The sequence below is a fragment of the Lolium rigidum genome, chromosome 1, assembly GCF_022539505.1.
Source record: "Lolium rigidum isolate FL_2022 chromosome 1, APGP_CSIRO_Lrig_0.1, whole genome shotgun sequence".
Classification (NCBI taxonomy): Eukaryota; Viridiplantae; Streptophyta; class Magnoliopsida; order Poales; family Poaceae; genus Lolium; species Lolium rigidum.
This window is the reverse complement of record NC_061508.1, coordinates 264,548,944-264,693,122: the sequence shown is the minus strand read 5'-3', so window position 1 is coordinate 264,693,122 and position 144,179 is coordinate 264,548,944. Positions and strand designations below refer to the sequence as shown.

At 47.9% G+C, this 144,179-nt stretch overlaps 1 protein-coding gene and 1 long non-coding RNA gene across 2 annotated transcripts; both read left to right on the top strand.

Moving 5' to 3' along the window:
* Positions 1 to 84,626: 84,626 nt before the first annotated feature.
* Positions 84,627 to 98,279, top strand: LOC124693408. The gene is made up of 14 exons (XR_007000013.1): positions 84,627 to 84,727; positions 84,844 to 84,920; positions 85,010 to 85,062; positions 85,941 to 86,058; positions 87,019 to 87,086; positions 87,708 to 87,790; positions 87,909 to 88,044; positions 88,156 to 88,429; positions 89,025 to 89,145; positions 93,608 to 93,800; positions 94,527 to 94,698; positions 94,895 to 95,326; positions 95,433 to 95,599; positions 97,540 to 98,279. It is a non-coding gene; the product is annotated as an uncharacterized LOC124693408 (long non-coding RNA).
* Positions 98,280 to 106,557: 8,278 nt separating this feature from the next.
* LOC124658423 (peroxidase P7-like) lies at positions 106,558 to 138,523 on the top strand. Its single transcript, XM_047196759.1, has 8 exons — positions 106,558 to 106,770; positions 106,864 to 107,046; positions 107,128 to 107,637; positions 112,928 to 112,945; positions 131,377 to 131,388; positions 137,291 to 137,512; positions 137,705 to 137,887; positions 138,356 to 138,523. Exons 1-8 carry the CDS (start codon positions 106,558 to 106,560, stop codon positions 138,521 to 138,523), a joined length of 1,509 nt encoding a protein of 502 aa, XP_047052715.1.
* The last annotated feature ends 5,656 nt before the right edge of the window (positions 138,524 to 144,179 follow it).

The window sequence follows — 144,179 nt, the reverse complement described above, 5'->3', positions numbered from 1 at the left end:
CCAAAAAAGGGAGGGAAGTGTTCCTCCTCAATAGGATGGTGATGGTCAACAGCAAACGCTAGGGTTTTTAGTAAAGAGGAAAAATAATAGTTAGGGTCATAGTCAACACAAGAAGGTTCAAACCCTACTGATTTTAAAATGGGGTACTAAACTATTAACCAAGGTAACTCCCTAATTTAATAATCCTAATGAAAAACTCAAGACCAGAACACACATGAACTCAATCAAAAACTCAAGCAGACATAAAATGAAAAGTTTTTGTTGGTCCAAAATTTTAAACAGGAGGAAAAATGCAGGTTCTAAAAAAATGGGGTGTTACATAGAGCCTCCAGATCTGCGGCGTCGTCGGAAGTTATTGGCTTGTTGAGGATTTCCGAGTGTGCGATGGCACCTATGCCCGCTTGCTCAATGAGCTCTTCTGCGGATAGATGTTCCTCGTTACCGGGGATGCGTCATTCTCCGGATTGCTGCACGATGCGCAACCACACCCATTGCGGAGTCTCGTAGTCGGAGGGACCAGCTTCCATGTGGTCGGATGGGGTTGTTTCTTCGTTAGTTCCTTGCTCCAGCCCAGTTATGGTTGCGAAAACCTCTTTAGGCGGGGCGGATTCCACCTCAGCTTGTTCCTCGTCTTCCAACACTTTCATGGCGCGGTTGTACTCCTCTGTATCCATAGTGGAAGCATCACCGAAAATTGGGCTTAGGTTGCCAAGGATTGATTCTTCTTTTTCTCCGACATCCTCTTGCTGATCCGGGGCGTCGCTGTCCCCACGGTGGGCGCCAACTGTCGTTGCCTATTCGGCGGTACCTCGGAGGAGGGATCCTCACGAGAGGGAGAAGAAGTAGGGGCCATAGGGCGGAGAGTCCTCGGGACGGTGGTACGCGATTTACCCAGGTTCGGAACACCTTCTCGAGGACAGGGCCTACTGCTGCTTGTCTGGAATTATCTGGGTGCTTTCGCGTTGTTACAATGAGTTGTGGTTGTGCCTCTAGGGCACCTAGGATCCGTCTTATAAAGGCACTCGGATCTAGGGTTTACACGGAGAGTCCTTGCCGGAATACAAGATGCCTAACTACGGAACATTACATTGTCGTGCACGTCAAGGATCCACCTTTCCTTATGCGCCGTATTGGATCCGGATACTTCATGAGCTTTCAAAAATCCGACTATCTTCATATGGCGGTTAAGATCCGGCTCCTGTCACCTGGGCTGGACTTCATCCATCTTGATCTACAGCAACTAGGCCGCCCGATGGGATGTATGCAACCATGACCATCTATGGGCCACCCGGGCTTACCGGATCTAGGCCATGCTGTTGATATACCCATAAAATATACCCACAACACAGTGCGTACACGAGTAGTAGATAATTTATAGTGGAGATATTTTTTCCTTTTAATCAAAGACGACATCGTTTTTGCACAGAAGCAAAGTCCAACAAATGTCTAAAGCTCCAACAAGAATATGCTTTTATACTTTTAAGGAAATTCCTCGAAGCCAATTACCCAACATATTAGTAAGGGTGATTAGTAATGGTGCGGGTTTGTACGAATTTGATGCAATATGAATAATAAAAGTTGCACGAGTGAACTTGCATTCAAAATAATGTGCTTAATAATTTCATCTTGATGGCAAAAACAACACTGCCATTTTTCATGCCAACTATACCTGGGGAAACTTTGTTGAGAAAACTTGTAGAAAGCCGGTTAATCCTTAATTAGAGATTAGCACACATTTAATTGCGTTTTAGAAATATGTTACAAAATTAATGTAAACTTCAGCATCACTTTATACTAACTCGTGTCAAAAGGAGAGAACGAGCATGACCAGCGCGCGACTCTGCTCTCCCTCTCCCTATCTCTTGCTACAGTACAAAGGCGAAAAGGGACGAGCCCCAGTTCCCTCCGTCCACCGTCGCCAGCGAGGGCGCTGGTTCCCTCTCTCTTCTCTCGTTGCTTCGGCGGCGGGGGAGAGTGGGGGAGCTTCAGCTCCTTTGGCCTGGCGTGTAGATAGGTCTAGGGTAGGTCTTTTGGGTGGTGGCGCTCGGTCGGTGTCGACGCCGCCACCGCAAATAAGGTGTTCCGGGCCACCACCTCAACGACGCTCTGTGGCAACGCCAAGGAGCAGAGGACATGTGTCTCCACCGCTTGCTCAGGTCGGCGGAGGTTGGGTTCCCAGGCGGGTTCTTTGAGGCGTCGGTGGAGCTCCAGCCAGGGGATTTTGTTCTTCTGCTTCTACCGCGCTACGGTGGTGTCTACTCCAGCGTCGTCGGGAAGCTAGAAGATGGTGTACATGAGTGAAGTTGGCTGCTGCTGGCGTTGCCTTTCGTGGTGGTGTTGGCAGCCCGGAAAGGATGGTGGATCGGGAGCGGATAGCAGGCTCGACGGCGGCAGCTTTGCTGTTTTTCCCCGATTTCATCGGTGTGATACGGTGGAGCTAGGATCCAATCTACAACATGGGGATAAGCCTCGGTCGACACGCCCCAGCATCAATGGCTCCTCCGTGCGGGGAGTGATGAGGACATCCCTACCACACTACTACCTCCGTCATTACCAAATGAAGATGAAGCTGCCATGAAGCTCAAGTCCAATGAAGTTCGGATTGGACCTATTACAAGGGCTCGTGCGAAGCTACTTAAACAACAGGTGAACTTGTTCCTAAACCATACTTTGATTGATGAGAACTTTATACTGCCTAAGTCCTATTACTTATGTATAATCAGGTATGAAGAGGAGCCAAGCATCGCACGAGGAGGAGAGGAGCAGCTGGACGTGAAGATGGACGTGAAGCTGGACATGGAGTTGGACATGAAGATACCCCATGGACGCGCGAGGGAGGAGCGGGAGGCATGCGCGAGAGGAGAAGCCAAAGTCCAGACCGGTCCAGCACTCGGTCAGACCGGCCGGCACGCCGGCACGCCCGGTCCCTGGGCCGGTCCAACCGGGCGGCACGCCGGATCTGGCCCGGCGCCAACCGGACAACCAGCTGATGCCAACCGGGCGGGTTACTGCGCGACACGTCCCACGCTCGGTCAGCACCCGGTCCCTGGCCCGGTTTGAACCGGCCAGCCCGGTCCCAGGCCCGGTCGACCGGCCCCTAGACCGGCCGTGTCCGAGTCTGTCTCGACCAGATCTATTCTGGGTCGGTTATTTTCGTACTTTTGACCCGAGGTCGTCCCGGACGCCTATATAAGTGCCCAGGACGCCCCCAAAGTTGCTTTAGACCACGTTTAAGATAAACCCTAGTTCTTAGTTGTTTGCTCCGCAAAACTATTGAATTCCCTACATCATATTGCTTGATATTGGTGTAGATCTGAAAGACTTGTGTAATCTGTTGTTCCATTGGGAATTAGAAGGTTGCAACTTACCGCTTCGTGGTGGTCGGCTACGTGCGCAAGTGTGTGGAGTTGCGAATATCTTGCAGGGTTGAGAGCTGTTGCATTGGCGACAGGGACCAATCGAGAGATCTCGTTGCGTCATACAAGTTATCATCCACTTCATCATCCGTGATTCTCCGCTGTGTTCATCCCGTGATCATCATCACCACCGTTGCTTACTGAGAAGATCGGGCCACCCCTTATCATCTTGGTATCAGATTTCAGTGTTTCCTTGGTAATCCATCCACAATCCACCCCATAGTTGAGTTGTGAGTGTTTCCTATCCAGAAAAAGCCATAAAAAGCCATAAAAAGTTAGGGTTAGGGTTTGCCATAGCCTTAGATTGCACTAATTTCGAGTTTTAGTTGCTTTTCGTAGTTGTTTTTCCGTATCTTTTTCTTCTATCTAGTATTGTTAGGGTTTGTGTTTCCGCTTTCATCTAGAGTCAGTTTTTGTTGCTCCGAGCCCACATAGCATACAGTGTGTTTGTCCAAACCATAGCCACAGCCTTTCGATATAAGTGACTAGGAACTTCCCCAGAAGAGACTAGTTTTACCGCTCCACAAGCTGCTCATTAGGGTTTTAGTGCTTTGCATTATCTGTTGGCCGTGTTATCAAGGAGTTGAGTCATAAAATCAAAAAAAAACAAAAATTGAAAAGAAGCAAAAAAGAGCTACATAGCCGCGTGTTATACAAAAAGAAAAATCCAAAAAAGAAAAGTGAAGTGCTAGTAGAATCCAGTGAAGGCCTAAGTTTACTTTACTGCACCAGTAGTTGAGCAATCTTGTGTCTGTCTCATTGAGCTTTGCTAGCGTCTCTCTAGTGCATTGCAACCTTCCATACATATAGTTGCATTGCCACATTTATCGCCTTGTGTGAGTATCATTGGTTATCTACGGTCAGCGCTAGAGCTTGGTATTGGTGCAAATAGGTAGCCCACCTACAGCCCCACATATATCCTGCTTTGCCGTGTGATTTGTTCTTATACCCTTGATATTCGCTTCGCTACATCCGTGCACTAGTTGTCACTACAAGTGGTAAGCAATACTAATTCACTTTGGAACGGTAAGATTTCCTTTTCTTATCGGCTTTGAGTGAGTTGTGAGAGTACCACCATATATTTTTGATTTAGTGCACTAACCTACTAACCATGTCTCGCTAGTGATGAGAAAATTGTTAACCAGGAGAACAAGAACTCCGCGGATTTGATGACACGGAGGGAGTATGAGGCTCTTCGTAATGAGATGCGACGTGAATTCCGCACTCAGGATGATGAGCTTAGGGGAACGGTCCAAGGGATCTCCCAGAAGCTGGATACTACATGTGAGACCGTCACTACAATGAAAGATCAAATGACGGATATACAACGCAGTCTTCTAGATTTGCGACTAGCTGTTGAGAATTTGACCCAACAACAACAAGAAGAAGACGACGAAGATCCTGAGCTTCAAGATGGCGCACATAATGCTCGTGGTGCACCACGTGGTAATCGTCCTCGTGGGTTTGTTGAACTCCGACGTCCATGTCGTGGGTTTGAGGAAGAAGATGGATTGGGTAAGCCTAAATTCTCCATCCCTAAGTTTGAAGGAGGTGCTGATGTTGAAGAATACCTCACTTGGGAGCTGAAGATTGAGAAGTTGTGGCGCTTACATAATTACACTGAAGATAGGAAGATCAAGCTTGCTTCTTCCGAATTTGATGGTTATCCATTGCGTTGGTGGGATCGTTTTGTTAGTGCTCGCGAAGAAGATGGTGAACCGCCTATTATCACATGGCGTGCAATGAAGGCGGCAATGAATGATCGTTTTGTGCCCACTAATGATAAGTTGACCCTATTGAGACAAGGTGTGAAGACTGTTGATGAATATTACATGGAGATGGAGATGATAATGCAGCGTGGTCGTGTCAAAGAATCCCTTGAGATGACAATGACTCGTTTTTCTCAATGGTTTGAAGTATGATATCAAAGGCATTGTTCGTCATTACAATTACACCACTATGAATGAGTTGCTACATCATGCAAGAGAAGCTGAATCGCAGTTGGCTGACGAAGCTAAGGTTAAAGGCCGTACGAAGGGAGCTGGGCACTTCACGCCTCGGGCGCCTCCATCAACGGTGCCAGCGCCATCTACGCGCTCCACACCTTATTCTAGTCTGCCTAGCAAACCGGTCTCCAATGTGTCCAACACAAAGAAGTCCGAATCTGCTGCAAGTACGAGTGGTTCTAGCATGTCTACAGTGCGCAACCGCGATATGAATTGCCATACATTTGGTGGCAAGGGTCACTTTAGGAGGGATTGTCTTAACCGCAAGGTCATGATTGTTAATGAGGACAATGAGTATGAGACTGGAGATGGTGTTGATCCAAATGCTCCAGAAGATGATGATTATGATAGTGATGGTGTAGATGCTTATCCGTCTGAAGCTCGCACTATTGTTGTGTCTCAGCGTGCTCTTAATGTGTTGCCTAGTGCATCTACTCAGCGCTGCAATTTGTTCCAAACAAAGGCTTTAGTTGGTCCTGACAAGGCTTGCAAGGTCATTATTGATGGCGAGAGTTGCCGCAATTTAGCAAGCAAGGAGTTGTGTACCAAGCTGAAGTTGAAGTATCTACCGCACCCGCATCCATACTATATTCAGTGGTTGAGCGACAATGGTGAGATGAAGGTAAACCACATGGTGCGTGTTGAATTTGCGATTGGACCGTATAAGGATTCCATTGATTTTGATGTGGTTCCTATGACGGTGTGTCACCTACTATTGGGTCGGCCTTGGCTCTATGATCGTTCTGTGCAGCACAATGGCCGTGCCAATACATATCACTTGGAGTTCAAGGGCAAGAAAATCAATCTACAGCATATGTCACCATAGCAAATTGTCAATGAATCTCGTTTGAAAGTTGAAGTAAACTTAGAGGATGCTTCTTTAGATAGGCGAGAGAATTGTAATGTCGTGAGTGATATAACGAAAAGTGAGAGAGTGAATTCCTTAGTCTCATTAGCCACCAAAGAAGACATGAGAGAATTTAGTGAGGATCCTACAACCATGCCTCTTGTGCTTTTGTACAGGGGTACGGTTTTGGTTTCTAACGACATGACCCCTCTTCCTCTTGGTGTTTCTAATGTTTTGCAGGAATTTGGCGACGTGTTTCCGGAGGAGGTACCCGCAGGACTACCACCATTGCGAGGTATTGAGCATCAAATCGACTTGATTCCCGGAGCTTCGCTACCCAATAGGGCACCATATAGAACGAACCCCGAAGAACGAAGGAGATACAGAAGCAAGTACAAGCGCTACTCGACAAAGGTTAGATCCGCATAAGCCTTAGTCCTTATGTTGTTCCTGTTTTCTAGTTCCTAAGAAAGATGGTACATGGCGTATGTGCGTAGATTGTAGAGCGATAAACAACATTACTATTCGATATCGTCATCCTATTCCCTGTTTAGAGGATATGCTAGATGAATTGAGTGGTGCTGTTGTTTTCTCTAAAATTGATTTGTGTAGTGGTTATCATCAAATTAGGATGAAAGAAGGGGATGAATGGAAAACAGCCTTTAAAACAAAATTTGGTTTATATGAGAGGTTAGTAATGCCTTTTGGTTTGACTAATGCACCTAGCACTTTCATGAGACTGATGAACCATGTTTTGCGTGATTTTATTGGCAAGTTTGTGGTTGTGTACTTTGATGACATATTAATCTACAGCCGCAATGAATCTGATCATACTATGCATATTCGACATGTTTTGCAAGTGTTGCGTGATAATAAACTCTATGGTAATCTTGAGAAGTGCACATTTTGCAAAGATAAGGTCATATTTCTGGGTTATGTTGTCTCTCAGCATGGAGTAGAATTAGATGTGTCTAAAATTGAAGCTATTCAAAATTGGCCTACTCCCATGAATGTGAGTCAAGTAAGAAGTTTTCATGGTCTAGCTGGGTTTTATATACGATTTGTGCCCAACTTTAGTACTATTGCTGCACCTTTGAATGATTTGACTAAAAAGGGTGTTATATTTGAGTGGGGCGCAGCCCAAGATCATGCTTTTGATGAACTTAAGAGATTGTTAACTTCTGCACCGTTGCTTGCACTTCCTGATTTCAATAAGCAACTTGAGATTGAATGTGATGCTAGTGGTACTGGAATTGGTGGTGTGTTGATGCAAGAGGGTCACCCAATTGCATATTTTTCTGAGAAACTTTTTGGTGCTAAGTTGAACTATCCTATATATGATAAATAATTGTATGCTTTAATTAGAGTTCTTGAGGTTTGGCAACATTACTTGTGGCCAAAAGAATTTATCATACATTCTGATCATGAAGCTTTAAAATACCCGAAAGCTCGGTCTACTTTGCATAAGCGTCTTGCTAAGTGGGTTGAGTTCATTGAGTCTTTTCCATACATTATTAAGCATAAGAGGGGAAAAGATAATATTGTTGCTGATGCTCTATCTAGGAAGAATATGCTATTAACTCAACTTGATGTTAAAATTCCTAGATTAGAAGTGCTATGTGATTTGTATGCTACTGATTATGATTTTGCTGAACCATATCGCTTGTGTGCTATTGGTAAAGCATGGGAAAAATGTCACATACATGATGGGTTCTTGTTTCGAGCTAACAAACTATGTGTTCCAGAATCGTCTGTGCGTTTGTTCTTATTGCAGGAATCTCATGCTAGAGGTTTGATGGGTCACTTTGGGCGTGAGAAGACGCTACTCATGCTCGCTGATCACTTTTACTGGCCAAAGATGAGGCGAGATGTGGACAGTTATGTGAAGAGGTGCATTACTTGCAACAAGTCCAAGTCCAAGCTGAAGCCTCACGGTTTGTATACTCCTCTACCGGCACCTACTACACCTTCGGAGGATATTAGTATGGATTTTGTGTTGGGTTTTCCGCGTGCTAAAAGAGGCCATGATTCTATATTTGTGGTAGTGGACAGATTTTCTAAGATGTCACATTTTATTGCCTGCCACAAGAGCGACGATGCGTCGCATATTGCTAACCTGTTTTTCAGGGAGATTGTATGACTACATGGAGTCCCGAAGACTATTGTTTCTGATCGTGATGTGAAGTTCATGAGCTACTTCTGGAAGACACTTTGGGGAAAGGATTGGACAAAGCTACTTTTCAGTACTACTTGTCATCCCCAAACTGATGGTCAAACTGAGGTGGTGAATCGAACCTTGTCACAACTGTTGAGATCCATGATCAAGAAGAACCTGAAGGAGTGGGAAAAGTGTTTGCCGCATGTGGAGTTTGCTTACAATAGGGCGGTACATTCTACCACGGAGTTGTGTCCTTTTGAGGTGGTGTATGGTTTCAAGCCCATTACTCCGCTAGATTTGTTGCCTCTACCCATACATGAGAGAGTCAATATGGAGGCATCCAAGAGGTAAGATTTTGTACGGAAGATACATATGAAGACTAAAGAGTTGATAGAAAAGAAAGGCAAGAGCAATGCTGCAAGGATGAACAAGAAGCGCAAGGAGATGTTGTTCAAGCCTGGTGATATGGTCTGGGTACATTTTCGCAAGGATAGGTTCCCGAAGCTGCGGAAGTCCAAGTTGCTTCCTCGTGGTGCTTGGTCCTTACAAAGTGCTTGCCAAGATCAATGATAATGCATACTCGATAGATCTTCCACTTGATGAGTTTGGTGTCGATAATTCTTTCAATGTTGCTGATTTGACACCATATGACGGAGAAGACCTTGGAGCGTCGAGGTCGACGCCTTTTGAAGGGGGGGAGATGATGAGGACATCCCTACCACACTACTACCTCCGTCATCACCAAATGAAGATGAAGCTGCTGTGAAGCTCAAGTCCAATGAAGTTCGGATTGGACCTATTACAAGGGCTCGTGCGAAGCTACTTAAACAACAGGTGAACTTGTTCCTAAACCATACTTTGATTGATGAGAACTTTATACTGCCTAAGTCATGTTACTTATGTATAATCAGGTATGAAGAGGAGACAAGCATCGCACGAGGAGGAGAGGAGCAGTTGGACGTGAAGATGGACGTGAAGCTGGACATGGAGCTGGACATGAAGATACCCCATGGACGCACGAGGGAGGAGCGGGAGGCATGCGCGAGAGGAGAAGCCAAAGTCCAGACTGGTCCAGCACCCGGTCAGACCGGCCGCCACGCCGGCGCGCCCGGTCCCTGGCCCGGTCCAACCGGGCGGCACGCCGGATCCGGCCCGGCACCAACCGGACAACCAGCTGATGCCAACCGGGCGGGTTACTGCGCGACACATCCTACACCCGGTCAGCACCCGGTCCCTGGCCCGGTTTGAACCGGCCAGCCCGGTCCCAGGCCCAGTCGACCGGCCCCCAGACCGGCCGTGTCCGAGTCTGTCTCGACCAGATCTATTCTGGGTCGGTTATTTTCGTACTTTTTCGACCTGAGGTCGTCCCGGACGCCAATATAAGTGCCCAGGACGCCCCCAAAGTTGCTTTAGACAATGTTTAAGATAAACCCTAGTTCTTAGTTGTTTGCTTTGCAAAACTAGTGAATTCCCTACATCTTTTGCTTGATATTGGTGTAGATCTGAAAGTCTTGTGTAATCTGCTGTTCCATTGGGAATTAGAAGGTTGCAACTTACCGCTTCGTGGTCGGCGGCTACGTGCGCAAGTGTGTGGAGTTGCGAATATCTTGCAGGGTTGAGAGCTGTTGCATTGGCGACAGGGACCAATCGAGAGATCTCGTTGCATCATACAACTTATCATCCACTTCATCATCCGTGATTCTCCGCTGTGTTCATCACGTGATCATCATCACCATTGTTGCTTACTAATAAGATCGGGCCACCCCTTATCATTGAGCTTCTCCTTCGACCCGTAAAGCCAGCAACGGCGATGGTGCTGGATCGGATCCGGCGAGTTGCGGTGAAGATGGTGGTTGCAGGGACTTCTAGGGGCCTAGTTGTTTGTTCTTTCTTGTTGAGGGGTCTTTCTGCATTTGTTCCTGGACGGTGTCCTTTCTCGTTTCTTCTCGTGGTTTCCGTATGAGAGCGGCGATTTTAAAGGAGCCGGTAGGTGTAGGTGTTACATCTACCATCCACTCTCTGCTTTGAGATTGGTGAGGCTTTTGACATTTGTCTAATATAAAACTAATAATTGAAACACAAGTGAAACTTTTTTGAAACTAAAGTGATACATGAAAAATATTGTGAAACAGTCTGACAAAAAGTGAAACTGATGACATCATTGCTGATGTCACTATGGTTTGTTTCATAAAAATATTAGTGTTTCAGTTATATTTCAATTATGTTTCAAATTTGTTTCACAATTTTGTGAAAAAATTGATCAGCACATGGCTGCCGTCATTGCTGACGTTTGTAAAAACAAGTTTTCGGTTTCCGTATGCGTCGTACTGCTGTTATTTTATTTTAATGTATGTGGTTTACCTCTCAAAAAAACTCGTGTCAAAAGGCACTGGCAGTGGCAGGGAACCAGCTGGGACCATGCCCCCCTCTGATGCAAATTTCCTTAGGGCATGTACAATGGTAGAGAAGGCATGTCTTTCCTTATCTCGCCACATCAGCTAGAGAGGGCATTAGATATAAGTAATACAATGCATTATCTCTTACAGCCATCTCTAGCAATTAATATGAATAATTAAATTTTGGTAGGAAATTTGTTGCTAAGGGAAGACATATGTGATACAATGGAGAAAATAATCTTTCCTTATATTCATGCCCTAGCTAAGGGAAGATAACCTTCTCTCTCTTCATTCTCTCTCCTCCAACTAGGAAAAATCTGACGTGATATATATCTCTAAGGGAAGGCTGACATCACCCCATTGTACGTGCCCTTAGTATTTTCATGTAGTATGAAACTCAACTGATGTCACCTCTTTAGGTGTTCTCTTGATAGATATTCCACTTTGCCTCTCGTTAGGGCATGTACAATGGGTGACGTCATCCTTTCCTTACGGTTGCCACGTAATATTTTTGCTTAGTTAGCGGAGAGAGGTTGAAGAAAGAGAAGGCTGCTTTTTCTTAGCTAAGGGATGATCTCTTATGAAATAAGAGAAGACTATTTTCTCCATTGTATCATTCTTCTTCCTTTAGCAATTCAATTTGTTCCTAAAATTTAATTGATTCTCATTTATTACTAGAGATAACGATAAAAGATAATGCAAGATAATGCATTGTATCATTTATATTTAGTGTCTTCTCTAGAGAAGGCACGTCTTCCCTACCACTTGTTGGTATATTGTAATGATATCTTGTGGACCCTTATAGGATATATATTTCCTTCTATAGAAATGCAGATATGTCACATACGGCGACATTTTTATTTTTATATTGTTTTTATGACTCTCCTTTGGGATTACCTCTTGCTAGCCGGACACTAAATCTTTTGGATACACTATTTTGTTTCCACCTCTAGAAGTATATAGATTGAACGTCATTCCATATCTTTTCTAGTAGTATATTGTCCGTATGTCCATCTCTATGACCACCCCTTTGTACTTAATGATTATATCTTCCATCTCTATGACCACCCCTTTGTACTTAATGATTATATCTTTTGGATGCATTGTTTTATCTCTTTCTGTACAAGACTACCATGGCATATCATTCCATATCACTCTCACTTTATAAACTGTACCTTTGGCTAATGTTAGGATGTGCAATTCAAGAATGGATGGAAGATCATCTGCCCTCGCCTATATTCTGGTGGTACTTGTGTTGTTTGGAAGCACTACGTCTGCAGGTGTGTTCTCTATTTAATTTGTTGAAGTAGATTTTCTAGGACATAACTTGTTCCAAAGGACAAACCTAGAAATATATGCATATCATTTCAAGATAATATTAACTTCAGATTTTTTAAATATGGTGTTTATGCACATTCATTGTATGTCATTGAAGTCTTCGATAGTTTTTATGCAATGGTATAATAAGCCATGCCATCAAGATCAATTTCGCACTATTTTTTTATTGAGGGGAATTTCTCACTATTGTGGTGTGACTTTTAATAACGTTTGTTGTACACAGAGACCTGTAAGGCGATTCGCTTTCAGCTCCTATTCTGCACAAAATTTTCATGCAAGAATGAATGTAAGTTTGAGTTTGGTGACGAGTCCCGCCATAATTGGTGTGAGGGGGTATTCTTCGGCCACTGCAACTGCAAGATTTGTTTTTCTCAGTAGAACTTTAGTTGATATTTACTATGCTAAGTGCAGTTGAAGTTATCAATAAATAAGTCATCATATAGTATTGTGGAATAACCTAGAATTGCACGAGATGATTGTGTGCTTGCAAGAGCGAGAAATGAGACATAATCCATCTATACCTACCTAATCTATACCTAATAATCTATATACCTAATAATAAAGGGAGAAGTGTTTCCGTGGTTCGGTCCGTTCGGTTTGGTCGTCCGTTTGTTTGGTCTGTCGGGCTTCTCACGTTCCTCATTGCGTGTAGCTTTCGTACGTCTCCCCGCCAAATGGAACCGCCCCACAGACGGAGTCCCGGTCGATCTCGGTACAGAGTCGTGATTGATCTCGAGAGGACGTTTTCCTTCTTTGGTCCTTCGACTGTGGTCGTGCACACGCCAATCCCGCGATGTGCCGCCTCGGAGTCCAGCTCCAACCCGATCGTGTCCTCAAATAACTAACCACATGATGCCCCCAAGTTCAACTACACCACGTAGCCAATCTATCGAAACGGAGCTGCACGAGTCGAGGAGGCCACGCCGTCGGTGGCTCGCCAAGTCGCCATGGCCTGCTACAACTACGACAAAGCCGAGGAAGAGGAGAGATTGGAGCCGGATGAGGACGACGCTTGGCTGACTCCTCCCGGTCACGGCACGCCGACCACAGGCTCCCGGGAAGGGCAGGCGCGTCGAACTACAACGCTCTGCTGGAGTACTGCAAACGCGACTGCCCCTTGGGTTCCTCCGGGCTGCTCGCGCGCCGTGTCGCTGTCGCCAGGATTTGAGGAACTTCTTCTGCTGCTCCTTGATCCGAATAGGCCCGCCGGGAGTTGTTTTCTCTGATGCCGCCAACGTTTTTGGCCGTAGGCGTCGATTGCTAGGATTTTGCTCCTCTCTTTGTGCAAAGACAGAGCTGGGGATCGTATGTAATGCGACGAAGGGTCTTCAGGCCGGTGCTTGCCTAGGCTGATGTGCCTATACTGTTGCCGTCGTTCAAGTGCCGGCGAGTACTGTTCCTGCGCTCAGGGATCTCTCTTGACGCATCCTGCTCATCACCTCATCGGACACGTCGACGGACACGTTCTGCAGCCAGGCATCCACGGGAAAGATCAAGAGGCCACTGTTTAGTCTGAGAAAGAAGACCGTCTGTCAGACAGCGATCGTAAGTTTGCTCCATGCCATGTAGGAAAGGGAGGTTGGATCGGCTTCTCATATTTACGTGCGCTTCTGGTGTCAAGAGGAGGAGGTGAGTGTGGGCTAGAACTAGCGAATATTGATGCATCATTTTCCTCATTTTCTTAAGCCGCTGCTCTATTGAACATAAGCATGCAATTCTTCTAAACAAATCGGTTTTCGTATTTTAGTGGTAGTTTTGTTGTAGGACAGGAGGCAATCTGCATCATATCTAGAATTCCAATCAGAGGATATATTTTTCTTGAGTTTAAATTGCTTCCTGAATGATGCAAATTAACCACTTTAAAATTCAGTTATGGTCAAAGCATTTTAGAGTATTCGGATTCCAACTTTAGGATCCCGATTGTCATGAAGAGATGTTATTTCTGTGTGTCACATAAAGTTGCAAGAAAACACATCTCTAAACTCAGCTTCGGTAATGTTTATTGAAGTTATTTTTGAAAGTTATTATTTTTTATGCTGATGTGAGTTGGAATAGAATTATAGAACCACTGGAAACTCGCAGCAATGCGCGGGTATTGTGCTAGTGAAGGAGCTAACGTTTCCTTGGTTTCGTCCGTCGCTTTACGCTTTCGTCCAACCTTTGTGCCTTTGTCCTCGTCCGTCAAACCAATACAAAAGGGCTGTCCCGGCCGAAGCACGGCAAGGGTTCTCGATAGAATCGAACTCTACTCCCACGGCGCGTCCATCCAACATACGGCACGCAGGGCCAGAACATAAAAGAATACGCACCCAGACGCATCAACCCCAAGCTGACGAGTCGTTTTAAGCGCAGGAGCCACAATTAGGGTTCCGCGCGTGATGGCCACCACTCCGGCGAAAACCAGTGGCACAAATACGGAAGGAACGTGACCAGTTTGGCAGCCATTACGATGTCCCCTCCACCGGCCTTCTGGTTGCCGTCAGCAGTTTCGACGGCACAATCGTGAAGACGACGGCGGAATCGGCTAATGGTCCACAGCAAGGTACGTCGATGCGGCTGCCCACTGCGCCGTTAAAATCCAATAGGAGGAGTCCACACACGATCGACGCCAGTTTTCATCCGTAGCGGTTTTGTTTCGTCGGTGTTTGGGCTCGCTCCGGACTCGATCGTCCAGCCAACATATACAGAAGCGCGTGAGAGACCTGACAACAGATACTTTGATTTCTTGATCAATCTAACTGGCAACCGATTGTCGCCGCCGAAGGAGACGCGCCTGGCCGCAAGCCAGCGCTGCCTCTCATCGTTATGTATATGTTCTCCGACGAGATTTCCTGTTGATTGTTCACGGCCGCTAATCCGATCTATTATGCCTACATGCAAAGTAAGTAGCGCTGTACTTGCTGAGTACGTCGCTGGCGTTCATCCAATTCGACGGAAGCGGCTGCAGCCTAAGTGAATTTATTGTCGCTAGGGCGGGAGTCGGGAGCTGACAACAATGATATATCAGGGATATCATGCGGCAAGCCAACGGGAACCATGTTCAGAATGATATAGTTTATCGTATGTTTCTAGGACGTTTTAAGAGTTTGTAGTCAGTTGCGTTGGAGCTGTTCAGAGCAGAGGTGCAGGTGGATTACGACAGTGGTGTCTCAGGAAACTATTTCTGCAAGCCAGTGAGAACTCTTAATACCCTCTTGCAACATTGAAATCTTAATAGCTAATTAACATTAAATCTTATATTTTGTTGCACATGCATGCTCAACTATCTCGGTTGTTGGGGACATCGGCTATGATCCACGAGTTACACGGTTATATTATTTCCTAGAGTTATTACTAGAATTTTATACATAATTTATTAGTTACTATTTTATGTTGGGCTTTATATTTACATTTGTTTTCAAATCTTTTTATTACTTATGTTGCAAGTCTAGGTGCAATCGTCGATGACTTACGTCTACAATGTCGGGATGTAGCATGCACCAAGTTTAATTTACATAGAGGTGGCGCACAAATTCATTAAAGGTTTAAGGCATTACAATTCGGTGCAGCGAGGAACTCACGAGCTCATCTTCTCTGAAATCTAGATTAATCATGTTCGTCATAATAGAAAAAAAAATGACCACGACACATAGGGAAAGTGTTTGATTTCCTAGAGAGATTGGGTTTTAGTTTATCCCGGTGCAACGCACGGGCACTTTTGCTAGTAATAATAAAGAAAACAAGATTTATTGTTGGTCCGTCTATTTTTATTCATATTCTCTGCTGAAATTACACTCCTGCCATCGCTAAAGATAGGTGCCGGTTCGTTCACCCCTCATCAAAAAGGAAAAGTAAAACCAAAATCGTGGCCATCCCAGCGCAGCTCCCATGGACGTAACCTCCCGGTCAAAATATACCAACGATGTTGATAAAAAAATATATATACCAGCGATGGGCCGCTGCTACCCTTCCACCGCCGCTACGGCGCTATCCACAGCCGTTTCCCTTGAGCGACCCCCCCAGAGCGCTGCCATCTCCATCCTCCGCCCTGCCCCACCATGGTCAGCCGCTGCCCCATCTCAGATTTCTTCCTCGAGTGTGATCTGCACAAACTCCAACCCATCCTCGCGGCCGCCCTGCCCCATCTCAGATTTGTTCCTCGATTGGAAACTGAGATCTGCACAAGCTCCAACCCATCCTCGCGGCTTCATGAGGACAAGAGGAGGCAACAAACTTGTTCAAATCCATAGCCCGTTCGAGGATCATGGAGGCAAAAAAGAATAACCTGAATCTCAATTTCCAGAAAAAATAAACAAAATTATGCAAGGTGGCAAAGAGCAATTTAGATCGATCTCAGGTCCTCCAAGCAAAAAGGCTATACAGACTATCACTCACCAGCGAGAAACAATCTAGCATCATTGCCATCTCTTCACAACGCAAAGGGTACCATGGGAGCTCTGTAGTGTTTCAGGGAGAGTCGTGACACTCAGTGCCGACGTGTCCGACACCGCCGTCGACTCCCAGAACGAGTCGACGGAGACCCAAGGCCGCGACGAACTCCAAGCGCCACGCAGCCCAGAGCCTGCCGAGACCGACGAATTCGTGGGATGAGAGGGCATCGGTCCCCAGTCAGCAACCAATAGATTTTCTAACTTAGCTTCATCGCCACCAGGATCGCCGCCGCCATCTCCAAGCAGGCAAAACATGGGAGTAATTTGGGGATTTTTTTTGGTCCAGCTCGTGGGAAGGGACGAGAAGGTTAGTCATTGGAAAAAAAACTGTGGCAAGGCGGAACTAGCTAAGAGCATCTCCAGCCGCGTCCCCAAAGCAATTTTGGGCCTGGACCCAAAAACCGTTCTAGCAGCGTCCTCCAAATCCGAATTTTGTCCGGCGCCCCCCGATACGGTGTCCGGCACCCCGAGCCCGTCCCCGTCCCACAGGGGACGCTCCGGGCACGCCGGACACAACGAAAAGCGAGGCGGGGAGTGGCGGGGCTGACCCGTCAGCGGCACAGTTAATTTTAACCTAATTGTCGCCTACCTCGCGACGGAAATTATTCGCGTGCAGTGACACACGTCGGCATCTTTGGCTTAATGGCGACGGAGGGGCAGGCGAGACGTCTCGTCGGTGCTACGCAGCCTCCACGCGTAGCCGGCGTTCGCACGCCACCGCCCGTTCCCGCGCGATCTTCCAGCCTCTTCTCGCCTATTCCCGCGCTTTCTTCCCGACGCCGGCGTCTATAAAAGGTCTCCCGGCTCAATGGTAGCCACCACACCCGCCGGAAGCAAACACAGCCCTCGTCGCTCCACCGCCGTCTCCTCCACCAGCAGTGGCAATGGCGAACCTGTTATCACAAGAATTTGACCGGATCAGAGGTGGGCCGCGATTAAAGATGGGCTTGAAGAATATACATGGAAGGAATACATGAATCGGCCTGGTATACAAAGTTTGGGCTAGTTTGCCTGTGTATCTGTAATATAGTAGGATACGTGTCGGTTAGATAGAATTTGGCTCGTGCACGGTTGGGATTATTCCCACGTTAGAAAGTCTACGGACTATAAATATGTATCTAGGGTTACTGAAATAAACAACAATCACGTTCACCACAAATCAATCTAGGCGCATCGCCAACTCCCTTGTCTCGAGGGTTTCTTCCGGGTAAGCATCATGCTGCCTAGATCGCATCTTGCGATCTAGGCAGTACACGTTTATTCGTTGTTCATGCGTTGCTCGTGCTGAAGCCTTGTTGATGGCGAGCAACGTAGTTATCATAGTCGTGTTAGGGTTAGCATTGTTTCATCATATCATATGCTTTCGTCCGTGCAACCCTTAGACGTCTAGCCGCCCTTACACCTATCTTAGGTGTAAGGGCGGCGCCTCGCTTGATCATTATTTAGTAGATCCGATCCGTTATGATTGCTCCTTGTTCTTCAAGGATTAGTTTAATATCCGCATAGTTAGGCCTTACAAACGGGTTGAAGGATCCAGTGGCACGTAGGGTGTAGTTTGCTAGCCCTAGACGAGGATGTTCGGGGATCAACTTCATGTTTGTTTTTAGGCCTTGTCTAGGGTCGGTTTATGATCACCGTGCGTGGCCGCCAGGCTCAATCACGCGTAGGATGTTCCAATTATGTGGTGAAAACCCTAAATCGTAGTAGGTCGTTTTAGCTTTATTTCGATCAAGCAGGACCACCATATGATCGTACACCTCGTACGAATCATGGGTGGATCGGCTCTTTGAGCCGATCCACAGGACAACCTGAGAGACGATCGAGGCTCGTATTTAGTGTTTACGTGTATGCAATGCAGGAAACTAAGCGAGGCAAATCCATCACCTTCCTGGCCAGGTATAGGTCAGGTGGCACGCCCTTGCACCAGCATCGGACGTGCGTGCCGAGTCTTTGCGGGCCGTCGCTCGAGGGACCAGGGCCAGCCCGCAGTCCCGGGAGCCTCCCGGCTCTACTCGTGTTTCCCGTCGCTGCTCGCCGGTGGGTTTCGACCGCAACACATTCTCGGCACGCCGGTGGGACAGTCTTCGACATCAAGCGCATCGCCATCTACATCCGAGATGGCGGAAGGTACTCCGGTCACGTACGAGGATCCGACCGAGGAGCTCAAGAAGAAGTATGACGAGGTCAAAGCGATCCTCGAAGCCGACCTCATCGGCTCTTTCCGGAGAACCCGCTCACACGGCATCAGGTGGAAGGGGTTCTCACCTGAAGGCGCGCTCGATGGAGTGGACCTGTCCGCCCCGTCAGAAGAACGCACCAGGTCTCTGCGTCAGGAGATTAATTTCATGGTAGCTCATTCGCTGCACCGCCATTCTGAGAGCCTGGTGAACACTTTGGAGCGTGTCGCTCTTCGGGTGATCCAGGAAATCATGAGGCATCAGTACTCTCCGTCGGGACCAGCTCTAGGGACTCACCAAGGAGAGATGCCACTCCGAGTCCCGACCACCGCTGCCATTCGCGTTGGCAGCACCAGAAGTGCCGAGTTCACCGGCATACGTCGTCTACAAGATCGGTGGTGACCCTAGTGATTACCAGTTCTTGCATGAGGCGCCTAAGGAGATCCCTCACGAACCAGACTGCAACAGCAGGGACTTCTGGAACAGCAGGAGGAACTTCGGGAACAGATCTTGAGAAGCAGACGTGGTTAGCTAAGTATGCCACTCCGATAAACCTCCAGAGCCCAACTCCTGCAGTTGGCTCGGAGCTTGAAAAGCAAGCGTGGCCGGCTAAGTATGCCACTCCGGCGAATCTTCGAGTTCGACTCCTGCAGCCCAGCACCGCGGATCGGACCGAGTACAATCTTGAGAGACCGAGTTCGGCATGGTGCCGAAAAGGAGGGCAATCGGCTATTCCAAGCCGTACCCCAACGAGTACGAGTTGATCCCACTACCACCCAAATATCGGCTCCCTGAATTCTCCAAATTTAGTGGATCAGATGGTTCCAACTCAATCGAGCATGTGAGCCGATATTTGGCACAGCTGGGCACGATCTCAGCATCGGATGAGCTGCGTGTGAGGTTCTTCGCACGGTCCCTCACAGGATCGGCTTTCGGGTGGTACACATCGCCGCCACCGGACTCAATCCGGACTTGGAAGCGGTTGGAGGAGCAGTTCCACATGCGGTATCACTCGCAGGCTTCCGAGGCTGGCATTGCCGATCTAGCACAAGTACGACGGAAGCGTGGAGAAACGAGTGTCAGAATACATCCAGCGCTTCAGGACCGTTAGGAACCGATGCTATTCGGTTCGTGTGACTGAAAAAGAAGCAGTCGAGTTGGCGGTGGTGGGTCTCGCATCACCGATCAAGGATGCGGCCTCCCAAGCAGACTACCCTTCACTGGCGCACATGGTGCAGAAGCTGTCATTATATGAACATCGCCACCCAGATGTATACCAGGATAAATTCAAGCGTGCGGTGGTCCTGGTTGAGGCAGATGAAGATGAAAGCTCTGCGGGAGATCAGGAGGTAGCAGTGGCTGAATGGACTCGGGGGGCAAGCCCCGTGTCCTGCAAGTGGGTTAAGTCACAAGGTCCTCCAAGAGGGTTTGACTTCGATGTGACCAAGGCTGAGCAAATTTTCGACCTCTTACTTAAGGAGAAGCAGACTAAAGGTACCCGAAGGCCACAAAATCCCCACGGCGCGAGAGCTGAACGGGAAGCCATACCGCAAATGGCATAACACGTTCACCCATGCCACCAACGACCTGCAGGGTGTGGCGTCGCGAGATCCAAATGGCGATAGAACAAGGGCGTCTAATTTTCAGCCGAGTACGCCATGAAAGTCGACACACACCCCTTCCCCGCCGTTAACATGGTGGAGTGCACTTACCCCGGGAAGTGCCGGCCAGGTTTCTCGTTCAACATCAACATGGTAGGACCCGGGCACCACCCCGGTAAGGACAGAGACGAGGGCGGCTGCTCTCATAGCAAGGACACGAGAGGAAGCCGTTCCACGCGATCGGCTCCGGCACGATGGCAAGCGCTACGTCACAGAGGGAGAAGTGAAGAATGTGAGATATCAGCGACCCTCTCTGATCACCTCCTCAACAAATACGTGAGTCAATACGACCAACGCCGACGATACAACAACGATGACGAAAGAAATCGTCTGGCTAGCAGGCACGCCAGGAGACATCGTCGGCATGATCGCGACGAGGAAAGATATGAGCGCCACGCCAAGGAAGAATCAAGAGAGCAAGACGCCGTGGATAGGCACTGAGACTGTCCCTTCTTCAGACACTGCTGGGATTCAGGAATGAGCCGATTGCCTATAATCGGCAACTGCCCAGAATGTAGACAGAAGAAGAAGGATGCAGCTAACGTGTCCGTGTTCAAACGTCTAGGGCCTCTCCCGCCTCGGAACAAGTACGCTGAGTCCTCTCGGGTGGAAGATCTCGAGGAATTGGAAGACGATGATGAAGAAGAAGAAGATAAGTACCACCGGCCAAGGTGGTGCCCTGATGGACTCAGCCGTTCCCAAAAGCGTAGGGTTCGGCGACTACGTGGTTTGGAGGAAGCCGAAAGGTTATACCGCACACGTTAAGGAAGGCGCGGCCGGATCTGGCCGCGAAAATTCAGCGAACTCTGGACGAAGAAGGACGGCCACAAAAGAAAGAGTGGCGCCCCAGACAAAAGAAAGCCGATGATGAGACATCGGCTGGCACAAACATGGTGTTCATCCTTCCAACGGAGTTTAGTGCTCCGAGGATTAGACGAAGCACCCGTGGCACAACTTGACTGCGGCCCACGGCCGGTTATCTTTGAGAAGCCACGAGAAAGAAGCTACGGACATCTGAAGGCCCTGTACTTGCGAGGTTATATCAATGGGCAGCCTGTCAACAAGATGCTGGTGGACACCGGAGCGGCAGTCAAAATTATGCCATACTCGATGCTACGTCGGTTGGGACGCTCTAGCTCGGATCTGATCAACACCAACATTACACTGAGCGATTTCAACGGCCAAGCGTCTGACGCACAAGGTGTTCTGAACGTGGATCTGACTGTAGGAAGGAAAACCATCCCTACGACGTTCTTTATTGTCGATAGCAAGAGCACCTATGCTGTCCCGCTAGGGAGAGATTGGATCCACGCCAATCGTTGCATTCCATCCACGATGCACCAATGCTTAATACGATGGGATGGAGATGAAGTAGAGGTCGTCCACGCAGATGACTCAGCCGAGATTTCAACGGCTGGCATGAACGTTTGGGAGACGACGGGCCAAGAGCCACTCTCGAGCATCAATTTGGACGACTGCGAGCGCATCGACGTGACGAAGGACGGGCTTAGGCTGGTCTTATCCACCGGCCTGACCGTATAGCAAGAACAAATCTATGGACGAACATGGCGAGGCCGATCCTTGTGATTGGCCCCAAAGATCTATGGACGAACATTGCAAAACCTTCATTGAGCGATTCAATCAGCATGGAGGCCGATTCCAGCAATCGGCCAAAATTATCCTCACCATACGTTCTGCCTGTGTTCAACGGATAATTGTCTTCAATTTCGGAGAATCGGCTGAAAAAACGCGGAATTGTCGATCTAACGGGCAACGGGTTTACGTCGGCTGATGAGCTGGAAGAAGTCAACATTGGTCCTAACGGAGCCGACGTTCAAATACAGTGCCTTGGCTAACTACAGAGCCGATATCCGCAGTTACCTGGCAGATTCGGCTCGGGGGGCACCTAATCAGATGAACATGTGCGACACATGTGCAGTGAAATATTGGGGGCCGATAGAAAAATCGGCCAGTAAAAAAAAATTCATGATGTAAAGCCGATGCACAGCCATCGACTCTTGTGCAAATTACACAGGATCTACCAGCGGCGTGTTCAAGACGCGGATTTCGACCAAGTCGGTCTTCAGTTCAGAGGCCTTCTGCTTCCTCGAGATCGGCTCTGGTATATCTACTGTCGGCTTGGCCAAGTTGGCCACCTTCTCAGCTACACTCGCAGGAATTGCTAGGGCCAGAATGGCTGACCTTTTTCTTGGAAGCCGATGGTGGCAAGTCTGGCTGGCTCTGCGTGGTGGTTTTCTCAGATTTGCTCGAGCTCGGGTCCATTTGTCTGAACTGTGTGTCCTCACCGCTGTTCTCGCCTTAACTGAGGCTCAGGGGGCAGCTGACCTGGTAGATGCTCTGTTTTTAGAAGCCGATTGGGGTGTCATCGGCTGACCCTGCATCATAACCTTCTTCAAAGGTGGTGAGTTCTTGCAGAAGAGGATCACTGGAGCTGGTGGGAGGAATTTAAAGAGGGAGCCATCATCATTGACAGGCTCTGGGCCATCTGGTTGCTGCGAAGAAACAGAGCAGGGTTATAAAGCATCACTGGAAACTATCGCAAGGAGATTTGCGAGCAAGTGGCACCTGTTCGCGCAGTATCGGCTTCGGCGTCAAGTTGTTTCAGCAACGGTCCTAGGGTTCTCCTGAAGGCATGGGTCTTCCACATTATCCACCAGATCTCAAAGTCATCAGTCGAAGAGATGAAGGATATATTGTGAGGGACCGATGCGTTTCCATCGGCTCATTGAGCATTGACCAAGTTGACAGTCGTTCCTTAGTCGAAGAGATGAAGGATAGATTGTGAGGGACTGATGCATTCCCATCGGCTCATTGAGCATTGGCTAAGTTGACAATCGGCAAAGTCAGTATGAGGGGAAATCGGCTAAATTAGCATAAAGGAAATCGGCAAAATCAAATTAAAGGAAATTCTTCATTGATAATGGGATTCCTTACATAAAGAGCTGATTGCTCTCAAAAGGAAGTACCAGGGGATACATTGCCCCATCTACTACTACTGATCCTATGCTAAGGGTCCTATCTATGGGCCGTCGCTGCCCTCATCGTCGACGTCGTCGCCGCTGTCGGCGTTGCTCCCGGCGGACTCGTCGTCGCTGCTGCCGCGGCCGCCGGCAGGGCCCTCGTTGTCCTCGTCTTCCTCGTCAGCGTCGTCGTCGCTGTCGAAGTCGCTGAGGTTCCCCGGCCGGGGCAGAAGCGCTTGGCCGGCGGTTCATCGGAGGAGGTGTCGTCCTCCTCCTCCTCCTCCTCCTCGGAGGAGGTGAAGTCGTCCCAGGAGAAGCGATCGTCATCGCTCTCCTCCTCCGTTTCCCCGTCGGCAAGGAAGCGGAGGTCGCTTTCCCCGTCGGTCGAGGACTTTTCGTCCTCAGACCAGATGGAGAAGTCGTGGCTGGACTCGTCTCCATCTTCTATGGCGCGGCGAATGTGGGCCTCGTGGGCCTCCTCCGGGTCCCACTCCGGCGTCGGCTCGCGGGAGGGGGAGGACTGGGTGGAAAGACCCGACGAGGCAGAGGAGGAAGAAGACATGGTGGCGAGAGGAGGGCTTTTGGAGTGCTAATGCGAAGGAGATGAAGAAGTGAACTGCAGGATGCGGTTAAAATAAAGGGATATAGTGGAGATTCAATGCCACAGCGAGTTTCCGAGGAAGTGGTGCCCAAAGAAAAAAAAAAATTGCCGGGTCACGCGGAGGAGTTGAGGAGGCAAGGCATCATGATGATGGATACTGCGACGGTTCCGCTTCCGCCACGACATGACCCGACGAAGAAAAAGCGAGTGATTTTGGAATTGTCATTTCCAAAACCAGGGGGGCATGTGTTATCACCAGAATTTGACCGTATCAGAGGTGGGCCGCGATTAAAGATGGGCTTGAAGAATATACATGGAAGGAATACATGAATCGGCCTGGTATACAAAGTTTGAGCTAGTTTGCCCGTGTATCTGTAATATAGTAGGATACGTGTCGGTTAGATAGAATTTGGCTCGTGCACGGTTGGGATTATTCCCACGTTAGAAAGTCTACGGACTATAAATATGTATTTAGGGTTACTGAAATAAACAACAATCACGTTCACCACAAACCAATCTAGGCGCATCGCCAACTCCCTTGTCTCGAGGGTTTCTTCCGGGTAAGCATCATGCTGCCTAGATCGCATCTTGCGATCTAGGCAAGACACGTTTATTCGCTGTTCATGCGTTGCTCGTGGCCGAAGCCTTGTTGATGGCGAGCAACGTAGTTATCATAGATGTGTTAGGGTTAGCATTGTTTCATCATATCATATGCTTTCGTCCGTGCAACCCTTAGACGTCTAGCCGCCCTTACACCTATCTTAGGTGTAAGGGCGGCGCCTCGCTTGATCATTATTTAGTAGATCCGATCCGTTATGATTGCTCCTTGTTCTTCAAGGATTAGTTTAATATCTGCATAGTTAGGCCTTACAAACGGGTTGAAGGATCCAGTGGCACGTAGGGTGTAGTTTGCTAGCCCTAGACAGGATGTTCCGGGGATCAACTTCATGTTGGTTTCTAGGCCTTGTCTAGGGTCGGTTTATGATCACCGTGCGCGGCCGCCAGGCTCAATCACGCGTAGGAAGTTCCGATTATGTGGTGAAAACCCTAAATCGTAGTAGGTCGTTTTAGCCTTATTTTGATCAAGCAGGACCACCATATGATCGTACACCTCGTACGAATCATGGGTGAATCGGCTCATTGAGCCGATTCACAGGACAACCTGAGAGCCGATCGAGGCTCGTATTTAATGTTTACGTGTATGCCATGCAGGAAACTAAGCGAGGCAAATCCATCACCTTCCTGGCCAGGTATAGGTCAGGTGGCACGCCCTTGCACCAGCATCGGACGTGCGTGCCGAGTCTTTGCGGGCCATCGCTCGAGGGACCAGGGCCAGCCGCAGTCCTGGGAGCCTCCCGGCTCTACTGTGTTGCCCGTCGCTGCTCGCCGGTGGGTTTCTGACCGCAACAGAACCGCCCCGGCGCTGGCCACTTCCCGCCGTCTCCTCCACTTGGAGTCCCGGATTCGCAGGTCGACACCGACCCCGCGGCCCGGGAAGAGCGGCGGCGCCGAGGGATGCAGAACTGGCGTGCACATCGTCAGCAGCGGCGGGAGGCAATGGAGCAGCAGGCCCGCCAGCAGCGTGAGGCGGCGCAGGAGGCGGATCTAGCGGCGTTCTGTGCCCATGGCCCCACTGCTGACGAGGCCGCAGAGGCGGCAGCGTGGCACAAGCAGCAATGCGACACCATTGCGGCGTTCGACGCCTCGGCGGGAGAAGAGGCGCGACGGCGCCGGACGGAGGATATGGAGCAGCGGTGGGTTGACGAGCGCCGGCGCCAGCGCGGAGAGCGGGATGCGTTGTACCGTGAACGGCGGGAGGCGATCGAGCGCCGGCGGCGGGTGTCAATCGAGCGCCAGCAGAAGCTGGCGGCGGAGGAGCGTCAGCAGCGGGAGGCGGCACTGGCGGCGATCTGGGGGAGGCGGGCGGACCAGTTGGCGGCCAAGGCCGACGTGTTGGCGGCGGCGATGATGGAGGCGCCAATAGATGTGGAGGAGGAGGCGCCAATGGAGGAGGAGGAGGCCGAGGCGGAGGAGACCGAGGTGGAGGACGACGACGACGAGTTCGAGTGGTCCGACGACGACGGGCCGCACACGGACGAGACGGCCGATCAGCAACGCGCGCTCGTCGAGTCCTTCGAGTCGGAGAAGAAGCTCCAGGACGACGCCCGTGCCCGCGAAGAGGCGCAGATTCGTCGCGCCGTCGAGCTCTCCCTCCAGGCGGCGCAGCAGGGGAGGGCGGAGGAGGACGCGCGGCTGGAGCGGCGGCGTCTGGCCACCGCCCAACGCAAGGAGAGGAGGCACGCGCAGGAGGAGCTGCGGCGTAGGGGAGGCGACGACGGGGCGGGTGTCGTGGTATCGTCACGGCATATGCCATAGGGTGGCTAATCGAAGGGGCTCCTGAGAGATCTCACGGCGGTATCCGGAAGCGGGTATGGGCACGAGCGACACGGCGACGTACCCAGGTTCGAGGCCCTCCGGTGGAGGTAAAACCTCTACTCCTGCTAGAGTGTATAAGATGTCACACAGTACAATGGTGCTCCTAGAGCTGTGTCCGGCTTGCCCTGGGAGGCTAAGGGAGACGATGGTCTCTCTCACAGGGCAGCTCTGTAGGTAGGTGAAAGCAGTAAATGATCGATCCTCCTCGCACGAGAGGGGTAGTGCGGCTTATATAGGCACCGGCACTTTACATATAAGACCCTATAGTCTACTAGCCGGCTTGGCCGGCTTCGGCTTCCGCTCCTTCCCGAGGCGGTGACGTCAGGAGCCGTTGAGGCGTCATGGCTTGTCCCATCCGGCTGCTTGGTCAGCGGTATGGAGAGGAAGCGTCCCTATCGCCGTCGACCATCGTAGCCTCGTACGGCGCGTCGTAAGCCATGATGGCCTGTCCGGCGCGTGGCACTATTGCTCCACGGTGCCCCGCGCTTTACGGAAGATGAAGTCGGCGTGGACTTTGGGAACCCGGATCACCAACCCGGTTCCTTCCGAGTGCAAGACTCGCCAGCCTCGAGTCGGTCCGAGGTACGGACCCCCGGTCGGATATGGCTTGTAGAAGCCGGCCCAGCTACAGCATTGGCGGCCGTAGCCGGGCCGACTAGGACCTAGAGCCAGCCGGCTTCCGGACCAGCCGGCCACGGCGCCAGCCGCGCTGCTCCTCGGCCGGCCTTTGCCGCCGGCCGGCCGGTGGCCAGCCGGCTGCTCACCGTCCATTGCCCTACCCGGGGTCTTCCCCGACATTAGCCCCCGAAGCTGGCAAGGTCCTGCGTTTAGAAGGACCTAGGCAGGTTTTCCCGGCTTCTTGAATATACTTGACGGCACTTGGAGGGGCCGACCGAGAATTTCCATTCAGCCGGCTGCGCCTCGTCCGGCTCGTTCCTGCCGGCTGCTCCCAGCCGGCCGCTTTTACACTTGTATAGTTTTTGCTTTCTCGCAAGATTTGATGGCGCCTCCGCCTTGCTGAAGAATTTTGGTTCGAGTGGAACTTTTTGTCCGGCTCCGGCTCGCTGCGCGCCGGGGTCTCCGCCGCCTCGGGTCCTGCGCCCGACTTGACCGGTCTGACGCCTGGCCTGGCTGTCGGTTCGTCTGGTCACATCAATGTCCCTCCGGATCCGGTGCGGCAGTGGGCGACGTGGTGTGGCCGTTTCGATAACCGTTGTGGACGTGGGCGGAGTTACGGCGCGAGAAATCCGGGGACGTGGCCCACGACTGCCACTTGGAAGCCAACCGCCCGCGGCAGGAGGCTATAAATGCCGTGGGGGAGGCATCGAGGCGGCCACTTGCCATTCTCTTCCTCCTCGCGTTCCTGCTTCCGTCGCTCTCCGCGCGCTCGAGCTCGCTGTTGCTCCGGCGAACGTCTCCCGCTGGCGAACTCCGGCGGGCGAACCTCCACCGATCCGCCGCCGTTACTTCGTCAATCCGGCGCCACGGGGCCGCGCGTCTCGACGGAGCGTCCTCAGCCGCCGTTGTCGCCGCCGCGGTCGCAAGGTTCTTCCTCGCCGTTCCGCCTCTCCTGGTCATCTTCTTCTTCGGCCTCGTCAATGGCGTCCCCGGCGGATCGTGGAGGGGCTCCTACATGCGGGAGGACGACATCGAGCGCCTGGTGCGCCTCCGGCGGATCCCGCGGTTGGTGATCACGCGGGCGCCCGGCGGGGAGTTGGAGCCCAAGCCGGAGCCCGGCGAGCGCGTCGTTTTCGGCGCGCACCTCGACCGTGGGCTGGGCCTGCCGGCTTCGACATTCTTCCGGCAATTCCTCGACCACTTCGGCCTTCAGCCGCATCACCTGCCGGCCAACGCGTGCGTCCTCTTGAGCTGCTTCGTAGCGTTCATGGAGGCTTACGCCGGCCTGTGGCCCGACATCGACTTCTGAGCCGGCTCTTCTACTTGAAGGCCCAAACCAATGACGGCCAGCTGCGGGCCTGCGGCGCCGCCTCGATCTACACCCGGCCCGGTACGCCTTTCCCCAAAATCCCCACCGTCGACTCGGTGAAGAATTGGCAGATGTCATTCTTCTACGTGCGCAACGACGGGCGCTCGTCGACCGGATCAACTTGCCGGAGTTCAACCCGGCTCCTCCGGTCCGGCCGGATCAACCGGAGCCACAACGCCCGCTCGACGGATCCGAACGCCGAGGTGAACCTGCTTTGGGACTTCCTGGCGACAGCCACCGATGGCGGGCTGACCGCCGAAGATCTCCTCTGCACCATCGCCGAGCGCCGGGTGCTGCCGCTCCAGATGCGCACCCACAAGATCGGGCACATGTCCGGCCGGTTCGATCCGAACCGGACGTCCAAGGCGCCGCTCAACAAAGCCCAGGTGGCCAGCCGGGTGAACCACATCACCAAGGCGAACCTAACGGAGAGCTGGAGCTACGGGCTGGTGCCTTGCGACAGGGAGCATCCGCCGGCGCGGGTAAGTCTCATGTCTTTGCCATTTTCCGGCTTGCGGCTGCGAGGCCGACTTCCTTTTTCTTCTGCCGACTTTCGGCTTGTCATATGTTCATGTTTTTTCTGTCTTTCTAGCTTTTTGAGCGCCAGAACGCCGAGGACGGCGACCTGGCGACGAAGAGGTGGTCGCCGGATCACGTCGATCCGGCCGACCAAGCCGGCGAACATGCCGGCGACGACGACCTGCCGCAGGCGCCTGATCTAGGCGGCCAGGGGGAGCACAATCCGCCCCCTTCACCAGAGCAGCAAGAGGAGGAGGAGGAGCCGGCGATGTCCGGCACGGGGCCCATCCCCGCCGTGCCTCTGCGTACGAGGCCGCCAAGCACCACGGCGACTTCAGCGCCCAAGGGCACGAAGCGAGCCGGCTCCACCGCCGCCTTGGAGGCGAAGGCGAAGAAACTGCGCCGGCAGCAGCCGAAGATGGTCCCGGAGCAAGCCGGGTGAGCTCTTTCTCTCCTTTTCTTGTTTGATTCCTTTTCTTTCCTTACTTTTATGCTTATTATCTCTCTGTTTATCCGGCTAGGGCCCCTATCAAGTTTGCCCAGGGCGGCGGCTCCCGGCAAGCTCCGCGCGTTGTGTCGCCGCTTCCCCGCCAGAGGAGGGAGCAGACGCCGCAGCCTTCCTCGCGCGCATCTACACCGCCGCCGCCTGCCGCGGGGACGCCTTCCTTCGCCGTGCCGCTGGCCTCAGCGCCTGATCGCGGCACGCGGGTTGAGCCGACTCGCCAGGCGACGCTGGACGACATGTTCCCGGGCCGGACTCGTCCTCTGGGCCCAGCTGCTGGGGCTGGTCTGGGAATGCCGCCGTCGACCGGAGCCGGCAGTTCCGCACCGCCTGCGACCGGAACCGGAGCCGGTAGGGCTGCGCCGCCCACGATCGGAGCCGGAGCCAGGCCGAGCGTGGTGGTGTTGGACGAAAGCCCGGAGGAGGCACCTCGGGCGCCGGAGACGACTGGGCCGGCTGGGCCATCTGCTGTGCTCGGAGCGACGCCGCCGCCGCAGCCGACGACGGAGGAGCCGGCCCGGCAGGAGCCGGCGAGAGACGAGCCGGCGCGCACGGAGGGCGCCGACTCACGCGCGCTGGTGAGGACGGGGGCCTCATCAGCATCACCGCAAGGCCTGCACGTGGCCAAGGGCGCACTTCTTCTTCAGGTGCCGTCCGCCTCCGACTCCAGCCTCGGCTCGGCTGCCACCATGGAGCAGGCGTGGCTCCGTGCCGATTCCTACGAGGTGACCAGCCGGGAGGGGAACCCCGGCCAGGCATCGGTGGAGATGTTCTTCTCCAGCCTGCAGGCCAATCTCAAGGCCAGGGCAACCGAGGCCGCGGCTAACGTCGCCAAGGTGGAGGAAGCCAGCAAGGTATGCTTCAACTGTTTTTTGATTTGGTTATCATCCTGGTAGCCCTCCGAGGCATGGGCCGGCTGCTTGGAGCCGGTCCGGGTTTCGCCTGGCATACTGACTTTTCTTTTTTCCTTAGGCTGTGGCGGATCGGCGCACCGCTCTGTACAACCGCGCCGTGACCCACTACCACAAGGCCAAGCTGGATCGGGCCGGTTTGGCTCGTGAGCTGGGGGCCGTCAAGGGTAAGCTCTATGCTTCTTTCGGCTTGATGTCTTATTTTTTGTTGGCTGTCGTTTCTTTCGTACTGACGGCTTGTTTTTGCCGGTTTGCAGCTGAGGCCGCCCGGGTCACACAGCTGGAGTCGGACCTCCGAGTTGTCCGCGCTCAGTGCGTCACGAGCGAGGAGGCGAACCGGGCTGCGGCCGCCAAGCTGCAGGTGGCTGATGGGGAGCTGAAGCGGCTGCGCCAGCTTGAGGCTAACCACCTTAAGGAGCTTGCTGCCCTCAAGAAGGACGGGGAGGAGAAGCTGGCGGAGCTGAGCAGGCGGCTGGACGAGGTGGAGAGGCAACGGCTTGCGCTTCAGGAGGAAGTCACCACCAAGTCCACGGAGCTGACGGCCACCGCCAAGCGCCGGACGGAGGGGATTGGCGCGCTTGATCGCGGCTTGTCGGGTGAGTGCCTCTATGTTTCCTTCCCTTTGCCGGCTTTCGGCTGTCGGCTGCCGGCTTAGGTTGGTAGCCGGCAGCTGAAACTTGTCTTTTCGCTATCTCCATCTTCGGGCTGGGGGCAGTCGGCTCGTGCCGGCTGCCGCCAGGCTTTTGCTTTGCTCCTTCGAAATCTCCATCTTCGGGCTGGGGGCAGTCGGTTCGTGCCGGCTGCCGCCAGTCTTACTTTAGAGCTTCGGAATCTCCATCTTCGGGCTGGGGGCAGTCGGCTCGTGCCGGCTGCCGCCAGTCTTACTTTAGGACTTCGAAAATTTGCATTTTTCAGCTTATTTCGGCTTTTGGTGGTTTCTGACATGCTTCTTCCCGCAGCGGCCTTCCCGGAGACGCGAGGATGCGGCCTTGGCAGCCGTTGGCGTTGAGCGCGAGTCCCGGAGCGCAGGCGGCGGCGAGGGCAGCTCGGAGTACTTCAGCATGGAGGATCACCCGGCGTCCATGGCTGCCCGTATCGAGCCCATCACCAAGCTCGGCTGGGAACTTCGGAAGGCGGCTGAAGAGCTGGTGCCCATGCCGTGGCCTCGAAGAGGCGGCGCCGCAAGATATCTCCGGCCTCATCTCCGCAATGGAGCAGGCGCCGGACCGTTTCCTCGGCTCGGAAGGAGTCGGCCACGCGCGCCGGTGCCGACATGGCGCTGTCCTTCGTCCTCTCCTGGTACAACGAGGTGGACCCGGGGCAGCTTGAGTTCCGGCGAGCCGGCGTGGAGGACAAGCTCCCAGCCGATCTCAAGGCCGCCCGCCTTGCTCGAGCCAGTACCATCGCCGAGTTCGTCGACAAGACCCTCTTCGTCGCGGACCCGAACCCTCCTCCATCCGATGGGGAGTACGAGATGGAGGATGAGGAGGCGGAGGACGTGCCTGAGGACGACACGGCAGCCGGCTCCACTGATGCTCCTCCGGTCGGCGCTTAGTTTACCTGTCTTTCGATTGTTGCTTTTGCCAAGACAATTTATCAAATCCCGGGATGCCGGGTGCATATGTAAGACAATATAATTATTCTTTTATTAAGGCACACTTTAATGTGTTTGTTAATCATTTGTGTGCCGAGTTGCTTTCTTTCGACTCGTTCGCTTTTTCCCATCCGCCCCACTCTTTGGCTGTGCCCTCGCCGGTCGTACGTCCGACTTGCGATCCGTCGCCGGATCAAGAGCGGGCCGCTGGGTGAGGCCGACAGTATTTCGGTCGAACGAGCTGAATTCGGCAATCCGGCACTTTTATGAAAAGTTGCAAGTCAACTCGCCTTTACTCTTTCCCTTAGTCGTTTTTCGCGTGCCGGCTCCCTAGGCCTTACTCCCGCCAGCCGGACAGCCGGATTGCGGTCTGTAGCTGGATCGGAAGCCGGCTGTCGGAAACCGGATCACGTTACTGAGCCGACCGCGTGAGAGGGTTCAAGCCAATTGGCGAAACAAGGTAAAGTACGCGAAAACTTGTCGGAAACGGCGCTCTTGGCGCATGCTTTTCATAGCTCACAAAAGGGATACAAGGGATACATACATTCCTGTTCTCATGTGTAAAATGGGCGGAGTAATCTGACATTCCAGGGACGTTTAGTCTCCTCGTCAGCCTTGTCCGGCTTGTTTTTCTTAGCCTCTTGGGCATCTATGAGATAGTAGGAATCATTGCCTACTGCCTTGCTCACGATGAAGGGACCCTCCCATGGGGATGCTAGTTTATGTTGTCCGGCTGTCCGTTGGATCAGCCGGAGCACTAGGTCTCCTTCTCGGAATACTAAGGTCTTGACCTTCCGGCTGTGGTAGCGACGGAGGCTTTGCTGATACACGGTTGACCTAGATTCGGCCATCAGCCGGACCTCTTCAACCAGGTCGACTCCATCTTCGCGAGCTTCTTTGGCTTCAGCTTCTGTGTAGAGTTTGATTCTTGGCGCGTCGTGCTCGATATCAGTTGGCAGGACGGCTTCGGCCCCGTGTACGAGGAAGAAGGGTGTGAACCCGACTGAGCGGTTTGGCGTCGTGCGCAGGCTCCACAGCACACTGGGCAGCTCTTCAATCCAGCAGCCGGCTGAGCGCTCAAGCGGCTCCACCAACCGGGGCCGGATGCCGGCTAGGATCAAGCCGTTAGCCTTCTCCACTTGGCCGTTGGTTTCCGGGTGCGCCACGGACGATAGGTCCATCCGGATCCCCATCTCCCCGCAATAGCGTTTGAAAATGCCTTCGGCGAAGTTGCTGCCATTGTCGGTGATGATGCTATGCGGGTAGCCATATCTCACGATTATTTCCTTGAGGAATGTGACGGCTGTGGAGCCGTCCAGCTTCTTGATTGGCTTGGCTTCGATCCACTTAGTGAACTTGTCAATCATCACCAAGAGATGAGTCATGCCGCCTCGGGCTATTTTGAATGGGCCCACCATATCCAAGCCCCATACGGCAAATGGCCAGGTAATGGGGATGGTCTTCAAGGCGGAAGCCGGCGTGTTCCTTTGCTTGGCGAAGCGTTGGCAGCCGTTACACTTCTTCACCGGTTCTTTCGCGTCTCCGAGCGCGGTCGGCCGTAAAAACCGTGCCGGAAGGCTTTGGCCACTATGGCTCGGGAGGAGGCGTGGTGGCCGCACTCACCCTGATGGATTTCCCTTAGGAGTTCAATCCCTTCAGCCGGCTCGACGCACCGCCGGAGCACCCCACTTACGCTGCGTTTGTACAGCTCGTGGTTGATGATTGTATAGGCCTTGGCCCTTCTCTCAATCCGCCCGGCTCCGGACTACGTCATCGGGCAAGCACACCGTCGGTGAGGTAGGAGAGGAATTCTTGTGCCCATGAAGGTACGCATCTTATCTCGAATACGCCGACCAACGGGGTCTCCCGCGTGGGAGCTTCCGGCTTCGATCGCATGGTCGCCGGGTTCGGCTTGCTAGCCGGCGGGTTCGGCTTGCTAGCCCCCGAGTGTGGCGATGAGCCCCCGGGTTGGACTGAGAAGTCCCCGGGTTCGGCATGGTAGCCGGCGGGTTCGGCTTGTTAGCCCCCGACTTGGGCGATGAAGCCCCCGGGTTCGGCTGAGCAGCCCCCGGGTCAGCCGGCACGAATATTGAATCCGAATCCGGTGACGGTATGATGGACGGCTTCTTGATAACCGCCAAGGCGATACCCGGCGGAATGGCTTGCCGGGTTGAGCCAATCTTGGACAAGGCGTCAGCCGCCTCGTTGTTTGCTCGTGGCACATGGTGGAATTCGCAGCCGTCGAAGAAGCCGGATAGGCTGCTGGACATGGAAGCGGTATGAGGCCATGTTGGCGTCCTTCGCGTCCCGGTCGCCGGATGCTTGCTTGTATAACCAAGTCGGAGTCGCCGAAGCAAAGTATGCGACGCACGCCAATCTCCTTGGCCAACTTCAGCCCATGTATGAGCGCTTCATACTCCGCCACATTGTTGGATGCGGCGAAGTGGATCTGCAGGACGTAGTCCAGTCGGTCTCCCTTGGGAGAGGTGATGACGATGCCGGCTCCCAAGCCGTTGCGCATCTTCGAGCCGTCGAAGTGCATCTTCCAATGTGTGGAATCCGGCACGGGCGGCAGGTACTGCATCTCAGCCCAGTCGACGAAGAAGTCCGCGAGGATCTGCGACTTGATGGCTGTGCGTGGCTCGTAGAGGATGGTGTGGGCGGCTAGCTCCAGGGCCCACTTGGCAACCCGGCCGTTGGCATCCTTACTACCGATGATTTCCGCCAGAGGCGCTGTGGCAACCACCCGGATGGGATGCTCTTGGAAGTAGTGCTTGAGCTTCTTGGCCGCCATGTAGACACCGTAGGTGACCTTCTGGTAGTGGGGGTAGTTTTGCTTCGACTGGGAGAGCACTTCGCTGAGGTAGTATACTGGGCGCTGGACCAGCTGCTCTCTGTTTTCGGCTTCTTTGCGCTCCACCACCAGGACAACGCTAACCACTCGGTTGGTGGCTGCGATGTACAACAGCATCAGCTCCATTGAACCCGGCGTTGCAAGGATTGGCGCGGTTGAGAGCATGCGCTTTAAGTCACGGAAGGCTTCATCCGCTTGCGGTGACCAGACGAACTTGTCCGCCTTCCTCATTAATTGATACAGGGGCAGTGCCTTCTCCCCGGCCCGGCCGACGAAGCGGCTCAAGGAAGCCGGACGGCCGGTGAACTTCTGGACGTCTTTGAGGCACTGCGGCAGCTCCATCTTCTCAATGGCACTGATCTTCTCCGGGTTGGCTTCGATTCCTCGCTGAGAGACGAGGTAGCCCAGGAGTTGGCCGGCTGGCACGCCGAAAGTGCACTTGGCCGGGTTGAGCTTCATCCGGAATCTTCGCAGATTGGTGAAGGTTTCTCTCGTGTCATCAAGGAGGGTAGGAATCTCCTTGGTTTTTACAACGACATCATCCACATATGCGTGAACATTTCTGCCGATTTGATCCCGCAAACACTTTTGCATGCACCTTTGGTAGGTGGCGCTCGCATTTTTCAAGCCGAACGGCATAGTCGTGTAGCGGTAAGCCCCGTACGGGGTAATGAACGAAGTCTTTATTTGATCATCCGGATTCAAAGGAATCCGGTGGTAGCCTGAATAGGCATCTAGAAAAGACAACAATTCACAGCCGGCAGTCGAGTCTATGACTTGATCTATGCGCGGCAGAGGGAAGGGGTCCTTCGGGCACGCCTTGTTTAGGCTGGTGTAGTCGATACACATGCGCCAGGAGCCGTTCTTCTTCAAGACCAGGACCGGGTTCGCCAACCAGTCCGGGTGCAGTACTTCCATGATGAAGCCGGCAGCTAGGAGCCGGGCGATTTCTTCACCGATGGCCTTCCTTCGTTCTTCGGCGAAGCGCCTGAGAGGCTGCTTCACCGGCTTGGCTTCGGGCCGGACGTGGAGGTGGTGCTCAGCCAACTCCTCGGCACACCCGGCATGTCTCTTGGAGTCCATGCGAAGATGTCCCGATTCTCACGGAGGAAGCCGGTGAGCTCGCTTTCCTATTTCTTGCTCAAGCCGGCACCGATGGTGACGTACTTGTCCGGCTGCGCCGGGTCCAGCAGGATCTTCTTGGTGTTGTCGGCCGGCCGGAAGTGAGTCGTCCCAGCCGGGTTGCTCACGGCCGGCATGTCCGTCCGCGCGGCTTTGGCGAGGGCAACGGCGTCGTGGATGAGCTGCTTCTCGGTGGCGATGACCAGCGTCCGGGCCATCTTGGAGCTCGCGTGGCGCAGTCCATGGAGCGGCGATAGTCGCCGGCTATGGTGATGACCCCCTTTGGGCCGGGCAGCTTCATCTTCGGGTACCCATAGTGGGGCACCGCCATGAACTTGGTCGGGGCCGGCCTGCCCGGGAGCGCGTGGTAGGGACTCACGAGGTCCACCACCTCGAACTCGATTCTCTCGGTGCGGAAGTGGTCCGGCTTCCCGAACATCACCTCCGGCCGTGATCCGGCCGATCGGCCGGCAGCGGTGGCCCGGCACGATGCCATGGAAGACGGTGGGGGTGGGGCGCAACTCGGCCTCCTGGATGCCCGGCTTGCGGGCGGTGTCGCGGTAGAGGATGTTGATGCTGCTGCCGCCGTCGATGAGGACGCGCGAAAATCGCACGCTGCGCCGAGTCGTGCCGATGGTGGGGTCGAGGACCATGGCGTAGCTGCCCGGCTTCGGCAGGACAGCCGGTGTGTCGCGGCGATCGAAGGTGATGGCCTGCTCTGACCAGTTTAGGTACTGGGGGACCGGCGGTATGACCGCGTTGACCTCGAGGGAACGGCTCTGCTGGCTCGTCTTGTCCTCGGGCTCGGAGGTGAAGATGATGTAGGTAGCGTCTTCGGCCAGATATCGGCCATGGTGCACTTGGTTAGCCTCGTGGTGCTCGAGGTTGGCGTTCTCGCGCCGCCTTGACCACCCGGCCCGCCGGCCGGAGGAGGCGGGGGTGGAGGGGGAGGGGTTCGCCGCTTGTCGGCCGCTTCATGAAGTGGCGGTCGCGGGTGGTGTGGTTGGAGGGGTTCTTGCCGCTGTGGTACTTGCACGGCGAGTCGAGCATCTGCTCGAAGGTGTACTTCGGCTTCCATTGCCGGTCCGTTTGCTTCCGGCGGCGGCTGCCGCCCGCCGCGTTGTCCGACACGGCTGCCACATGGGCGGAACCGTACCGGCGGTCCGGCTGGTCGCCGTGACGCTTGCCGCGGTAGTTGTCCCGCCGGCTGCCATGCGAGCCGCCCTCGGCCGGCTTGTGCTCAGCCGGCTTGTTGTTGTCTCGTCTTGCTCGGGGCTGGTGAAACGTCGGCCGGTGCCTTGCCGGCTTCCTCGGCCGGCGCGTACTTGTCGGCGATGGCCATCAAGGCGGCCATCGTCTTGGGCTCGCCGCGGCGTAGCTTGTGCCACAGCATGGTGTTGGGCCGGCAGCCTCCCATGAAGAAGCCGATGGCTTGCATCTCGTGCACGCCCTCGCAAGAGTTGCGCATCTCGCACCGGCGCGTCGGTACGCGCGATCCGTCCTCGTCCGGGCCCCGCTTGCACATCTCAAGCTGTTGCGGGCGACCCGGCCGGCGATAGGTGCCGGTGAAGTTGCTGATGAAGGCGGCCTCGAAGTCCAGCCAGCCGTTTATGCTGCCGGGCCGGCAGGTTGTTGAGCCATGTGCGGGCGGAGCCGAGCAGCATGAGGGGGGAGTAGCGCACAGCCCAGCGCTTGTTGCCCCGAGAGATGCCGACTGCGGTGGAGTAGTCCAGCAGCCAGTCCTCCGGCTTGGCTGTGCCGTCGTATTTGGGCGTGTCGCGGGGGAGCTGGAAGCCGTCGAGTACGGGCTCGTTGGCGATGCGGGGCCCGAAGCACTTGGGGCAAGCCGGCGCCTCCTCTTCCGCGATGCGGGATTCGATCAGCCGGTCGAGGCGGTCTCTGGCGTCGGCGGGCTCGATGCGCGGGCCCAGCCGGGAGTGGGCCGGCCGGCGAGCGCCGCCGGCTTCCGGAGCCGGCCGATGTGGGCGTCGAGGCTCGGAGTCTTGCTCCCGGTTCTCGCTTGGTGGGGCCCGGCTGCGGCTGCTGCCGCCGCCTGGTTGGTGGCTCGGCCGGCTTGAGGCTGCGTGCGTGGCGCGGGAGTCGTTGCGCCGGCTTGGTGCTGGGGAGGCGGATTCGGCCGTGTCCCTGGCATTGCCTGCGGCACCACGAGCGTGAGGAGCCCTAGGGTCTCGGGCGTACCTGGGGTCTTTCGACTGCCTGTTGGCAGCCTTCACCAAATCAGCCACCCGCGCGGTCTGGCGGCGTAGCTCTTCGCCTTCGAGGCGGTGCAGCTCTTCTGCGGCGGCTTCGGCTGCGAGCATGTTCTTGTCGGGGGTGTTGTAGATGGGCAGCTCCATGGATGGAGCCGGCTCGTCCGCGCCGTCGCGGTCGATCTCGGCGCCTAGGTCGCGGCCTCTGCGGCGGATCTCGCCGGCTCGGCCGGGGTTGTCACCGCCTGGGGTGAGGCCGTGGGCGCGGTTGTACTCGCGCCGGGTGATGTCCCACCGGCGCTTAGCAGCAGCCAGCTCCTCGGTCTGCTTGAGGAGGAGCACGCGGTGCGCCTCCAAGTCTGCCTCGACGGCGGCGGCGTCGGTGCCGGCGCCGGTGGTGAGCGGGGTGCTCAGCTTTGCCCGGACTTGCTCCAGCCGGGACGGTGGTGGTGGCGCCTTTGGGCCCGAGCCGGAGGCGTTGGGGTCGACGTTGCGCTCCAGGTTGGGGCCGCGGGTGCGCGGGTTCTTGGAGGGGAGCTCCTCGCCAGCCATCATGACTTGCACGACGGCGGGGCTGACGGGAGCGCTGCAGCCGGCTCGCGGAGGAGGGCTGGCGCAGCGCAGCACCTGCCGCGGGTAGCGCGGCGGTGCGACGGTGGCGACGTAGACGTCGTGACCGCCGAAGGAGATGACGCTGCCGCCGGCTGGGAAGGGCCGGTCGGCGAAGCAGCCGGCGTTGTCGGCCGACGCGAGCCGAGGGAGCCGAATCTCCGGATCAAGCCTGAAGCGACTCGCTCGCCGGTGGTGATGGTGAGGCCCGTCCGGATGAAGACACCGGCCGAGGATGCTGAAAGCCCCACGGTGAGCGCCAAATGTCGTGGTATCGTCACGGCATATGCCATAGGGTGGCTAATCGAAGGGGCTCCTGAGAGATCTCACGGCGGTATCCGGAAGCGGGTATGGGCACGAGCGACACGGCGACGTACCCAGGTTCGAGGCCCTCCGGTGGAGGTAAAACCTCTACTCCTCGCTAGAGTGTATAAGATGTCACACAGTACAATGGTGCTCCTAGAGCTGTATCCGGCTGGCCCTGGGAGGCTAAGGGAGACGAAGGTCTCTCTCTCAGGGCAGCTCTGTAGGTAGGTGAAAGCAGTAAAATGATCGATCCTCCTCGCACGAGAGGGGGTAGTGCGGCTTATATAGGCACCGGCACTTTACATATAAGACCCTATAGTCTACTAGCCGGCTTGGCCGGCTTCGGCTTCGGCTCCTTCCCGAGGCGGTGACGTCAGGAGCCGTTGAGGCGTCATGGCCTGTCCCATCCGGCTGCCTTGGTCAGCGGTATGGAGAGGAAGCGTCCCTGTCGCCGTCAGCCACCGTAGCCTCGTACGGCGCGTCGTAAGCCATGATGGCCTGTCCGGCGCGTGGCACTATTGCTCCACGAGTGCCCCGCGCTTACGGAAGATGAAGTCAGCGTGGACTTTGGGAACCCGGATCACCAACCCGGTTCCTTCCAGAGTGCAAGACTCGCCAGCCTCGAGTCGGTCCGAGGTACGTGACCCCAGTCGGATATGGCTTGTAGAAGCCGGCCCAGCTACAGCATTGGCGGCCGTAGCCAGGCCGACTAGGACCTAGAGCCAGCCGGCTTCCGGACCAGCCGGCCACGGCGCCAGCCGGCTGCTCCTCAGCCGGCCTTTGCCGCCAGCCGGCCAGTGGCCAGCCGGCTGCTCACCGTCCATTGCCCTACCCGGGGTCTTCCCCCCGACATCGGGGCCGTCAAATGCACCGCCGGGCGATCAGTAGTCTAGGTTTAGATGAAATCTAGCCGTTTTCATTCAAACTTTGTAATATATAATCAAAATTGAATGAAAACCTTTATTTTCGTGCACCAATATTCATTTGGGGGAGGCGTTTGGGGGACGCAGCTGGGGAGCGACGTCCCCCAAACGCGGCACGAACAAAACACGTCCCCCAAACGCTCGATCCGGCGCGGTTTGGGGGACGCGACTGGAGATGCTCTAAGGCCCACGTCGTCTTAAGAATTTTGCTACATAGCCAGGAGAGTGTCCTCTAAAATAACTAAATCCAAGACGGTTAGACATATCTTTTGCCTGACATGGTGTTTTGGCTTATATGTCCAAATACACCTATTATCAAAATATATATTAAATATATTTTAATATGTTAAAAAATCATAAAAAATTGTGGATATACATCCAATATTCTAAGTTCGTATACAAAGTTTTGTGGGGACAAGACCTTTTTTATGAGGTGTGTAGAAATGATAAATAAATGTCTCTTGAGAAGCCATTTTGAAGCACCAAAAATTGTCTTTTTGTACAATTTGTGCACGGATATAGAATGCGCGAGTGTACAACTTTTAAAAAAAAATAGTTTCTTTATATATTTTAAAATAATATTTTTTATCAACAGGTGTATCTACACTATGAATCAAAATGCATTTCCCATATTTTCCCTCCGTAACAGCGGATATGGCCTCAGTGTCATTAATTTATGTCATGTGATTCTTACTATTAGATCACTTAAATTAGAATGCGGTTTTTAATGTTGGTATTTTAGATATTTAAAATTGATGTTACCCGATAATTAAATTAAGGAGTCATGCCATTTTGATCCGCTTGTAAAAATATTTAAATATGCGCTTTTTATATAATTAAATGTGACGCCTTAGCAACGCACTGCATACTCAACCCGAAACTCGGGACTATGTATGCCTGTTTTTTGAGCAAGTTCCGCGCTAAGTACTGCGTGCTTAACCCGAAACTAGGGGACTATGAGGATACATCTACAAGATCCAAGTTGAAAATAGTTTAGAATAAGGATAAAGTTGAAATCCAGAAGAGGAACTTACCAGCACGTTCTTGTCGACATCGTATCATGCGTTGTCGAAGTCGCGCATACAGCGCTTAAGCCTGTTCATGTGTTGCACCGTGTTCCGGGGCCGCAGGTGTCCACCACGGGCTGCCCATCCTTGCCCAGGCCGAGGGTAGTCTCAGTCATGTCCGAGACATTCCATTCATTGGCGTACCTTTGAAGCGCGCCCAGGTTGGCCTCGCCACAGTTCAACTCGATGATCCGGCCTGTTTGCGCCGAGATCCTCTCGCTGATCGAAGCCGCAGCTCGGCCAGTATGCAGCGTGAGGGCTTGAGAGTTGGTGGGTTGGGCCACCGCGGCATGAACGGCGCCGGAAGACTGCTCCGCAGTGATTGTTGTGCCCCTTCGTGAGGAGGTCTTCTTAGCAGGAGGAGCAGTTGGCGGCTTCTTGGAAGAGGCCGACGGCGGAATAGCTGGGCCCTTGGTAGAAGAGGCCGGCGCAGAACCTACCGGTGGTGTGGAGGAGGTAGTCTTCGTTGGTGAGGCAGCTGGGACTTCAAGAATCTTTTCAAGGATGGGCAGAACCACTAAAGGTTCCGACCGCCCGGCTTCATCTGAACCGGCTCCCGTGTTGCTGGCGTCGGGGTTTTCCAATACGGGAGGCAAGGTGAAATCCCCTCGTCACGGTGATCTTCATTATTAGGGTCCGCGTTCCCCTCACTTGTAGCAGGCTCCTGGAGGGGAGAAGTGAAAGGATCGTATGCCGCACCTAGAGGGGGGGGTGAATAGGTGCTACCCAATTTTTAGTTCTTTTTCAACTTAGGCTTGACACAAAGGTAAATTCTCTAGATATGCAACTAAGTGAATTTACCTATATGACAAGGTTATCAACTAAGCAAGATATAGCTACGCAATATATAGAAGATAGAATGGGATAGAGGTAACCGAGAGTGGAGCACGCGATGACACGGAGATGATTCCCGTAGTTCCCTTCCTTTGCAAGAAGGTACGTCTACGTTTGGAGGAGTGTGGTTGCTACGCAAGCCAAACCAACAGCCACGAAGGCTTCACTCAGATCTCCTGTGAGCAACGCCACGAAGGCCTAGCCCACATCCACTAAGGGATTTCCTCGAGGCGGAAACCGGGCCTTTACAAGGTTCTTGGGGCACACATCCACAACCGAATTGGAGGCTCCCAAATCTGTTACAACACAACAATCAACAACAATACATCAACACAAATCAACTAGGGATCCAAAGAGGAACACTAGCAAGGGGGCCCTCAAGCATATGAGGGGAAATGAAAAACGCTTCGGTGAGGATGTAGATCGGGGTCTTCTCCTTCGATTCTCCAAAGCACAAGTGATTTGGGTGGTTGAGGGAGGAGATCTGGCTATTTTGGTGTTCTTGGTGGCTCAGCAATGGAGGATGAAGATCTTAGGGTTTGAGCAACCTTCCAAGGTAGGTGAAGGGGGGTATTTATACCCCACCCACTTTTCTGCCCGTTGGAGGTGAAATGCCGGCAGTGCCGGCCTTGAGACGCCGGCAGTGCCGGCCACTTTTCTGAAACTGCAGGTCGACAGTCAGGCCGGCAGTGCCGGGCCGAAAACGCCGGCAGTGCCGGGGTGTACACACCGGCAGTGCCGGCCCAGAGTTGCCGGCAGTGCCGGCCAGGGCCAGGTTTCAGCTTCTTCCTTCTTTTCTTTTCTTCCTTTTTGAGTGGGTCGAGATTTTCCGTGGTATCTTTTCCATAACTGTAAACCACTTAGCACACGGTTAAATTGTCACCGGTGTTGTTAACAAACACACAAAACTTAGAGATCATGAAATGTTGTTTCAATCTCCCCCTTTTTGGCGTTTGATGACAATACCGGGATTTTGCAAAGAATAGAGCAAGAATATCATTGTGCTTGACATAAGAGAGAAACTCCCCCTAGATGTGTGCATGCGAGAAATTTAGGCACGAATATTGATGCACACATTGGGTATGGAGCAACTCCAACTTTCAAGGTAGAAAGCACAATGCTCATAATATGTATATGATAGATAATGTATGGAAAAAGATAAAAGTTGAGATGTTAAGATCATACCCTTGCATACTGACATCCTCAACAATACAAGACAATAGTCTCAATTTCATGAACAAGAGTCCCATGATCATATCAAGTAGATGAATCCATAGACAATATGGGATATAAGATGATCAAGCCAATTCATAACAATACTTTCAACCATATAGAATACCGAAGACCATAGCAATAGTTCACTCACTAAAAAGTCTTGCTCACCACACAAAGAACACATAAAACACAAGATAAGGTTCAACATAAACATAGAAGGTAAACGGAGGACACAAGCTTTAACGGAAAGATATTAACGGAAAGATAAAAAGCAAATGCTTGTGCCCTCAAACCCTAGCAAATCCCGTGCAAGTCCTACTAGACCTTCTTCTGCCCCTTTGGCATCAAGACACCAAAAAGGAGAAAAGAAGCGATGCTACATCGTCCCATGAAAACTCAATCATCCTCGGAGGATTCCTCCGTATCTTCATCATCATCAGACTCGGCGGGCTCAACATCATCACTAGGGGCGCCGACGGCGAGAAGGACCGGGAAGCCCAAGCTGTTCAAATTCGAGTCACATTGCCATGCTTAGAGAGCCATTCTTCTTCGAGAGTGATGACCTCCTCAGATCCACTCTCAACAGGAATATCCAACTTGCGCATGATGAGCTTTGTGTTCCTCCTGTCCATTTTCCGCTCCCTATGAGCTTGATACTGACGCCTGTTGATGTCGGTCTTGAGACAGAACATCTTGGCCAACTTGGCCTCTATACGAGCAACCCAACCATTGTCAGCAGGGGGAGCATACTCCATATCAGAGTCTTCTTGGGCAGACTCCTCATCATTGGGAAGACGAGGAGGATTAGCATGAGTCTTGACCTTGAGATCCTTGGCCTTGTGAGGTAGAAGAGTAACCTCATCGAGAGAGTTTGCCATATCCAGCATTGTCCCAACGAGAGCATATGAAGAACATGAAGTAGGGAGCAAAAACGAGGGCCTTGCGAGCTATTATGCATGCCCAAAACTCATTCCACAGAAAGTCCATCACATCAAGCTGCATACCAGTGTCACGGTGCTGGTGAGAGAGAAGTAACAAGTTCCCAAGGTATCCATAGATCTGATCAACGCAACCAACCTTGGGATTAAGGACCTCTCGGTAAATGCGGAGAAGGATGTCATACACCGGACGAAGGAATTTCTGAGAACCATATACCACTTCTCCTTCAAGATAAAGATCAGCAAGGAGAGCCTTCTCAATGGGCTTGGGAGTGTTGTGGGCTCTAAAATAGCCATCTTCATTGCCAGTGAGCACCGGATAACCAAGACAAGCTGCAAATTGGTCCCAAGTGCCATGCAACATGCGACCTTCTGTCATCCAAGTCATAGTCTTGGCATCATCATTGTCAACATAAACTCGTGGCAAAGAATTGCCCAATCACATCCACACGAGTAAGGATGTTGAAACTTCATCGGAGGAAAAAGACCAAACTCGCTCACAAATATCTCGAGCTTCAGCAAAGTAGTTGGCGTGTCTATCCATGTGAGCAAAGTTGAGGTGATGCATAGGAGCAACTTTATAGGTGGCATTTGCATAGAGATCATCAAAAGTCTTCTCTTGATACTTAGTCCAGAACAACTCAGAGCAATTGGTGGCCTTGGGAGAGGTGTAGATGTTGGTCTGACGCAGCCGAGCATACTCATTATCTGGCCACTTCCCAACGGGCATGCCTCTCAGCCTCCGGATGAGGTTAGCTCGAGGTTCAGCCGGAGCGGAATTCTTCTCCCGACGAGATGACTTCTTCATAGGTAAGATTTCGGCTTCAAAGTCACTAGGTACCGCCCGTTTGCCCGAGCTAGAGCGATGAGAACCACCTGCACCTGTGAGAGCAATGAGTAGGAGGAGCATATGATAAGGTACACTAAAACAAAGCAATTATGATGATCAAAACATGGTGAATGAAATGTTCAAGATACAAGAGAAGAAGCTAAAATGATCTGGAAACAGCTGCACCAGCAGTGCCGGGGTGGTATGGGCGGCAGTGCCGGCCCAACCGGCAGTGCCGGCCCTTCCGGCAGTGCCGGTGAGACAGGGGCGGCAGTGCCGGTCAACGTGAAAACACACCAGATCTGTTCTAGACTCAACCATTGTTCCTCAAGTTTTCACAGCACAATGTACAAGATCATCCACCTCTATGGCAAAACTATCGGAGAGATTCATCCATCCTTCTTTCTTCTAGAGAGGTCAACCCATTCTAGAGAGGGAGAGAGAGGAGAGGAAGCTAACCGGAGGAGGAAGCCATGGAGGAGAGAGGGCCCTGCCCGGATCCACCGACCAGAGGAGGAAGGAGGTCCCGGGACGGCGGCCGGAGAGCGGGAGCGACGGCGGCGGCGGCTGGGGTCGGGTGAGAGGAGGAAGACACACGATGGGGGAGAAAGAGGCACTTGCCCTAACTCCCCCTGCGGGCCCTCAACATAACCCACCGCAACAGCGGTAGTGCCGCCCAACCGAGGCCGGCAGTGCCGGTGCCACCGGCAGTGCCGGTGAGAAGGCACCGGTAGTGCCGCCGAAGCTGCCTACAGCCCAACAAACCCTCGAAAAAGCAGAGTTTTAGTGTATGTAGATAGAAATGGTTTCTTTTAGGAAAGGTGGGGCTTAGGATAGAAAGAACACACTGTTGATGGTACAATTTCACTCATATTTGCAAAATATTGCAAATGAAGACCAAACATGAGTGATTTCCCATAAGAACAAGAGATAGTCAAATGAAGTCCAATAAAGTCCCAAATTACTCCAACTCTTCACAAAGAAGAGTGCGGTGGCCTAGGCCACCATATATGAGTGTTATGGCATGGCACCGCGAAGATATATCTTGGGTCCAAGCCATTACTCATCATTGAAGCTCACATATCAACATATGATATAAGGAGAAAGATTTCTTAATGTTGGCATTATGGGGGGAGGGATAGCTCAATAATTTAAACCACACTCCCCCTATGTCCATGCCCACATCTAAACCAAATAAAGTTTTGAGACAAAGGTGTGTTTGCAAGATGGTCAAGCTATACTCCTTGAATCAATGATATTTAGCTCATTCCTCAAATAAGTGAACCTTGCTTCATCAAGAGGCTTCGTGAATATATCGGCAAGTTGATCTTTGGTTGGAACATAGATAAGCTCAATATCACCACGGGCAACATGATCCCTAATGAAATGATTCCGGATCTCAATATGCTTCGTTCTTGAATGTTGCACCGGATTATAGGCAATCTTGATGGCACTTTCATTGTCACATAATAGAGGCACTTTGTCACAAATGACACCGTATTCCTTTAAAGTTTGCCTCATCCATAACAATTGAGTGCATCCACTTGCGGCGGCAACATATTCGGCTTCGGCGGTGGAGAGAGATATACAATTTTGCTTCTTAGAAGACCAACACACCAAGGACCTACCAAGGAATTGGCAAGCCCCGGAAGTTGATTTCCTATCATCCTTGTCACCCGCCCAATCCGCATCGGTATAACCATTGAGAATAAAGCTTGAGCCTTTGGGGTACCAAATACCATATCTTGGGGTATCAACCAAATATCGAAAGATTCTTTTGAGAGCCATCATGTGGCTCTCCTTAGGAGAAGCTTGATACCTTGCACACACACCAAAACTCAACACTATGTCCGGTCTAGATGCACAAAGGTAAAGCAACGATCCAATCATGGAGCGATATACCTTTTGATCCACCTCTTTACCATTGGGATCTAGTGCAAGATGACATTTGGTAACCATAGGAGTGGCCACACCCTTCATCTCGGTCATCTTGAACCTCTTGAGCATGTCTTGGAGATATTTTGCTTGGTTGATGAAGGTTCCTTCCCTCAATTGCTTGATCTCAAAACCAAGGAAGAACTTCATCTCTCCCATCATAGACATCTCAAACCTATCGGTCATAAGCTTTGATAATTCATCATTGAAAGCTTTGTTAGTAGAGCCAAATATAATATCATCAACATATAATTGGCAAACGAAAAGCTCCCCATTGACCCTCTTAGTAAAAAGAGTGGGGTCGATTAGCCCAACATCAAACCCACGGTCTACCAACAATTCCTTAAGGTGCTTGTACCAAGCTCTAGGAGCTTGTTTGAGACCATAAAGTGCTTTATCAAGCTTGTAGACATGGTTAGGGAAGTTGAGATCCTCGAACCCCGGGGGTTGCTTAACATAAACCTCTTCATGCAAAGGGCCATTAAGAAAAGCACTTTTCACATCCATTTGTTGTAACTTAAAGTTATGATGCGAAGCATAAGCAAGAAGGATACGGATGGACTCAAGGCGAGCCACGGGAGCATAGGTTTCTCCAAAGTCAATTCCCTCAACTTGAGAGAACCCTTGAGCCACCAATCTTGCCTTGTTCCTCACAACATTTCCAAACTCATCTTGCTTGTTCTTGAAAATCCGTTTAGTGCCTATAACATTGCGGCACTCCTTTGGCTTCTTTACTAAAGTCCACACTTTGTTGCGCTTGAAGTTGTTGAGTTCTTCATGCATAGCTTCCAACCAATCCGAATCTTCAAGGGCTTCAAACACTTTCTTGGGTTCCACTAAGGACATATAAGCATGATGATGACTAAAGTTCACCAATTGCCTTCTTGTGGAAACCTTTGCCCTTACATCACCAAGAACCTTGTCATGAGTGTGTCCACGAAGTTCGAGGTTCCTTTCTGTTCTTGCTAGACGACGGGCCTCGATCTCCTCCTTGGTCTTTCTAGGCCTTGGAGGTGTCACTTGATCAACTTGATCATTTGGGTCCCCGTCTTGACCTTGAACTTGAGCTTCCTCAATTGCTTGGGGTTGCTCAATCTCATGTGCTTGATCTTGAACAATATTCGGAGAAGGGCAAGAGTTGATTGGATCCTCATTGGAGCCATTATGAAAGCTTGGTTGATCTTGACCTTGATCTTGTCCTTGATCTTGCACACAAGAGGGAGGGTCTTGTTCTTGTTCTTGGTTTGGTGCATCATTTGCTTCACTAGGTAGGGTTTGTTGATGTTGAGAAGATGAGGGCTCCACCGTGGTAGAGCATAGTTCTTCCCGAGATGCCACACCGTGTCCCTCAATGGGGCGGAAAAATTCCACACCCATTCTTACTATGGCATCTTGAGGTATTTCATCACCTGCACAAACATCAACTTGCCCCACTTGGGAGCCATCATTTTCTTCGAACTTCACACTACAAGATTCAATGATAATCCCGGAGGATACATCAAAGATTCTATAAGTGTGAGATTCGGCACCGTAACCAACAAATATACCCTCCAAAGCTTTAGGAGCAAATTTAGACAAACGAACTCCTTTGATTTTGTAGAAACACTTACACCCGAACACCTTGAAGTATGAGATATTAGGCTTGTTCCTGGTGAGTATTTCATATGGAGTCTTGTTCAAGCCCTTGCGGAGATAGAGCCGGTTAGAAGAGTGGCAAGCGGTGGAGATAGCTTCCGCCCAAAAGTTATAGCGGGATTTATACTCCGCCATCATAGATCTTGCCATATCCATAAGAGTCCGGTTCTTCCTCTCCGCAACACCATTTTGTTGAGGGGTGTAAGCAGCGGAATATTGATGTTGAATCCCCTCATCACTAAGAAAATCATTGAGTGTATAGTTCTTGAACTCGGAGCCGTTGTCACTTCTTATTGCCATAATGAGGAGGTTGTGTTGTCGTTGCACCTCGGTAGCAAAGTCAATGAATATTTGTTGAGTCTCATCCTTCGTCTTGAGGAAGTAGACCCAAGTGTATCTTGAGTAGTCATCAACAATCACCAAGCAATGTTTCTTCGCACCAAGACTTGCATGAGTGACGGGACCAAAGAGATCCACATGAAGGAGCTCCAGGATCCTCTTGGAAGAGATGATAGTCTTGCTTGGATGCGGAGAGTCATGCATTTTGCCTTCAACACAAGCCCTACAAACACGATCTTTGGCAAAGGACACATTTTCCATTAGTCCCACAATATGGTTCCCCTTGTGAAGACTTTGCAAAGTTCTCATGTTGACATGGGCTAGGCGGCGATGCCACAACCAACCCACGTCCTCCTTTCCGAATAGGCACATCGCACTTGTCGTGGTGGTCCCCGAAAAGTCCACCACATACAAGTTGTGTTCGCGATACCCAACGAAAGCGACTTTTAGAGTCTTGCTCCACAAGAGGACCACAATATCATTATCAATAAAGACGGCGAAACCCATCTTGCCAAGGGCGGAAACGGAAAGCAAATTGTAACCAAGGGTTTTGACAAGCATGACATCCACAAGAGTAATGTTGTGTGCAACCACAACCTTGCCAAAACCCAATACCTCGGATGTAGAATTATCGCCAAAGGAGACGGTGATATCATTTATGTTAGGCCTCAACTCCTTGACGAGGTTCTTGCCGCCGGTCATATGACTTGTACATCCACTATCAAGTACCCATTTTGAACCTCCGCAGGCATAGTCCTACATGAGATCAATTCTTGGATTTAGGTACCCATTTCACAATGGGTCCTCTTTTGTTAGCAACAAGGGTCTTTGGGACCCAAATAGACCAAGCAACATAACCATCATAAGGGCCAACATATTTAGCATAAACATCACCATAATAATCTTTAAATAAAACATAGTGAGGGTTAGCATTTCCCGCATCATCATCATTCATGGTTTTGCCCTTGGAGGCTTCACCATTAGTGACGGCTTTCTTCTTCTCTTGTGCGGGCTTGGCCTTTTGCTTGTTTGCCTTCTTTGCCTTGGCATTATAACCAAGACCCTCCTTCCCATTGTTTGATCTTTGCTTACTCAAAAGATCATCCAAAGAAAGTTTACTTTGGGGAGAGGAGGCCTTAGCAAGTTCATCCTTCAACCTAGCATTTTCCTCAACAATATTTGCATGATCACATAGAGGAGTAGAGGAACTAGGCACATCATAAGTAGCAAGCCTAATTTGAAGTTGCTCATAAGACTTGGATAGGAGAGTGAATTCACTCTTCAAAGCTTTGTGAGCTTTGTCTAGTTCATCTAGATCCTTTACAAGTTTCTCATGATCAACCTCAAATTGGGCCTTTTCCTTTTTAAGCACTTTAGTCTTAGCCCTAGCAAGATCTCTAGCTTTTGTGAGCTTGTTAATTTTATCTTGAGGCTCTTCAAGAGTTTCTAGCCTCTCCTCAAGAGAAGCTATAGTTTCTTGACTTTCCTCAAGAGCATTTTTAAGAGCATGGATTTCAAGAGAGTCTTCTCTCTCTATTTGACCCTTTTTCTCAATAATATCACTTTGTTGAGCTATACGAACCATGAAATTTGAAACATGCTTTTTAGTGTTACCTTGTAGGTTGAGAATGAAATCATCAAAATCTAGCATTTCTTGTTTCACTTTTAGACTAGCATCATCAACCCCTAGATCACTAGATATGTTAGGCATAGAGGGGCTAGGGGATGATACCTCGGAGGATTTAGCCATGAGGCAACTTTCTTCCTCCACATGAATGACCTCATTGGGGGATTCACTTGGTGATGATGAGTTAGTGGAGAGGGAGGCAAGAGCGACCAATCCATTAGAGGTTGCATCTTCTTCATCATCAACATCATCATCTCCGGAGGTATACTCTTCTTGAGTTGATAGCACAATAGATGTGTCCAAGGAGGACCTTTCCATGAAGCAATGTGCATTCTTGATATGAGGATTCTCATTGGGAGATTCAAAGAGAGATGAAGAGGGAATGTTGGTGGTGACGATGGCGGCCAATTCCTTTGAGCTTTCTTCATCCTCATCACCACTCGAACTTTCAACTTCATCGGATGAATATTCTTCCCTTGTTACTAGCACAACTCTTGAGGGCCTCTTGCCCTTCTTGGTCTTGTTGTTGTAGAATTTCTTGTTGGGGGCTTTTGAATACTTGCCCTTTGTGTCTTTGCTCTTGTCCTTGGGAATGAGCCTCCCATTATGAAGCTCTCTATTCTCATAGGGGCATTTGGCAATGAAGTGGCGCTTGTCATCACAATTGTAGCATGATCTTGTCTTTGGACCTGTTGACGTGGGAGTTGAAAATCTTTGTGGTGTAACTTTTCTTCGTTCCCCAGCAACGGCGCCAGAAAAAGAGCTTGATGGCGTGTATTTCACACGTTCGTTGGGAAACCCCAAGAGGAAGGTATGATGCGCACAGCAGCAAGTTTTCCCTCAGAAAGAAACCAAGGTTTATCGAACCGGGAGGAGCCAAGAAGCACGTTGAAGGTTGATGGCGGCGGGATGTAGTGCGGCGCAACACCGGAGATTCCGGCGCCAACGTGGAACCCGCACAACACAACCAAAGTACTTTGCCCCAACGAAACAAGTGAGGTTGTCAATCTCACCGGCTTGTCTGTAACAAAGGATTAACCGTATTGTGTGGAAGATGATTGTTTGCAGAGAAAACGAGTAAAACAAGTATTGCAGCAGATTTGTATTTCAGTATTAAAAGAATGGACCGGGGTCCACAGTTCAATAGAGGTGTCTCTCCCATAAGATAAAAGCATGTTGGGTGAACAAATTACAGTCGGGCAATTGACAAATAGAGAGGGCATAACAATGCACATACATGACATGATAAGTATAGTGAGATTTAATTGGGCATTACGACAAAGTACATAGACCGCCATCCAACCGCATCTATGCCTAAAAAGTCCACCTTCGAAGTTATCATCCGAACCCCCTCCGGTATTAAGTTGCAAAGCAACAGTACAATTGCATTAAGTATGGTGCGTAATGTAATCAACAACTACATCCTCGAACATAGCGCCAATGTTTTATCCCTAGTGGCAACAAGACAAGCACAACCTTAGAACTTTACATCACATCGTCCCGGTGTCAATGCGAGGCATGAACCCACTATCGAGCATAAATACTCCCTCTTGGAGTTAAGAGTAAAAACTTGGCCAGAGCCTCTACTAGTAACGGAGAGCATGCAAGATCATAAACAACACATATGTAATAACTTGATAATTAACATAACATGGTATTCTCTATCCATCGGATCCCGACAAACACAACATATAGAATTACAGATAGATGATCTTGATCATGTTAGGCAGCTCACAAGATCCGACAATGAAGCACAATGAGGAGAAGACAACCATCTAGCTACTGCTATGGACCCATAGTCCAGGGGTGAACTACTCACTCATCACTCCGGAGGCGACCATGGCGGTGTAGAGTCCTCCGGGAGATGAATCCCCTCTCCGGCAGGGTGCCGGAGGAGATCTCCGGAATCCCCCGAGATGGGATCGGCGGCGGCGTCTCGGTAAGGTTTTCCGTATCGTGGTTTTTCGCATCGGGGGTTTCGCGACGGAGGCTTTAAGTAGGCGGAAGGGCAGAGTTGGAGGGCCGACGAGGGGCCCACACCATAGGGCGGCGCGGGCCCCTCTCGGCCGCGCCGCCATGTGGTGTCGCCACCTCGTGGCCCCACTTCGTATGCTCTTCGGTCTTCCGGAAGCTCCGTGGAAAAATAGGCCCCCGGGTCTTCGTTTCGTCCAATTCCGAGAATATTTCGTTACTAGGATTTCTGAAACCAAAAACAGCAGAAAACGAGAACCGGCACTTCGGCATCTTGTTAATAGGTTAGTTCCGGAAAATGCACGAATATGACATAAAGTGTGCATAAAACATGTAGGTATCATCAATAATATGGCATAGAACATAAGAAATTATCGATACGTCGGAGACGTATCAAGCATCCCCAAGCTTAGTTCTCGCTCGTCCCGAGCGAGTAAAACGATAACAAAGATAATTTCCGAAGTGATATGCCATCATAACCTTGATCATACTATTTGTAAACATATGTAGTGAATGCAGCGATCAAAACAATGGTAATGACATGAGTAAACAAGTGAATCATAAAGCAAAGACTTTTCATGAATAGTACTTCAAGACAAGTATTAATAAGTCTTGCATAAGAGTTAGCTCATAAAGCAATAAATCAAAGTAAGGCATTGAAGCAACACAAAGGAAGATTAAGTTTCAGCGGTTGCTTTCAACTTGTAACATGTATATCTCATGGATAATTGTCAACATAGAGTAATATAACAAGTACAATATGCAAGTATGTAGGAATCAATGCACAGTTCACACAAGTGTTTGCTTCTTGAGGTGGAGAGAGATAGGTGAACTGACTCAACATAAAAGTAAAAAGAATGGTCCTTCAAAGAGGAAAGCATCGATTGCTATATTTGTGCTAGAGCTTTTATTTTGAAAACATGAAACAATTTTGTCAACGGTAGTAATAAAGCATATGAGTTATGAAAGTTATATCTTACAAGTTGCAAGTCTCATGCATAGCATACTAATAGTGCCCGCACCTTGTCCTAATTAGCTTGGACTACCGGATCTTTGCAATGCACATGTTTTGACCAAGTGTCACAATGGGGTACCTCCATGCCGCCTGTACAAAGGTCTAAGGAGAAAGCTCGCATTTTGGATTTCTCGCTTTTGATTATTCTCAACTTAGACATCCATACCGGGACAACATGGACAACAGATAATGGACTCCTCTTTAATGCATAAGCATGTGGCAACAATTATTATTCTCATATGAGATTGAGGATATATGTCCAAACTGAAACTTCCACCATGAATCATGGCTTTAGTTAGCGGCCCAATGTTCTTCTCTAACAATATGCATGCTCCAACCATGAAGGTGGTAGATCTCTCTTACTTCAGACAAGACGGACATGCATAGCTAGCAACTCACATGATATTCAACAAAGAATAGTTGATGGCGTCCCCAGAAGCATGGTTATCGCACAACAAGCAACTTAATAAGAGATAAAGTTCATAAGTACATATTCAATACCACAATAGTTTTTAAGCTATTTGTCCCATGAGCTATATATTGCAAAGGTGAATGATGGAATTTTAAAGGTAGCACTCAAGCAATTTACTTTGGAATGGCGGATAAATACCATGTAGTAGGTAGGTATGGTGGACACAAATGGCATAGTGGTTGGCTCAAGTATTTGGGATGCATGAGAAGTATTCCCTCTCGATACAAGGTTTAGGCTAGCAAGGTTATTTGAAACAAACACAAGGATGAACGGTACAGCAAAACTCACATAAAAGACATATGGTAAACATTATAAGACTCCATACCGTCTTCCTTGTTGTTCAAAACTCAATACTAAATGTTATCTAGACTCTAGAGAAACCAAATATGCAAACCAAATTAGCAAGCTCTAAGTATTTCTTCATTAATGGGTGCAAAGTATATGATGCAAGAGCTTAATCATGAGCACAACAATTGCCAAGTATCAAATTATCCAAGACATTTTAGAGTTACTACATGTAGTATTTTCCAATTCCAACCATATAACAATTTAACGAAGATGAAACTTCGCCATGAATACTATGAGTAGAGCCTAAGGACATATTTGTCCATATGCTACAGCGGAGCGTGTCTCTCTCCCATAAAGTGAATGCTAGGATCCATTTTATTCAAACAAAAACAAAAAACAAAAACAAACCGACGCTCCAAGCAAAGTGCATAAGATGTGACGGAATAAAAATATAGTTTCAGGGAGGAACCTGATAATGTTGTCGATGAAGAAGGGGATGCCTTGGGCATCCCCAAGCTTAGACGCTTGAGTCTTCTTAGAATATGCAGGGGTGAACCACCGGGGCATCCCCAAGCTTAGAGCTTTCACTCTCCTTGATCATATTGCATCATACTCCTCTCTTGATCCTTGAAAACTTCCTCCACACCAAACTCGAAACAACTCATTAGAGGGTTAGTGCATAATAAAAATTCACATGTTGAGAGGTGACACAATCATTCTTAACACTTCTGGACATTGCATAAAGCTACTGGACATTAGTGGATCAAAGAAATTCATCCAACATAGCAAAAGAGGCAATGCGAAATAAAAGACAGAATCTGTCAAAACAGAACAGTCCGTAAAGATGGATTTTATTAGGCCACCAGACTTGCTCAAACGAAAATGCTCAAATTGAATGAAAGTTGCGTACATATCTGAGGATCATGCTCGTAAATTGGCTTAATTTTCTGAGCTACCTACAGGGATATAGACCCAGATTCGTGACAGCAAAGAAATCTGGAACTGCGCAGTAATCCAAATCTAGTACTTACTTTTCTATCAAAGACTTTACTTGGCACAACAAAACATAAAACTAAGATAAGGAGAGGTTGCTACAGTAGTAAACAACTTCCAAGACACAAATATAAAACAAAAATACTGGAGTAAAAACATGGGTTGTCTCCCATAAGCGCTAGGCGCAGAAAGTGTATCTCAAGTATTATCGAAGGGTGGTGCACCTACAGCGGGGTTTGGAGGTTTCTCAACCATGCATAGTATATTGGATACATAAGTTTCAGCGTCTCCCTTTTCATTAGTCTTGGGCTTGCTACTCTCATCGAACAAATTTTCGAGGAACAAGCCAAGCATAGTTATTTTCTAGTGCATCATTCATAGCTAGGAGTTTGCATGGTATTGGTGCTTTGATCTCCCCACCATCATTAGCATTGTTAGTATACCTTATCCTATCCATGTCCATTTTTTCAAGGAGACTAACAAAATTAGTATGAGAACCAAGCATATTAAATTTAGCGAAGACCTTTCTAGCTTCTCTTGCTAGACCACCAAATTCTCTAAGAAGGGTTTCTAAAACAAAATCTTTCTTTTCCCCTCTTCCAAATCACCAAGTGTAAGAAACATGTGTTGGATTATAGGATTGAGATTAACAAATTTAGTTTCCAACAGGCGAACTAAAGCAATGCGGCAGCAATTTCATAAGTAGGAGCAAGTTCTACCAAGTGTCTATCTTCAAAATCTTCAACGGTACTAACATGGGTAAAAAATTCTTCTATATTGTTCCTCCCAATTATAGACCCTTGTCCTACCGGTATGTTCTTTGCGGTAAAATTAAAAGGAAACATGATGAAATAAGTAAGGTAAATGCAAGTAACTAATTTTTTTGTGTTTTTGATATAGCAAACAAGATAGCAAATAAAGTAAAACTAGCAACTAATTTTTTTGTGTTTTGATATAATGCAGCAAACAAAATAGTAAATAAAATAAAGCAAGACAAAAACAAAGTAAAGAGATTGAGAAGTGGAGACTCCCCTTGCAGCGTGTCTTGATCTCCCCGGCAACGGCGCCAAAAAAAGAGCTGTTGACGTGGGAGTTGAAAATCTTTGTGGTGTAACTTTTCTTCGTTCCCCGGCAACGGCGCCAGAAAAAGAGCTTGATGGCGTGTATTTCACACGTTCGTTGGGCAACCCCAAGAGGAAGGTATGATGCGCACAGCAGCAAGTTTTCCCTCGGAAAGAAACCAAGGTTTATCGAACCAGGAGGAGCCAAGAAGCACGTTGAAGGTTGATGGCGGCGGGATGTAGTGCGGCGCAACACCGGAGATTCCGGCGCCAACGTGGAACCCGCACAACACAACCAAAGTACTTTGCCCCAACGAAACAGATGAGGTTGTCAATCTCACCGGCTTGCTGTAACAAAGGATTAACCGTATTGTGTGGAAGATGATTGTTTGCAGAGAAAACGAGTAAAACAAGTATTGCGACAGATTTGTATTTCGAGATTAAAAGAATGGACCGGGGTCCACAGTTCACTAGAGGTGTCTCTCCCATAAGATAAAAGCATGTTGGGTGAACAAATTACGATCTGGGCAATTGACAAATAGAGAGGGCATAACAATGCACATACATGACATGATAAGTATAGTGAGATTTAATTGGGCATTACGACAAAGTACATAGACCGCCATCCAACCGCATCTATGCCTAAAAAGTCCACCTTCGAGTTATCATCCGAACCCCTCCGGTATTAAGTTGCAAAGCAACAGACAATTACATTAAGTATGGTGCGTAATGTAATCAACAACTACATCATCGAACATAGCGCCAATGTTTTATCCCTAGTGGCAACAAGCACAACGACAACCTTAGAACTTTACGTCACTCGTCCCGGTGTCAATGCGGGCATGAACCCACTATCGAGCATAAATACTCCCTCTTGGAGTTAAGAGTAAAAACTTGGCCAGAGCCTCTACTAGTAACGCAGAGCATGCAAGATCATAAACAACACATATGTAATAACTTGATAATTAACATAACATGGTATTCTCTATCCATCGGATCCCGACAAACACAACATATAGAATTACAGTATAGATGATCTTGATCATGTTAGGCAGCTCACAAGATCCGACAATGAAGCACAATGAGGAGAAGACAACCATCTAGCTACTGCTATGGACCCATAGTACAGGGGTGAACTACTCACTCATCACTCCGGAGGCGACCATGGCGGTGTAGAGTCCTCCGGGAGATGAATCCCCTCTCCGAGCGGGTGCCGGAGGAGATCTCCGAATCCCCGAGATGGGATCGGCGGCGGCGTCTCGCAAGGTTTTCCGTATCGTGGTTTTTCGCATCGGGGGTTTCGCGACGGAGGCTTTAAGTAGGCGGAAGGGCGAGTCGGAGGGCCGACGAGGGGCCCACACCATAGGCGGCGCGGCCCCCTGCGGCCGCGCCGCCATGTGGTGTCGCCACCTCGTGGCCCCACTTCGTATGCTCTTCGGTCTTCCGGAAGCTCCGTGGAAAAATAGGCCCCCGGGTCTTCGTTTCGTCCAATTCCGAGAATATTTCGTTACTAGGATTTCGAAACCAAAAACAGCAGAAAACGAGAACCGGCACTTCGGCATCTTGTTAATAGGTTAGTTCCAGAAAATGCACGAATATGACATAAAGTGTGCATAAAACATGTAGGTATCATCAATAATATGGCATAGAACATAAGAAATTATCGATACGTCGGAGACGTATCAGGACCAAAGCTAGTGAACCCACTTTTGTTGTTTCTCTTGATGTTGTCTTCCTTGGCCTTGGCGGGATCAACCCAAAAGGACTTTGCATGGAAGGCCATGTGATCATGGTAGTGGCATTGCAAATCTTCCGGATAAGACATACTCCAAGATGCCCTATATGATTCTTGAGGAATCACTTCTTCAACGGAGTTGACCGCCAAGGCAAGGTTGGACCCTTTTGTCATCCCAAGAGCTCGGTTGCGAGAGTCATGAGAGTTTTCTTCAAGCACCTTGAGAGCTTGCATCTCGTGCACCACTTGTTGAGAAGTGAGAGAGGAATAGCATTCCCTCCCTACAAGAATCTTGACATCAATGGGTACAAATGGCATCATGCATTCAATGTACTTCTCCTTGATCCAAGAGTCATTGATGTGAGTGGCACCAATCAACCGGAAGGCATCGGCAACGGTGAGAAGTCTTCCATACATGAGTTCATGATCTTCATCCGGTAGCCTCAAGAAACCTTCGGCTTTATTCTTAAGAGAATTGTACTTGTTCCTCCTTGTGCTCTCACTTCCAATGCAACTAGCGGACAAACCGTCCCAAGCTTCCTTGGCGGTGGTGTAGTTCCGAACACGATGCAATTCCTTTGTCCCCACACTAGTTTGAATCATGTGCAAGGCGGTGTTGTTGAGTTGACTATCAACCGCTTCTCTTCTAGTCAACTTGTTGGGGTTGTATGGCTTGAAGCCTTCCACGATGATTCTCCAAAGTTCATTGGAGGCACTGCAAACATGAGAGCGAAACTCAAATTGCCAAGTATCGAAATTCTCAATGGAAAACTTAGGTGGGTCGCCCCGAATGTTCATATGGGGATGGGGAACCGGTATATCGGGAGATAGAAAAGGTGGAGCTACTCGATTGTAGCTATCACCTCCACTAGTTGTCCTAGGAGATGCAATGGGATTTTTTAAGGTGTTTAAGTTATCACCTTCCACGGGTTTGGTAGAGGAGGGTAATTCCGAAGCCTCACCCTCTTCTAACGCACCCGTGTCCTTTACCTCTACACTAGGAGCCTTGGGAAGGGCCGGAGCCAAAAGCTCGGCAATCATCTTTTTCATGCTTTCCATTTGGGCTTCCATGGAGGACTTCAACGAATTGAAGTCTTCCACGGAGACCGTCTTGGTGGCCTCTTCCGTGGGATCCTCGTTCGGCATACTCTTAGGCGGTTAAGCCCGAAATAAGAGCGGAGGCTCTGATACCAATTGAAAGGATCGTATGCCGCACCTAGAGGGGGGGGTGAATAGGTGCTACCCAATTTTTAGTTCTTTTTCAACTTAGGCTTGACACAAAGGTAAATTCTCTAGATATGCAACTAAGTGAATTTACCTATATGACAAGGTTATCAACTAAGCAAGATATAGCTACGCAATATATAGAAGATAGAATGGGATAGAAGTAACCGAGAGTGGAGCACGCGATGACACGGAGATGATTCCCGTAGTTCCCTTCCTTTGCAAGAAGGTACGTCTACGTTTGGAGGAGTTTGGTTGCTACGCAAGCCAAACCAACAGCCACGAAGGCTTCACTCAGATCTCCTGTGAGCAACGCCAGGAAGGCCTAGCCCACATCCACTAAGGGATTTCCTCGAGGCGGAAACCGGGCCTTTACAAGGTTCTTGGGGCACACATCCACAACCGAATTGGAGGCTCCCAAATCTGTTACAACACAACAATCAACAACAATACATCAACACAAATCAACTAGGGATCCAAAGAAGAACACTAGCAAGGGGGCCCTCAAGCATATGAGGGGGAAATGAAAAACGCTTCGGTGAGGATGTAGATCGGGGTCTTCTCCTTCGATTCTCCAAAGCACAAGTGATTTGGGTGGTTGAGGGAGGAGATCAAGCTATTTTGGTGTTCTTGGTGGCTCAAGCAATGGAGGATGAAGATCTTAGGGTTTGAGCAACCTTCCAAGGTAGGTGAAGGGGGGTATTTATACCCCACCCACTTTTCTGCCCGTTGGAGGTGAAATGCCGGCAGTGCCGGCCTTGAGACGCCGGCAGTGCCGGCCACTTTTCTGAAACTGCAGGTCGACAGTCAGGCCGGCAGTGCCGGGCCGAAAACACCGGCAGTGCCGGGGTGTACACACCGGCAGTGCCGGCCCAGAGTTGCCGGCCAGGGCCAGGTTTCAGCTTCTTCCTTCTTTTCTTTTCTTCCTTTTTGAGTGGGTCGAGATTTTCCGTGGTATCTTTTCCATAAATGTAAACCACTCAGCACACGGTTAAATTGTCACCGGTGTTGTTAACAAACACACAAAACTTAGAGATCATGAAATGTTCTTTCAAGAAGGAATCTTGCCGGCACCAGAGCGTGCTGGAGTTTTGCGACCGGTTTCTTCTTCACTAGTGTCCTGGGCTTTGCTGGTATCCTTGGGTGCCTTCCGAGCCATGCCGGGCGCGCTCCTGTTGAGTTCGAGAGGGGCTCTGGGAGACGAAAAAAGATGATGTTAGCTGCAAAAATATCATAGGAACAAGTTTAAACCGGAAAAGAAGAATAAAGAATTTTACCCGACGGAGGTCGGAATAGCTTTCCGCTTCTTATCCTTAAAGGGGCCAGTGCCAGAGGCCTTCCGGCACTTGGAAGCTGGCGCGCCGCTAGAGCCAGCACCGGAGGCGCTCCAGGCTCAGCAGAAAGTGGTACGGCATGCTCTAACACCTGTCGATCTGGATCAGCTGAAACCGGCATCGCGGGGAACGCATAAGATATGGGAAGCAGGTCAAGTACCTCAAGGATAACGCAATCGTCTTCCTCGCTGCTGGATTCATCAGCTCGAGTTCTTGACGGACGAAATGCAGAAGTATTACCGGAACCCGTGTTGCGGGTGGAGTCTATCTCGTGCTCAAGGGTAGTTCTGAAAGGATCTGGGTCCTCGTCGTCTTCGTGAGTGCGGTTCGGGCTGAATGAAGCCGGTTGCTCGGCGCTTATACAGGCAAAGTTCTGCAACACACAAGATGGAACATGTCAGAAGATGAATTTCCACATTCCGGAAAAAGTATTCTGGAGCCCCCAAAGCCTTACTTGGGGAGCTGGCGGATGTCTGCTGCTGTGAGGCTCCAAGATCCTAGTCCTAAACTTTCCTTGCTCTGATTCGTTTCTTCGTCTTGTTCTTCAAGGAATCTTCTTCGATACCAACGTAGTGGCCCTTCTTGCCATCGGGTGTCTTCATGGGCCTCCAGTTGGGCCGCATAGGATAGGGCAACAACAGTTACCCGAAGGGTAATGCCCACGTCACCAGTTAACCGGCATCTTCGTTTTAGAAATTAGTTTGCCCTTCGCAGCCACGTCAGCTTTAGTGAGCCGGAAGGTAGTGATCCGGACGGGATCAAACCGTCCGCTCATTTGGCAGATCTTGTGAGCGCGACGTTGAAGGGGAAGAACCCAGCGTGAGATGAAAGTGTGCACGATGTCGTCGGCTGAGAGCTCGGTTTTCTTTTTGAGCTTATTGATAAACCGGATAATCCGGTTTGTCTCTTCGTGGTTGTCCTTGGGATTGAACTGCCAGTTGGTTCTAACCGGCTCGCCGGGGACGTACGCCGGTAAGTTGATAAGGTCAGTGGGTCCAGAGTTCTTAACATAAAAGAAAGTCTGTTGCCACTTCCGGTAAGATTCTAAGCCGGAGAGCTTATAATAGGGGCTCTTTTTGTGGGGTGTGATTATGCACGCCCCGCACTGGACTATTGGCTTGGGAAGTGGCAGTTTTGGATCCTGGATGGAATTGATCCGGAGATTGTAGAATCGAGCAAAGGTTTCGACGGTAGGCCAGAGGCCGACGAATCCTTCCATGAAAGAGACAAAGGAGGAGAGGTAGAAAACGGCATTGCCGGGAAGATGGTGGGGCTGAAGCTTGTAGAAGTTAAGAAAACGCCGGAAGAAATCCGACGCTAGCAAGCCAAAGCTGTGCTCGAAGTGGGCGGTAAAGACCACCACTTCCCATGGATTCAGCACAGGCTCGCGCTCATTACCAGGAATCCGGCAAGATACCTCTTCCGGTATCCTCCGAGACCGGTACAACCAATCAATTTCAGCCTGGCTCACATCGGAGCCCCTCCAGCGGCCTCGCGAGTAAGCCACGGGGTTTGGGCTGGCTTCTTGATCCTGCTCGCCGGCCTCTTGCTCGTTATCCCGGTTTCTTGATCCGCGGCGTCCTCATCCCCCCCCCCGGATATCTCGGGCCATTCGGCCTCTTCACTCTCTCCGGTCATTCGGGAGGAACCGGAGAGCTCTAAGTCGGACTCTTCAGAAGCCATTGGTCTAACTATACCGGAGTTACCTAGAAACAACTTTCACAAATCCTACTCGTTCGCGGAGATCTAAAGACAAGAAATAGGAAGAGAAAAAGGACATGAGTAAATCTACCGTACGCGAGGATGAACACGAAGAAACCTAAGGAGAAGAGGAGAGAGGAACGGTGCACACTAACCTCGAATGGGCGGCGGAGACCTTCCTCGGTGGCGTAGCGCAGTTCCCCGGTGGAAAAGTGGGTCCGACGGAGAACGGCGATGGAGAGCTCGAGGTGCAGTTCGCAGAGAGCACGGGGCAGAAATGGCGAGAATGGGGAGAAGTGGGTGCGACGGTGAACCGTCGCCCCTTAAATAGGCTTGGGCGCTTGGTGGGCCGGAAGCGGTTCGGCCCGCAACGGTTCGGCGTTTGGGACGCCACGTGGTGCCGTGATACACGCGAATCTGGGGCGGCCACACGGAGGGCCACACGGATCAGGTGCGGCGTCTTAAATGCGCGCGGGAGACGAGGGGTTTGACCCCTCTGACACTGCGTCGTCAGATACAGTGCACATGTCACTGAGAGGCACAAATTTCGCTTTATTCTCGACTTTGGCGAGGCAAGTTTAAACACTAAGAGACCGCCGGAAAGAGGCCGGAAAGGTTCTAACGAGTTCGGTTTATCTGTACGCGTCCGGCAAGATGTCGGCCTGTTTTAGGATGAAACTGGAATGATTAATCCGGTGCGTTCAGAATAGGAACCTGGCGTGGTCCGTCGGATGACTCAGTCGGGCCGCACCAGCTTCGGGGACTAATGTCGGGGGGATGACCCCCGGTAGGTCAAGACTATGGCGAATATGCCATGTTAAGATGTGTATTTATCAGATTAAAGATAAATCCGGATTCTAAAAGCTCTTTTTAGCAGTGCTAGGTTAATACAAGTCGGTGTACCAATAGGGGTATGCCGGAGTAAGGGCAACCGGTGTTATCTAAACCGGGGCTACGCCCAAGAGATGAAACCTGAGAAAGACAAAGGATAAGAGGCCGGATCTCACAGATGAAGGTACCGGGATCCGGCATAAGCACGATTGTAGCATGTCGGCACCCCGGTCAAAGATTCCCTCAAGGACCAAAGGACAAGATGAGCGAAGCGGTTCAGCTTTAATCGAAGCCCTGACGCCAAAGAGGAAGATGATGTAAAAGAAGCCGGACGGGGTCACCAGGCCTATGATTAAAGATGGGAGCGTCACCCTGGAGCCAAAGAAGCTTTATAAAGTAGCTTAGATTAGCAAAGATGCCCCTAGGGTTCCTTCTCTTGTAAGCCTCCTTTCCACAATATAAGGAGAGGAGGGGCACCCCTGCGCGGGACGATCGAGCAGTAGTGAATAGACTTGGGCCTGTAAGCCGTACGTCTTCAACCTCTGGCCATTTGGCTAAGTTCCTGACTTCAATACATCGCCTAGTGTGTTTCTCCCCTCTATCATATCCCTCTCCCGGATCCTCAAGCGTACATCCCGCCCCTATCTTAAGCCTACCCATGGCATCTGTTGTTACACCACGACGACAGACAGTGTATGTGTTGTCGGCATTGCTACCGCTAGCTTCGCCATCTCGCCGCCTCTCGTGATTGACGCGCAGGATGTGCTCACCCTCGGAGATCTCGACTCCCGTTTGAGGGTTGATGACGAGGAAGATTTGGTGATGAACTGCTTGCATCGCGGCTATGGGGGTGATGTTGTCGATTCTTTGTTCGTCGGAGGAGTATTTGGCGCTGCAGACGAGCGGTGAAGCGTCGGAGCCAAGTCCGTGCCTGGTGTCGCAGTTGAGGCAGTAATATGATGTCAGATCCGATGATCCGGCATCATACCCGACAGACATGGTGGACACGGTACGACGCGATGATGATGATGAAGACGCCGGGGTCGACACCGATGGCGCAGTCGATAGATCGACCGATGAAGCAGTAGACGTAGATGTCGATGAAGTCGTGATTTTTGCCGCAACACGAGTAATCGGGCCCGGGAGCTGAAGAACGCCCCAAGAGTCGACGCGGAAGTGGACGCTCCCGAACGTCATGTCCATCCCACCGCACAGGCCTGAGAAGGCCGAAAGCGACGCGTTGGTGTGCGGAGTGAACTCAAAGGACCCGAAACGAATCGAATTCCCCGTGTTCGGCGATGATGGAGCCGGTGATGGCGGTCTTGCCGGCGAAGACGAAGCCGATACGGTTGGAATAGCCGATGAAGTTTCTTGTACCAGCAGGTTTCCCACAGACGACGCCAATTAACGAGTGAGCTCCTCGGCAGTGCCCACCATGAGGGGCTTAGGATTGACGGAATCATGCAGACTAATACGAGACATCGGATACCAAACGAATAGGGAGGGAGATTTACCTAGGTTCTGGGCCCTCGATGAGGTAAAACCCTTACTTCCTGCTTGTCAAATCTTGATTTATCGAGTAAAGTAGGTTACAATGGGGTAGCCGATAGACTACTATGGTGTTCTCGCCGGGAGGCAATGATTCTAGGGTGTATGTATGCTAAGTTGCGAGGGCTTCGTGTGTTGTTTTGTTGTTCAGCAGGCCCTCTCCTGGCCTCTATATAGGAGGCCCCTGTCCGAACTCGACTAGGTTGCATTGAGATCTAATCTAATCATTCCCTTTATCGACATCTTCTTGCCTTGTTCGTAAAGAATCCATCTTCGGGTAAGTTTCCTTCGTTGCAACCGACGTACGAGCCTACCTTGGTCTTGGACAATTTTCATGGGCCCCTAGTTGGGCCAAGAGAGGTAGACTAATATCGGGTACCTGAAGGATAATGCCCACATCAACCCTTAAACCTAAGAGCCACACCATTGAGTCAATTGCCAAATATATTGGCAACACTACGTGGTGAGTATAAGGTAGACTCTATTTGGATAGCTGACCATATAGACCTAGCAAACTTAAACTGAAAGAACAAGTGTTTAATAGTCTCGTCTTGGTGACAGAATACACACTTTTTTACTTCTATGCCAGTTGCGTTTGGCAAGATTATCTTTAGTGAGGATGGCCTCATGACGAAGATACCATGCAAACACCTTAGTTTTAAGAGGTATCTTCATCTTCCAAGTTTTAGAATTATTATCGACAAAAATATTAGGCTGAATCAAAGTATTGTACATGGAAACTACAGAGAGTGAACCATTTCCGATGAGGTTCCAAGGAAACGCATCAGACCGTTGCGTCAATTAAGCTAGGTACTTGTAACTCCTTTTTAAAATTATAAGAACCATTTCATCTTTAACTTAGGTATAAGTTTCGAAGTTGTTTATCCATAGGGATTTCTATTTTCGTGCCCTCCGGTCCTTAGTTGTACTCAGTTTTCCCCAGCTCCTTAGTTTTTCCTCAGTTTTCCCCAAGCCCTTGTTTGAAACCCGCAGAAGCAGCTCAGACGGCAGGATTCCCGTTTAGTTGACCGTTCGTCACGTGTGGGGCCGCGTCTTGTGGGGCCGAGTCGTGTGGGCCCGCGTCGCGTGGGGCTGGTAGAAAGGGACCGCGTGGGACAGACGAGAAGTGTTTGGTTGCACGTGAGCAGGAGCTGGGTTCCGTCTCTCTCGGCCCCAAATTGGCATCCCTATTAAGTGCACCTTTTTCCCCTCTTTCTCTCCGTCCTTTTCACCAAATTAGTATAAAATCTAGAGAAGCTTGCATTTCTGACTTTCTTCAATTATTTGTGCCTTTTGGCCCTCGTTGTTTGCCCAATATGGCAGCAAATCTAGTACTCCCTCTGGTTCATATGTATGTAGTTAAATCTAGAAGCAAATCTCCAGGATAATGTACGATAAATTCACAATCATAGTAAATCAAGAAAACTAAGTACGGCCAACAAAATATAGTAGACTAGGGATAGATAATCCCTAGATAATATGGATAGATAATAGGCTGCATACACAGCAGCCAACATAGTAACAGGTTCTTCACAAGCACCATCATACTAACATAACAACAAGGGATCCCTAGCTAACAACAAAGGGATCCCAACAACAAACTAGGAGGCAGCAAGCAGCAAGCAAGACACGTCCGAGACTCCGCCTACCCCATCCGGCTCTCCCTCCACTTGTTGCTCTTGCTCCCCTTGGGAGCCTTGGGCTTGAGCGGAGGCATGCGCCCGGCGGAGATCTCCACCCGCCGCAAGCCGCGGAGGTGCATGCCGAGCGCCCCGTGCTTGGCGCGGAAGGAGTGGACGTTCACCGTCGTGCCGACCTTGGGGAAGGTGTTGCCGATGTTCTCGCATGCGTGACGAGGCAGCTTGAAGTCCGTGGCGCCGAGTCTCCCGGTGCGTAGGGGCACTCGTACACCTCCTTGGCGAAGTAGGAGATGTACCGGCCGACCCGCAGCCCTCCGCGAAGACTCGGCGAGTCTTGACGTCCTCCCCGCTCTTCGTCGCCGCCGACGTCGCCGCCGTACATCCGATCCATATCAAACAGTAAACTAGTGAATGAGTTGCAACGATGACTAACGTACATGATAACAAAGTTAAGAAAAACGAGTCAGCCTCGCTTAGAGTGGACATGATTATATATCTACAGGGAAGGTGTAAGCGAACTAAAGCTCATGCACAACAGATTTGTACACAGCAATGGTTCGCTGAACCCTCCCCGTAAAAATTTGTGCCCAACCATTCATCATAGGCAAAGAAACAGCATTCTAGATCCGAACTAGATCTGAACTTGAACACATTCGAGATTATTTGCAAAATTAAACGGTTGATATCTTTTGATTAGTGCATAAAATAACTGATTGAGATCCCATGATTACTTGCATAAATTAACCGATTGAGATCCAATATTACTTGCATAAATTAACCGAACAGCCGAACCCCAAATCTTAAACGAAATCAAGAAGTGATCAAAACAAAATGGAATAAAATCGGCGCAAATATTAGCCCAATACTCATCCATCTACAGATCCATCTACACCAGCAAAAATAGGGTTCAAAAAGGAATGGGGAACAAAAAAGGAAGCAAACCGTAGTTACCTCGTTCCATGGGTCCTCCAGGGAGGTGTCGTAGGGGTTCGGGGGCGGGACGTACGGCACGGGGTCGTAGGGGTCCCATCCCACCGGGATCTGACTGCCACCGGCGGCAGCAGCCTCCGATGCACCGGCGGCGGCGGCGGCGTCCGTCGAGGGGACGGGGCCGAAGATGGAGGCGTCGCGCTTCGAGCCAACCTCGACGATGGGATTGGCATTCTCCTTGTCCATCTCTCCGGCGGAGGAAGAGGAAGAGGGAGAGGGAGAGGGTTTTTGCTTTGGAGAAGATGATGGGACGTGGGAGAGAGTTGGCGATGCGTGAGCGAGTGAGAGTGACAGAGACAAGTGCGAGGAGGCGTCTATAAAGGCGAGGGGTGGTTAATGCGACCCGCGTCCTACGCGTGCACGAGTGCACGTCCGCACGTCTTGGACTTCCGCAACGCGACACGCGTCCACGATTGCACGTCTCGACTTCTCCACCGCGACCCGCGTCTACGCGTCAACAATTGCACGTGTCCTCGAGTCTAACCCCGGAAATTTAGATATACTCAGGTATACCCTCGAGTCTTATACTAGCATTTTTTGTGTGCTCAATTTTCCCCTCGAGTGCTAATACTGGCTAGTGCAATATACTCAGTTTTACCCTCAAGTGGCTGGTCAACATAGAGTCAACAAATGGGATTAACTAGTTAAATGAGTCATTTAATGTGCAAAAAATCCTAAAAAGAGTGGCACTTACTCATGGAGTCTTTACCACAAATTGACACTTCTCAAATCATAGATAAATCATAGATAAATCAAGTTTTACCACAAATTGCCACTTCTCAAATCACCTAGTAGCTATGAAGGTGCATGGTTTTCCACAATAAGCCCTTCCCAAAACAGCTTCCCCCAAATCATACTTTGTCTAAATGAGGCCACAATTCTCACACCGATGTATATTGGTATTGCAAATAGTTTGAGGTAGGCCAAGATGGGTTTCATTGTACAAAACACGCATTTTCCATTTTTTAAATCTCATATTTGAATCCCTTAGTCTATTTACTACTCGAGTGCCCTTGGTTTCTTGATAGTACTCAGCTTTGCCCTCTCTCTTCACAAATTCTCGCAGACGTGCATCATCGCTCCGATTGTTCTAGCCCATGTCACGCGGATCGTGCCCACCGACCGTTGATCGTATGATATAGGGAACTGGCGGGATAACCCCTCTCTCTCTCTCGTTGGCGGTTAATTAGCTTCCACCCTCTAAGTATGTCGAAGGGCGGTTTTCCGTATTATTTTTCACGCGCTAAAAATTATAAACTGTTTTAGGCGTTATTTTTCACGCAAAAAATGATAAACCATCACCGATTTGTTGTTACCATTACTTTTCACGCAAAAAAAATGATAAACCATCACCGATTTGTTGTTGCCATTACTTTTCACGCAAAAAAATGATAAACCATCAACAATTTGTTGTAGCCATTACTTTTCACGCAAAAAAAATGATAAACCATCACCGATTTGTTGTTGCCATTACTTTTCACGCAAAAAATGATAAACCATCAACAATTTGTTGTAGCCATTACTTTTCACGCAAAAAATGATAAACCATCAACAATTTGTTGTTGCCATTACTTTTCACGCAAAAAATATGATAAACCATCACCGATTTGTTGTTGCCATTACTTTTCACGCAAAAAATGATAAACCATCAACAATTTGTTGTAGCCATTACTTTTCACGCAAAAAATGATAAACCATCAACAATTTGTTGTAGCCATTACTTTTCACGCAAAAAAATGATAAACCATCAACAATTTGTTGTAGCCATTACTTTTCACGCAGAAAAACCTAATTTGTTACAAAAGCTGGTTTCAGTGAGACCTAACCAAGTTTGGCATACATGATGGCATACCTATAACAACAAGGAATATCTAAAAGGGAAAGTTTCAGAAAATTTAGGGTGAAAATGATGCCATACATGATGCTGTTTTTCGAGGTTTTGACCCGAAAATCAATTGGGTATTGTAAAGGGAAATAAAAAGTTCGAAAAATGTAAAAACGAAACAATCTATCTATCTATGTATAGAAGATCAGCTGTATGAAATTTGAGGTTATTTAGAGAAGGTAGAAAAAATCACCTTGTTAGAAAAGCTGGTTTCAGCGAGACGAAACGGCATGCGCTTAAGCAAAGTGATTTTTTCGAACATCTCCAAATGACCCCAAATTTTCCATACATGATGCCATACGTGTAACAACAAGGAACCCTATCTAAAAAGTGTCAAAAAAGTTTGCCCAACCGTATAGCTCTATCTAAAAGAACCTCACCATGGCGCTAGTATAATTTTGGGATAGTTACAAACTTTCGTTACCTAACCTTCAACATGAAACTTGTTTCAAATTCATTTTGGCCTACAAGAAACAAATCCCAACTTGATTCGAGCACCACAGCCTCCAAACGATGCCGATGCCGATATCGGCATGGTCGAACGGCTATGCTCGCCGCCATCGCTAGGTCAACGTCGGGATGCACCCTCAATCCCGTCCCTCATTCGATCACTCACACACCGCAGATACCGCCGAGGCCAATGCCGAACGTACATGCCGATGCCAATGCCGATCATGCATGCACGCCGCCGTGGGCACGGCCACGCCGACCCGCTATGCCGGACGCCACGTACCGCCGCGAGGTCTTTCCCTTCGCCACCACACTCTCCTAGCACCCACCTATACACGCCGTAAAGGAGAGACACTAGTTTTCTCTACATTGCTCGCGTTCGTGTCCGACACGGTCAGTCAAAGTTTTGAGGTGGTCGTCGATGTCGTCGACCATTTCTTCTCTTCTTTGCATGGTTAAACGCGTCTAGTTCATATCTATCTAATGCGTCCGGTCTCGCCTCATGCAGTTCTTTGTGGACGTCGATCTCATCTCGGCACCCCGCATGCCACCTCCTCCGTGCCATCGCTGTAGAGCTCCGTTTAAAAATCTAATCCTACCCGTGTATTGGCCCTTGTATCAGCGTCATGGCCCCACTTGTCATTTGATATACCGAAGCCCCACTCGTTCGCGTTTTCGTCAGGGATACAGCGATGCTTACGGTCAAACAAAGATGGATGGTCTGACGTGTCTTTGCAGGCTCTACGTGGCCCCACTAGTCGAAGATAACGGTCAACCGTCGGGCAACCGGCCGTTACATCACGTGTGATGGTTTCAGACAAACGCTTGGGTAAAACTGAGGAAAAACTAAGGAGCTGGGGAAAACTGAGCACAACTAAGGACCCGAGGGCACGAAAATAGAAATCCCTTATCCATATGCCTATCCACTGGATGGATCAGTACAAGCGGGCTACACTTGGTGTATCGCTCGGCCATTGAATCTTGGTCGAACAAATCATACGGATTGGTTGTTATAAAAAGAAAATAATTCTATTGGACCTTGCGCACTCATCAAAATAATTTGTAGGCGTTCAACTTCTAGACCAATGTCAGTAATTTTGTAACTACGAGACAGGCAGACAGCTACCACCAACTCGTCTACATTTCTCTCTTGTAGTATTCTTTTTCAAAATATCCCAATGGGTCATCCATCCTTCGAAATGGACTTTCGTCCCGCTACATTAGTATAGCAACCAACCGATACAACAAGCACGTTGAAGCCGCATCACAACCAAGCCCAGAAGGAACAAAGGAGAAAGAACAGAGAAAACAACGCCGGCCCCGGCAGCTCGACAAGAACGAAGACGACTCGCAACCGATGCGCCCTCCAGAGAATTCCACCACACTTATCAAGCAACACCTTCAACAAGGAAAGCGACGACGACGCCGCTGCTGCCCGGACTAGCCTAGGGTTTCCCCCAATATGCGGAAGGGATTGGGGAGGAGGGACAACCGACGCCCTTCAGCAAGGTAAGACGACACCCACATGCGTCACCACGTCGGTATCCGGCAAGACGACAAGGATTTCTCCCACCCACCAAACCCACAAACCCGGACGATTCGATGTGCTCCACCTAACTTGCCGCCCACCAGCACACGCCACCACGGTCTTGAAGTCATCCTCGTCGTCTCGATGTGGTCACCGGAGCAGGGCCTGGACCTACAGAAGAGAGGTAGCCAGGTCGGGGGTAGCAGCACCTCAGCCACGCGGGAGGGAACTACCTCCACCGCCTTCGCGGTAGCCGACCGGACATGGCAGCGAGGTCAAACCATGCCCACATAGGCCCGACCGGCCCAAACAGGCCCACGAAGACCACACTGCCAAGCTGCGGCAGGCCGGCCAGAGCACCGCTGCCACCCAACCACCGCTGCCGCGACTTCTCCACCTCCAGAGGGCGTTGACGGCGCGCCAAACGCAGTCTGCCTGCCTAGCTCCTCCGGGCCCCGAGGTGGGCCTAGATCTGGGCCGAGCAGGCCCTGCCAGCGTCGCCCGCCTGCGAAGCCCCGCCGCCAATGGCTGTGTCGCCGCTCCTTCTCCCACCCCACGCATGGGTTCCACGTCGCGGCGGCGGGCCGTCGCACGCCGGAGAGCACCGCCGCCCTTCGCCACGCCACCTACAAAGCCGCGGGTAGAGACATCCCGCCGCAGGCACCACCCAGGCAAGGCCCGACGGCGTACGCCGACTGCAAGGAAGAGAGGGAGAGGAGGCCGAGAGGTGGCCGGGGAGAGGGTGCGGCCCGGCCGCCGCGGGGGGGGTTGAGTTAGGTCGCGGGGAGCGGTCTCCGTGTGTCTGATATCCACCAATGGATCATCCATCTAACTATATCTATATTCATCTGCTACTTTCTACTCTGATTAATTAAGTAAATAGAAACTAGCGGAGAGCTACAAACATATAGGACCGTCATGAAAATATAACATAGGAAATAGAAAGGTTGGAGACATACATTATCTAAGATCTCCTTGTTGCTGCTGTGGCTGGTGGACGCGCACAGTCGCACTCTCCGGCCGACTTTTAGGGATCGCAAAAGTGAGTTGCCCTAGCATTAGTTGATTCAGAGGTGCGCACAAAGCCACAACTAGTGTATGGTCACATCAATCGCTGCCGCTTCTCCTTGGAAGTGTTGTAGTTATTCGAATTTTGCAGGGGCAACCGAAGAGAAAAGTATTCACCGGAACGAGTATTTTGCAAACCAACCTGATGTCTATATGTGGCACAGTAGATGTTGAAATATGTGTTCAGCTCACATGGAATGTACGTGGGATTATAATGTCTTGAACTCTTGGCATTGTATGGCACTCCCTCTCCCACTGTCTTGCTCATCACGTCAACAGTAAGAATCCATGCATTATGATCCAGGGGACTTTTTTTGGACAAGAGGCAAACAATGTCGTCACCACACAAAGCAGGACAGGATGTTTCAAGGGTTCTCAATGGCGACTCTGCGGCACCGCCATAATCTGTATGAGGTAAGGAGAGAGTTCGAAGTTGGTCTACATGACAGACGCTGCCCTTGCGCCAGTAGTCCCATGAGATCTCCCTGAACCATGTAACGAGCCTCCAGCCATCTAGTTCTTCTATAATCCCCTGGGTTGGATTGACCGCTTCGGAATCGAAGTACAGGTCCTTGGTTGAGATATCGGGAATGCAGGTTTTGCTAGTGGTGTATACATGCTCCAGCTCGACGAACCTGACGGTAAAACCGTCCGTGCAGGTGACATCACGAATGAGGCGTGCCGACCATTCGTAGTAGTGTTTTCTGTTACTAGGCAGCAGCTTCGGCAGCGGGACGAAACAAACGCGCACAGGAGACTTGAGCACGTCGCAGACCAATATACCCTTCCATAGATCGACGAAGCCCAGCGATCCACCTCGTAAGGCGATCACCTTGCTGGGGAGAACTACGCTCCGCGTCAACCAGGACGGAAGATCCGGGACAAACTGCTCTGAGGTCCAGCCACGGTGCTTAGATCTGAAGATGTCGAGCTTGTACTGCCCCTTCTCCCTTCGAAAGCGGCCAATACGAAGTCCGCGCCGCCATTGACACCGTCAGGCAAGACACCGACAAGGTATGGGTCGATGCTCCATCTAGCGAAGTGGGAGCTGACTTCGGGAAGCGGATCGAGTGAGGGCCGGCGCCCACGCCCGCCGGCCCTGTAGATGAAGTAGTGTGGCAAGGGGTAAGGGGAGATGTTCAAGCTGAGGAGCGCGAGGTTTCCGGTCGACCAGACAATCTTGGGCTCGCTGTGGAAGGGGCTGGCGGAGAGGTCGACGCAGCGGACGTAGAAGTAGGAGAGGCACGGGAGATCGCCGATAACGAAGGTCACGCTGATAGTTCCTGCTTCCTTGGTGAAGGTGTGCGCGGTGGTGTGGTTATCGGCCCCGCCCAGCAACCCATATTCGGCGGCGTCTTTGTCGTCCCCGGCCAGGAACACGTACCCATACGAGTCGAGGAGGGCACAGGCGGGACGGCCGGGGAAGGGGCGACGGCTCGATCCGGACATCGAAGGGCAGGCTGTTCCCAGAGCAGAGCGGCGGCTGGATCTTGGATGGTCGGATTAATTACGCGCCCTGTTTTGTTGCACCCCCGGGTCCACGATGACGGAAACGCGTGCGTAATGGAAAGAAGCGATGATGAGCAGCGACGTCACGTCATGATTGGCTCGACTCTCTCCGCGCGCAGTCGGTCGGTCAGTCTTCACGCTCGCAGTCAACGCGAGCCTCCAACACCACGCTCGCACGAACGCACGCCAGCCTGGCACTTGGTTTTTCTGTCGCGCCGAATTAAATTAAGGACGCGTCTAGCGGGCGGCCGCGTGCCCGTTTGCGCATCTGAGCGGTCAACCAACAAAGGAAAGTTCTCCCGACGTCTCCTTCACACAACCTTCTGCGGACCAGGAGCAGCCCCAACATCATGCGGGCAACCCCGCCGGCCGGCCTGGAGCACGCCGCCAGGGAGGGCTCCAAGTCTTGACCCGACCTCCTCCCGCCGACAGGCCCTAAGCACCTGCGCTCGGCGCGGCCTCCTCCGGCACAGGATCCCCCGCCATAGATTTCCCCTCCAGCGCACGCCCTGGCCGCCGACCAGGTGCCGCGGCTTTACCACGCGACCGCGCCATAGCAGGGAGCAGCAGGTGGAGAAACAGCACAGGCGCATGGACCGGCGTCTCCCCGATGGGGAATCAGGGGAGATGAGACCGGCGGGGCTTCGCCGGCTAACGGCAGCGGCAGAGGAGGCCGACGGCGGGCAGAATCGGCGGCAGAGTGTGCGTTGACGGGAGAATAGAGAGAAATTGGGAGGACATCACATGCGGGAGGAAGAAGAAGATAAAAGAAACAGAGAGGATAGATCTGGGTCCCACCCATAAAAGACTGGGAGTTGCCCATCGTGCAGTTTTTTTTGCCTAATTCACATAAATAGTTGCTAAAAAATGCTAGTTTGTTGTCTCGTATATTGTTGTAGTTATAATATGCCCTAGTAACAATGTGTACCAAATTCTGAAGTTGTGTATAGATATTATGATTTTTTATAGATGATATGAAATTGCCTACAGATGTTTCAAAGTGGGCATCGCCATCCACGCTGATGATGGTCAACATTTCAACGTTGGTCCAAAAGCGTCCCACGCGGAAGTTTCGAGAGGTGATCGTTAACTCCAATGTGACACTCAAGGGGAGGTGCATTAGAATCCATCCGAATATACATAACTTTCATAACAATTTTTAGATATTCTGACTCCATGATAGATTGATGATGGACTCCAATGTTGCGCTAGCAGGCACCACAGTATCGCCGTGAGGCACCAAAGTTGTTTCATCGGTCACCAATGTTGCACCGTACGATAGCAAAGTTGCGTCGTCGGCACCTAATTTGCTCCGGTGGGCACCAAAGTTGTTCTTTCGAACACCAAAATAGTGCAACCATGCACCAAAGTTGCTCCATTGGGTTTCAAAGTTACTCTGTATGTCACCAAAGTTGGGCTCCAAAATTTCTCCGTCGGATTCCAAAGTTTCTTTGTTGGACATCGAAATTGCTCCTTCGAGTTTCAAAGTTGTTATATTGGGTACCAAAATTGCTCCATCGGGTTCCAAAGTAGCTCTGCATGGCACCAAAAATCCGTATTGACATGCACCAAAGTTGCTCTGGCGTGAGGGACGTAAGGGGCAAGGTGGAGGGATTAGCCGGCTCTATTCCTCTTTTTCTAAGATGGATTGCTCATTGGGGAAGAAAGGGACCGGAGAAAAATAAGGGCAAAGGAAAAAAAAGTAAAAATATGCCGGGTCGTGCCGATGATCCGTCCACTACAAAGTTGTTCACCAAAATTGCACCGTCGGAACTAAAATGCTTTATCAGCACCAAAGTTGCTCTATCGGGCATCAAAATTACTCCGTTAGGTACAAAAGTTGCTCTGTCAGGCACCAAACTTTGCTTCGCTGGGCACCATTATTGAGCCTTCGGGCACTAAAGTCGTGTCGTTGGACACCAAAGTAGCCATGTTTGGCATTGTCGCACACTAGAAGTGCGCCACCGGAGACAAAATTGATTTATCATCGGCACCAAATTTGCTCCATTGGGCACCAAAGTTGCCCTGAAAGTTGATTTGATGTGGGCACCAAATTTGCCATGTCATGCCCAAAACTTGCTCCATGGTGCACCAATATTGCACTAACGGGTACAAAAGTTGCGCCGTTTAGCACCAAAGGTTGCGACAATGACATCATTGAAAGCCCAATATGCTAGCGTCCTATTTACCTGTAGATGAAGCCTACGGTGCTAGTAGCAAATTATTCCCACATGTGAACAGTTTCTCAACAAACAGGAGTCCATCATCAATTAATCCTGGATGACCAGTATACTGAAAATAGCGTAGGCAAATTTATCGTGGTGGAAGGCAAATTTATGATATTATAAGCAACTTTTTATAATAATATGTAATTTCGTCGGTATTTACGGGTCGACGCAACATGGCACGCCTGAAGTACCGTTTAACAAACCAGTAGAATTTAGCAGCCCTACAACCTACTTTACCATGGCCCAGGTTGTTCTTTGTAATGCTAAAGAATAGGTCTTTTCCGTTCTTTCCTCTGCCCTTGCGTTACAATAGCAACTGAAGCAATCAGCAGCCACGACCAAGGTTTTACCGGTAGAAAAATCTCCAAATCAGAGCATCCGGCGAGAGATTCTTTCTCTGTGCATGCATCCAGTGGCACCAAATTGACTACTGCAACCCGGCATGGCTCAGATGGTTGACGGGAGGTGGCACCGGATGGAGCTGCTGCTGGAGGTCGGTGGCGCAGTATCCCGAGCAGCTGCTGCGCGAGGAGGTCAGCGATTCGTCGGCCGGAGCAGCTGCTGGAGGAGATGGTCTGGAGCGCCCCGGCCGGCGCTGCTGCTGGAGGAGGTGGTCAGCGACACGGCGGCTGGAGCAGCTGCAAGGAGGTCGGGACATGGCGGCCCGAGAAGGAGTGACGCGAGCGCATGGATCCAGTTGAAATCGGTGGGGATTTGCGGCTTGGACGAGCAGAGCAGGGCCCCGAGCTCTGGTCGAGTCATACATCCAAAGAATAATACTCGTATTTTTTTTGGTCGAAGGGAGGATGCCGTATTCCATAGTAGTACTTCGCTCTGGCCCAGCTCGCTTTGTCCTGTAGCGCGCCCGCTCGGCGCATCCGGCTGGCACGCGCCTGCCCGTAAGAATTCAGGTTAAATTAATTGTGCCTTTCCTCTTTTTTCTTCTTCATTACTTTTCTTCCTTCCCTCGCGTCACGTAACGCCAGCCTGGATCGAATCAATTGCTTCGCGTCACCTAGTGCGATACTGCGCAAATACAGCTTGCAAATTTTTCCAATAACATTCCGTTCCGGAAAGACGAAGCGAAGCCTACCTATCTCGTTTTCTTCTTTTTTTTTTTGAACCGTTTTTTTCTTCTTCTTCTTCTCAACAGAAAATAAGCAGCTAACTCACGGTGCAGCTACCTGGCACGCCAAACACCGTATACTACAAACGACCGCATGTATCGAATTAACCTAACCAACAACAACGTCTTGTACGGAATTAACAGAGGGAGTACGAAATAACGAATGAATACGTATTTGCTTACAAAAAAAACTTACTCCTTTTTCTGAGACGACTCCGGTGCCGGCGGTGCCTGGCCGTCGAAGATGGGCGGGAGGAGAGGCGCAACCCAACGGCCAGTCCTTCGCGTGGAGGGCGGCGGTTTGGGGGCACGGGGGCGGCGCCATCTGCACGTGCACTCGAGGTGGAGAAGGGGGGCGAGGCGGCAAAGCTGGCCGTGGCGGCGCGGTGGTGAGGCCAGGCGAGAAGAGGGGCGACGGCGACATCTTTGCGGGGCAAGCCAATCTGAATGCGTTCTAGGCTGGCCACGAGGCAAGGCAGCGTTGGGCATCAGGATTCCAGGGCGGCGCTCAAGCTCCTCGAGCTGTAGGCGGAGCCCTGCTGGCGGCGGCGTGACTGGGCCCAAGCTCCATGTCGTGCCTCCGCCTTCTGATGATCTGCTCTATGTCTGGCAGCCGAGCGCTCTCTGTTCGGCTTTTTTGTCGGTTCCTCTCCTCCTCAACCGCCGATCGGTGGCATCGGGGCTGCTGGTGAAGTTTTCAATAAAGGTGTCTGTCCTAGGCTTTCTCTTGTACAAAGATGGAGACCTTCCTCAGGCCGGTCCTTCTTGATCTGGCCGGAGTGTTGAGTTCCAGAACGGTCCACTGCCGAATGTAACAATGCGCCTTATGCCTGGAGTTTCTTGATCGGTGGTATTCGATCGTGCGCACCCATACTTTTATTCCGACCGTTTGGTTGTGAAGGGAGCGGCATGAAGCTCTATTATGTGTTGCCATCACATGACATTCTGATCCATGCTGAAATCGGAGGCGGAAAATATCATCAAGGCTGGAGTGGAGGACTAACAATGGAGGTTCGAGTCTGTGTCTTTGTTGATGGACTTGCTTGGTGTTCTAGGTTTCACAGCAACAATATGCAAGTGGGAGTGGCGGCATAAGTGAGGTTCAGAATCTTAGACTATCTTTCCCTTCTTAAAGGCGTTGTTTTTGGAGAACCTGGAGTTTAGATGTTGTCGGTATGTATTGTTGCTACTAAAGCTAGGATACCGTAGAGGGACTTCTATTTTCTTAGTTTTTTTTTTTTTTGGATGTGCATCCATACTGCCGTGGCTGCAGAGGCTAGATGTAATTGATATCTCTCGATATTTCGATATTAATATGTTCCCTTTATCAAAAAAAAAAAATTGCTCCAGCAGGATAAGCAAAACCATGGAAACTTTAAGAAACTTCTTTAGCTAGTCAATACCAGTACGTACATTGTCAACCTAGTTATTACACAGTAAAACTTGAAATCTTGCCATAACCTTAGACATTCTTTTTCTCGACATTCACGTCACACAGCAACTACGGACGATACAACTGCGCGCATAAAATTCTAAGTCAGCCATCACGACAGCGCAATCTCAACAAGAGAACCCTGACTTGCGACTAGGCACACATATGCATCATCAGCTCACACATGGATTCTCATCTTGCAAACGACGACAACCAAAACCAACCGTGCACCATGCAGCTACATGAGTCACCCCCTAAAGGGAATCAAGTCACTGCCACCTCCCCTGTCCAAGAAAAACTAGACGCGGCCGCAAGACCACCCCAGCCTCCACACCAGCTCGTGCTCGCTTATCGGCGCCATCTGCTGCTGGGTTTTCCTGGAGCAAGGATGGTGCAAACGACCAACACCATGCCGAGTCGCTTGCAAGATGAGAATCCTCCAACAGCCAGAACCAGCTACACACAAATCAAGGGAATCAATGAATAATAGTATGACTGAAGCTCTACTTTTTGTCCATCACAAAATGCCAGAAACAATCCAGCTGAAGAACAACACTCCCATGCCATAAGAATTACCACTTTCAAATCAGAAAATGATAATATTTAACAAACTATCATCTCTACTAAATGCAACTGCCCAAGCAAAGTTAATTGCAACATAAATAAACTAAAACTGAACAGAGGAGGAATGGAGCATCAAAAGGCCCAAGTATTATGATGAAGGAATTGCAAAGATAGCAATACACAGCTATTTTCACCACTGCAATAATCTCAATTGCAACGAGAAGCACACTCACCTGACATGACACATCAACACAGGACCCTAAACCATGCAGACAAAGAGGCCACCGATGCCTCAGTTGCGGCACGATGAACTCGCTGCTGTCACACACCAGCAAAGGCGGAGGTGAAGGATGAATTGCTCGAAATGCAAGTACAAGAGCATAGAAGAAGCTCTCAAGAAAAGACAAAAGTGACCTATGCTGCGAGGCTTCCAAAACTTGCAATTTAAAGAAATGAAATATCAGTACAGGAAAGGAATCGCCGTAGCAAATAATCATCATGACAGACTCTTGTACAGCAAATATGTAGTTTGTAAACAACGACGACATAAAGAATACCGGAATATGTGTACATAAGATTAAACACTCCTTTTATTTTACAATCTTGAGCTAATAAGTACGCAAAATTTGTTCATAAAAAAGAGCAAGTATAATTCAAACATCAGAGTGGAACTAAGCAACTAGTTTCACAAAGTGAGTATGCAAACAAACTCCACTATTATAGCAATTTCGCCACGCACTAGTAGAAAGAAGTTAATTGCAGCATGAACTGAAAAGAGCTACTGATCTAGATACTTCGAGTTAGCAACATTTAACAATTTAAAGAATTTTCATCGAAACATTAAATAAAGCCACGTCTTAATTTCTGTCACAAGAGGAAAAGAAACGTGGCCAGGCCTGTGACATCATTGAGTAGCTAAAAATGCACCAGTAACAGCAGCTAATATTAACGTCATCACAGTGCCCTAAAGTCCTCGCATTTTCCTTTCTTTATGTGTTTATTGTTTTCTAGGGTATACCATATGTAAGATCATTCTAGTGTCGCTGGAGCAGCATGCCCTAGAAAACAAACAGACGCTCTAATGGTAGGCAGTAGAAGAAATCAAGTGTGTAGTTCCAGCAAGTTCAAACAATAAGATCAGGTTCAGTATATTACTAGTAATTCAAACAATAAGTAATACTCAATGGCGTCAAATCCCGTAGAGGAGACAAGAAGAGAAGCATATATACACCTAAACAATCACACGTAGGAGGTGGAGGTGGAAGTAGTAGAAATGCAAGTACGAGAGCAAGGGAAAAGCTCTCAACAAAGGAATCAGCGTCTGATGCTCCCAAGCTTCCAAAGCATGCAATTAAAATATCAAATGTCAGTATAGGAAAGGTAATGTCATAGCAAATAATAAGCATGACAGTCAATGCAACTTTAATTCCAACATCAGATAAGAACTAAGCAACTACTCCCCAGTGAGTATGCAAACAAGTCCACAAGAAGAGCAACTACTCCTTTCCTTGTCGAATTAGGGTAGTACAACGAAGAAGCTAATTGCAGCATGAACAAAAAAGAAAGGCATGATCACTAAGAGAGCTACTGACTACTGAGACACTAAGTAGCACTTCAAATATTAATACAGCTTGAAAACTTCCAACCAATACACCAAGTCACCAACGTGGAAAAAAGGCTAACACATATACGAAATCAACCTTACCAAAACATCAATGATGCCAAAGCAACAAGAGATTGTAGCTATATAACATAAGCATGACATGATGTCAAAGAAACAACATACAAGGCACAGTCTGAGGCCAACAGGGAGCAACCGAGAAAGAAAGAGAGACCTTCAGAGGCACGCCGATGGGGGACACGGTGCTGCAGGAGCTCCGGTGGAGTCCGGCAGCAGATCCGGTGAACAGCACCAGCACCACCACCACAGAATTTATACGTACAGAATTGATAGTTAGCAAACTACATTTTAGGTATTTTCAGCACACAAATTCAAAGTACTCCCTCTAGCGCGTAATAATTGTCGTGAGTGTTTTACTAACTGCTGCAAATTTTCTTAATGAGCTACAACAAGTAATTGGGGCCGGATGTAGTAATTGATTGTTAGCAAACCACATTTTAGGCATGCTAAACAGAGTTGTGAATCAGAATTGATAGATGACTGCAAATGGAGGCCTTATGCTGACAAACAAAGCAAAAAAATAGGACCTTTTGGTGTCGATGACAGTGGTGGGCTTGGTGGCAACCTCCTGCCAACAAGAAGTGCAAGCAAATAAGACAAAGGATCAAGAAGACAAAACTTAATAGCACAAAAAAGAATGTTGCTATCCTAGTTAGCTTAGGACTGCAGCTTTCTAACATGTAACTAAATAACGACCTCTGCACCCGGTCTCTGCTGATCCTGCGCATACACGGCCTCCTACAAAGACGCCAGCCGCCGGCACTTGAGCGGCGGAGCATTCCGGTGGGGAGCGGCGACGGAATCGGCGGCCAGGCAGATGCCACCGAACAACGGGGCCACCTCCTCCACTGGATCCTCGCAGCGCGCTGTGGACGACGGCGCTCCGTGCCCCCGGTCGCCACCGCAGCGCTTCCTGGTGGCCAACGGTACCTCGCCGGCGTGGAGCACCTCAAAACGCCGCCCTCGGCCAAGCTGCAGACCCGGTCCGGCCAGCTCGACGGAGCCGCGCGCATGGATGCACGCGGGCGCCGGCGAGCCAGCCGGCCGCGTCGCGATGGTCTGTGATGCGCCGTCCCTCACATCGGCGAGGCTGCGGCGGCTGTGGCCGATCTGACGGCGGACAGAGGATGGTAGGAACTGGGGTGGAGGGGAGGAGAGGAAGCCCGGGGCTGGGGGAGATGGACGGTGATGGAGGAGAGCTGCCGGCGAGGGGAGGGGCGGTGGTGGCGTTCGATCTGGGAGGTTCGCGTATGGGAGGGGATCAGGGTTTCGATCTTCGGAATTTTAGTTTGGCGCTCATTATGCGTAAATATAGGCAAACAAATCAGAATATCTAGTACACCTACACATGTCTATACTACATGCATGCATCCGGGTTTTTTTCCCACGAAGGGCAAAACACGTGCTCAATAGCTCAAACTGTTGGAGGATACACCCAATTTATATCATGGATCACTTTCATGATACCTACATGGAGGGACTCTCGGGCCTCACGTGGCCACCTCGCCTCCGACCATCCGGTTGGCGTGACTCCATCACTATAATGGAGCGAGATCCCGGAGAGAAGATACATGGTGCAAACGCGCCCGCCTTGAGTGCGAGAGGGCGAAGAATCCACGCCAACAACCGGTTTGGTATCTCGAGGGACATGACAACTCCCAATCACCTCGACGTGGAAACATCACATCTTCTCGCCATGATGCAATAGTATTAGGGATTGAGCGAGGAGACCAATAAGAAGGGGGTCGCGATGGGTCCGATTTGTATGCCCCAACCATGACGCTCGAGAAGTAGGTTGAAGGAAGCATTCCAATGCACCCATGATGGTCTCGATTGGAGTTCGTATGCACAAGTTACGACTTGAGGGAAAAAAGTGCATGGATAAATTTCGTACACCCGGTAATTCTAGATGGCATTGCATGCATAAAACGGAAGCAAGGGACCCCCAAAAGAGTGCCATATAGCCCCCAAAAACGCATGTGAGAACGACCATAAAACATCTTTGTATTATTGTGAATTTGAACTAGATAATTCTCGCATTTGATTGAGGTCTTCAATTAGCATTCCTCAATGCGATGTATGCCTCTCGGCCCCTCCTCATTTGCAAGATTTCGCTCCTACTGATAGCACAATACTCTCGAGCAATTGCATCCATTCCAGTTGGATCCGCAAGCATGAGTTTGTCCTCCTGTTTGTGCACTTATTCTTTCCTGAGCAAGAGTGCGGCCTCTTCCTCGTCATTGTCCTTTAGGAGCTTCATCGACCTCTCCGCCTTTTCTTCCAAACTCATGCTGCAAAAGTAGTCAGATTGTGAAAACATAGATGTACATGCCAAGTAGGCAAAGATATATTGGGGGGGTGCGGGGGTACCTGGCCGGAGGATCTTCTTGGAGGGGTATTGAGCTATCGCGGGATGGTGGAACCGAGATTGCGAGGCTAGTACCATACACACGGAGTTTCGAACGAGTTTTGGCCTAATTTCATGTGTCCCTTTCTTCGATTCTTAGAACGGAAGTACACTAGCTTTTCACCTAGTGGTGATGTTATGTGAGTTGTTTCTAGGTATTAAGGTCTAGGTCTTGGGCTTCCGACAAAGGCACCACCTAAAAGTTGTATCTAGGGTTTAATACTTAGGTCTAGATTTTAGTGTCTAGGGTTTTTGGTCTATGGTCTAGTTATAGGGATTATCTTTAACACGCTGGAGGGGGAGTTATGCTATCTTGAACACATACGAGACAATTGTTGTGCATAAGGTGGCAGAAGTTTTGGTGTTGGTTGAGATGGAAATGGACATGTCGAGGACTCCGACAAAAGTAGAACTAGTATTGATGACTTGTACAACTGCGATGGCATAGGGATTATGTTGAACATATGAATGCTTCTTCTTGGCGGCTGCGCAGGCGTGGCCACGAGAACCCCACGTGTCAAGTGTCGGTGTTGGACATTCTTCTTCTTCTTCACCGGCTCCGTTGTAATGATCATAAACTTCTCAACAAGTTATTTGATTTTTCTAATTATTGATTAATTAAGTACTGCTCGGGGTCAAAATAATATTTAGATAGTATAACCTATACAAAATAGGCTGAAATGAAGACAAGTTAATTCTTGATTATTGCGACATTCGAATAAAATAGTTCTAGCAAGCTAGTTAAAGAAGGCCGCAGTGTGTGATGACCAAGACCTCACCATTAGATAACAACATGACATCCATATCTATTAAATCACATAAGGCGTATTTAAAAATTGAATTACTATGATTGAAGCTGAATGTTCACAATAAGGCCCATGCATTGTTGGAAACAAACGATGAAGGGGCAGGGCTAATCAAGCAGTGTATGTCCATCATATACACGTCCTGATTATAGTAGCTAGCTTGACTCGTTTAGTATTTTTTGTTGTTGAACACAACTTGACTCGTGTACTAAGTAGGAGCGGGACAATGACACGCAATACGTAGTTGCTTGAGCTAACACACCGAGAGACGATTTGGACGGCGAAGATCGCGTGGAATCGGCGAGTGAATTATGGAGCCAACTTAATTAATTGAGACGGCAAACAAGTAACTAATCACCCAACGCAGCGCCCAAGAGAAACTCAATCACGCAGCGCTGAGCGCACCCAACGCCCTCCTCGACCCCATTCCTCGCCGCCGCCTATGCTGCCTCTCGCCGCCGCTCCCCCCAGCCGGGGCACCTCCTTCTCCCGCCTCATTTCCTCGCCGCCGCCTGTGCTGCCTCTTGCCGCCGCTCCCCCCAGCCGGCGCACCTACTTCTCCCGCCTGATTTCCTCGCACACGCCGCATCCCCCGCCGCACCTCCAATCGCGAACTACCCTATCAGATCGGCGTCGAGGACGATGTGCCATGGCGGCGCTGCTGGCTCGCCCTCGCCGGCGTCGCGTGCATCGATTCGACGATGCGCGCGAATCCGTCGGACTCGCCGGCCGGTGCGACATGCGCGTGGACGAGGGAGCTGCGATGCGGTGGTGCTCGTCCCGAAGCGAGCGACCTCGATGCCGCCGTCCCGGGGCTTGGCGACATGGGCATCAAAGGTTGCTTCTTGACCCCTCTCTGTCCTAGCGCTTTACTTCGGGGATCACGGCAGCGGCTGTTCCACCTTTAATTTATTGTTAGTAATCTGATTCGAATTCTTTGGCCGCGCGCCTAGGGTTTCGCCTTGGCCGACGAGGGCATTCTGAAGCTAGCGCCTCCTCCAGAAGGTGTACCACGTGATCGATCTGCAAGGTGAGCTCGTCATTTCATCTCCGATTTGATTCGGTGCGGAAAAATTGATGTGGGGACGTACGTCCTGATGGGCTTCGGTTGTGTTGCAGGAGCTGCCAGTGCTGATTGCGGCTCGTCGCTTGCCTATATTGGAGCGGTGTAGGTAGTTTCCTATGATTGCACATGTATATTTATTATTTACCGTTGTTTGTTTTTATGGAAAATATTCTGTGGTTGGGAGGTATTGGGATTGGTGATCTGCTATTGTACTTATTGTTGATGGATGTGCTATGCATGTGGATATGATATGAAGATTTAGCATCGCGGTCATTCTTGATTTAGTTATGGGCGTGCTTATCTTTGCCCATTTTTAGAATATAGGTATATTGTGTGTGAACTGCTTGGCTAATCTTTGCCCACACGACACTATGGCTTGTATCTGATAAGCTGGTACCATATAATTGTTATCAAACTATTATCAAGTCCAACTGGCTTTGCTTTGAACGACATGCAGGCTACTACTAGCCAACATGCCAACCTTGCCGATAGATGTCGATGTGTATAAGCATGGTTACCATATTAATTCTATTTTTAATAATCGGTTGGTCATTGAGTTTTACCATGTTAATTCTATTTCGAATAATAGGTTGGTCTTGCTATGTCATTGAGGTTTAGTCTTGTCAACTTATCTCTTCTGCATTGAGTGGGCTATAGGTAGAGAACCTGAGGTTATTCTATTCTTTTATTTCCTATTTACATGCCATGCAAGGCTGCTGAGTATAGAACTCATGCGTCTCTCGTGTATCTATATAATATGGCACACGCTAGATTAGGCGAGCCAGACTAGTGGGATTGGTTCCTCATTTGTGAAGTGGAGAAGTATGCCATGGCGACACTTTCTGAATTTTGTATTGCTACAGTAGTGCAACATAATGTTCTAATGCTCATGGCGACATGGCCTTGTAGCTTTTAACTGTTTTCCAATGATCTGATATGTCAGTTGTGTATATTGTGCTCATATTTCTTCTCTTTTCATTCTAGTGATGGTGAAACATTCATAAAACAGCTGATCTGCAAATAAATCGATGGCATCTGGAAATAAACAACAAAAGCTTTAACATTATTGTTGTGAAGGCTACAAACATGGAAGCTCTGACCAGTAATTCAACTCATTCTCCTATTTTTTTCCTGTGTGCAACATGGTACAAATTGGCTTGTGTAAAACTTCTCTAGTTCTTTACCATTGTTTAGTATAAAGTCTTGGCTTGTTTCTTGCATGGTAACATACTGACTCCACAGATATACAGTGAACAACCAAATATTCTTTCATCATTAAGTGGCTTTTATGTTGTACTGATAGTAACCTGTCCCTCTCTGTTTATTACTCAAGTAAGAATTAGCATTAGGATCTTTTCCAATAAATCTTACAGCTATGCACTATGAATTGAGTTGGACAGGCTTAATCACCTCCTTGATTCTTTACCTAGGTGGAGAAAAACAGAAACCAGTATATGTAAGTGCAAGTAGTAACAGTTGAGCAAGCATTTGTGTATATTGTAAATAATTAAACAAGAAATTAAAATTGCCAGAACGTTGCAACTGCTCTTGTGAGGTTACATGCATGTTGCAGATAAGTGTTACATGGAGACGTACATGACAGTCAGAGTTCGACTTGGATTCCAGTCTTCAGTCTGGAGATAATTTTGTTCACACCAAATAGCACTCGATTTTCTCACATGTTTCTTTGGACTAGTCCAATTCATCTTTCCTTTTTCAGGGTAGATTTGAATTAAGTATTGACGTCCCTGGGAATGCGTCGCTGTGTTGTGGATGTTTGTTCCATTTTTTTTGTTTGATTTCCGACTTGTTTCTCAGAACAAGTTGCCAATTCCCGGTTTGCGATGCGGTGAAGCATATTAATAAGAAAGTGTGTCATATCGTAAAAAGCTGGCACACTTTGTCATCCAAATTATCATAAGAACCAAACATGCTCTAAATTGTGTACTAGCATAGGCTATACAAATATTGCTCAAGTTTTTGTATGTAATTCTGAATTTCTTAGTTCTACCTATTCAAATGTTGTCAGCTCAAAACATCTAACTGTGCTATTTTTTTTTAGGATGTACAATTGTGTGAAGCTAGTGTCATCTGGTTTCCACTTAGTTCCTGCTCTGGGTGCCATCATAGGTTGTCTTCTATATGCTTACTTGCCAGAGAATATATAGAGCAATAGGTGTTTTTTATTTTCTACTTTTGTAGTTGTGCTGTAACTGGAGCTTATTTGAATGTTTTCCTTATTGAAGATAAACCTTCACTCTTACTATGGGCTTTTCTTAACATAATCGGAAAGGACCTGTTTTAGTCCAGAATGTGATTTTTATGCCTTTTCCCTTCTTATTATTTTTATCTAGATATGCATCATTTTATATTAGTAACTGGTGATGCAAATTTTCTATAAGAGTGTTGTTTTATACCATTATGTGCTTCACCTTATTTTATTCTGTTTAAGGAATCTTAATATATTTACTGCTATTTCTGTAAAGTTGGGTTGGGATACCAAACCGTTCATATTGACAAAAATTATGTTTAGCTAGTTAGTTATTGTTCGCTGACATTTCATCTTTCTGCAGCATTTGTAGTTAGCATTGGTATTGTCATTTTTACTTGCTCGCTGTGCCATCTAAATAGGAACATACTTGCGTCTTGATTGATCTGTTGGTACATATAAGAGATTTTAAATTGTTAAGTCATTCAATTTAGATCCAACAATCGATGTGCTTCTACTAACGACTTTCATTTTTACCGCAGTCGGTAGTACATAATTGAATTTGACATCTGTCGACACTTTGGTCTTCGTGGAACATGATCAAAACCAGATGAAGGATCTCCAGGTTAGTCTTTTGCATCTTGTCGCAGCGACAATGCATTTTATTCGCATTATATTACCTATGCTATTTTTCTCACTAAGTTATTTTTTTTGCTCTGATAAATATATTTCTGCTTTTACAGGCAATGGACAGAGCACATCTTCTGTGTTGTTTGGTTACCAATGCAGTGAGTCATAAATGCTGATAACTCCAGCCTGAAGACCCTTAACATTGGCCAGCTACTTAATTTGTTAACTTTGTTCCCCCTTTCTAGAAAGGTGAATCCTCGGGACAAATTATCTAAATGTCAACGATTCCTTTTTGATCCTATGCAGCGCTGTTTCTCATTCACATGTGCATGTTTCATTTCTTACCAAAACGACATGCAGGCGTTGGTTCTTTCAATAAGCAATTCCAGTGGCGAGGATAGTAAAGACTACTACTGTAGACATTGTATTCATCATACAGAAGTATCACACCCGAAGTGCAAAAGAAAGGGCGATGATCTCTTCTATGAGTACACCTTGTCTATCAGTGAAGCTCTTTGTGGGTTTCAACTTGCTCTGACCCATCTGGACAACAAATAGCTGCTTATTACGTTAAACCATGGTCATGATCTGTGGCCGATGGTCGCCATGCTGACTGGCTTCGTTTTTAAGAAAGGTAGCACTTATGCAATCACCTTGTGTTTGCTGTGATGAATGGGATGTGGTATTGTCTTCTTTGTTCTTTGTAAATGTGCTTGTTGCTGTCATGGATGCTTGCATACGTCAAGATCTCCGATTAAATATTTGTGTGATGCTGCCATAGATGGTTGCATACGTTGAAATATCCCATTGTATAATTGCGTATATGCTTTAATGCTCTCATTTTGTTAGATGATTTCGATTTCGCTTTGCTGCTATCACATAAATGAGGACCTGATTTTTAATTGTGCTACTATCATGCATACTATTAGTTTACTTAGCGAGCTTTTGCCTCTGTTTGCATTCATTAATGACATTTCCTGTACCTAAATGCATTTAGGTGACATCTCTCATTGTGCATATGAATAAGGTAGCTGATGTCAAATCCTCGTTGTCTTTCAGATGTGAGCTACAATTGATCTTGCGATTACTGTACATGATATGCATCATGAGTTAGTGACCATTGTGTGTTCCATTAGTATAGTGTTTGTTTTATGCATAGTAGCTTCATTACCATCCTTTCTTTTATAACATGCGATATTGTAATATGTGTGATGCATCCGTGTATGCAGTGCTGCTCGCCTACGGCTGCTCCCACTTGCTGGCGGTTTGGTCTGGCGTGACCTGGCCGTTCTGGTAGCGGGGGTGCTTCCGCTGTGGCGGTGACACAAGGCCTTGGCTATGACCTCCCTGGTAACATTTTTCTTCATCCGTTCATATATGTCTCCTTTGTGCGCTTTGATACCACAGTCGGTTAGTAGTTAATGTACCCAATGCTTGGATAAACTAGTTTTTTTTATATTTGTCATAGAAGTCTGTTACTTAGAATTTGATTTTCATGCTGATTCTGGTTATAGAATATATATAAGAACATAGTGTGCTATCTTGATTTGATGCATATTATTCAAATATTTTTGATAGTTTTATTGTCACTTGGGAGCTGAGGATGACCTTTTTCACAAAATTGCACATCTATGATAGTGCTAATAATTTTCATGTTCTTCATGATTGGTACTTGTTCAGATACCGACTATTTTTAGATTTATTGCGATGCTATTGGTACAAATTTGCACATATGTGATTGTAATGATCTAATATTATCCATTGTCTCTACTTCTTTAGATTTTTGAATGCATGGGGGAACTTGTTAGGCCACCGATATCAGACATTAGAGAGCGATGTATATATAATTCTGTAGCTGTAAGTTTCTCTTTGGAACTTACTTCACCTTTTGGGTGGTCAAAACTGTAAATACGCCAATATCAACAACAAAATTTTGCAGTGTTTAATAAGGTTGTTGTGTGATGCTATTATAATTACATACTGGAGGCATAGTTTCACACCGTGTACAAGCGACTGGATTCAAGCAGAATCTTGCTTTTCAAAGGATTAACTCTGGCATTCTCATTTCTCTCTAAAGCAAATTCTGTTTTCTCTTTGAGATGTCTCAGTGATACTTGAGCTTCTCCACCTTGTTAGATAACATTTGTTTGTGGATGATACTTTGGCACGCATGCATGGACAATGACTGAACTGATGAAAATCAACTGTCAGTTTTAATTAATTAATGAAATTAAGCATTCCCTGGCGATATTTACATAAAACTTAGTTGCTTTGGTATGTGCTTATTAGAAAATTGTCTTGGCATGATGTTTGGTAAATTAATGGTCCTTTCTGCTTTGTTGTATGCTGGTTGTTGAGCTAAGTGAGAGGGAGAGTCATTTGATGCTCTACTAGTACAGATCGAGCCTCTGCAGCAAAGGAAGACATGATGCCTAACATTTTAGAAGGTCAAGGCTATGTATGTTTTTGCAGCACTAAATGAAATCAAATGAGATATAAGAATCATAAATTAAATGATCTCTTGGATGCTCTTGATTTCAACAAATTTGTGATAGTTGTGAAGAGAACAAGTTTGCTTTTTGAATGGAAATTCCCTGCAATCTGCATCTATTCTTTCATGACCTAGGAAGATAGGTATGTGCTCTATTTCTGGTCTGACACAACATGGATGATGACATGATGGTCGTATAGCAAGCATATGCTTGATTAGTGTTCTTCCTGTACTTTCATGATTATCATGTGTATGTGCTGTGTAGTTGTGATCGGTGTCACTAGTGTGCTTGGTAATTACAATGGTCCATTGTGGTGATGCTCCCCATCATTAAGGTTGCTCAAGTCCTATGGACTGCTCTGTTCTCTCTTTGCTTAATGGCCTAGTTGCCTTTTTGCAATTTGCAAGATATAGTTTGTAATCTTGCCTAACTATTTTCATGGTTGCCTTGTTGTTTTATTTCCAAAATCAAACCTTAAGATTCAAGACTAGTTCCCTGGATCCAACTTGTACCTTGTTTTCAGTTGTTGTTATTCAATAGGTGGATGGTAATATTAATAGGTTATTACTGTTTGCATTTTTCTTCATGCTGATCAACTCTGGTTTCTTCAGTTTAATGCATATTCTCTTTTGGCAAACTAAAGCAATGCCATGTCAATTGTTGGTCCACCTTACAGTGCAAGTTTTATTAAATCAATTATATAGTTCAAATCCACATGATGCATTGGTGTTGTTAATTTTGATAATTTTTTATGTAGATTGTGTTCACACATGAATGCCCTAGTCTTTGATCTCCTGACAAAGCGATCTGGAGCTGCTACGCCTGTCAACAGAGTCACAATCATTACCATTGCCCCTTCTTTTTTGCGATGATGATGCATACTATTATTTATTGGTTAAATCATGGTATGCTTTAATGATTGCTAGCCCTATCCCTATACATGAAACTAATGACATGCAAATGAGAATGTGATCTTGTTATCCATGTTAGTAGTTGTATTTGTATTGTGGCATCTGATGTAGCGACATAACTGGTTGTCCCAAGCCCAAGAGCATGCATCAGAGCTTCTTCGACGCTCTTATACTTCCATTTTCGGATGATACTGGTGCTACATCTGTTCTGTACAACCAAGCTTGTGCTGCTGCTTGGTTGGCCATGGCTGGCCGCGCCTCGCGTGAGGTTGCAGGCTTGGCAGGATCCTGGCCTCGACTACCTCCCTGCCGAGTCATTTTTCAATCTTGTTGTGTGTTTTCCAGCCTTTGCTCTTTCTAGTTGCCCATTTCAAGGTTTTTGTATAAACTGGTGGTTTGTCTACCCTGACCTGGTTTCTTAATTGTGTATGGGTATTATTAACCATACAAGCTTGTTTGGAGAGAATTTATATGGATGTGGTAACTTGGTTCGATAAAGCCTTCCATTATTACTTAAGCATGAACTTGTCAGTATGAAGGATTTTTCCGTTGCCAAGTTTTATGCTTCAGTTGATTGGAATTCCATACGAACAAATTTGATTTTTTGTTTGTATGCAAAGCCAACCATTTTAAGAGGAAACTATAAGTAACATGTCCACAAATGATTAGGATGGCCGTACTTTCTTTTACTTCTATTTTTTCATAAGGCATTTAAATTTTATTTTCAATTAGTCCAGATGATATTGAACCATGTATCACAATCCAAAAGCGTTGAAACTTACATTGTACTACATGATTGTATTTCTTGTTCCATTATTCAGAGTGCTAAACAATCTATTAATTGTACTTGTAATTTGTAGGACATGTCAAGTGATTGCAGTCGGTTATTTGTTATAGTAATAGGACATAACCATGGTAGCGGTGGCATTGGCTCCGTGGTTTAGGTGAGTTTCTGGTGCTCCCCTTCTCTCCTACGGGCTCCGTGATACCATGGCCAACGAGCCATGCTTATTCTGAATTCTGTCGTATTGTCTGTGAATAGGATCCTGTTCGAAAAATGCGCAGTGGAAAGGGACGCTAGCTAGTTGGCTTTGGCGAAGTTGTAGGCCCCAATAGATCAAATCAAGAGTGATTCCTCACCTATCCTGCCAGGTTTTGCTTGCCAGAGTTGGATATTATTCCAGACTCTCAGTTCTGAACATGTGTGGGGAACTAAAAAGTAAGTAGCTATATACAAAGTAAGTAACAAAGCTACAATTTGATCTAAGATCCTTATCTCGGTGAAAGCTGAGTTTTATTTTTCTGGCTATGACCATGTTAGTCAATGGCTTTGTTGCGCTTACTAGTTATTGTTACTAAGTGTAGCATGCTCTTTGTGGGAGCGCAATTTGAGATGCTCTTTGTTTAGCAAGTTCATTTGATATAATATAGCAACTCATTGTTTTGATGTACAAAGCAACATGTAGTTGAATATGTTTCTGAGCTTGAAATTTGTGTGTGGTTTAACCAACCAGGTCAACTACAAGGCTATTTAGTTCTGAATATGTTGTCTCCTATGCTATGCATCTATTACGCATCCGGATTTCATTGCTCCAACATAAACTTTTCCTTTTGCTAAATTCAGGCTTTGCAACAAATTGTTCCTTGTTTGTAGATTTTATCAGTAGCTTACAGTTACGTAATTATTCAGTCCGATGTTTAGAGATCAGCCTCAGATTGAAGCCCATAATTATTTGCATTTTGCTACCACATAATATTTGCCATGTATATTTTCATTTTGTAGTGTTTCCATTTGCTAAGTTATTAAGCATCAGTGTCTGGCTAATTTATAGCCAAGTACAAAAATAAAAGATCGAAAAAGGCAAACCACAATAGTTCCAATGCATCTAACAACTTTATATATCCTAGAGAGGAAATTAGTTGTACCAAAGTCTATTGCCTTTTCATAGTTTTTATTTACGATATGTGTATGTGAACAGAATAAGAAGTCCAACAAGACAAGTCGAAATCCTCCTCTAATTCTGATTATTTTGGCCAAAACTGCTCAAGAGCTGACTGTCATTTTTAATTCTTTTGCAATGATGACAAATGAGGAGGACTAGATTAGATGCAGGGTAGGATCATGAAGAAAAAGGTCCCAGATTCGAAAGTATTTTGTAGCACAACGATTTGTGTTGTTGTAATAACCGTCCTGAGATTAATTGAGTGTGCCAATTTTCATCGGCTTTCCTTGACGTTTGGTATTGCGGAGGTTCTGGTTGTCTGGTTGAGTTAGATTGAATGTCTATATGTCAGTTGAGGTGTGTTGTATACACTTTGATATTTTCTTTGAAGTATATTGTTAATTTTTGTTCCAAACGTCCAAAAAATAGTGAAGCTGAATCTTTCTTTCTATTGTCGTGTGTGCAGGTGATGGATGAACAAGCATGCAAAGCCTTCTTCTTTGACCTGTGCATGGTAGCCAGTTGGGGTGCGCCACCGGAGGAGCGGTGCACGCATCAACTGTCCGTGGGTGGCTCTTGTGGATGAAGGGAGAGCACGCCTTGGTGCAGCGGAGGCAAGTAGCATTGGAGAATAGAAGTGGAGCTGGACTCACAAGGAGGTAGGGAGCTGGATTTGGCTGAACATGTTCGTTCTTACTTTAATTCTTTGACTGATATTGTTAAGTGCTGCAGTGACTTGGTGTTGTATTTCCTGTGTTGGTAAATACTTTGCAGTGTAATGTGGAAGTTTCAGGTTGCTGTTACTTATGCCATGCCTGATCATAGGTGATAACTGTCTAGCTGCGTGTGTTGTGTTGCCTCAAGATCACCCTTATTTTAGCAGCAGCAAAGGGGGAGGAGAAGTGCAGATAGTGGTGGGCTAGAGCGATCTGGACGTCTGGACGTCCTCTTTTTTATGAGCTGATGTTGTTTCTTGCTGTAGAAATGTGTTGTCCTGAAAGGCTGAGTTGTGTTTGTGATGTTGCCTGTTGTGTTGGTTCACGCTCAAGTCCGACTGCATCTCTTTTGTGAATGGGCATGGGAGCTAGAGATGCCATCAATCTTGAGCTAGCATTTCTTTTTTATTTAAACCTGTTATGGATTGTATTATATATTGAAACCTATGATATCGAACATTTCATGCGATGTAAATGTTCAAAAATGGCAAAGGCCATGTCAAAATGTGGAGTTTAACTTAATTGATTAATTATTAATTAGTTTAAGTGCTACCCTCCTCCCCCTTAAATTTTACTTTAGTTTTGCATTTCATTGGGTGCTACTAGTTTGCATTTCATTGGCTGATACATGGTACTGATGCATTTTTTCATTTAAACTACAAACCGCAGACAAACATCATGCTTCTCCTGAGCGAAGTGGCAACCTGGGGTTGATGATCAAGCAAACCCTGAAGATAGACAAGCACACGTTCAAGTCTAAGTTGGTGCAGGGGAGCCAAGTCATGGTGGAACGGAGGGCGTTGCCGTTGATCTGGCTTCCATCTTCTCAGAGAATGACAAGGTTTCAGTGCAGTATAGTTTGTTATTTGTTACTGCCTCTATCCCATAATATTAGATGATATTACAGCCAATTACAACCTATAATTTTTGTAATACCATCTTATATTATAGGACAGAGGGAATATATGTTAACTTCTGGATCCCCATTAAGAGATGCTTTATTAATCAATTTTGTTGTTTTTCTTAAACCTGTGCAGGTTTAGATTGATGGTGGACAGAGAGGATAAACTACCGGCCCCTCCTCCCCTGTGTTGTCCCTTCGTCCCTTTGTCCCAGTTCCTCCCATCCCGCGTCAGATCGACCACTACCGCCTCAGATCGTGATCTGAGGGGCACGCCGCCTAGGAGCCATGGCGTTGTGGCGGCTTGCTAGCTGGCGGGCGCATGCAACAGTAGGACGGTGCGTGGTGCTCCGTCGCTCCGTCGATCTCGCTGCCTGAATGTGATTGATGGGCGGCAGTGGTTGGTGTGGCGGTTTGCACAACTCTAGGCTCTTCTCTCTAGTCGATTCCCTCAACCTGCCCCCTTTCACCGTGCGGGTGGATCTCTCCAGCGACACTGTTGGCTTGGGCCTTGCTGCTCATGCCCACTGGTGTTATGTCGGCCAAGGGATGCCTCCAGCGGCTGAAGGTATGATGTGTCCCAACCCCCAATTCAAATCCTCTTTGCATTCTCAAAGAGTAGCATTCCCGTTTCATGTATAATACTGATGCAATCGTAATTGTTTCTTTGGAAGGTGAGAAAAAGATACCTAGAACTTCATGCCAGCTAGTGTGCTTGGGTAGTTTTTTTTGGGGTAGTGTAGAAAGGGTGAGAAGATGACAGGAAGATGAACCTACCAAACAGTGGCACTTTTATGGTTGTTGCTGTCAAGAAACTCAACTCGTATATGAGGAGTTGCAGGTAAGTCTTGTACTTTTTCCTTGTTTTAAAAATCTTATGGTAAAATTATTTCTCTCCCTTCAAATAAAAAGGGCTCAATTACAAAGTTTGCAGTGAGATGGATGTGTAGTTGTTCTTACTTGAACATGGGTTGGTAGTTTCTGCATACCTATTGCAATTGACCTTCATTTTTAGATGTTCTATTGAGTTTTGAGGTGGCATTCTTTTGCATACTTGTTTCTCGCAGTTCCATGTTCAATGTTCAATACTTTGTTTAGAAGAACAATAAGGTGCCATTGATTAGTTATCTCTTTCTCTCGAGTTGATCACCTTAAAATTGTTGGCTACTATCATTCTGCTGACTACTACATGTATGGAAGTTTTGTCCATGGACAATTGTCCCATTGATATAGTTTTCTTGCGTTGACTGTTTATTCCTAGATTGTGTGTGGTGTTCTGGTTCATTACCGATGAACTGGAACTTGTATAAATAGAACATTGTTGGCAGATTCAACCTTGTATATATAGTTTTCTTCCGTTGACTGGTTATTCCTAGATTGTGTGTGTGCCTAGTCTGATATGGTTTATAGAGTAGATTGAGTTGCTATGGTGTGCTTCAGATTATTATATTAATGTTTGAGTTTTTTGTGTTAGTGAATTGTCATTATCTGCACCTAAATAATCAGATGAATTGAGATGATCGTTAGTAGTTTCCTGAAGTGCATGTTAGCTGAAACCTTAGGTCACCATTTTTAGTTTACTTGTTATAACATGCTGATATGTGATTCTTCGCAAAGCTAAGGATCAACATCTTGAGGACGGTGACCTGTATACCATCGACAATGATGGAGAAATGCGATAGGAGGACGAGACCACTATTTGGTTCTGTCTTATGAGGAACGGTGAGAGGAACATCCGAGACAATGTGTGAACTGTTGCAGCCCCATAAGTGAAACGCCAAGTAGCTTGTCCTGGTTTGTTTACTCATGTGTTAAGCATTCCAGGGGGATGTTTTTCCAAGGCCAGAAAACCCACCGGACATGCTAGATATAAGCCATATAGTTTTTCGAGAAAAATTCCAGAATATAAGGTTCATTGTGTTGCCCCCACTTGTATGGACAATATTTTTAGGGATTTGATTAGGTTTACTTATCTTATGCAAAGTCCTCTACTAGCTCACGGCAATTGCCTAGGGTTAATCCTAGTCAAACACTCAAACATGGTGTATTTTTTTTTCCTAAACATGCATTCTTTAATTTCCGTGCCAAAAACTATATGGCTTATATTTAGGAACCGAGGGAGTAGTTAATTAGGAAAATTCTTTATAATATTGTTCCATATTGCAATGGCCAAGCATGATCTTCCATACAAGAGTACGGGTGTGTGTTAATTTCTTAGCTCAGTGCATGCATATTTGTTTATGTTGGACCATGGAATATTTGTTTCACTCAACAAAAGCTTGTTGTGGGCGTAGGCCGTGGATGTGCTCTTTTTTTTTCAGTTTTTGTTGCGTATGCATAGTCATTGCTGAAGCTTGTATGCTTCCAGACCCTCCGACTTCCTCGCGGACCTGGCTATGTGTTGTCTCTCGCCTCTGGTAGTGTTGCTCCTGGGCTAGCTGAGGCCTCCCACGATCCACGCGCGGTTGTAGGCTCGGGTGGTCCCCAGCTTTGATTACCTCCTTGGCATCGACTAAATGTCCCTCAGCATCGACTAAATGTCCGTTGAGCTACTGGTTCACCCCTTTAGTTCTCTAGCTCCCATGTGCTCTGTGATTGGATGTACTAATGCTCCAGCCATCGAGTCCATGACCAATGTTTGAATTATGGTGACGATGTTCACCTGGTCACATGTTGTTAGGTAGCTTAGCCCTAAAGTATATCTTTATTTGTGTACTTGTCGCATAGTTTCCTGTGTTGTTCGTAGATGTGAGCCTCTGTTGTTCTGTTGTTGTCGTGCAGGAAGGTGAAAGATGGGCGAGGTGCCGAGCCTTGTTTGGCCAGTTGTAACCTGATGCAACGCTGGAGCAGTACATAGAGCAACCAGCAGGTCGTCGTGGCCTTCATGTAGGAGAGAAGTGGATGTATGTGGTCTTGATGCAACAGTATCAGCAAGGGACGAACTGGAGCTGGTAGCTGGCCAAGAGGGAGGGAGCCTGGATCCTACATGGTTTTATTTACCTGAGTCAGATGTGCTTCAAAACATGGGAAGTCATGGTGCTTTTAGGGATCCTGGGATATGTCGCGAGCAAGTGTACTTGTAACACTTGAGGTGATGTGTATGTATAGCTGATAATAGCTAGGTTGCTTTCCAGTAGCAAGCTAATGTGCATGTACTGAACTCCATTGATTTTTCTGTAGCTAGCTGATATTATAGTGTCACGATCATACATCCGTCGGTCAGTGGCCTATGAACCTTGTCAGTATCGATTTTTTTTTGTTGTGAACTCCATTGATTTTTCTGTAGCTAGCTGATATTGTAGTGTCACGATCATACATCCGTCAGTGGCCTATGAACCTTGTCAGTATCGATTTTTTTTTTTGTTGCAATCTGTGAACCTGAAGGAGCATTGCTAGAGCACCTGATGTTGTAGCAATTTGGTATGCACTATTTTCGTATAACAATTTCAGCTATGTGTGACTTGAAGAGGATTTTTTTACTTTGTGCTTGAATATGAAGGGAGTGGATGCATTTTTATTTTCGTCTATTGAATCTGTTTTGGTAGTAAGGTACAGTTGATGTGCATGCACGACTGTAATTAACTAGCTACCTCCATATGTAAATCTGTTTTTGATGATGTGAATGTGGTAGTGCTATTGTTTAGAGTAGCCATTCTTATTACCTCTTCCGTCCAAAATAAAAATAAAAATGGAGCACATGTTTTTCGAGATTCATATCTAACACTCATATTATATTTTTGTTAAGTTGATAGTCAAAGTGTGCGCTCAAAACTAATATGCACGCCATGTATTTGCGGACGGGTGGAGTAAGGCAGACGTAGAACAATATGGAACATGGAAAAACCGTTCGTGAAAAATTGGAGCTATTTATAACAAACAAAAACAGTAGCTATCAGTTTAGAAAAATCTGGCGCTCATCTTTTTTCTACTGAGTTACCCAGCTTTACCTGGTTGACCATATGTGTACAGTACAGAGCAATAGCAAACATAGGGTAGAAATTCCTGGCCTACCTTACGTAACTCAGAATACTTGATTGGCTAGGATTTCATCTCATAATTAACAAAGACCTCCTTACCTCGGTAATTACGCCACGTCACCGATACATGAGACTACCTATCCCATTCGTCCGTCCATAGTAGCTTCAATAACAAATGGAAAAGTCCATCTTGCTCCTATTGTACCCAGCTTTACCTAATTGATCGTAGGTGCAGCTGCATGCATGCAGAGGGAGAGCGAATATAAGGGAAGAAAGAAATTCCCCATCTATAGGTTAGGTAACACAGAAAGGAAAGAAGCCGAAATACTCGTGCAGTTATTACTCGATTGACTAGGATTCCTCAATCCTATTAGCAATTAAGTTCTCCTCGGCCCACCTCGGAAATTAAGGGGTTATTTTTTTTACGCCACGTCACCGATCCGTGGGACTAGCCATCTCGTCCGTCCGTCCATAGCTCGAAACAGTGAACGGAAGAGGAGACGTGTTGGATGGAAACATCCCTAAATTATGTCAAACTTTATTTCCCTCCAAAGCGCTGGCCTATAAGTATGAGTCCTTGGTCACAATCCGCGTGCGGGATCGTGTGTGACTTGTGACTTTGGACTTTGGCGAGGGGAGGGGCGGCGAGGCCAGCATGGTTGTCACCGGCGTTGGGTGGATAGCCATGTGCCGTTCCATTCTCGTCCCTGGTATGTATGTTTCTTTTTATTTTTTGTCTTGATATAACTGGTTCCATGAATCGGGTGGATTGAAAATGATTTTAGTTCCGATCATGGCAGGAAGTCACCTATTCGATCTCCGCGAGATAGCGTCGGCCCAGATCGAAGGACTGATTCAGCAGAAGTAGCCAGATTTCTCAGGTATGCCATGTTTCTTTGCTTTAGATCTTTTCTGCCGAGTCGGATGAGCGAAAGAGGGAGCTGTGTGTCCGTGGTCTGCTTCTTTCTTTTCGTTTCATGAGAGCAATGATTTTGATCTTCTTAATTTGGCGCTGTTACGTGTTTCTTTTCAATCATCGGGAAACAAAATACTAGTACGTGGAGAAAGTCCATCAGTTGGATGTACTCGGCGCAAACGAGGGGAAAAAGAGGTACGCAAAGCAAAGATGGAGCCTGACCCAAACGTGTGCCCTCCTCACCTGCCGGTAATCTTGTTTTTTCCACAATTAAGTAATCTTGTTTTGTAGCATGCTACCAGAGCAGCGCGGGCACATTCATCCGCGAATTCTCTCGTTTAGGCTCAGATGTATTGAATTTTTAAATCTACTTGACATTTGTATGGGTGATTTAATACCCAAAGATCCTAATTCTCCTGTTATCTTAGGGTTTCTCAGATGTATTGAATTTTTAAATCTACTTGAGGTTTGTATGGGTGATCTACTCATCACATGGATTGCATTTGCACGATCAAGATAGTCCACTCCAATCGTTGCCCCATCGCAGGTCATGTAAGTTGTTAATAAGTAGTATATGCATGTGTACATGAACTTTTCCTGTAACTTAAATCGTATGATTTCAGTACTAACGATCTCTAGCTAATTTTCCAGGTGGTAAAGACCTTGTGTGTTAGCTCAGTCGACACTGCATCTACTGAGAGGTGATTTTCTGCAATGAAAACAACGAAGAAAGTGCTACCTAACCACATTGGTGATGATTTTATGAATGACTGCATCATTATTTTTTGAGCAAATGCTTATATATTCAGCTCCGCTTTCTCAAGTTTAAAGACAGTAGAGGCCAAAAAGGAGGTAATTACTTCTATAATCTGATTTTACCTTGATACGATATAGTTACTATTGTTTCATATTTGTGTGAGTTTGCCAAAAAAAAATAGAATTTTTAATTAATAGACTTGAGCCTATAAGCCGTACGTCTTCAAACTCTGGCCATTTGGCTAAGTTCCTGACTTCAATACATAGCCTAGTGTGTTTCTCCCCTCTATCATATCCCTCTCCCGGATCCTCAAGCGTACATCTGGCCCCTATCTTAAGCCTACCCATGGCATCTGTTGTTACACCACGACGACATACAGTGTATGTGCTGGCGGCATTGCTACCGCTAGCTTCGCCATCTCGTCGCCTCTCATGATTGACGCGCAGGATGTGCTCACCCTCGGAGATCTCGACTCCCGTTTGAGGATTGATGACGACAAAGATTTGGTGATGAACTTCTTGCGTCGCGGCTATGGGGGTGATGTTGTCGATACTTTGTTCGTCGGAGGAGTATTTGGCGCTGCAGACGAACGGTGAAGCGTCAGAGCCATGTCCGTGCCTGTTGTCGTAGTTGAGGCAGTAATATGATGTCAGATCCGATGATCCAGAATCATCAGACCCGACAGACATGGTGGACATGGAACGGCGCGACAATGATGATGATGAAGACGCCAGGGTCGACACCGATGGCGCAATCGATAGATCGACCGATGAAGCAGTAGACGTAGCTGTCGATGAAGTCGTGATTTTCGCCGCAACAGGAGCGATCGGGCCCGGGAGCTGAAAAACGCCCCAAGAGTCGACGAGGAAGTGGACACTCCCGAACGTCATGTCCATCCCACCGCACAGGCCTGAGAAGGCCGAACACGACGCGTTGGTGTGTGGAGTGAACTCAAAGGACCCGAAACGAATCGAATTCCCCGTGTTTGGTGATGATGGAGCCGGTGATGGTGGTCATGCCGACGAAGACGAAGCGGATACGATCGGAACAGCCGATGAAGTTTCTTGTACCAGCAGGTTTCCCACAGACGACGCCAATTGACGAGAGAGCTGCTCGGCAATGCCCACCATGAGGGGCTTAGGGTTGACGGAATCCTGCAGGCTAACACGAGACATCGGATACCAAACGAATAGGGAGAGAGATTTACCCAGGTTCTGGGCCCTCGATGAGGTAAAACCCTTACTTCCTACTTATCTAATCTTGATTTATCGAGTAAAGTAGGTTACAATGGGGTAGCCGATAGACTACTATGGTGTTCTCGCCAGGAGGCAATGATTCTAGGGTATGTGTATGCTAAGTTGCGAGGGCTTCGTGTCTTGTTTTGTTGTTCGGCAGGCCCTCTCCTGGCCTCTATATAGGAGGCCCCTGTCCGAACTCGACTAGGTTACATTGAGATCTAATCTAATCATTCCCTTTATCGACGTCTTTTTGCCTTGTTCGTAAAGAATCCATCTTCGGTTAAGTTTCCTTCGTTGCAACTGATGTACGGGCTTACCTTGGTTTTGGACAATCTTCATGGGCCCTAGTTGGGCCAAGGGAGGTAGACTAATATCGGGTACCTGAAGGGTAATGCCTACATCAACGCTTAAACCTAACAGCCACACCATTTAGCCAATTGCCAAATATATTGGCAACACTACGTGGTGAGTGTAAGGTAGACCCTATTTGAATAGCTGACCATATAGACCTAGCAAACTTAAACTGAAAGAACAAGTGTTTAATAGTCTCGTCTTGGTGACAGAATACACACTTTTTTACTTCTATGCCAATTGCGTTTGACAAGATTATCTTTAGTGAGGATGACTCCACGATGAAAATACCATGCAAACACCTTCCTTTTAAGCGGTATTTTCATTTTACAAATTGTATAATTATTATCGACAGGAATATCAGGCTAAATCAAAGCATTGTACATGGAAACTACAGAGAATGAACCATTTCCGATGAGGTTCCAACGAAACACATCAGACCGTTGCGTCAATTAAGCTAGGTACTTGTAACTCCTTTTTAGAATTATAAGAACCATTTCATCTTTAACTTAGGTATAAGTTTTGAAGTTGTTTATCCATATGCCTATCCACTGGATGGATCAGTACAAGCGGGCTACACTTGGTGTATCCCTCGGCCATTGAATCTTGATCGAACAATTCATACGGATTGGTTGTTATAAAAAGAAAATAATTCTATTGGACCTTACGAACTCATCAATATAATTTGTAGGCGTTCAACTTCTAGACCAATGTCAGTAATTTTGTAACTACGAGACAGCTACCACCAACTCGTCTACATTTCTCTCTTGTAGTATTCTTTTTTAAAATATGTCAATGGGTATCCATCCTTCGAAATGGGCTTTCGTCCCGCTACATTAATATAGCAACCAACCGATACAACAAGCACGCTGGAGCCGCAGCACAACCAAGTCCAGAAGGAACAAAAGAGAAAGAACAGAGAAAACAACGGCACCCCCGGCAGCTCGACAAGAACGAAGACGACTCGCAACCGATGCGCCCTCCAGAGAATTCTGCCACACTCCTAGCACACCGAAACGCCACATATCAAGCAACACCTTCAAAAAGGAAAGCGATGACGACGCCGCTGCTGCCCGGACTAGCCTAGGGTTTCCCCCGATACGCGGAAGGGATTGGGGAGGAAGGACAACCGGCGCCCTACAGGAAGGTAAGGCGACACCCATAGACGTCACCAAGTCGGTATCGGGCAAGCCGACAAGGATTTCTCCCTCCCACCAAACCCACAAACCCAGACAATTCGATGTGCTCCACCTAACTTGCCGCCCACCAGCACACACCACCACGGTCTTGAAGTCATCCTCGCCGTCTCGCTGTGGTCATCGGAGCAGGGCCTGGACCTACATAAGAGAGGTAGCCAGATCGAGGGTAGCAGCACCTCAGCCATGCGGGAGGGAACTACCTCCACCGCCTTCGCGGTAGCCGACCGGACATGGCAGCGAGGTCAAACCAGGCCCACACTGGCCCGACCGGCCCAAACAGGCCTACGAAGACCACACTGCCAAGCTGCAGCAGGCTAGCCAGAGCACCGCTGCCACCCAACCACTGTTGCCACGACTTCTCCACCTCTAGAGGGAGTTGCCGGTGCGTCAAACGCAGTCTGCCCGCCTAGCTCCTCCGGGCCCCGAGCTGGGCCCAGATCTGGGCCGAGCAGGCCCTGCCGCGGCCGTCGCCCGCCCGCGCCGCCGCTCCTTCTCCCACCCCACGCATGGGTTCCACGCCGCCGCCGCGGACCGTCGCACGCCGGAGAGCACCGCCGCCCTTCGCCACGCTACCTACAAAGCCGCGGGTAGAGACATCCCCGCCGCCGCAGGCACCGCTAAGGCAAGGCCCGGCGGCGCACGCCGACGGCAAGGAAGAGAGGGAGAGGACGCCGAGGGGTGGCCTACGGGGGGGGGGCGCGGGTCGCGGGTTGAGTTAGGTCGCGGGGAGCGGCCTCGGTGTGTCTGATATCCACCAATGGATCATCCATCTAACTATATCTAATTATCTGCTAATTTCTACTCTGATTAAGTAAATAGAAACTAGCGCAGAGCTACAAACAGATAGGACCGTCATGAAAATATAACATACGACATAGAAAGGTTGGAGACATACATTATCTAAGATCTCCTTGTTGCCGCTGTGGCTGGTGGACGCGCACGGTCGCACTCTCTCCAGCCGACTTTTAGGGATTGCAAAAGTGGGTTGCCCTAGCATTAGTAGATTCAGAGGTGGGCACAAAGCCACAACTAGTGTATGGTCACATCAATCGCTGCCGCTTCTCCTTGGAAGTGTTGTAGTTATTCGAATTTTGCAGGGGCAACCGAAGAGAAAAGTATTCACCGGAACGAGTATTTTGCAAACCAATCTGAGGTCTCTCTGCGGCACAGTAGATGTTGAAATATGTGTTCAGCTCACATGGAAAGTACGTGGGATTATAAAGTCTTGAACTCTTGGCATTGTATGGCACTCCCTCTCCCACTGTCTTGCTCATCACGTCAACAGTAAGAATCCATGCATTATGATCCTGGGGACTTTTTTTGGACAAGAGGCAAACAATGTCGTCACCACACAAAGTAGGACAAGATGTTTCAAGGGTTCTCAATGGCGACTCTGCGGCACCGCCATAATCTGTATGAGGTAAGGAGAGAGTTCGAAGTTGGTCTACATGACAGACGCTGCCCTTGCGCCAGTAGTCCCATGAGATCTCCCTGAACCATGTAACGAGCCTCCAGCCATCTAGTTCTTCTACAATCCCCTGGGTTGGATTGACCGCCTCGGAATCGAAGTACAGGTCCTTGGTTGAGATATCGGGAATGCAGGTTTTGCTAGTGGTGTATACATCCTCCAGCTCGACGAACCTGATGGTAAAACCGTCCGTGCAGGTGACATCACGAATGGGGCGTGGCGACCATTCGCAGTAGTGTTTTCTGTTACTAGGCAGCAGCTTCGGCAGCGGGACGAAACGAACACGCACAGGAGACTCGAGCACGTCGCAGACCAATATACCCTTCCAGAGATCGACGAAGCCCAGCGATCCACCTCGTAAGGCGATCACGTTGCTGGGGAAAACTACGCTCCGCGTCAACCAGGACGGAAGATCCGGGACAAACTGCTCTGAGGTCCAGCCACGGTGCTTAGATCTGAAGATGTCGAGCTTGTACTGCCCCTTCTCCCTTCTGAAAGCGGCCAATACGAAGTCCGCGCCGCCATTGACACCGTCAGGCAAGACACCGACAAGGTCTGGGTCGATGCTCCATCTAGCGAAGTGGGAGCTGACTTCGGGAAGCGGATCGAGTGAGGGCCGGCGCCCACGCCCGCCGGCCCTGTAGATGAAGTAGTGTGGCAAGGGGTAAGGGGAGATGTTCAAGCTGAGGAGGGCGAGGTTTCCGGTCGACCAGACAATCTTGGGCTCGCTGTGGAAGGGGCTGGCGGAGAGGTCGACGCAGCGGACGTAGAAGTAGGAGAGGCACGGGAGATCGCCGATAACGAAGGTCACGCTGATAGTTCCTGCTTCCTTGGTGAAGGTCTGCGCGGTCGTGTGGTTATCGGCCCCGCCCAGCAGCCCATATCCGGCGGCGTCTTTGTCGTCCCCGGCCAGGAACACGTACCCATACGAGTCCAGGAGGGCACAGGCGGGACGGCCGGGGAAGGGGCGACGGCTCGATACAGACATCGAAGGGCAGGCTGTTCCCGGAGGAGAGGGGCGGCCGGAGGGCAGGCTCCGAGAGGAGGAGCAGAGCGGCGGCTGGATCTTGGATGGGGTAGGCCTCGCTTGGATTATTGTTGATCAATCAGATCAATTAGGCGCTGCCACGTTTTGTTGTGCCCCCGGAATTTGAGCAGAGCCTCAACCGTTCCGTATAGGGAGCGACCACGAACCAAGTGCAGGTCTCCGAAACAGATACGGCCCTGATAGTAGGCCGGTTTTGTCTTTAAAACAAGGCTGAACCTCAGGAGACTGTGGATCGTTGGAATTTTCTAGCGCCTCTAATTTTATTTTACTTTTTGTACCCCTTACATCTCATAAAGCTTGTCTTAACTTTATTCAAATTTCGGTGTATTAAATATTAAATTCAATTCAAATCAAATTTTGGTGTATCTAGATAGTGCCTAAATACACCACAATTTGAATAAATTAAGATAAATTTCATGGGACAAAAGGAGTACTTGTGATTTGAACTCGTCATCTTTGATCTTGTATGTCTCATCCCATGTTGAATTGTACCATTTAGCTAGTTTAATCAAATGGTCGGAAAATTGTGAAATATATCCACACTAACATAAAAGTATCATAGAATCTGATCCAACAAATCGTGGCCATTAAACCAGTCTATCCGACGACTCATCACGAGCGGGTGGAGAATTCCTAAACTGGTATGGCATTATTTATTCCCTCAAAATAATTCATGAAGATAACAAACAATTAATTGCTGCTATAGTTTCCGTTTTGTTCCGTAGCAGTAAAACATAGTTTCCAGTTTTAACGACGAAGGATCATGATTGGAGGTCTGCGGGAGAGCTATATATATAGAAAGCCAGAATTTACAGTGAGGCAAATCTCGAAAGTAGTTGATCGCCATGGCTGATGCTAGGACAATGCAATGCCTGCTGGCCGTCTCCCTCCTCGCCTTGGTTGCCCATGCCCATGCGCAGCTCTCGACGACCTTCTACTCCAGATCCTGCCCCAGCCTGGAGACTACCGTGCGGGAGGTGATGAAGCAGGCCGTCGTCAAGGAACAGCGGGTCGGCGCGTCGCTTCTGAGGCTCTTCTTCCACGACTGCTTTGTCCAGGTACGTAACATAAGTCGCAGTTCAGATACATTCAGCGAAACTCGAGTATGATATTCCGGGCCGGCGTATCTAATTAACATGGATGTACTGCAGGGCTGCGACGGCTCCATCCTTCTGGACGCCGCCGGAGGCGAGAAGTCCGCTGGCCCGAACGCCAACTCCTTGCGCGGCTTCGATGTCATCGACACCATCAAGGCGCGCGTGGAGGCCAAGTGCCCCGGCGTCGTCTCCTGCGCCGACATCCTCGCCCTTGCCGCGCGCGACGGAAAATATCTGGTACGTACTTGCCAAAGATCGCCGACACTGCCGGTTTGGTTTGCTACTCTAGTTAATTTGATGTTTCTGCGACCTTATCAGCTCCGTGGACCGACTTGGAAAGTGCCGCTGGGCCGGCGCGACTCGACGACGGCGAGCCAATCTCTCGCCAACGCCAACCTCCCCAGCTCCGGCTCAAGCCTCTCCAGGCTCATCTCCACGTTCGCCAGCAAAGGGCTCTCAGCGACCGACATGACGGCGCTGTCCGGCGCGCATACCATCGGCCTGGCCCGGTGCTCCACCTTCCGTGACCACGTCTACAACGACGCCAACATCAACTCCTCATTCGCTGCGCGGCGGCGCAAGACATGTCCGCGATCCGGCGGCGACAGCCACCTGGCCCCCATGGACGTGCACAGCTCGAGGGTGTTTGACAACTCCTACTACCAGAACCTCATGGCACGGCGCGGCCTGCTCCACTCCGACCAGGAGCTCTTCAACGGAGGGTCGCAAGACGCGCTGGTGCGGCAGTACAGCGCCAACCCTGCGCTCTTCCGGAAAGATTTCGTGACGGCCATGATAAAAATGGGGAACATAAACCCGCTCACCGGCGCCGCCGGACAGATCAGGAAGAACTGCAGAGTCGTCAATAGATAGCTAGGTCGTCGAACAGATAATTAAATACTCGAAACATTCGATAGTGGGGATTCTCTAATGTAATAGATAGCACTACAATATGTAGTGTCGATTCTTTTGAAGAACGTAAGCAGTGATGGTTGATGCCCGTTTATCAAATCCATTGCCCGGACCTACTATAATACTTTGATCGGATTACTTGCTCTAGGTTCGAGGAGTTCTTTTTAGTAGGCTTCAACTAAACAAGAAGAGAAGAGTGCTTAATCTTAACCATCATGGATCAAGGATGACTCGCCCTACGAGCATTTCCACCACCTTGTTCTTTTTAGAGACACTCCTCTATTGGGGCTAATGTAAGAAAAACAGCGAGTATCAGGGGTTTTGAACAAACACCAATTTGTTGGTACCCTAGTGACAAATACCACAAATCTACTAGTAGAAACAAGGGCTTTGGTTTTTTGCCCCAAATGGCTTTTGCACCGGATTTGGCACGAACCGGTGCTAAAAGGGGTCATTAGCACCGGTTCGTGGTGCGCAGCCGGCCGAGAGACCTTTTGCACCGGTTCGTGTTACGAACCGGTGCAAATGAGCTATCTTTGCACCGGTTCGTAACACAAACCGGTGCAAAGCTTCGTCGCCGGGCATGTGTCAGCCGAGGAACCTTTAGCACCGGTTCGTGTTACGAACCGGTGCAAAGATAGACCATTTGCACCGGTTCGTAACACGAACCGGTGCTAAAGGTCCGCAGCCCTATTTCAGCTCAGCTACCCGGCCAAACAGCCCACTTCACTTCATTTTTGCTAGGAGAAGGTGTGTGTGTTGAGTGCTACCTTGCATTTCTTTGGCATGCAAACAAGGTGCTCGATGAAATGTCTGAGAGAATGAGTCCGCTTGATTTTACACAAAATAAAAATGAGATGAGGTGCCGGAGCGACACTTAAGCTTTCTCCTCTTTCTTTCCCTCCTCGATCAAGGTTTAAGCAACAACTTAACCCTTTCATTTGTACGGTGCTAATTTCCACTATTTATAAATATTATGATGTTTTGTAATTGTTTATTGATAAACTTAATTAATTATTTGATGTAGATGAACCGGCGGCAATGGATGTACGTTGACCGACGTCTACCCGAGTTCAGATCGGGCCTGGAAGAATTTATCCGTGTGGCTCGGGAAAACCCACGGGCGGATGGTTTTATGTGTTGTCCATGTGTTGATTGCCATAACTTGAAGCAATACCCTGAATGGCAAGTCATTCACTCACACCCGCTTTGGAAAGGTTTCATGCCCAGCTATAATTGTTGGACCAAGCATGGAGAAAGAGGGGTTATGATGGAAGACGACGAAGAAGAAGAGGATGATGATATGTACCCTAACTACGGTGATACCGCAACAGGGCATGATGAAGATGAAGATGCGGGAGGAGGTGATCAAGATGAAGAGGCATCGGATGAGCCCGTTGATGATGATCTTCGTCGGGCCATCGCCGATGCACACAGAGATGCGAAACGGAAAACGAGAAGCGAAAGTTAAAGGGCATGTTAGATGATCACAAAAAGAAGTTATACCCAAATTGCGAAGATGGCAACACAAAGCTCGGTGCCACCCTGGAGTTGCTGCAATGGAAGGCAGAGGCTGGTATATGTGACAAGCCATTTGAGAAGTTACTGAAAATAATGAAGAGGAGGTTTCCAAAGAATAACGAATTGCTTGGACGGCGAGGGGAGGGGATGGGTTGGCGCTCCGCATCGCTTGGACGGCGAGGCCAGCATGGTTGTCACCGGCGTTGGGTGCATAGCCATGTGCCGTTCCGTTCTCGTCCCTGGTATGTTTTGTTTCTTATCTTTTTGTCTTGATATAACTGGTTCCATGAATCGGGTAGATTGAAAATGATTTTAGTTCCGATCATGGCAGCAAGTCGTCTGTTTGATCTCCGTGAGATATCAATTGCCCAGAAGGAAGGATAGATCCAGCAGGTGCAGGTAGCCAGATTTCTCTCAGGTACGCCATGCATGTTTCTTTGCTTTAGATCTTTTCTGCCGATCGAGTGTGCGGCATGTCCGTGGTCTGTTTCTTTGTTTTCGTTTCATGATGAGAGGCGATGATTTTGATCTTGTTTGGTGGATGCAGGGGATGAAGCAAGCCGGCGCGAGCCAAGCAAAAGCAAAGTTGGAGCCAACCCAAAGGACCGCACTCCTCAACTGACCGGTAATCTTGTTTTGTCACAATTACGTAATCCACATGTTTGGTCGCGTCTACTCCCTCGTCCACAAATAAGTGTACGTGCGGGGTTTTCAAGATACATTATGAAGTAAAGTAAAAAATGCATTGGAAAGATGCATCTCCCCTCTTTAATTAGTTCACCTCCAATAAGCTAAGTGCTTGTAAAAAACAAGGAGAACATATGCTCAATATTATTGGGTTTGATTTCCGTGCAATAAGAGAGAAGCAATTAAAGTGCATTGGAAATATAGGAGTACACTCTTTTGTGGACAAAGTTTAGGGCTAGATGTCCACTTATTTGTGGACGGAGGGAGTACCCAGGTGCAGTGCGTGCATGCATACGCGAATTCGCTCGTTTCAGCTCATGTACGCCTGCGCGCTCTCGTTTCGTCACGTACCCATCGAGTCGGATCAAAGCCGCGTGAATTCCCTCAGAATAATTCCCAAACTGGTAGTATGAAATTATTTATTCCCTCAGAATAATTCATGAAGATAACAAACAATTAATCGCTACCATAGTTTCCGTTTCTTTCCGTAGCAGTAAAACATAGTTTCCAATTTTAACCACAAATTAAGGCTCATGATTGGAAGATTTGCTAAAAAAATATCAACTTCATTGGTCAAATTAACTAAATTAGGGGTAGAAATGAGAAAAAATAAGTTGGGTTCGGAGAAGGGTCGACTTGAGTGTGTGGAACTAGTAGGAGAGTGAGATGAGGATGTGGGCGGTAATGAAGTAGGGGAATAGTTCCCAGGTTACTGTCGGCGCACCAAGATAACGGTGCGCCGGCAGTAGTGGGAGCAGCCGTGTGTATCCATCCCGGGCCTGGCTCAAGCGCAGCCGCGCCCCTGGCCGGATACGCCAACAGTAAATCTGGGGCCAGCCCCGGAACAGATGGAGCCACGGCCTACCTTTAGCGCCGGCGCAGAACGCCGGCGGTAGCAGTTCTTCGCTGGCGCGGCGCTCTCCTGGTGCACCGGCGGTATTTGCCACCGGCACGCGTGATTAATAGTGCTCACCCTGCAGCTATAGCCTTTTTTCCTAGTAGTGCATCCGACGCCTTAGATGCTCCCAACCGAGTGCACGACCCAGATTAGATGCATGAAATTGAGGCGCACCCTCCGCAGCAGCAGGATCTTGAAATGCTCGTGAAATTCTCCGCCAAAAACACCATCAGTGATCGAGATGATGATTGCGGCATGGATGTAGTGGATCTCGGTGAAGAGGTGGTAGGTTGCGGCTATGAGGCCTTTTCCAAGAACTGACCCAACAAGGGCATAGGCGTGATGCCCCGGCTACTGGGATCCTTGTTTATTGAGAGGGTACCTGCTTTCACGTGAGCCAGGTATTTGTTTTTAGAATTACTAGCAAAAGTGCCCGTGCGTTGCACCGGGATATATTTTTAAAATATTATCATGGAAGCGATAATAATAAGAAAAAACAAAAAATTGATATGTGTTTTTACAGCTCACGGTGTTCTGCCTACAAGATGCCAATGGTAGTATCGTGGAGGCACAGGCGAGGCACACAACATTGCCTACCAGGCTGAATATCCATGGCTATATAGCCAAGCAATAAATCTATTTAAATCATATTTATTTAGCAAGTGCACACATGCCCAAAAAATATTCAGGTCAAATAGTACATAATTTTTCTATCCAAGAAAACAGGAACAAAAAATCGGATACGAAATCCATAAAAAAGGGATTCCAGATCCATGGCGAAAATTTTCATCCATAAAACACATAGATTTTTTTTATTTTTTGCATAAAATCTACCAATCACACTTATCATCAGCAGTATAAAAATTGCAATCATTGGCAACGTCTTCACACGACATGCATTGTGAGCAACTCAAACTCCTTCACACGACTAAGATATCATTTTTAGCAGATCGTTGCTTCGGTAGACGTGTATTATATCAAAGATTTCAAATTAATTTATCGATATCCACGAACAGAGCACCTCACGGCGGTGAAAATAACCAACTGTATAGTTTACATCGGGATTACACAAAGGAGCGGAATAGCAAACAAACAAATAGATGCGCTAAAATCAAATTGAAGACCCGAAACATGGGATCGATTTTCAAAAATCGATCAAATCGATCCCATGTTTCTGGTCTTCAATTTGATTTTAGCAGTGATTAGGCTCGCCTCCGCAGTGATGAGGCTCGCCTCGTGGCCTCCACGAATGATGGAGAGGGTCGGACCAGAAGATAAACGCTGGAAACGGGAGAGGAAGGGCGACGTTCCGTGCTTCATCGCTGCCGATGGTGAAGCCCGCCGTTGCCATACTGTCTTTGGGCCAAAGCCGCTCCCTAGGATGGTGCCGCGGACTCTCATGGCAGGGCGTCTCGGGTGGTATGGGGACCGGAGCGGAAGGCACAAGAGGAGGAAGGGGCTACTGCGTCGTGTGCCTGCGCCACCGTAGGCGGCCACCGCCAACCAGCGATTGGACGCTCGACGGATCTGGAGGGTCTCGGTGGGAGGACCGGAGGACGCAAAATAAGACTGAAACGGTATAGTGGCAAAGTGTAGTATTATGTATTTTGGTGGGAGGGCAAAACGGTCCTAAAAATAGTTGGACGAAAAATTTGGCAGAAACCTTAGCTCCTTTATTATTAGGTATAGATAAGAATGATTTCTTTTTTTTAAAGAACGATTTCATCTTTAACTTAGGTATAAGTTTTGAAGTTGTTTATCCATATGCCTATCCACTAGATGGATCAGTACAAGCGGGCTACACTTGGCGTATCCCTCCGCCATTGAATCTTGATCAATCAATTCATACGGATTGGTTGTTATAAAAATAAAATAATTCTATTGGACCTTGCGCACTAATCAAAATAATTTGTAGAGCGTTCAAGTTCTAGACCAATGTTAGTGAATTTGTAACTACGAGACAGCTACCACCAACTCGTCTACATTTCTCTCTTGTAGTGTATTCTTTTTTTAAATATGTCAATGGATCATCCATCTAACTATATCTATAATCATCTGCTAATTTCTACTCTGATTAAGTAAATAGAAACTAGGGCAGAGCTACAAACAGATAGGACCGTCATGAAAATATAACATAGGACATAGAAAGGTTGGAGACATACATTATCTAAGATCTCCTTGTTGCCGTTGTGGCTGGTGGACGCGCACGGTCGCACTCTCCGGCCGACTTCGAGGAACCGTAAAAGTGGGTTGCCCTAGCATTAGTAGATTCAGAGGTGCGCACAAAGCCACAACTAGTGTAATCGCTGCCGCTTCTCCTTGAAAGTGTTGTAGTTATTTGAATTTTGCAGGGGCAACCGAAGAGAAAAGTATTCACCTGAACGAGTATTTTGCAAACCAATCTGAGGTCTCTCTGCGGCACAGTAGATGTTGAAATATGTGTTCAGCTCACATGGAATGTACGTGGGATTATAAAGTCTTGAACTCTTGGCATTGTATGGCACTCCCTCTCCCACTGTCTTGCTCATCATATCAACAGTAAGAATCCATGCATTATGATCCAGGGGACTTTTTTTGGATAAGAGGCAAACAATGTCGTCACCACACAAAGCAGGACAAGATGTTTCAAGGGTTCTCAATGGCGACTCTGCGGCACTGCCATGATCTGTATGAGGTAAGGAGAGAGTTCGAAGTTGGTCTACATGAGAGACGCTGCCCTTGCGCCAGTAGTCCCATGAGATCTCCCTGAACCATGTAACGAGCCTCCAGCCATCTAGTTCTTCTACAATCCCCTGGGTTGGATTGACCGCTTCGGAATCGAAGTACAGGTCCTTGGTTGAGATATCGGGAATGCAGGTTTTGCTAGTGGTGTATACATCCTCCAGCTCGACGAACCTGATGGTAAAACCGTCCGTGCAGGTGACATCACGAATGGGGCGTGGCGACCATTCGCAGTAGTGTTTTCTGTTACTAGGCAGCAGCTTGGGCAGCGGGACGAAACGAACACGCACAGGAGACTCGAGCACGTCGCAGACCAATATACCCTTCCAGAGATCGACGAAGCCCAGCGATCCACCTCGTAAGGCGATCACCTTGCTGGGGAAAACTACGCTCCGCGTCAACCAGGACGGAAGATCCGGGACAAACTGCTCTGAGGTCCAGCCACGGTGCTTAGATCTGAAGATGTCGAGCTTGTACTGCCCCTTCTCCCTTCTGAAAGCGGCCAATACGAAGTCCGCGCCGCCATTGACACCGTCAGGCAAGACACCGACACGGTCTGGGTCGATGCTCCATCTAGCGAAGTGGGAGCTGACTTCGGGAAGCGGATCGAGTGAGGGCCGGCGCCCACGCCCGCCGGCCCTGTAGATGAAGTAGTGTGGCAACGGGTAAGGGGAGATGTTCAAGCTGAGGAGCGCGAGGTTTCCGGTCGACCAGACAATCTTGGGCTCGCTGTGGAAGGGGCTGGCGGAGAGGTCGACGCAGCGGACGTAGAAGTAGGAGAGGCACGGGAGATCGGCGATAACGAAGGTCACGCTGATAGTTCCTGCTTCCTTGGTGAAGGTATGCGCGGTCGTGTGGTTATCGGCTCCGCCCAGCAACCCATATCCGGCGGCGTCTTTGTCGTCCCCGGCCAGGAACACGTATCCATACGAGTCGAGGAGGGCACAGGCGGGACGGCCGGGGAAGGGGCGACGGCTCGATCCGGACATCGAAGGGCAGGCTGTTCCCGGAGGAGAGGGGCGGCCGGAGGGCAGGCTCCGAGGGGAGGAGCAGAGCGGCGGCTGGATCTTGGATGGTAGGCCTCGCTTGGATTGTTGATCAATCAGATCAATTTAGGCGCTGCCATGTTTTCCTGTGCCCCCGGAATTTGAGCAGAGCCTCAACCGTTCCGTATAGGGAGCGACCACGAACCAAGTGCAGGTCGCCGAAACAGATACGGCCGGCCGGTTTTGCCTTAAAAACAAGGCTGAACCAAAGCGCGGCCAACTGTATCTTAAACTCCTCCCAAGAAAAAAAAAATCCCGTCAAAAGAAAAAACTGTATCTTAAACTCAGGAGCCTGTGGATCGTTGGAATTTTCGCGCCTCTAATTTTATTTTACTTTTTGTACCCCTTACATCTCAACTTTATTCAAATTTCGGTGTATCTAAATAGTGTATCTAGATACACAAAAATTTGAATTAAATATTAAATTCAATTCAATTCAAATTTTGGTGTATCTAGACAGTGCCTAAATACACCAAAATTTGAATAAATTAAGATATATTTCATGGGACAAAAGGAGTACTTGTGATTTGAACTCGTCATCTTTGATCTTGTATGTCACATCCCATGTTGAATTGTATCATTTAGCTAGTTTAATCAAATGATCGGAAAATAGTGAAATATATCCACACTAACATAAAAGTATCAGAGAATCTGATCCAACAAATCGTGGCCATTAAACCAGTCTATCCGACGACTCATCACGAGCGGGCAGAGAATGCCCTACGTGGTAATTACCCTGCTAACTCACGTTTTGCAAACATACTGTTCATTTGCTCTCTTCACCGTGATGTCATAATCCCCATCGTCGTTGTTGGGCATCTGCCGCTTCAAGCCTGCCACCGCATCTCCCACATGCTCCCACTGCAACCCTCCCTGGCGACCGTTGTAGACAACCCCCCCCCCCCTCCTCCACCGCCCCCAGGCAACTGCTTCCCGCCCGCCGCCAACAGACTCCTGCTCGCCCGCTCGATGTCAGTCTCGCAACAGAGCCATAAACATCAGGAAGCGAGGCCGACCTACACGTCGGCACCCGCGCCGCCCTTCACGTCCCTTGCACCATTCCTAGACCACCGGTTGCCACACTTTCTTCAGGTTTGGTGTCTTGAATTTGAACACACAAATTTTGCATCATCAGCGTCAGAAAACTGGTCTTTGCGAAAAAAGCATGAGCATTGAACAGAAAACAATGGAGCCTCTTTATTTCACACATGCAGAGATCTATACCTTCACATATCTGAATGATGATTCCGTATTTTCCTAAGATTGGATGAGAGGTGGACCTATTGGAAGCATGGCACGAGGAAGGAAGGAAGAAGATTGTGTGAGCATTCACGGTTAACTTCATTGTGAAGAAGGGTTTTTGTCTTCTACCACTATGATTGATCCTAATCTCACTTTTGCCATTTGACCAATCAAAATTTCAATCTTGCCACTACTCCGTTAGAGCACTTCTTAGTTTTGTCGTTCCTTTAAATGTTCCCCCATTAGTACGCAATGACTTTTGCCATTCCGTTCACTCATAGTCGAGGTTGAGATAATGATTTTTTGTGATCAGCCCTTAGGCTCTTACTCTCTTTATATATGTATAACATATTACTTTAATCAATCAAATCATTAATGGTTTTCAATATATTTACAAAATTTCAACACGATTGGATATGCAAAGTATTATCCAAGGCACTGATCATAATCAAAAGTAAATCGTATGTATAATGTATCAATTAGTAATTCCAAACTTTGAACTGGCATCACCGCTAAATCATGATGGCCAGATTGAGAAGTAAATAACAAAAGTGGCTACATACTAACGACGGAGATTTGATGGAATGGCAAAACTGAAAAATACATTAAAGGAGTAATGGCAAGATTGAGATTTCGATCGGTCAATTGGCAAAACTGGAATGACGGACGGTCAGAGTGGCAGGAATGATAAAAATCCTATGAAGAAAGAAAAAAAATGATTTTTAGGTTGATCAAGCCGAAGTGCAAGTTCAAGATGAGCCATCTAGAAGAGACCATATGCTTGAATATTGTCGTAAATTTTATGATGATGGATATGTGAAGATATGTCTAATAAGATGTTCTCCCGTAGTGAAGTATGGGGGTAATACGCGAGATTTCACCAAGCAAGCGCAATCAAACAGGGAAGTCGTGCGAAGATTGGGAGGTGAAACTCCACCGGAGTCGCCCCTGGTTGCTCCTCCACCTCTATCAACATTATCATTGCCGCCACCATAATGAAGAGAGAGTAGTCCACCCGTAGACTATTGGTTTGGGAATGTAGCTTGTCTCAATCTCTCCCTGTGTTCTTCACTATTTAGTATCACACATTAGCTGCCTACATAATCAATTGTGATCATAGTTGTAATATTTTAATAGCGGACCTTTTGTTATGGGCCGAGTAATGAGATGCAATAGATTTTTTTTTGATATTGATATATGCATACATCATGTTCACGTATGCTATGTTCTAATCAAAATTGTATGAAAAAACCCATGTGGGGCTGCGTGTGTTATTTGAAGTAGCTTCGTACTATGCATGTGAAAGTAACAACAATTGTTGTGCTAGTAATGTTTTACCTTCCCATTTCTTACATCAATAGGGGTAAAAATATTATATATCCATATGTTCATCTAATGACATTCTAGATAGCCTTGTTTAGTCAAGATGGTAATACTAAACCCACTTCATGTCAACGTTCTTAAGGCAGTACTCTATTTATTCAAAATATTGGTTTGCGAAGTTTTTTCCCTTATTAATGGGGTATTAGTGATAAGTGTTGCATCATCTCTATACTAGTCCGTGAAGTCCATATGGATGCTTATCAATAACATAATATTGCTTGCTATCACCTGTTACGTGTTATTAAGTGCTTTATCTATGCCACCATGTTTATAAGAGAGAGAGAGAGAGAGAGAGAGAGAGATCAAGTGAAACTTTAAACCCCGGTCCATTTTAGATAATAAAAAACACCTTTATATCTGATTTACTTGCACTTTTAATACCAGCACTTCATTATTTAAAAAAACTACTTTGTTTACTTTACTTTCTTATTTAATTAAGTTTTGTCTTATTTACACATTGTTGTGATCGAGGGCATAGTCCTTGCATGGACATAGGTCTCACTCGTCTCACCCTTTTCTTGGAACAGCTCCATCCAATCTAACTTAAAACCCTAGGTAACACATGAGCCTACCAAGGTCGAGTAATCAAAACAAAGCAACCCCTTTGTTAGCCCCAGCAGGCTGGTCACACTAGAGGAATCAACCAGTCAGATTGCAGTGAAAAACACTCTTCCGTCAATGGCGATTTCCGGAGAGGTAGGGGAAATCCTATTCTCCCAGGATATGAGGCATGTAGCAGATGGGATGGTGCTCTCACTTAGTCATGTACCGCATTCCCTCCTATGGTATATGGGCTTGATTAGGCTTGGCTGACTGCTAGGTACTCAATGTGTGGGCTTATTGGTTTGGTTTCAAAGCCTTTGTTTTGTTGTAACACCTAGAAAGCCAACAAAACTTGATACACAAAACAATCAAACAATTAAAAATATTTTATGTAGGACGAATCACAACGTAAATCTAATATTTAAGTATATTTTTCTTATTTGAAAATGTAACTCATATATCTTTTTGGCAACCCGTCTTGTAAATAGAAAAGTATCTAAGTTGTAACCTCACTTGTAAATGAAAAAAGAAAAAAAAAACTTAGTTGCAACCTGGCTTACAACTGAAGCAACCTGACTTGCAACTGGAAAACACCTCAGTTTCTACCCTACTTGTAACTGGTAAAAACAAATTAATTCAAACACTAGTTGCAACTAAAAAATATTATTTTAAACTCCATTTAAAATTGGAAAAGAAACCTCAATTGAAACCTGATTTGGAGCCGAAAAGACAGGCACATGACAAATTCCTGTAGCTACAAAATTATCTAAGAAAAAAGGTGTTAGAAAAATGTCACAAGAAAAGGCGTACCTAACCCCACGAAGTCTCATATGTGCTTCTTGGCACTGACCACACCAACACAAGGTCCACAAAGAGAGTTGCGTCCATAAAATAAAATGAGAATATAGGATATGAGTTGATCGCGTGAAACAAGTGACAAGCAAGAATGATTCCTGGCCTCCTCGGTCTAACAGATGGTGAATCGGGTGGGCGCTAAACTATTTCTCTACTAGCTGGGAATTAGTGATCCCTACAATTTATTTACTTGAATTGTGTTATCTAGATCTTAGAGCGCCTAATCAATTCACCGAAAATCTCAAGTTAATTAATGGGGAAAATGAGGTATATACATATGTTTATACCTCAATGGTACATTCTCTAAGATCTCCTTATTAATGGGGTATTAGTGATACGTGTTGCATCATCTCTATACTAGTCCCTGAAGTCCATATGGATGCTTATCAATAACATAATATTTCTTGCTATCACTTGTTACATGTTATTAAGTGCTTTATCTATGCCACCATGTTTATGAGAGAGAGAGGGAGAGATCAAGTGAAACTAACCCCGGTCCATTTTAGAGCAAGTACAATAAGGTACAGTCAGCTGACTATAAGAGATAAAATAATATAAATTTGCTTAGTTGGAGGAGAGAGATTAGGAGAGAGAAGAGGAGTGGGCTCTTATCTTATAGCCAGCTCTAGCACGTGCTCCTAGGCACTATGTGAGACTAAAAGGTGGACCATGTATTGTAAAAGTACTACACTTTTATAGCTCACTATTGTATATGTTGGCTCTAAGTTAGCTATAGATGACATGGCACTTGGCTTATAGCCAGCAGCTGGCTACACTATTGGAATTGCTCTTAGATAATAAGAAACACCTTTATATCTGATTTACTTGCACTTTTAATACCAGCACTTCATTATTTAGAAAAACTACTTTGTTTACTTTACTTTCTTATTTAATTAAGTTTTGTCTTATTTACACATTGTTGTGATCAAGGGCATAGTCCTTGCATGGACATAGGTCTCACTCGTCCCACCCTTTTCTTGGAACAGCTCCATCCGATCTAACTTAAAACCCTAGGTAACACGCGAGCCTACCAAGGTCGAGTAATCAAAACAAATCAACCCCTTTGTTAGCCCGAGCAGGCTGGTCACACTAGAGGAATCAACCAACTCTTCCGTTAATGGTGATTTCCGGAGAGGTAGGGGAAATTCTATTCTCCCAGGATATGAGGGATGTAGCAGATGGGATGGTGCTCTCACTTAGTCATGTACCGCATTCCCTCCTATGGTATATGGGCTTGATTAGGCTTGGCTGACTGCTAGGTACTCAATGTGTGGGCTTATTGGTTTGGTTTCAAAGCCTTTGTTTTGTTGTACCCAAGTGCTAAAAAGTGCTCGGGTGCTGGCTGGCTTGTCCGAGCCCTCGATTTTGAGCCGTCCGATGCGCTCGATCAATCCTCGCGAAGACGCGCCGTCCCGACAGTTTCCACCCCCGGGTCAACAGCGCGCCGCCCCACCTACTCCGTTTCTGATCCCCACAGCGGGCAGCACCCCACCCTCCACCGTCTCCCTCCCGATCCGCCGGCATGCTCCACCACCTCGATGATCATCCCCGGCAACCAGCACCTCCGGCGCCCCCTCCTGCTACCTCCCGCCGAGATCCGCCGACGCAGCCCCTCCTCACCCTACCTCGAGATACCCTGGAAACATCCTTCCTTCTCCGTCGCTGGAGGAGCGTGGAACCGCTGCCGGATCACACCACCTCCACCCCCCTCCCGCAGAGAAGACACGATTATTAGGTCCTCTCCCGATTCGTCTAACCCAGACACCTGGAGCTCCAGCGCGGCGGCGCCATGGACGCCGGCATGGTATTGCATGCCTCTGGATCTTCTTCCTTGAGCACTATATCAAGGCCTCGACGACATGAATGCGCCGCCATCTCCGCTTTCAGCGCCCGTCTCCATGGAGGTAACCACCTTAAGACTTCACAATCCTTCCTCTCCTCCTGGTCTTGTAGGGTGTGTTGTGTGCGTGATTGCTTGTGGAGCATGCGGGCGTGCTTGCTTGCTGGGTGTGCGTGCGTTCTTGATTTGCTGCCGAGATCTGGATGCCTCCCGATTTGTGTTTATAGTCTGCGTGCTGGTCAAACTTGGACATTGCACAGTCTGACTCTGACCGGTGCAAGCTGTTGCAGCTCATCCAGCATCATGAGCTTCATTTGGCCTCTGAAGAGCAGCAGGCCTTCAGGAACAGCAGCAACTTCAGCAACTTGTGGCATCGGACCGTGCAGAGGAGATGGCTGCGGAGGTAGCTGCAACAGCTCTTTATCAAAGTGACATGACCACGCTGGTGGGGATCTCCACGTCGGTTACAACAACGGGAGGCGCGGCCGCACCATAGGTCAGACCATCACCAGAAGAATTAGAGTTTTGACACCCTGAAGCAAACTAAATAAAAGTTCCCTAAATAAAAGTGATTACATGCTTGCATATTTGCTGTCTGATGTGTGGGTGAGAGAAAGGGAGCAGATTTTGACTGGGAATGGAAAATTGTTTGTCCAATATCTATTTGGAATTTTGGATTCGGTATCAAGGATCTTGTTCATGCACTTGTCAGCATTTATGGTGATATACAAATATGCATGCATGATTCCAGCATAAGTACATATTTGGGCATGTCTGATTTCAGCATATTTGGGCATGTCTGATTTCAGCATAAATGCATATGCATGTGATACGTCTCCGACGTATCGATAATTTCTTATGTTCCATGCCACATTATTGATGTTATCTACATGTTTTATGCACACTTTATGTCATATTCGTGCATTTTCTGGAACTAACCTATTAACAAGATGCCGAAGTGCCGATTCTTTGTTTTCTGCTGTTTTTGGTTTCAGAAATCCTAGTAAGGAAATATTCTCGGAATTGGACGAAATCAACGCCCAGGGTCCTATTTTGCCATGAAGCTTCCAGAAGTCCGAAGACAAGACGAAGAGGGGCCACGAGGCAGCCAGAGCATAGGGCGGCGCGGCCCCTGCCCTGGCCGCGCGGCCCTATGGTCTGGGCCCCTCGTGCCGCCTCTTGACCTACCCTTCCGCCTACTTAAAGCCTCCGTGACGAAACCCCCAGTACCGAGAGCCACGATACGGAAAACCTTCCAGAGACGCCGCCAACGCCGATCCCATCTCGGGGGATCCGAGAGATCGCCTCCGGCACCTGCCGGAGAGGGGAATCATCTCCCGGAGGACTCTACGCCGCCATGGTCGCCTCCGGTGTGATGTGTGAGTAGTCTACCCCTGGACTATGGGTCCATAGCAGTAGCTAGATGGTTGTCTTCTCCCCATTGTGCTATCATTGTCGGATCTTGTGAGCTGCCTAACATGATCAAGATCATCTATCCGTAATTCTATATGTTGCGTTTGTTGGGATCCGATGAATAGAGAATACTTGTTATGTTGATTATCAAAGTTATATCTATGTGTTGTTTATGATCTTGCATGCTCTCCGTTACTAGTAGATGCTCTGGCCAAGTAGATGCTTGTAACTCCAAGAGGGAGTATTTATGCTCGATAGTGGGTTCATGCCCGCATTGACACCGGGACAGTGACGAGAAAGTTCTAAGGTTGTGTTGTGCTGTTGCCACTAGGGATAAAACATTGATGCTATGTCTAAGGATGTAGTTGTTGATTACATTACGCACCATACTTAATGCAATTGTCTGTTGCTTTGCAACTTAATACTTGGAGGGGTTCGGATGATAACCTGAAGGTGGACTTTTAGGCATAGATGCATGCTGGATGGCGGTCTATGTACTTTGTCGTAATGCCCAATTAAATCTCACTATACTCATCATAATATGTATGTGCATGGTCATGCCCTCTTTATTTGTCAATTGCCCAACTGTAATTTGTTCACCCAACATGCTGTTTGTCTTATGGGAGAGACACCTCTAGTGAGCTGTGGACCCCGGTCCAATTCTCTTTATTGAAATACAATCTACTGCAATACTTGTTCTACTCGTTTTCTGCAAACAATCATCTTCCACACAATACGGTTAATCCTTTGTTACGAGCAAGCCGGTGAGATTGACAACCTCACTTGTTTCGTTGGGGCAAAGTACTTTGGTTGTGTTGTGCGGGTTCCACGTTGGCGCCGGAATCTCCGGTGTTGCGCCGCACTACATCCCGCCGCCATCAACATTCAACGTGCTTCTTGGCTCCTCCTGGTTCGATAAACCTTGGTTTCTTTCTGAGGGAAAACTTGCTGCTGTGCGCATCATACCTTCCTCTTGGGGTTCCCAACGAACGTGTGAGTTACACGCCATCAAGCTAAATTTCTGGCGCCGTTGCCGAGGAGATCAAGACACGCTGCAAGGGGAGTCTCCACTTCTCAATCTCTTTACTTTGTTTTTGTCTTGCTTAGTTTTATTTACTACTTTGTTTGCTGCACTAAATCAAAATACAAAAAAATTAGTTGCTAGTTTTACTTTATTTGCTATCTTGTTTGCTATATCGAAAACACAAAAAAAAATTAGTTTACTTGCATTTACTTTATCTAGTTTGCTTTATTTACTGTTGCTAAAATGGCCAACCCTGAAAATACTAAGTTGTGTGACTTCACAACCACAAATAATAATGATTTCTTATGCACACCTATTGCTCCACCTGCTACTACAGCAGAATTCTTTGAAATTAAACCTCGCTTTACTTGAATCTTGTTATGCGAGAGCAATTTTCAGTGTGAGTTCCGATGATGTTGCTGCCCATCTTAATAATTTTGTTGAACTATGTGAAATGCAAAAATATAAAGATGTAGATGGTGATATTATAAAATTAAAATTGTTCCCTTTCTCATTAAGAGGAAGAGCTAAAGATTGGTTGCTATCTCTGCCTAAGAATAGTATTGATTCATGGACTAAATGCAAGGATGCTTTTATTGGTATATATTATCCCCCTGCTAAAATTATATCTTTGAGGAGTAGCATAATGAATTTTAAACAATTAGATACTGAACATGTTGCTCAAGCTTGGGAAAGAATGAAATCTTTGGTTAAAAATTGCCCAACCCATGGACTGACTACTTGGATGATCATCCAAACCTTCTATGCAGGACTAAATTTTTCTTCACGAAATTTATTGGATTCAGCTGCTGGAGGTACCTTTATGTCCATCACTCTTGGTGAAGCAACAAAGCTTCTTGATAATATGATGATCAACTACTCTGAATGGCACACGGAAAGAGCTCCACAAGGTAAGAAGGTAAATTACAGTCGAAGAAACCCCTTCCTTGAGTGATAAGATTGATGCTATTATGTCTATGCTTGTGAATGATAGGACTAATATTGATCCTAATAATGTTCCATTAGCTTCATTGGTTGCACAAGAAGAACATGTTGATGTAAACTTCATTAAAAATAATAATTTCAACAACAATGCTTACCGGAACAATTCTAGTAACAACTATAGGCCATATCCTTATAATAATGGCAACGGCTATGCTAACCCTTATGGGAATTCTTACAACAATAATAGGAATTCACCCCCTGGACTTGAAGCCATGCTTAAAGAATTTATTAGTACACAAACTGCTTTTAACAAATCTGTTGAAGAAAAGCTTGGGAAAATTGATATACTTGCTTCTAAAGTCGATAGTCTTGCTGCTGATGTTGATCTTTTGAAATCGAAAGTTTTGCCTAATGAGAATCATCATAATAAAATTGTTACTACAGCAAATGCTATCCAAGTTAGAATTAATGAGAATATAAGATTAATGGCTGAACTGCGTGCTAGGTGGGATAGAGAAGAAAATGAAAAACTAGCTAAAGAGAAGAATGTAGCTAAAGTTTGGACTATTACCACCACTAGTAATGCTAATGCTACACATGTTGCTGCACCTCCTACTAATACTAATAAAAGAATTGGTGTTAGCAATGTTTCCACTTCTAATGCAAAGCGCGAGAACTGCTGAAACTACTAAAACTCGCTGAAACTGCCTGTGATAAAGCTGCTAAAATTTTTTCCAACATTGGGGATGATGATCCCATTGCTTTAGATTATAATGGTTTGAATTTTGATGATTGCCACATCTCTGAAGTTATAAAGTTCTTACAAAAACTTGCTAAAAGTCCTAATGCTAGTGCTATAAATTTGGCTTTTACACATCATATTACAAATGCTCTCATAAAAGCTAGAGAAGAGAAACTAGAGCGCGAAGCCTCTATTCCTAAAAAGCTAGAGGATGGTTGGGAGCCCATCATTAAGATGAATGTTAAAGATTTTGATTGTAATGCTTTATGTGATCTTGGTGCAAGTATTTCCGTTATGCCTAAGAAAATCTATAATATGCTTGACTTGCCACCGCTGAAAAATTGTTATTTGGATGTTAATCTTGCTGATCATTCTACAAAGAAACCTTTGGGTAAAGTTGATAATGTTCGCATTACCGTTAACAATAATCTTGTTCCCGTTGATTTTGTTGTCTTGGATATTGAATGCAATGCATCTTGTCCCATTATATTGGGAAGACCTTTTCTTAGAACTGTTGGTGCTATAATTGATATGAAGGAAGGTAATATTAAATATCAATTTCCTCTCAAGAAAGGTATGGAACACTTCCCTAGAAAGAGAATGAAGTTACCTTTTGATTCTATTATGAGAACAAATTATGATGTTGACACTTCGTCTCTTGATAATACTTGATACACACTTTCTGCGCCTAGCTGAAAGGCGTTAAAGAAAGCGCTTATGGGAGACAACCCATGTTTTTACCTACAGTACTTTGTTTTTATTTTGTGTCTTGGAAGTTGTTTACTACTGTAGCAACCTCTCCTTATCTTAGTTTAGTGTTTTGTTGTGCCAAGTAAAGTCTTTGATAGTAAAGTAAGTACTAGATTTGGATTACTGCGCAGTTCCAGATTTCTTTGCTGTCACGAATCTGGGTCTACCTCCCTGTAGGTAGCTCAGAAAATTAAGCCAATTTACGTGCATGATCCTTAGATATGTACGCAACTTTCATTCAATTTGGGCATTTTCATTTGAGCAAGTCTGATGCCATTTTAAAATTCGTCAATACGAACTGTTCTATTTTGACAGATTCTGCCTTTTATTTCGCATTGCCTCTTTTGCTATGTTGGATGAATTTCTTTGATCCATTAATGTCCAGTAGCTTTATGCAATGTCCAGAAGTGTTAAGAATGATTGTGTCACCTCTGAATATGTTAATTTTTATTGTGCACTAACCCTCTAATGAGTTGTTCTAAGTTTGGTGTGGAGGAAGTTTTCAAGGATCAAGAGAGGAGTATGATGCAACATGATCAAGGAGAGTTAAAGCTCTAAGCTTGGGGATGCCCCGGTGGTTCACCCCTGCATATTCTAAGAAGACTCAAGCGTCTAAGCTTGGGGATGCCCAAGGCATCCCCTTCTTCATCGACAACATTATCAGGTTCCTCCCCTGAAACTATATTTTTATTCCATCACATCTTATGTGCTTTGCTTGGAGCGTCGGTTTGTTTTTGTTTTTTGTTTTGTTTGAATAAAATGGATCCTAGCATTCACTTTATGGAGAGAGACACGCTCCGCTGTAGCATATGGACAAGTATGTCCTTAGCTTCTACTCATAGTATTCATGGCGAAGTTTCTCCTTCGTTAAATTGTTATATGGTTGGAATTGGAAAATGATACATGTAGTAATTGCTATTAATGTCTTGGGTAATGTGATACTTGGCAATTGTTGTGCTCATGATTAAGCTCTTGCATCATATACTTTGCACCCATTAATGAAGAAATACATAGAGCATGCTATAATTTGGTTTGCATATTTGGTTTCTCTAAGGTCTAGATAATTTCTAGTATTGAGTTTGAACAACAAGGAAGACGGTGTAGAGTCTTATAATGTTTTTAATATGTCTTTTATGTGAGTTTTGCTGCACCGGTTCATCCTTGTGTTTGTTTCAAATAAGCCTTGCTAGCCTAAACCTTGTATCGAGAGGGAATACTTCTCATGCATCCAAAATACTTGAGCCAACCACTATGCCATTTGTGTCCACCATACCTACCTACTACATGGTATTTTCCGCCATTCCAAAGTAAATTGCTTGAGTGCTACCTTTAAAATTCCATCATTCGCTTTGCAATATATAGCTCATGGGACAAATAGCTTTAAATCTATTCTGGTATTGAATATGTAATTATGCACTTTATCTCTTAATAAGTTGCTTGTTGTGCGATAACCATGTTCACTGGGGACGCCATCAACTACTCTTTGTTGAATTTCATGTGAGTTGCTATGCATGTCCGTCTTGTCTGAAGTAAGAGCGATCTACCACCTTATGGTTAAGCATGCATATTGTTAGAGAAGAACATTGGGCCGCTAACTAAAGCCATGATCCATGGTGGAAGTTTCAGTTTTGGACATATATCCTCAATCTCAAATGAGAAAATTATTAATTGTTGTTACATGCTTATGCATAAAAGAGGAGTCCATTATCTCGTTGTCTATGTTGTCCCGGTATGGATGTCTAAGTTGAAGAATAATCAATAGCGAGAAATCCAATGCGAGCTTTCTCCTTAGACCTTTGTACAGGCGGCATAGAGGTACCCCTTTGTGACACTTGGTCAAAACATGTGCATTGTGATGATCCGGTAGTCCAAGCTAATTAGGACAAGGTGCGTGCACTATTAGTACACTATGCATGAGGCTTGCAACTTGTAAGATATAATTTTCATGATACATATGCTTTATTACTACCGTTGACAAAATTGTTTCATGTTTTCAAAATCAAAGCTCTAGCACAAATATAGCAATCGATGCTTTTCCTCTATGGAGGACCATTCTTTTACTTTCAATGTTGAGTCAGTTCACCTATTTCTCTCCACCTCAAGAAGCAAACACTTGTGTGAACTGTGCATTGATTCCTACATACTTGCTTATTGCACTTATTATGTTACTCTATGTTGAAAATATCCATGAGATATACATGTTACAAGTTGAAAGCAACCGCTGAAACTTAATCTTCTTTTGTGTTGCTTCAATGCCTTTACTTTGAATTATTGCTTTATGAGTTAACTCTTATGCAAGACTTAATTGATGCTTGTCTTGAAGTGCTATTCATGAAAAGTCTTTGCTATATGATTCACTTGTTTACTCATGTCATATACATTGTTTTGATCGCTGCATTCACTACATATGCTTTACAAATAGTATGATCAAGATTATGATGGCATGTCACTCCAGAAATTATCTGTGTTATCGTTTTACCTACTCGGGACGAGCAGAACTAAGCTTGGGGATGCTGATACGTCTCCGACGTATCGATAATTTCTTATGTTCCATGCCACATTATTGATGTTATCTACATGTTTTATGCACACTTTATGTCATATTCGTGCATTTTCTGGAACTAACCTATTAACAAGATGCCGAAGTGCCAGTTGCTATTTTCTGCTGTTTTTGGTTTCAGAAATCCTAGTAAGGAAATATTCTCGGAATTGGACGAAATCAACGCCCAGGGTCCTATTTTGCCACGAAGCTTCCAGAAGTCCGAAGGCAAGACGAAGAGGGGCCACGAGGCAGCCAGAGCATAGGGCGGCGCGGCCCCTGCCCTGGCCGCGCGGCCCTATGGTCTGGGCCCCTCGTGCCGCCTCTTGACCTACCCTTCCGCCTACTTAAAGCCTCCGTGACGAAACCCCCAGTACCGAGAGCCACGATACGGAAAACCTTCCAGAGACACCGCCAACGCCGATCCCATCTCGGGGGATCCAGGAGATCGCCTCCGGCACCCTGCCGGAGAGGGGAATCATCTCCCGGAGGACTCTACGCCGCCATGGTCGCCTCCGGTGTGATGTGTGAGTAGTCTACCCCTGGACTATGGGTCCATAGCAGTAGCTAGATGGTTGTCTTCTCCCCATTGTGCTATCATTGTCGGATCTTGTGAGCTGCCTAACATGATCAAGATCATCTATCCGTAATTCTATATGTTGCGTTTGTTGGGATCCGATGAATAGAGAATACTTGTTATGTTGATTATCAAAGTTATATCTATGTGTTGTTTATGATCTTGCATGCTCTCCGTTACTAGTAGATGCTCTGGCCAAGTAGATGCTTGTAACTCCAAGAGGGAGTATTTATGCTCGATAGTGGGTTCATGCCCGCATTGACACCGGGACGAGTGACGGAAAGTTCTAAGGTTGTGTTGTGCTGTTGCCACTAGGGATAAAACATTGATGCTATGTCTAAGGATGTAGTTGTTGATTACATTACGCACCATACTTAATGCAATTGTCTCGTTGCTTTGCAACTTAATACCGGAGGGGTTCGGATGATAACTTCGAAGGTGGACTTTTTAGGCATAGATGCATGCTCGGATGGCGGTCTATGTACTTTGTCGTAATGCCCAATTAAATCTCACTATACTCATCATAATATGTATGTGCATGGTCATGCCCTCTTTATTTGTCAATTGCCCAACTCGTAATTTGTTCACCCAACATGCCTGTTTGTCTTATGGGAGAGACACCTCTAGTGAACTGTGGACCCCGGTCCAATTCTCTTTACTGAAATACAATCTACTGCAATACTTGTTCTACTCGTTTTCTCGCAAACAATCATCTTCCACACAATACGGTTAATCCTTTGTTACAGCAAGCCGGTGAGATTGACAACCTCACTGTTTCGTTGGGGCAAAGTACTTTGGTTGTGTTGTGCGGGTTCCACGTTGGCGCCGGAATCTCTGGTGTTGCACCGCACTACATCCCACCGCCATCAACCTTCAACGTGCTTCTTGGCTCCTCCTGGTTCGATAAACCTTGGTTTCTTTCTGAGGGAAAACTTGCTGCTGTGCGCATCATATCTTCCTCTTGGGGTTCCCAACGAACGTGTGAGTTACACGCCATCAGCATGCTTGCCTTCTTTCTTACAGAATAAGACCTTTGTTTTCTGCAGTTACTTATTACATAGAAAACATTTTTAGGATAGTCCAGCTGAAGACTTTGTTTTGGCCCCATCAATTACATTCCTGAATTCTTCTACTGAATTTGCAGGTAGTGGTCACATCCATGCTGCTGGGCAGTGCAAAATGCTACAGTGGTGCTCAAGTCCGAGGCGAAACTCCTACGGTGCACTACATGTTGGTGCTCTATTTCTCTCCCTTGGCACCTTTACCTTTCGAAATGAGAATGCTCTCTGGGAATTTAGAGCTACTACTGTCCTGGTAGCCAAGTAGCATACAATAATGTCTGATGATTTCTTGTCTTGGTATTTGCTACGTTTTTGCTAAGTTGTCGATGACTAGCTGAGTTTAGCCGACAGTACGAACTAGATGAGTTGCAGGTGGCATTAGTTGCATGCATTTTATAGGTGGTTCATTAAGGTCCAGGTCACAATTATTTTTTGGAAAAAGAACAAAATCAAATTCCACCGAAAACAAGTATTTGAACATACTAATTTATTCCAGCGGCCCTGATGTAAATCAATTACACAAACATGGAGAGCAGTTGCATAAAGTTTTGAACAAAATGTATCCATATTTTCATTTTGGATAACTTTTTTAAAGCTGTTTCCTTTTCTTACTCTTTAATGCACGATTTTTAATGAGACACAACATACTAATTTTTTTACCACAGAATGTAATACATATTCTCTTTTTTGCTGCAAATTTTTCAGCTTTACTTTAAGACATCCATGGGTGTACAGAGAGATGGGGTGCGGCAGCAGATATGATCAACCAGTACCAGACACCAGTGACCAAGGTGAACCTATCTGCTGCTAAGTTGCACTATTTACTGTTAGGTTATTTGTAAGCCTACTGTTGTGTTGCTAACTAGCTACTGCTAAGTCTACTAAGTTACTGCTAATTTACGGTTATGTTGCTACTAAGTTGGGGCCACAAACACTCTGTTTGGGTTGTTTTTGCATCTTGTTTGGGGTCCAACAAAAGGTATGGCTATTTAACTAAGTTGCTGCTGTAACCCTCCCTGTTGTTTCCAAGATCAATGTTAGTTGCATGGTAATATGCACTAAGTTGTTTTATTCAGCATACTTGAGTTATTTCCATCATTTTAATCTAAGTTTTGACTTACTATCAAATTCCCCTAAGTAGTATAGTGATTTAATTAAGTTGCGTTTTGCTATCTCACTAAGTTGTTATTTCATGAAAATTAAGTTGTACATTAACGATTTAAACGAAGTTACCTTTTTTCATCCCCTCAATTGTATACTGATTATAATTAAGTTGTTTTATTCAGCATAGTTAAGTTGTTTCCATCACCATGTTGATTAATCCCCCGTTCTCAAACCACTTTGTTATACCTGCTACGCTCTGTATAAAATAGCAAACCAGTCTATGTGATCCTCATGGTGCCATGTTGTGTATGGATTCGTACCGCAGTCATAATTTATATGAGTGGATTCATCTCGCGGTGCCCATCACCCACTCGTTTTTGTTGCACCTGTCCAACCTACTTGTTTGTGCACAACTTGCATTAGATAGGGCAACGAGCTACGTTCTCAAGATGGTACTCGTTTTATAGGGGGTAGATTATGGACATACCAGTGCATTTTTTTAGATCCCCATTCTTTTTAAGGTTCTACAAAAACCATCAACTTGGCCATCTCATCTCATTGTGTTAACCACGAGGCGCTTCACCTTGTCCGTTTCCATGATGATGCTCGCTGATATATGCATTGTGAAGGATTTGTTATGGTTTAATAGTGTATCATATGACCCAGAAATCATGAGGCTGTTTATCTCGTCTCATTTTTTTAACCACAAGGCTGTTTCATGAACCCCTTATCTTCCTCAACATTACCTAGTAGTTCTGTAATAGGGTATCGGATTTGTAATAGTTTTTAAGCAACATACTTAAGTTGCTTACTAATTTAATTAAGTTGTTTTGTCAACATGGTTAAGTTGGTTACTGAATTAGCTAAGTTGATTTTCCATCATGCTTAGGTTCTTTTTTATCAACAACCTTAATTTAGCTACTTAATCTAACTAAGTTGATTTTTCCAACATGATTAAATTGTATTTTCCAATATAGCTAAGTTTGTTCTTTAGCAACAAGGATTTCATAGTTGACTACTAATTCAATTAAGTTCCTTTTGGCATCATGGTTGAGTTGTTTTCATAATCTAGCTAAGTTTGCTTTTAGCAACATGACTTTTTTAGTTGGCTACTGATAGGACCATCGCACAGCTTACGTTTAATGTGACAGCAGTGAATGTTCTCACGTTTACTGCAAATGTGTGTAGACCCCGTATGTTTTTAGTGTTTTCTAGGTGCCATATGCAATTTACTTCAATCTTATGTCATGCCACATATGTCCCTTTTTTACATAAATTGGTACTGAACACTACCTTTGGTTGTAATGGTTGTTTGCTTTTTGATTGTAGTCAATCAGCCAGATAACAATTGCTTCAGTATATATGGATGGAAGTTTGTCTAATGTTTTAAGTAAGTTGCTTTTCTCAGCAAGCATGAGTTTGCTAATAATTTAACTAAGTTGCCCTTTGTTGTCTAGCTAAGTTGTTTTACCATCATCTAACCTAAGTTTTTGATTTTACAAAAAAATCCTATTAGTAGTTCTCTCGTTTAATTTAAGTTTGCCTTTTCTCAACCGGCCACAAGTACCGCAAGTAGATTATCGCTGGTCGATAGCGGACTTGTCGTCATGTAGTTCCGAAGATGCCTATTGTTTAAGTCAAAGCCCAAACATACTGCGGCATGATTAAGTTCATGCTCATTATACTTTGCAGACATGATTGTTGTTGGTAGATACCATAATGCGAGATGATTTGTGTGTTATCTGCATGTACATAGGGTAGTGGATCTAACTAAGTTGTTGGTTTTCAGATCACCTAGTCCCTTTTTCCTATGCAGGTAAGTTGCAGTTTGTCATGCCACTAAGTTGTAGTTTATCAGGCCATGACGATGTAGTTATCAGATTACCTAGTTGCTTTTTGTGTGCAGGTAAGTTGCAGTTTGTCATGCCACGAAGTTGTAGTTATCATATTACCTAGTTGCCTTTTGTGTGTAGCTAAGTTGCAGTGCTTGTAATCAACTTCTAATATCCTGGCCATAATGCTCCTTGGTTTTCTTCCCTTTGCAGATTGTTGAAACTTAAGAAAGATGAAGCATAAAACTTGGGAAGTATGTACAACTGGCCTGATTTGTGCACATAATATCATCTAAGAGTGTTGATGCCTTAAACAAGTCCTTTGTAAAATTGGCATTAAAAATGCATGCTGGTGTCAATCCTATTGTAGTTTTCCTGACTCTTGAATCTCAGGTTTGAGGAGACCCTAGTACTTTCCTCCCGTTATGTAACTTTTCCATTGGTTGTCACACGGAGCATCTAGTGTTGTGCCTCATGTCATGGCACAAATCACCTGCTGGGGTTGATCGAGGTGGAGCTACACCTCGCGGCGTTGGCTGCCACAAAGACAACAAATTGTTTCTTGGGACATCTTCTAAGTTGTATTTTTATCGGCGGTATTATTGGTTCCGCATGTGAGCTAAGTTGTAATTTTGCATAATAAATTATAGACCCATGTGTTTGCTAAGTTGTATATTCATTATTACTAATTTGTATACCCCTACTGCAAAGTTGCATGTTCTACCTGTGAAGTTCTATACCTCTACACCTAAGTGTGAAATTACTTATTTTTAAGGAGTGCAGCAATTGTATCTTCTCTAGTTGCAACCTAGTAGGGGATGACGCAACTAAAACATTACTGACAACAAATTGTTCAAATAGTGCGGGTGCGGCAACTATAGCATCCACCAAATGCAACCCCATTTGGGGATGAATGGTAAAGTTGTGCATCGTCATTGTTGTCTATTATCGTGTCTAAGTTATCTACCAGTAGTACTAATTAGCTAGCATCCCTGTTGTGAAGTTGTGTACCATTGTCGTGAAGTTGCCTACTGATTTGCCGTGACACTAGAGTTGTTGCAATGGCTTCGACAAAGAATATAAATTGGTGGTTCAAATATATGCTAAGTTGTATTTTCATGCAATATTTATTGTTGTCACACATGAGCTAAGTTGCTTTTACAGAAGTAAATTTCCTCTATAACTTTGCTAAGTTGCATACTACGGACAGTAAACCGTTGTTTCGCATGTGTGCCAAGTTGAGTTTTGCTGACATATGTACTAAGTTGTATTTTGTTTCGCATGTGTGCCAAGTTGAGTTTTGCTGACATATGTACTAAGTTGTATTTTTTTGCCCAACGTAAGTTGTTGCTTCGCACATGGAGTTTGGCTTCTCGGATCCATTTTGCAAAACAAGCACATGATGCCATACCGCCCTCGCGAGAATGCTGCCGTTAAGGTCGGTCGTGTCCCACTTCCTTGATGCCATCAAGCTGAGCGGATCTTGATTAGAGTTATAGGATAAGTTGCATCCCTAACAGTGAATCTCGCGATAACGCTACCGAGGTTGGTCGTGTCCCACTTCCTTCATGCCATCAAGCTAAGCCGATCTTATACGATAAGTTGCATCCCTAACAGCGAATAAATTTTGCTTCACATATATTCTAAGTTGCCCCTTCGACAGTACTTTATTGGATCAGACATGTCATGAAGCATTTTCATTAAGCACACGTATAACCCATTTTCAGTAAAAGAAAGGACTGCAGCCGTGTGCGACCCGTTTTTCTCCTCTTCTCCTATCTCTTCCCCTTTCCTTCCCTTTTCCTGTCCCAATTTCTTCCCTAACGACCATGAGAGCCAGGCAGCGCCGGCCATCCCCTCCACCCTGGCCCCTGGCGGTCCTCTGCGCGCATCCTGTTCCCTTCCCTGCGCCGCCGCGGCAGCTTTGTCCCTCCCCATCCCCCACGTTCCTCTGCCGTCGCGCGACCTTCGCTCCCACGCACGGCCCCGATGCTCCTCCTCACGAACTCGGCGCCGTGCCGCCTCCCAGGCCGTGGCCACCCTCCGGGCGCTATTCAGTGTGACTGCTGCGAGGTACTGGTCCAGATTCACAGTCGGCTCCACCCCGCCGGCGGGAGCCGGGAGGCAGAGGATTGTGGAGGTATCGGGTGGTGGATCGTGAAGTCGGGAGGAATTGAGGAAGTGAACCGGGTCGTCCATGGCATGGAAAAGGTGGATCTCGGCGGGGAGGTTGGGCCGGAGCGGATGCGCACGGCGACGGGGACTGCCCCGGTGGTCGTCGACGCCAAGGACTTCGTTGACGTGTGAACCAGTGCGTGGACTTTCTGCTTTCGTTTGAACGCTCTACGATGACCAGTTCCAACTTTCTATTTCTGGGGTGAGGGCTCGATTCGACTAACAGGCCCCCGTTTGCTCGCTAGACACGTCCTTTGTTGTAACACCTAGAAAGCCAGCAAAACTTGATACACAAAACAATCAAACAATTAAAAATACTTTATGTAGGACGAATCACAACGTAAATCTAATATTTAAGCATATTTTTATTATTTGAAAATGTAACTCCTATATCTTTTTGACAACCCGTCTTGTAAATAGAAAAGTATCTAAGTTGTAACCTCACTTGTAAATGAAAAAAGAAAAAAAAAGCTCAGTTGCAACCTGGCTTACAACTGAAGCAACCTGACTTGCAACTGGAAAACACCTCAGTTTCTACCCTACTTGTAACTGGTAAAAACAAATTAATTCAAACACTAGTTGCAACTAAAAAAATTATTATTTTAAACTCCATTTAAAATTGGAAAACAAACCTCAATTGAAACCTGATTTGCAGCCGAAAAGACAGGCACATAACAAATTCCTGTAGCTACAAAATTATCTAAGAAAAAAGGTGTTAGAAAAATGTCACAAGAAAAGGCGTACCTAACCCCACGAAGTCTCATATGTGCTTCTTGGTACTGACCACACACACACAAGGTCCACAAAGAGAGTTGCGTCCAGAAAATAAAAAAAAACAATATAGGATATGAGTTGATCGCGTGAAACAAGTGACAAGCAAGAATGATTCGTGGCCTCCTCGATCTAACAGATGGTGAATCGGGTGGGCGCTAAACTATTTATCCGCTAGCTGGGAATTAGTGATTCCTACAATTTATTTACTTGAATTGTGTTATTTAGATCTTAGAGCGCCTAATCAATTCACCCAAAATCTCAAGTTAATTAATGGGGAAAATGAGGTATATACATATGTTTATACCTCAATGGTACATTCTCTAAGATCTCCTTCTTGTCGTGGTGGCCAGTGGACATGTGCACTGTTGCGCTCTCCTACTGAATCTTGGCATCCGTCTCCTCCCAACAGTGACTCGGCCTCTTTTCTCGGGCCAAAGGAGGAGACGGTCAGGTTTGGATATAGGGGGCGAAGCTTACATGATCGCTAGTGAAGTACAACCCAAATCAAGAGATAGAGTTTAAATTAAACCATTTACATACATTGGAAAGCCACCATACATGCAGCAAGTAAAAATATTATTTTCTCCAAATTTAAATATATCTCTACTACTACCATACATTTGATCAAAATTTGGCACTAAGCCAGATTCAGGATGGGGAAATTAGCAATATGTTATATTCATTTTGTTCGTTTTTACATTAACAAGTTGTCTAGACTAAAGAAATGCATAAGATATATCGGATTGGGAGTGCGGCTATATAGGTTTTGTTAATTCTCATCCACGCGAGAATTGAGTTAGAGCTTGCTCAACTCCAAAACTATCATATTTGCAACAAAAAAAAACTATCAGATTTCCAACGTTATTCGTGTGACCTGTAAGTTACACATGACAAGTGAGATATGGATCCCCTCCATTATGTGATGGCCCATGATGGCCGCCCCGGGCCCCTACCCTGGGCCAGGCGTACAGTGGCTGGTAAAAAAACTCAGATGCATCACCAAATAGCATTATACATAGTGATGATTTTTCAGTACACATAGAGTGATGGGACATCTCCAATGTCAATTCTGGTTAGAAAAGAAACAAAAAAGTTGCTAAACTTTCCGGAGCAAGATAAAATACTGGAAAAATCAGAGGTTGGCCAAGATGGACCCACGCGTGTGGCAGAGTATAACTGCTGGGTGGACCACATGTTGATAGATGCATTTTGTGTCATCTATTTTAGGCCATGTACATTTAGTTTATATTGTTTTATTAGAACAAATTGGGTACTATTTACCATATTTTAGATGATTTATCGAATTTTTGTTAAAACTTATTAGCAATTCTACTTAACTTTAGGAGGCATACAAAATTTTTTTTTTCATATTTATAGTTGAGATACCTTAAAGACTCTAAATAAATCGAGAAAAAATAGCATTTTGTCCTTCGGGACGACGAAGACCCCGAGGTTTGGGAGGGCATGGAAGGAGCCACGGGAGCAAGAGAGGACCCATGGCGCGGTCCACTAGGACATCCCCGATATGGTGGGTCCCATGACTTGTAGCTCGCCTCATGACCTCCTTTTTAGTAGAAAAAATAAATCCTATGCCATATTTTTCTGACAGTTTTTAAAGGTGAAGGCGGATCCGTAAGTCTTCTCCTACCCACCAATACCCTTAAGCACAAATAAATTCCCAAACTGGTATGAAATTATTTATTCCCTCAAAATAATTCATGAAGATAACAAACAATTAATTGTTACCATAGTTTCCGTTTTGTTCCGTAGCAGTAAAACATAGTTTCCAGTTTTAACCATAAAGGATCATGATTGGAAGTCTGCGGGGGAGCTATAAATAGAAAGCCAGAATTTACAGATGATGCAATCAACAAAGTGAGGCAAATCTCGAAAGTAGTTGATCGCCATGGCTGATGCTAGGATAATACACTGCCTGCTTGCCGTCTCCCTCCTCTCCTTCGTTGACCATGCCCATGCGCAGCTCTCGACGACCTTCTACTCCAGATCCTGCCCCAGTCTTGAGACTACCGTGTCGGAGGTGATGAAGCAGGCCGTCGTCAAGGAACAGCGGTTCGGCGCGTCGCTTCTGAGGCTTTTCTTCCACGACTGCTTTGTCCAGGTAACATAAGTCGCACACTTCAGGAACGCTCAGCGAAACTCTAGTACTCCCTCCGATTCATATTACTTGATGCTAATATAGATGTATCTAGGCATATTTTAGTTGTAGATAAATCTATTTTACCATCAAGTAATATGGATCGGAGGGAGTATGATATTCTGGGCGTATCTAACTAACATGGATGTAATGCAGGGCTGCGACGGCTCGATTCTTCTGGACGCCGCCGGAGGCGAGAAGTCCGCTGGCCCGAACGCCAACTCCTTGCGTGGCTTCGACGTCATCGATACCATCAAGGCGCGCGTGGAGGCCAAGTGCCCCGGCGTCGTCTCCTGCGCCGACATCCTCGCCCTTGCCGCGCGCGACGGAACATTTCTGGTACGTCCTTGCCAAAGATCGCCGACACTGCCGGTTTGCTTTGCTACTCTAGTTAATTTGATGTTTCTGCGACCTTATCAGCTCCGTGGACCGACTTGGAAAGTGCCGCTGGGCCGGCGCGACTCGACGACGGCGAGCCAATCCCTCGCCAACGCCAACCTCCCCAGCTCCGGCTCAAGCCTCTCCACGCTCATCTCCACGTTCGCCAGCAAAGGGCTCTCAGCGACCGACATGACGGCGCTGTCCGGCGCGCATACCATCGGCCTGGCCCGCTGCTCTACCTTCCGCGACCACGTCTACAACGACGCCAACATCAACTCCTCATTCTCTGCGCGGCGGCGCAAGACATGTCCGCGATCCGGCGGCGACAGCCACCTGGCCCCCATGGACTTGCACAGCTCGAGGGTGTTTGACAACTCCTACTACCAGAACCTCATGGCACGGCGCGGCCTGCTCCACTCCGACCAGGAGCTCTTCAACGGAGGGTCGCAAGACGCGCTGGTGCGGCAGTACAGCGCCAACCCTGCGCTCTTCCGGAAAGATTTCGTGACGGCCATGATAAAAATGGGGAACATAAACCCGCTCACCGGCGCCGCCGGACAGATCAGGAAGAACTGCAGAGTCGTCAATAGATAGCTAGGTCGTCGAACAGATAATTAAATACTCGAAACATTCGATAGTGGGGATTCTCTAATGTAATAGATAGCACTACAATATGTAGTGTCGATTCTTTTGAAGAACGTAAGCAGTGATGGTTGATGCCCGTTTATCAAATCCATTGCCCGGACCTACTATAATACTTTGATCGGATTACTTGCTCTAGGTTCGAGGAGTTCTTTTTAGTAGGCTTCAACTAAACAAGAAGAGAAGAGTGCTTAATCTTAACCATCATGGATCAAGGATGACTCGCCCTACGAGCATTTCCACCACCTTGTTCTTTTTAGAGACACTCCTCTATTGGGGCTAATGTAAGAAAAACAGCGAGTATCAGGGGTTTTGAACAAACACCAATTTGTTGGTACCCTAGTGACAAATACCACAAATCTACAAAGTTTAGGCGATTGACAAAGATTATGAGATCTGAGCCGTTGTAACATATAGCTCAACTCTATCGAGACTATGGTAGACAATCACACATTCTAGAAATCGAGATATTTGTTAGATAATAATGTACTTCATAGCCATCTGCGAAACATCAAGGATTCTAAATGAATCTGAACAAATCCATATATCATAATTCACCCTATAATTGTATGCCGATTTATAGATACATACAATTTTGTCTTCTAAGTTTTTTTTTTGAATTGAGATGGAAGATTTAATTAATGGTCTTTTTAAGCGGCAATGTCTCAAAAGGGAATTAACTAGCACACTTTGTTGTAAATAACATTTGAATTTAGTGCAGGAGCATTTGCTATGATATGTATTATCGCTACTCAAAATATTATTTTGAGCACCACCAAAAAACCAAACGTCCTTATCCCTACCTCCCGCACCATCTTCCCAGGAAGCCTCCACGAACGGATCCTCCCCACCTCCCGACCGCCGCCGCGCCACGACGAGCTCACGTCGCTACGCCTCGACGAGCTCCCGCCGCCGTGCTCCTGAAGCTACCACCTCCGCGCCCTGACGAGCTCGCGCTGCCGCGCTGCCTGGAGCTACCGCCGTCCGCCGACGAACCCCACGTGCTCCTGCGCGCGCTGGCATCCCAGGTCACCCTACCAGCGTCGGTGGCCCAGCGCCGCCGGCGAGCAAACCGTCCCGCGCCGCCACGGAATCCCCCCCCCCCCCCGCCGTCCCACATTTACCATGCCGCGGTCTCCTGGATACCGTCCGCCGTTTGTGCGGCTTTCCTCGCCTGAGCGCATCTCCAGTCGCGTCCCCCAAAGCGTCCCCCAAAGCAATTTGGGGCGCGCCGGACCAAAAAACAGTTCCAGCCGCGTTCCACAAAGCCCAATTTTGTCCGGCGCGGCCCGATACGGTGTCCGGCGCCCCGAGCCCGTCTCTGTCCCACAGGGGACGATCCGGGCACGCCGGACACAAAGAAAAGCGAGACGGGGAGTGGCAGGGCCGACGCGTCAGCGACACAGGGAAATTTCGTCTCCCACTCCCGCCAAATCCCGCCCCTCCCGCCACATCGCGCCTATCCCGCCGCGCATTTCTGGCTCCCAACACATATCCCGCCGCCGATTCATTTCTCCTATCCCGCCGATTTGTTTCTCCCTCCCGCCGTCCACCCGCCGCCGCTACCCTGTCCCATTCCATGGCGCCGCCGACAGCCCCCAAAAATATAGCCAAGAAAGCGGCCAAGAAGCCGCCGGGCAATGGGACGAACGGGGTGAAAGCGCCGTTCGCGAAGCCGCGGAAGGCGCCGCCTCCGAAGAAGAAGCCGGAAGGATGGACCGATGATCAATGGCAGCAAGATTGTCTGCGTCGGAAGATGGCGACGGCGGAGCGGAAAGGACGGAGGGCGGCGGAGCAGGAGAAGAAGGCTCTGGCGGCACACCAGCACCAGCACATAATGGCCGGGTGTATCGCCGCCACCAACGCGAGCCATGGAGTACGTCCGCGCCGTCGTATGTTCCGGGAGTGATCGCTCCTTCGACATCCGCCTTCTACAACGACGGCCCCTCCGCCACTCTCGGGTGTGTGACGCCTAACTTGTCGCCCCACTACCAGGATGCGCTGCCGCATGGCGGCTTAAACCCCAACAACCTCTACTCCCCGGCGTACGAGCAGTGCGAGCCAGGACCCGGTCCGGACGGTGACCCTTTCACTGGCCGCAGGGGGCCGCTCGAATTCGACGGTGCCGGTGCTGAGGAGGAGGACGGGGGTGAGGACGAGGAGGACGAGGAAGAGGAGGGGGTCGAGGACGGCGACGATGACGAAGAGGGCGGCGAGGGCGGCAAGGAAGAGGACGAGGAGGGTGCCGATGACGATGATCTCGTCGAGGTAGACGCGGACGGCGTGAGGACGAAGAAGAAAAAGAAGAAGAAGGCATCGGGCACACGAGGCCCCAAGTGGACGGTTTTGGAGGATCTTTGTCTGTGCGAGTCGTGGGCGACGGTGAGCCATGACTCCATCATCGGCGCCAACCAAAAGTACGTGAAGTATTGGGCGAGGATCAAGGCCGAGTTCGATGAGCGCAAGCTCATCAAGAGCGACTACAACAAAGTGACAATGAAGAGGAGCCAAAAGGCAATGTCGACGGGATGGGCCATCATCCAGGCGTCGGTGAACTCCTTCCATGGATACCATCACGACTTAGTGACCAGAGCCGACAGCGGCGCCGACGTCGCCCAACTGGTACGACTATTTCTTCCATAATCTGTAGCGCCTACAACGCATTCGATGAAATGATTCTGCTTCCTTTGGTTAGTTTGACAAGGCCATGGATTTGTACCGGAAGAACTCGGAAGGTCACAAATCTTTCGTGCTCATGCATTGCTATAGCAAGCTCAAAGTGAACGAGAAATGGCGGTTGACGTGCCTGTCGCTGTCCAAGGGGAAGGACGCCATTGATCTGGACGCGCCGCTGACAACGTCGGCAGGGCGTCCTACTGGCAACAAGGCTGCCAAGGCCGCCTTGGCCCGACGCCGCATCGTCTGAGAAGACGCAGGAGTCGATCACGAAATGCCTCGCCGACGTCTCCTCGACCTTTCTCTCCGGCCACAAAAAGGCCGACGAAAGGTGGGCGGAGCTGCTCAAGAGGCAAGAGGAGAAGTTGGAGCTCAAGAAACGCAGGGACATCGTCCCTGCTGAGAGCGTCGACAGAGGGAATGTCTCCCCGGACGCGGGCGGCGCACAACTTCTTCAAAGGCCAGATCCTCGATGACATCGAAGCCAAAATGGCGGCGGCCGGTGCGGCGGCTCAGACAGCGGCAGCGGCAGCAACCGCGGAGCAAGAGCCGGCTGACGCGTCTTGTACTGCTACACCTGCGTCGGCCTCTCCGTCGGCGACGGACCAGACGGAGCATGCTCAGCACCGGGCAGATTGCGACGAGGTCATCGTGATCGACGGGCCTGTGTCGACTCAGGATACGTTGCCGTCGGCCAACCCCTTCTTCTAATTTAGCATGCACTATGGTCTATAATATGATCACGCGCCCAGTACTTTGATCGCCGCTACTCTGATCGCGACGATTCGGCGGGAACTATCTCTTTTGAATGCAACAATTTAAATTTCTGATTGGGGGCGGCGTTTGGGGACGCGGCTGGGGAGCGACGTCCCCAAACACGGCACGAACAAAACACGTCCCCAAACGCTCGATTTGGCGCTCTTTTGGGGACGGTTTGGGAACGCGACTGGAGATGCTCTGAACTCTGCAGCCATGTTCTTCCTGTCCCCCAGGGTCCGGGGTGAGGTGGATTCGCATGGTTCTTCCACCACGCGCCTCCGTGATCGCTGACGGCAGCGAGCCCACGACCTACGGCCGCCTCTTGATATCCGCAATTGTACAGCTTCCCCAGCTGGCCCGGATTCCCATTCTGCCGTCCAAGCTCGAGCCACCGGCCGTCTTCCCTCGTGCAGCCATAAACATCGGTGTTCTCTTATTTTCCCGTCGTTCAGCCTCCGCTCGTAGATGGTGCGGCTGGGGATTGTTCGTTCTTTTTCTAAAAATAGGCAAACCGGCTCAGGCGCCCGGCCTTCTCTTTTGGGCAGTACAGGCTGATTCAACGAGAAGTACGATCACAAAAAAATCAGCAGGACACAGAGCCTACTCGATGCCGCTTGACAGGTAGATGGTAAATAAGGGCAGAAGTATAGTGCGGGAAGTGCACTTGTTCGATTTGGGAACTGCAAGAATTCAGAAATATCTGCTTGAAGTGGAGTGTGCGCGTGTCTTCAGCGTCTGCGGCCACAGCATTCGCCGTTTGTCGACGAACTCCCTCTTGCCGGTCTTCCTCTATGTTTCTCTGTATATCTCTTATTTTCTGTCGACAGTACATGTATGTCAGCGTCCACTTGGGTCAGCCTAGCACTCAGCCCACGTTCTGGACGTCTTATGCGCACACGGCCCAACATTTAGCGGAGAGCCCACTCCATCCCAAAAGCCCGGACTGAAAGGAGAAGGGAATCTCTCCCTTATAAGCTGGTCGTGGCCTCCTCCCATAAGCGAGGTGGGACTAAACCGGTGTAGCCTCCACCGGTCAACAGCAGCCTAACATCCCATCCCCCGGAGAAGCCCCTCAGGAAGGCATGGGACTAAACCGGTGTAGCCTCCACCGGTCAATAGCAGCCTAACATCCCATCCCCCTGAGAAGCCCCTCAGGAAGGCATGGCGATCGCTAGCTCCGATACCAGATGTCGGCGTCCACTTGGGTCAGCCCAGCACTCAGCCCACGTTCTGGACGTTTATGCGCACACGGCCAAACATTCAGCGGAGAGCCCACTCCATCCCAAAAGCCCGGACTCGAAAGGAGAAGGGAATCTCTCCCTTATAAGCTGGTCGTGGCCTCCTCCCGTAAGCGAGGTGGGACTAAACCGGTGTAGCCTCCACCGGTCAACAACAGCCTAACAATATACGCAGCAAAATAAGTGCAATTGATCAATAAAAAGAAGGTACACATAATGGTGGTGCATAGCGTGAGGGACAGGGACTCTCCCTTCCCCCCCTTGCTTGGCCGGCCAAGGAGGTGGAGTCCACCATGGACTCCACCCTCCCACTTGGTTGGCTGGTTAGGGTTGGTGGAGTCCAACCGGGACTCCACCTTCCATAGTGATTTCTTCCGGAAGGTTCTAGAACATTCTACCGCCTTCCATAAATGCACCGGATCATTTCCAAACTTGGAAAGTGACTTCCTATATATGAATCTTATTCTCCGGACCATTCCGGAACTCCTCGTGATGTCCTGGATCCCATCCGAGACTCCGAACAACATTCGAACTCCATTCCATATTCCATATCTATTTAAAACGACATCAAACCTTAAGTGTGTCACCATACGGTTCGTGAACTATGTAGACATGGTTGAGACTCCTCTCCGACCAATAACCAATAGCGGGATCTGGAGATCCATAATGGCTCCCTGATGTCTACGGGTGCTTCTATTCTTGTAGACAGTGTTGGGCCTCCAAGAGCAGAGGTTTGTAGAACAGCAGCAAGTTTCCCTTAAGTGGATCACCCAAGGTTTATCGAACTCAGGGAGGAAGAGGTCAAAGATATCCCTCTCAAGCAACCCTGCAATCACGATACAAGAAGTCTCTTGTGTCCCCAACACACCTAATACACTTGTCAGATGTATAGGTGCACTATTTCGGCGAAGAGATAGTGAAATACAAGTAGTATG

Coding starts and splice junctions, on each gene's coding strand:
- LOC124658423 (XM_047196759.1), top strand. CDS start 106,558: ATGGCTGATGCTAGGACAATGCAATGCCTGCTGGCCGTCTCCCTCCTC. Junction 137,513..137,704: donor TCCACGACTGCTTTGTCCAG/GTAACATAAGTC, acceptor GATGTAATGCAG/GGCTGCGACGGCTCGATTCT. Junction 137,888..138,355: donor CGCGCGACGGAACATTTCTG/GTACGTCCTTGC, acceptor CACTCCGACCAG/GAGCTCTTCAACGGAGGGTC.